Source organism: Centropristis striata, chromosome 22 (assembly GCF_030273125.1).
Source record: "Centropristis striata isolate RG_2023a ecotype Rhode Island chromosome 22, C.striata_1.0, whole genome shotgun sequence".
NCBI classification, from domain to species: domain Eukaryota; kingdom Metazoa; phylum Chordata; class Actinopteri; order Perciformes; family Serranidae; genus Centropristis; species Centropristis striata.
In genome coordinates, this window is record NC_081538.1 from 2,891,993 (window position 1) to 3,002,862 (window position 110,870).

At 36.8% G+C, this 110,870-nt stretch overlaps 6 protein-coding genes across 6 annotated transcripts; 4 read left to right on the plus strand and 2 right to left on the minus strand.

Moving 5' to 3' along the window:
• Positions 1–5,066: 5,066 nt before the first annotated feature.
• Positions 5,067–7,877, plus strand: LOC131960283 (E3 ubiquitin-protein ligase TRIM7-like). Its single transcript, XM_059325455.1, has 2 exons — positions 5,067–5,178; positions 5,349–7,877. Exon 2 carries the CDS (start codon positions 5,351–5,353, stop codon positions 6,992–6,994), a length of 1,644 nt encoding a protein of 547 aa, XP_059181438.1. The 5' UTR covers positions 5,067–5,178; positions 5,349–5,350; the 3' UTR covers positions 6,995–7,877.
• A 647-nt stretch (positions 7,878–8,524) lies between these two features.
• LOC131960286 (E3 ubiquitin-protein ligase TRIM39-like) lies at positions 8,525–11,006 on the plus strand. Its single transcript, XM_059325457.1, has 2 exons — positions 8,525–8,640; positions 9,464–11,006. Exon 2 carries the CDS (start codon positions 9,466–9,468, stop codon positions 10,468–10,470), a length of 1,005 nt encoding a protein of 334 aa, XP_059181440.1. The 5' UTR covers positions 8,525–8,640; positions 9,464–9,465; the 3' UTR covers positions 10,471–11,006.
• A 5,474-nt stretch (positions 11,007–16,480) lies between these two features.
• prmt8b (protein arginine methyltransferase 8b) lies at positions 16,481–39,853 on the plus strand. Its single transcript, XM_059325456.1, has 10 exons — positions 16,481–17,757; positions 18,288–18,512; positions 22,076–22,231; positions 25,150–25,213; positions 27,243–27,385; positions 27,700–27,787; positions 30,577–30,692; positions 33,793–33,943; positions 37,020–37,141; positions 39,054–39,853. The coding sequence occupies exons 1-10, from the start codon at positions 17,689–17,691 to the stop codon at positions 39,135–39,137; spliced, it is 1,218 nt and encodes a 405-aa protein (XP_059181439.1). The 5' UTR covers positions 16,481–17,688; the 3' UTR covers positions 39,138–39,853.
• A 969-nt stretch (positions 39,854–40,822) lies between these two features.
• Positions 40,823–66,091, minus strand: cracr2ab (calcium release activated channel regulator 2Ab). The gene is made up of 17 exons (XM_059325453.1): positions 65,939–66,091; positions 60,073–60,184; positions 57,257–57,446; positions 55,880–56,026; positions 53,789–53,879; positions 51,930–52,025; positions 50,805–50,992; positions 49,711–49,782; positions 49,280–49,328; positions 49,101–49,183; positions 48,170–48,863; positions 47,295–47,430; positions 46,758–46,839; positions 44,965–45,079; positions 43,524–43,625; positions 43,330–43,406; positions 40,823–42,347 (listed from the first exon to the last, which is right to left on the minus strand). Exons 1-17 carry the CDS (start codon positions 66,089–66,091, stop codon positions 42,260–42,262), a joined length of 2,475 nt encoding a protein of 824 aa, XP_059181436.1. The 3' UTR covers positions 40,823–42,259.
• Positions 66,092–69,774: 3,683 nt separating this feature from the next.
• ccdc59 (coiled-coil domain containing 59) lies at positions 69,775–74,232 on the minus strand. The gene is made up of 4 exons (XM_059325458.1): positions 73,756–74,232; positions 72,481–72,844; positions 70,579–70,687; positions 69,775–70,450 (listed from the first exon to the last, which is right to left on the minus strand). Exons 1-4 carry the CDS (start codon positions 73,901–73,903, stop codon positions 70,283–70,285), a joined length of 789 nt encoding a protein of 262 aa, XP_059181441.1. The 5' UTR covers positions 73,904–74,232; the 3' UTR covers positions 69,775–70,282.
• A 127-nt stretch (positions 74,233–74,359) lies between these two features.
• Positions 74,360–100,449, plus strand: mettl25 (methyltransferase like 25). Its single transcript, XM_059325454.1, has 12 exons — positions 74,360–74,672; positions 77,104–77,286; positions 78,268–78,374; positions 79,743–80,264; positions 80,596–80,743; positions 87,763–87,857; positions 87,996–88,025; positions 88,571–88,644; positions 90,430–90,523; positions 92,600–92,674; positions 94,393–94,464; positions 100,079–100,449. Exons 1-12 carry the CDS (start codon positions 74,456–74,458, stop codon positions 100,184–100,186), a joined length of 1,725 nt encoding a protein of 574 aa, XP_059181437.1. The 5' UTR covers positions 74,360–74,455; the 3' UTR covers positions 100,187–100,449.
• The last annotated feature ends 10,421 nt before the right edge of the window (positions 100,450–110,870 follow it).

The window sequence follows — 110,870 nt, forward strand, 5'->3', positions numbered from 1 at the left end:
TATACATATTTACTGTGTTTCATTGTTAGTGAAACTGAATTAACCCATTTATCATTTTACAGTCTTTTACTGTCGTTTAGCAGTTTTTCACCGTAAAATCCACAGACATTTTTGACTTTTTTTTTTTTTTTTGACATGTTTGATTGTATGACTGACAATGAGAAAAAGTATGTGTGTAAAAATAGTGACTAACAAACTAAACTCATAGTAATATGCATCCATTCATTTAATTTTGTGTTTTATGTGCCCATTTTTAACATTTGTATGCTTGGATTTGTGCCTGTCTAGTTAGATCAGGGGTGTCAAACTCTGGCCCGCGGGCCAAATTTGGCCCGCAGTGTAATTTTATTTGGCCCGCGAGCCAATATCAAATTATTATCTTATTATTGTACTATAAAAGCTGACCCGCCGGTATTATACGGCACATTTACCGCTAATACTAGATTTATTATTGTTATTTTATTTTTAAATGTATTAACCTGTTGAAAAACTTTATTTTGATATTTAAATCAGAAGGATGCAAATAGAAAAGAGGCATACGATTTTTTTTTTCATTTTTATTGAATAAATTAATGACATTGATGTGTTTTTTATTTGAAATTTGATTTTGCATGTCTGCACTATTTTGTTATATATTGTATGTTTATAAGCGTTGCTGGTTCCATATTTAATGTTAAAGCAAAACATGTTTGGTATATATTAAAAGGTTTATTTGTTCAATGTTGGCCCGCGATTTTATTCAAGTTTTAAATTTTGGCCCATTGTGTATTTGAGTTTGACACCCCTGAGTTAGATAGACAGCTGGGTGTTTGTCCCATGGCGAAATTTTGCACAGTGAAGATGAGAATTAGTGAGAATGTGAAAAAATAATTTAAAAATGGAAAGATATTGGACTAAAACTATGAAACTGTCTTGCTTGAGAGGTATTTTTTAATTGAAATGAGACTAAATCGAACAAAGAATAAATACTGTTTTGTTTGCACGGTAAAATTACTTCAGAGGTTTCAGGTCACAGAAGTGTCTTGTAACAGAGCAATGTAAAGTAAAGTTTGAGCCACTCAGCTCCTGCTTGTTGTGCCTGACCTCTTGTGGTCAGACTCACCTGGAAGCCACATGACAGACTGGCCTCTTCAATGAGAGCACAACTTTAGTTTTACAACTTTTAACCCTATAAAGCCAAGTGTATCATATTTGATACACAAGTTTTTGAGACCTATGCATCATCAGTGTGATATTTTTTTCCTGAAAACCCTGACATGTGTTGAAAAAAACAACAACTGAGCAACAAATTGCACAAAAATACAAGATATAGCAAAAATGATATGCAGGTTCCACTGGTGGATCAGTCATTGCTGCATGAAAACTTCATATCAGCAGATGTATGATGTTGTGTTATATGGAAAAACATTTTTGCATGTTTGAGGAAAATGTTAAAAGAAAGTAAAGCCTTAAAAGGTTAAAAATGTTGGGTTTTATATGTTTTTGTTAGTTCAAGAAAAACAAACTGTGAGCAACAAATTGCACAAAAAGAACTGATGTATCAAATATGATACAAATTAGAATCATACATCCCTATTGTTTTTGGATTTTTTTTTTTTAATTATCTGTCAGCAGGTTCAATAAACACTCAAGTTTAAAAAAAAAGTTTGGCAATTATTTAATGGTTCAGGCTTTATAGGGTTAAAGAGATGAAAAAGGTGGTGATATCTACAGCACAATTCAGACGGATGGTACATAATGTCAAAGGAGATTATAACAGAACAGACTATAATAATAGAGAAAATAGTTATCTTCTTTGCTACTTTTGTGTGATGGATTAGGAAAAGCCAGGATGTACTAGTAATAATCTCAGAAGAGAACCAGAGAATTTATTGCACAAAGAGGTAAAACAGGACATTTCCACAACAGAAGATAAACACTGCGTATGGGATTCAAGTCTCAAATGAAAGAGACAAACTCAACAGATGGACAGAGAACTGAGGAAATCTCAACAACTGTTGGATAGACTGCCATAAATCTTGCTACAGACACTCATTTCCCTCTCAGGATGCATTTTAATAATTTGGTGATGCTTCGATTTTCATACTGCACCATCAGAATTTTAATTTATTTTACGAGCAAGTACCTGCAAAATGATGACATTGCCATCAGCCTCAGCTGTAAGTTTAGTGCTAATAAGCATATGCTAGCATGCTAACACTAAGATGAAAATGCTCTACAGTAGCATGTCACCTTTGTCATTGGAGCATGTTAGCATTTTAACACCACTGTGCTGAAATGACCTCACAGTGCTGCTAGCATTACTTTGTTTTGACAAATTTCTCTCTTCTTCTCATGGCATAAGATAAAAACATGTTTTTTGTGAATAAATTATATCTTTGCAAACATAGCCAGACAATAATATATCCGATCCATCCATCCATTTCCATTTGCTTATCCAGGGCAGTAGGCTAAACAAAGTACTCCAGGTGTCCCTCTCTCCAGCCACACACTGCAAAAAAAGAAAAGTTGGGTGAACTCAAAATTTCAAAGCAACAAACTTCGATAAAATTTTAAGTTGGACAATTAAACTAAATATTTTAAGTTTTGTCTTTGAGTTTGCTCAACTCTGAATTCAGATTTTTGTCAACTCAACTGTACATTTTACCAACTTATAATTTTACATTGTAATAACTTTTAATCCTTACTTCTGCTAACTTCTGCAATGTGCTGAAGTGGCACGATTGTAACGCCGCTATGAAATGTCAGCTAATGTTGCGACCACAATTTTGAGTTAGCATTGATACGCTAATGGCTACTCTTGTAGCTGTAACAAGCAGCGCCGCTAGCATCAGTTAGCCGCTAGCATCAGTTAGCCACTAGCATCAGTTAGCCGCTAGCTTTCACTAATGAATTTCACCGCTTTCCCGCATTTCACAACAAAGAAATAAGAGTTAGCAGAACTATTGTCCCTTGTTTTGAACCCCAACTTAAAGATATAAGTAACAACAACTCACAAACTTATTTTTGAGCAGACAACTGGCTTCCTTTGTTGTGCTAACTTACATTATTGCCCTAAATGTCAGTAATTTATATTTCAAAGTTTTACCAACTTAAATCACTGTTTTAGGCCAAAAAACACAAGTTGGCTTTTTTGCAGTGCAACTTCCAGCTCCTCCTGGGAGACACCCAGCCGATTCCAGGCCAGATAAGAAATACAGAAATACAGTCCCTCCAGCGTGTTCTGGGTCAACCCCAGACCTCTTACTGGTTGGACGTGCCTGGAACGGTTGGCGCCCATTGAGGCATCCTTACCAGATGCCCGAATCAGCTCAACTGGTTGCTTTCAACACAAAGGAGACGCGGCTCTACTCCGAGCTCCCTCCTGATTCCAAATCTCCTCACCTTATCTCTCAGCCTGAGCCCAGCCACCTTATGAAGAACACTCATTACAGCTGATTGTATCCACAATCTCACTAAGATGGTGAACATGATAAACATACTTGCTCTACAGTAGTATATCACTATTGTCATTAGAGCATGTTAGCATTTTAACACCATTGTGCTAGAAATGACCTCACAGAGCTGCTAGCATTACTTTATTTTGACAAATTTCTCCCTTCTTCTTATGATAAGATAAAAATACTGTTTTTGGGATAAATTACATTTTTGCAAACAATTTCCAGCTCCTCCTGGGAGACACCCAGGTGGTTCCAGGCCAGATGAGAAATACAGAAATACAGTCCCTCCAGCGTATTCTGGGTCAACCCCAGACCTCTTACTGGTTGGACGTACCTGGAACGGTAGGCGTCCTTACCAGATTCCCGAACCAGCTCAACTGGTTGCTTTTGAGAATTAGCTCTACTCCGAGCTCCCTCCTGATTCCCAAGCTCCTCACCTTATCTCTAAGGCTGAGCCCAGCCACCTTATGAAGAATACTCATTACAGCTGATTGTATCCACAATCTCATTCTTTCCAACACTCCCCAAAGCTAATGACCACAGATGAGGGTCAGAACGTAAATCGACTGGTAAATCAAGAGCTTTGCCTTCCAGCTGAGCTCCTTCTCCATCACCACCATCCGGTACAACCTCGGCATCACTGCTGAAGCTGCACCAAACAGCCTGTCTACCTCACGCTCCATTCTACCCTCACTCGTGAACAAGACCCTGAGATACCTGAACTCCCCGCTGCGCCTAGAGATCCTGTCTATGAATATCAGAAACTGAATCAGAGACCAGGGACAGCTCTGACGGGGAAGCTTTTTGGGACTTATGTCAGGCCATGATTTGATAGTACAGCTGAAGATAGATAGGACAGGGTGACGAGAGAGAGGGTTTAAGGTGCAGCAAAGGAACCCAAAGGGAATAATTAAAAAGCCCCAGGGCCAGGCCCACCTCCTTCCCCAGAGACAATGGCATGTAAGCCTTATTTGTTGATAAGGAACATGGACTGCTGCGGTCAGGACTCAGCCTCATACATGGTGAGCTACCAGGGCTTCTCATGAAGCTGGTGAGATTATCTTTAACTATAGAAATACTAATACTCTTGTGAATGGAGTGGAAGGAGTTATATTTTTTGTGACAGTGTCATGTGACAGAGCAGGGAGGAGCCCTCACCAGCATGCTGAAACGAAACTTAACTCCATGAGCAGACGAACGGAAGGTTTGCTTTGATTTATTTGCACAGTTGCTTTTAAAAATTTGTTATTTTACAGGTAAGGATGATAATAGAGTTTAACTGTCCCCCCTCCTTAATGTGTTCCTTGTCAGACATAGTAAAATAAACTGTTTGAACAGATTGTTTAGCCCATTGAGTTGAATAGTTTGAATAGTAATTGTATTTCCACTTATTATAGTTGTGTTGTGATAAATTCTTCTCATAAAACAAGATGAGTTTCCTGAAATTAAATAATATCTTAACAAAGTCAGAAATTAATATATGAAGACTAAGGAAAACATATTTATGGGGATATTTGGTAATAATGAAACAGGTGAAGTGAATGTATCTTTAAAAGTACTCTTGTGAATGGAGTGGAAAGAGTTACATTTTTTACTCAGACACACAGAGTGACGCGCAGGGGAGGAGCCTCATCACTACGAGGAAACGAAACTCAACCAGGAGAATCAGACACAAGTTTTCAAAGTGCAGTTTGCTTTAAACCTCTTGGGCAGTGACTTTTACAAAACAACATTACAGGTAAGAAATATATTAAAATGTCCTCTTTCCTTTATGTGGTTCTTGTTGCTGAACTGATCAAATACAATGGGAAAATACTGTTTCAAACAGGTTATTCAGCCCATTGAGTTGGGCTTTATCCTGAGCGGTTTGAACTGTAATTGTAATTATATTTATTAATTCTTGTCCAGATATGGCCACTGCCAGCAGTCTGCTATCAGAGGAGAAGTTCCTGTGTTCTGTCTGTCTGGATGTGTTCACTGAGCCAGTCTCAACACCATGTGGACACAGCTTCTGCAGAGCATGTATCCAGAAGTGTTGGGACAACAGTGACGACTGCAAGTGTCCATTATGCAACAGGACATTTTCTCCAAGACCTGAACTCCAAGTCAACACTTTCGTGTGTGAGTTAACTGCTGAGTTTAAAGCTTTAGTACAAGTCAAGGCCTCGACTCCAGAGCCACAACTTCCTGGAACAGCAGACGTTCTTTGTGATATCTGCTCTGACATGAAGGAAAATGCTGTTAAATCTTGCCTGACGTGTTTAGCGTCTTTCTGTAAAGTGCACCTCGAGCCACATCAGAGAGTTGCTGCTTTCAAGAGCCACACATTATTAGACCCTGTGAAGAATCTTGATGACAGAATGTGCAAAACACACAACAAGTTAACAGAACTGTACTGTAGGACTGACCAGGCCTGTATTTGTCTCAAGTGTTTCAAAACCGATCACAAGAGTCACAATGTTGTTCCACTTGAGGAAGAATACGAAGCCACTTTGGCAAAAAAAGATGAGACGATGGCAAATATCCAAAAGATGATTCAGTCACGGTCTGAGAAGATAGCTGAGATTGAAAACTCAGTTGATGTCAGCCAGAGAGAAGCTGAGAAAGAGAAAGAAGCCAGTGTGCAGGTCTTCACTGACTTGATCTGCTCCATCCAGAGCAGCCAGGCCGAGCTTGTTGAGGTGATTGAGGAGAGGCTCAGAGCAACAAAGCAGAAGGCTGAAGCTTTTCTCACTGAACTGAGGATGGAAGTCGCTGAGCTGGAGAGCAGAAGCAGCCAGCTGGAGCAGCTGTCACAGTCTGAGGATCACCATCATTTCCTCCAGAGCTTCCCAACGTTGTGCTCTCCTTTAAACAAGGACTGGACCAACACTGGTGTTCACAGCAACCTGTCTCTTCAGGGAGTGAGAGATGAGTTGACTCTGCTGAGACAAAGAGTTGATGAAATAAAGGAGGAGATTCCTGAAATCAATGAAAAAGATCAAATGAAAAGAATGAGAAAACATGCAGTGGACTTGACCTTTGACCCTGAAACAGCATTTCGCAATCTTGTCATAAGCCAGGATGGAAAACAAGTGACGAATGGAGGCAGAGATCAAAAACGTCCCAAAAATCCAAAGAGATTTGAAATATGTCCAGAAGTTTTGGCAAAGGAAGGATTCACAACAGGGAAGTTTTACTATGAAGTGCAAGTGAAAGACAAGATTGGCTGGATTGTTGGAGTGGTCAGAGAGCCTGTTAACAGAAAAGAGAACACACCTCTTTCAGTTGAAAATGGTTGTTGGACCATTGGGCTTCATGACGGTATATATAGAGCATATAGAAAACCAAGTGTTGAACTCAGACTGAAAGAAAAGCTTGATAATGTGGGCATCTTTGTGGACTATAATAAGGGAGTGGTTTCTTTCTATGATGTGAATTCTAAATCACACATCTATTCTTTCACTGGCTGCCACTTTAGAGAGAAACTTTACCCATACTTCTGCCTTGAAGGGTACCTCAATGGAGCAAACTCTGCTCCAATCATCATAACACCTGTTCCTCAAACACACTGAGACCGTTCCTTCATTAAGAGAGATATTATTACAGTAATATTGGTCTTTGTCAAAGCACTTAACACACCTGCAGAAACTACTGACAGCAACTTCCAAATTATCCAACTGGTCTCTTTATTATTTACATGTTTTCTCTCCATGCATTCATATTACAATCATGACACTGCATAAGTGACAATCAGTTTCTTTTCCTGCCATATTCTTGTATGTAAATATGTAGATTTAAACTAATGATACAGATGTTCTTCATTATAGTCAGATCCAGTTGTATTACAGTGGATTAGTTTGTCATTTATCACAATATATAAAGTTACTTTGTAAGGATATAATATTGCTCTCTTGTGCATATTTTGATTATTGCAAGAAGTTATGTGGCATAAATTGTAACATTCTTGCAAAATAGTATCAAACATGTTTTGTCTTTCAAATATTCTGCTGTATATACAGCCTCACACTAACTATGATGATCATTAGGAGATTGTTTTCAAGTGTTAATGGACAGTTCCTTGAAGAAAATACCAGTGCATATGATTTATTCATTTTACTGATTTTGTGTAATTCACAGGGGCCTGAAATGAGCATTTGAGCATTTGTTGAGTGGCCAGGGGCCAAAATAAAGTCCACATAAATGTGTCATTTCTACCTATATAATTATATTGTCAGCTCCTGTCATATAATATTGGATGAGTTCATCAATGCCATTAATAATGATATAATGCACTGTTAATTTGTTAAGATATGATGTCGCTCTCTTGTGCATATTTTGATTATTGAAAAAAGTTATGAGGCATAAATTGTAACATTCCTGCAAAATCATGTCAGACACGTTTTGCCTTTCAAGTATGCTACTGTATATACAGCCTCACACTAACTGTGATGATAACATTTTTTTAAGTTGCAGTTCTAGAAAGAAAAGACCAGTGCATATACACTCATATTTTTGCTGGTTTCTTGTAATTCAAAGGGATTTGACATGAGCTTTTGTGCATTGGTGATGTGGCCGATGGCCAAAATAAACTACATATGATTGTGTTATTTCTGCCTAAAACTTTGTCACAATATGAAACTAACAAATGTAATAAACATATAGAAAACTCTTCAGTGTGTCATGTAGTCGTTACTCATAAAAATATCATGAATGGTTTCTAGGATTGGTAACATGAGAATCATCACACCTGTTAAACATCATGTCAGCTTTGTCATCATGAGCATGCTAGCATGCTGGTGTTAGCATTTTAGCAAGACTGGCTAAACAGCCTCACAGAGCTGCTAGCAGAACTTTAGTTGTGTTGTGATAAATTCTTCTCTTCTCATAAAACAAGATGAGTTTCCTGAAATTAAATGATATCTTAACAAAGTCAGAAATTAATATATGAAGACTGTAATATTTAGGATAACAATAGCTGTACATTTATGGGGATATTTGGTAATAATGAAACAGGTGAAGTGAATGTATCTTTAAAAGTTCTCTTGTGAATGGAGTGGAAAGAGTTAAATTTTTACTCAGACACGCAGAGTGACGCGCAGGGGAGGAGCCTCATCACTACGAGGAAACGAAACTCAACCAGGAGAATCAGACACAAGTTTTCAAAGTGCAGTTTGCTTTAAACCTCTTGGGCAGTGACTTTTACAAAACAACATTACAGGTAAGAAATATATTAACCCTCCTGTCGTCCTTCCGGGTCAAATTGACCCAATCTGTTTTGACTATTCCTTCTTTCCTCCCCCCTCCTGTCTTCCTCTCTTCTTTCCTCCTTCCTTCCTTCTTTCCTTCCCTCGCCCCTCCTTTCTTTCTTTCCTTCCTTTCCTCCCTCCCTCCTTCCCTTCTTTTCTATCTTCTATCTCGCTATCTCCTTTACTTTCTCTCTTCTTTCCTTCCTCCTGATTTCCTCTCGTTTCCTCCTTCGTTCCTTCCTTCTTTCATCCCTCCCGCCTCCATTCCTTCCTCTGTCCTCCTTCCTTCTTCCCTTCCCTCGCCCCCCTTTCCTACCCTTCTTTCTTTCTTTCTTTCTTTCTTTCTTTCTTTCTTTCTTTCCTCCCTCCCTCCTTTCTGCCCTCTTTCCTTCCTTCCTCCCTCCTTTTCTCCCTCCCTCCTTCTTTATTTTTTCCTTCCTTTCTTCTCCTCCTCCCCTTTCTTTCCTCCATCCTCCTTCTTTTCTCTCTCCTTTCCATTCTTTCTCCTTTTCCTCCTCTCTTCTTTCCTTCCTCCATCCTTCTTTCTTTCTTTCCTTCCTTCTTTCCTCCATCCTTTTTTACTTCTCTATGCGTCCTTCCCTCTTCTTCCTTCCTTGACCCGAGGACAACAGGAGGGTTAAAATGTCCTCTTTCCTTTATGTGGTTCTTGTTGCTCAACTGATCAAATACAATGGGGAAATACTGTTTCAAGCAGGTTATTCAGCCCATTGAGTTGGGCTTTATCCTGAGCTGTTTGAACTGTAATTGTAATTATATTTATTAATTCTTGTCCAGATATGGCCACTGCCAGCAGTCTGCTATCAGAGGAGAAGTTCCTGTGTTCTGTCTGTCTGGATGTGTTCACTGAGCCAGTCTCAACACCATGTGGACACAGCTTCTGCAGAGCATGTATCCAGAAGTGTTGGGACAACAGTGACGACTGCAAGTGTCCATTATGCAACAGGACATTTTCTCCAAGACCTGAACTCCAAGTCAACACTGTTGTGTCTGAGTTAACTGCTGAGTTTAAAGCTTTAGTACAAGTCAAGGCCTCGACTCCAGAGCCACAACTTCCTGGAACAGCAGACGTTCTTTGTGATATCTGCTCTGAGATGAAGGAACATGCTGTTAAATCTTGCCTGACGTGTTTAGCCTCTTTCTGTAAAGTGCACCTCGAGCCACATCAGAGAGTTGCTGGACTCAAGAGCCACACATTATTAGACCCTGTGAAGAATCTTGATGACAGAATGAGAGATCATGCAGTGGACTTGACCTTTGACCCTGAAACAGCATATTGCACTCTTGTCATAAGCCAGGATGGAAAACAAGTGACAGATACAGACACAGAACAGGAACTTCCCTACAGTCCAAAGAGATTTGAACAGTGTAAGGAGGTTTTGACAAAGGAAGGGTTCACAACAGGGAAGTTTTACTATGAAGTGCAAGTGAAAGACAATACTGACTGGATTGTTGGAGTGGTCAGAGAGCCTGTGAACAGAAAAGAGGACACACCTCTTTCAGTTAAAAATGGTTACTGGATCATTGGGCTTGATGACGGTATATATAGTGCAAATATTGGTGTTGAACTCACACCAAAAGAAAAGCTTGATAATGTGGGCATCTTTGTGGACTATAATAAGGGAGTGGTTTCTTTCTATGATGTGAAATCTAAATCACACATCTATTCTTTCACTGGCTGCCACTTTACAGAGAAACTTTACCCATACTTCTACACTCATATGAACAGAGATGGAACAAACTCTGCCCCAATCATCATAACACCTGTTCCTCAAACACACTGAGTCTGTCAGAAAAGATACACGTAAGGAATCTGCTTTAAGTGTCAACAGCAACTTCCAAATGATATGTTTATCAAGCTAGTCAATTTAAAGGGAATATATGATGCTCACGTTCAGGTTCATGCTTGTGTTTTTGGGATTCTACTAGATGTTATATTATGTTTACATGCTTTAATTTTCAAATAACACATGATTTTTCTTTTTGACTCATTTCAGTGCATGTCTAGACTGGCTTATTTCACAGTTTGTGGGTTTGTTTTTCATATTATGTTCCCTTTTTAATATTGAAAAATGTTCTGTCCATGCATGGATAATTAATAAGTATGACACTGCAATATTAGTGGTATTTTGTTCCTTATCTTAAGTGTATTGTTCAGTGAATGTATAGATGTTAACTGATGATGTTGTACAGTCATATTATCAGGTTCTGTATTACAGTGGATGGGGGTAAAACATATTCTTTTGTAAGATAACCTGTTGCTCTTTTGTGCAAATTTTGATTGTTGGAAAAGATTATATAAATAAAAAATCCTGCAAGATTACATGAGTAGTGTTTTAAGACATACTGTATATACAGCCACTACACTGACTATAATTTATCAGATTTACCATTGTTTTTGTGCATTTGAATAACCACACATAGATTTATTTTTTATGTGTCATTCCTTCCTGGAAGCTCTCACAATATTGAACTCAGAGTTCAAAAAGCATTTGACCAACTTTTACCCTTAACGTACTGCCATACATAAATAAATTGCCATTTTTCCCCCACAAGGAGGCATTTACAAGACTTGCTAATAAAAGAGTTCCAGCATTAGAGTAGACGTGGTGGCCACCACTGTTGGAGCAGTTTGCAGGTTTTGCACAAAGACAGATTTTTTATTTATTTTATTTAACCAGGGAATATCCCATTGAGATTAAGAACCTCTTTTTCAAGGGAGCCCTGGCCAAGAGGCAGCAAACACAGAATACAGTTACATATTTACATAACATACAGACCTTAAACACGTCATGAGAAACTAGTGCATGTTATGGAATTGGCCTCAATAACTCTTAGTTTGGATTTAAAAGTGCTCAAAGAAACAAATTCACTTAATTTCCATTCTTTCTGGCGCATATTCCAGCATAAGGTGCAGAGTAAACAAATGCACTTTTACCAACTCCGTACGAGCAAAAAGGGACAGAAAGCAACAACTGATCTTGTGAACGAAGAGAATAAGATCCTGCATTTCTCACAGTAATTAAGCTGCAAATGTACGAAGGCAGCACTCCCAATATTGCCTTATAAATGAAAGTATACATATGATTAGCCCTTCGAGTGGCCACAGCAGGCCATCCTACCCGAGAGTATAATTCACAATGGTGAGTGGACATCTTACAGTTAGTAATGAACCTCAAAGAAGCATGATAAACAGTATCAATGGATCAGATGGATAACTTGTGACATTTAGGTCACCTGAACTGTGTCTAACCACAGTGCAACCACTAGAAATCAGTGAGCAAGTGATTCCCGGCCTCGTGGCGTTTTTAATAATTTAGATGTGCAATAATCCACATTAGAATATCTGCATTGTTGGATTTGTAAGTCAATCAATAATAGCCTGCCCACTGCACTCACTCCTGACTCCTGCCTATGTTCTTCTGCCCCCACACTGATTTGTGTGTGTTTGTGTGTGTGTGTGTGTGTGTGTTATCCTCGAGTGTGATGCGTGGGCGGATGTTCTTAAGCACCACTGATGGAGCTCATCCATAACTGTGACTAAAACCTGGTGTGTTTCATTGTGTTTGGGTTTCATTAATGGGACATGAGACCATTTTCTCTAGTGACAAATATCTTGTGATATTTGTCAGAGTAGGTTACTACTGAATCTTTGATACAGCAGGAAATGTGTGAGTGGGTAACTAATGACAGAGGTACAGATGCAGACATCAACAGTATGAAGAATGGAAATCTAACGTCAAGAAGTATGAGATATTTTCACATATTTTCCAGGAGGAAGGCAGTATGTATTGTGCATTTAAATGAATGAGTGAATTTAAATTGGCACATGCATATTTTGTGTACTAAGTTTAATACATACTGTAGTGGCAATTTTGTCCGAAAAAAATAACACAATTAAACTTAAAACAAACTTAATCAAAATGCCACTGATGCACCATGAGCGTGTGGTGTACGCAGGCAAAGAAGGTGATGTCCATGCATGATTGTTACACAGCAAAATCGGGAGTGTTAATTCAACTCAAAGTGTTAAATTGAACACTTTTTCTGAGTTTATATAGTTCTCACGGATTCTGAGTTAAGTTACACTTTGAAAAGTGTTAATATTTTAACTCTTTAATAGTGTTAAATATTTGACACCCTTAGTGTTGTTTTATGACACAACATAAGTGCACTTTTAACTCAAAATTGTGTTATTCCTTTTCACTTTGAGTGTTAATTTTTAACATACATCGTGTTATTTTATGACACATTAAAGTGTATTTTTAACCCCAAAATCATGTTATTTCCTTTCACTAATGTGATAATTAACATTCATTGTTTTGTTTTACTAAAAGTGCATTCTGTCTTTAGCCGAACATACAAGTCACAATATCTGAAAATCAACTCCAACTGAAGTGAATCTAACTCAGGTGTTAACATGTAACTCAATTGATTGACAATGCTTGCAGAAGTTTTTGATCACTACAAGTGTTAAAACAACTCCAAAATCAACACCCACCAACTCAAAATTATTAACTCTGAAAAAACAACTCTACCGATTTTGCTGTGTAGTTCCAAAGGTTTATTTTGTCCATTGCGAGCAAGCAAACAAAAGAACAAAGAAACAACATGGCTCCTGCTGCCTATCTTCGTGCTGGTTAAAAACCATAGGCCCACCCAGGTGCATGCTGGTCCTCTGCCTACCCACCTACCTATAGAACATCAGGCGCCCATGGTGCCAACCCAAATTCCATAAAACACAAACTAAATATGCTAAACAATAATGATGATTAAACTAAACAATTACTAGCAAAACACAATATTATCAAAATAAACAAATGTCTAGAATAATCAAAGAATACTCATTGTTAATAATAAACTAAACAGACAACTAAATACTAACAAGAAGTAAATAGCTCCAACACATACCTTTTTCAGTGATATTTCTCCCTGGCACACAGTTGAGGGCTAGCAGGCTAATCAGATGGAGTTTTACTGATTTTAGTGACTTACAGTAAATGTGCTCCACAATGTTAAAAAGTAAAAAGGAGAATTGTGACCTGATAGAAAACCAGCAGAAAGACGGGGCTGTGAGGGCTTGAAGGATCCTGGAAAAAGTGTCAAAATGGCAAATCGAGATACTTTCTTCGGATTCAAAGGAAGTGCAAACATGTTGTACTTTGTGCTTCACCACAATCAGTGATGACTCAGCAGGTGTTTTGCCTTTGAGAAACACCTGCTGTGACTTCTCTGATTGGGATGAAAAAAGAGGGCTTTCAAAACTTCAAGTCAAAGAGAGAGAAAGAGAAAAAGGTTAATTTTACATCATACAGTTTCAAACAAGTTCTCAATACTCTACAAAGGTTTTTTATTTATTTTTAAATTTCATCATTGGTGTGAATATCAAGTCGCACCTATGCTTCAGTGATGGAAGCAAGTGGCAATAACTATAAATACTACATTCCAAATAAAAGTCCGGCAGTGAAAATTTTGTTTTAAAAATACAGAAATATTTGGAAAAGTACTAGTGCAGAATGCTCACCATCTGTGTCATATTATTATATTATTGGATCTCAATTTTTGCTGCATTAATATGTGAGTGGAACTTCAGTGATGCAATTGGTCAAAAAGCTATTTTTACTGCTGGTCAGCTATCTAAACGTGATACATAAATGTAGAGCAATAAAAATGATATTATTTCTTTCTGAAATGTAGTATAATAGGAGAATAAAGTTTGTTTGAATTGAATTACTCAGATAAGATACCTGAAAATGTACTTGAGTACAATGCCTGAGCTAATGTACTAATAATACTTGGTAAATTGCACTGTTGTTGTTTTTTTTAATCTGTTTTTGCTTATATTTATATGTTCTACTTCTTATTTAAATACACATTAAACAAAAAAAATGTGACATTCATTTTTCTATTGATGGATGGTGGGGTTGATTTAGCATTTAATATATATATATATAATATATAATATATATATATATATATATATATATATATGTGTGTGTGTGTGTGTGTGTGTGTGTGTGTATTTGGTTGTTATTAAATAATAAGTATCTTATAAATTATTGTCTTTTCTTATCTTCTGTGTTTTATTTATATTTTTTTATTTTTTTATTGAATAATTTAACTATTGCTAAAAAAAAAAAAGTTACCCTTCTGTAATATAACAATGTAAAACTTGTTAAATTCACTTCCGGCAACAAAGTAACTACGACATAAATACATCTAAAAAAAAAAAAAAAAAGGTTCTTTACATTTTCTGAATCATAAACCGCTAAACGTACTAGCACAACTGTGCAGTTAAAACATTTTAACATTTACTTTATTTAGCCGTAGTTGATGTAGGTTTAACCTATTTAATCAGTGTTCCTTTTGTTATCTTATTTTGAAGGGTAATATCCGGAAGTGTGTTGTGTTTATAAACCATTGACGGCGAACGGGAAAAAGGTTATTTTGGCCGCACATGCACCTCCGTTTTATTATTTTATATTCTCTGTAAGTGTAGGCATAATGCTCGGTTACATAAGTAATTGCGGGAGAGGATTAGGGACAGGTAGGTTAAAAAAAAACGAGAGGAGGAAGAAAAAAAGAATTATGCACTTCGAGAAAAAGTCAAAATGTCGAGAATAAAGTCAACTTTTTGAGTTTGATAAAGTAGACTGCAAGCTACAACCTGATTTTTCTCAATACATCTAATAGATGTCTTAAAAAATCACATTAATTACATAAAAGCAGATTTTCCCAAAACAAATAGTTGTGGTAGCCTACCAGGAATAGCTCATTTATGTGTAGGGGGATTTTAGTAATACTACACCCTTAAATATTATGGTGATTGCTCATTTTATGATGGAAATCAGGTTATAGCGTGCAGTCTACCTAACTGTTCGGATAGACGTGACGTTTCTCTAAAACAATGTTCTTCTGATGATTTATTGACACAATATGGAAGAGGATGGAGAAAAACACGAGAGGATGATTTTTCCCCCCTTATGCAGTTCGAGAATGAAGTTGAAATGTCAAGAATAAAGTTGAAATATGATTTCGAGGGGAAAAAAAGTCGACATGACAAGAATGAAATCAACTTTTTGTGTTCTGTAAAGCTGGAAAGATATTCAGATTCCTTGTTGCCATTGCAAGTCATCAGAGGAATTTTTTTTAGAGAACAGTTGGTAGACACAGTCCCATAACTATTGTTTTGTGAATTCTGCTTTTATGTAAATTATGTGAATTTTTTAGACAAATATTAACTAGCAGTATACCTTACCAAACTCCCAAAGTTTAAATTATTCTCGTCATTTCCACGTGTTGCTCAACATTGTATTTATAGCATTTCGACTTTTTTTCTCGAAATTGTATCTCGACTTTATTCTCGTCATTTCAACTTTTTTCTCAAAGTCCATAATGAATTTTATCCCCCCCTCCTCTTATTATTTTTTTTCTCCTATCCTCTTCGGTAGGAACAACGAATCTGTGAATATCTTTCCATTTTTAAAGAACACAAAAAGTTGACTTTATTCTCTCATTTCGATTTTCCCCCTCAAAATCGTATCACAACTTTAATCTCGACATTTCGACTTTATTCTCGAACTGCATGAAAAAAAAATCATCGTCTCATTATTTTTCCCCCCTACCTGGCCCCAATTTTTTTTAGAGAACAGTTGGGTAGACACAGTCCCATAACAATTGTTTTGGGAATTCTGCTTTTATGTAAATTATGTGAATTTTTTAGACAAATATTAACTAGCAGTATACCTTACCAAACTCCCAAAGTTTAGGCTACATTAATCTCGTAATTTCCACGTGTTGCTCAACATTGTATTTTAACTTTATTTACAGCATTTCGACTTTTTTTCTCGAAATTGTATCTCGACTTTATTCTCGTCATTTCAACTTTTTTCTCAAAAGTCCATAATGAATTTTATCCCCCCTCCTCTTATTATTTTTTTCTCCTATCCTCTTCGGTAGGAACAACGAATCTGTGAATATCTTTCCATTTTTAAAGAACACAAAAAGTTGATTTTATTCTCTCATTTCGACTTCGTATCACAACTTTAATCTCGACATTTCGACTTTATTCTCGAACTGCATGAAAAAAAAATCGTCTCATTATTTTTCCCCCCTACCTGGCCCCAATCCTCTTCCGTAAAGTATTTTTTTTTACCACATGGATAAAATTAACATATCTCCATGACTGTTTCCCACACATAAAACACCTGTGTTATATAAGCGAGCGGCTCAGAGGCTCATTGGTTGCCGGAGAGCTGCTTGTGTGGGAAAGTCTGGTGTGAGGAGGCATCTGTCCTTGGGAAGCGGAGATGTATACCTTCTTCTTTTTCTTTTTTTTTGTGACTGTTCCATATTTTTGTCACGATTCATTTCATGTCACCCGAGGGTGCTTGTGTGTAACGGCGGTGCACACACTCACAGTTTGAACCCCTTTTAACTTTCTCTCCGGGAAACCCCTCGGGATTACGCAAAGGACTCTCCACAGCGCGCACACGAAGAAGAAGATAAGAATTTTCTAGTCTGCGAGTCCCAATGCTGCTGAGAGATGTCAAGTGATTCCGAGAGAAGTATAGACGCGTTTTCTAGTGTGGAGTTTTGTTTTTTCTAACCGTGTTTGTCCGTGGATGACATTTTCTCGGATTTACAATGAGCGAGGACACCTAAACGGGGCGCCTCCTGCTGGGATCGAACCTGCAACCTTTCAGTCGCAGCACAGACTCTTCAGCAAATAGACGGCTCAAACAACCTGTATCACACCCACAGTATGGATTACACCACGTTCCAAATCCATTCAACAACTTTTCTCTTGCTATGGATTTAATCTGGTGGAAACTGTGACTCCTATACACGTTTTTTTTTTTTATCATGACTTTCATCTTTACGTGCACCCCAGCCATGCATCCGGTGGCTTAGTGGGCTTTTTCTCTTTTCACACGTTTCCATTAACATTTCAGATCCTCCGTACACTTAAAAGAGTTGTAGCCTAAATCTCGTCGGCTCTCATGGGACTGAGGCATTCCTCGCGTTGTTTGCTGCTACGGCGGAAGATGGCGGAGGCGGACAGCTCGGAGGTAGGGACCTTGTGGTGTCCTGCACCCGGCATTAGCAGGGACGGGACACCCTCAGTGTGCTTATTTTGTTTTATGCAACATATTTTGCATATTTTGTCCACATCTTTTGCGTTTTTCTCACCATCCTCGTATAGCCACATATAGAATCAGTGTTGCACTGTGCGGTGATGGCGTGCAAGCAAAGCAAAGCAAAGTGCATTCCCCAGTGTCCTGCAGATGTTCCCGGCGCTCTAAGTAGAGCGATGTGATTGTAATAGTAGTGATAATGCATGCAGAAGATTTGCAGTTACGTTATATGATCAGCTTTTGGTGCATGGCTGTATTGAACGCGGCTGTGTCCGCTGTCCTTGGTGCTGAAACGGAACCTGCATCTTTTGCCGGCTAGATGTGAATTCCTCACTGCTTTATTGTGTGAATGCCTCTACCAGCCCCATGTTAACCTACAGGCAGGTCCACTCACTGAAAATGACTGCTTTTTCACTCATTCTCGTCTATAATTTATAAATCCTGTCTTTCCTCCTCCTCAACAGCGGCAACAGCCTGTCACATCCCCCCTCTCTCAGTCTGCCCAGCCCTCCCCACTGCCTAAACCAGTGCCTACTACCCACCATGTGCCCTGCGCCCCCCATACGCCTCATGTAGCAGCCCTGGCCAGCTGTCCTGGTCGAGGCAAGATCGCCAAGTTCCTCAGCCCGGAGGAAATGACATCGCGGGACTACTACTTTGACTCTTATGCCCACTTTGGCATCCATGAGGTAGGCAAGGCCAGGCTGACAAACTTCAGAGCAGGGTAAAAAAAGAAAAAAGGTTAAAAAAAAAAGACACCAGATGCTTCTTGTTCTGTCTAACTTGATGCTCCTTAACTTGCCAAGGAATGTCAACCCTGTTCGTCTGGCTTTCTGTGAGCTGGATGTGTCAAACACCTCGGCTGAATTAATTCCACGGACAGATCCGAGTCCCCGTTCTGTCACGGATGATATTTTATCCGAAACTAAGAAATTAGTGCATGCAGACACTTGATTAAATGGGTTTGAAAAATCAATTTTTAAATTAACCAGAGTCGACTGAGCTGGGATTTTTGAGACTGATACCGGTTTGAGATGAAAAAATACACCAATATAGTATCATTTTTGCAAAAAAAAAAGATTTTGCACCAATTATGACGATGCAAAGGTACTCGGAAGAATATTTAACATTATAATACATTATACAGAGAATGTATAATAAAAAAGCGAAATAAACAACAGTGTATGTTTATATCAGTCAATTATTGTCTATTTAAATAAAAAATAAAATAAATAGGTTAATAGTATTATTCAAAAACCGCCAATTGCTTACCATTTAAATAAAAAATATATAAAAGTAAATAAATGCTCCGTTAACATCAGATTGTGTTCAGTATCAGTAAAAAATGCTGAACATTTAAATAAAGAATAATTAAAACAATAAAAATAAATAAAAAGCTTAATAACACTGTATGTTCAAAATCAGTCAATTGCTGATCATTTTAATACAGAATAAATAAAATAAAAACAAAAAGCTAAATAAACATCAGTGCATGTTGAATATCAGTCAATTGCTAAACATTTAAATAAAAATAATTAAAAAATGAAATAAATCACTAAATAGTACTGTATGTTCAAAATCAGTCCATTGCTGATCATTTAAATACAGAATAAATAATAAAAAAAAGCTAAATAAACATCATTGCACGTTCAGCATCAGTCAATTTCTGATCATATAAAAAAATAAAAATAAAATAAAATTTTATTTTAATTTATAAATTGCTCCAAGCTTTGTCTCTGCAGTATATGTTCTGTAAAAAAAAAGTTTTTAGATCGACTCGCATCAGAAAACATAAACGCCAATACCAACTGATACCGATATGTCTTTGATAGACTGATAAATGGGGTCTAAAAGTAACAGTACAAGAGAAAAGTTTAAGCCCCTAAAAACTGCTATAAACAGCAAAACAAAGATCCAAGTAAAGTACAAACACAAGCTAAGAGGAGCCCTCCGTCCTCCAGCACTTTCAAATACGAGTTTAAACAAAGTTTGAAACCAAACACCATCAAAAACACCAAGATGCTGCAAACATCTCTCAGAAGCCTAAAGTCTAAAGCAGCTTATAGCACTTCTAGTAAAAAAAACAACACTTTATTCAGGCATTAAAATATAACTAATGACTCCCCCAAATTCAAATAATCTCAAAAGCAACAGTCCGCCTACGATCTTGTGAAGAAATAGAGAGCGGAGAGTGTCTCCGAGCTGACAAAAGAGGAGGCTTTTCCATTAAAAGAAACCAGATGCATGGCGACAGTCTGACACTGTAATTGTCGAGCTGTATAGCCTAGCTAATGACCTTGATCTGCGCAGGAGTGGTGGTGGAAAAGTTTTGGGACATATAGACCTTTTTTTTAAATAGTGCCCATATTTAGCATGTGGGTCAGGTTTTTGTCTGCTTGCAGACAAAGAGAGTGTCCTGATTAGAGGAGTGCAAAGCAAGAAAGTGGGATGTGTGAATGGGCTCAGGGAGATGGATATCAGGCGCTCCCCAAAGGCTTTGTGTTGTACTCCTGTCTATTTCAAGACACTGTCACAAAGGCCTTTGTCCTAAATACTGCCTTATCTACCTCATTATACATGAAAAAATGATGAGGAATACATGCATTAGGCCTGAGCATAATACATACACATTTGTATGTTCATTATGTAACATTATGAGCATCATGAATTCCTTTGAGCTTTTGTATGAATCCCACTATTCTACCAGAAGCTTTAGTGCAGGGGTCTCAAACTTAAATGACCTGGGGGCCGTTGGAGGCAGTATCAAAATCACCAAAAAAAAAGACACAAGATTACTAAAAAAAAGACACAAAATGACAGAAAAAAACCCCGAAATTACTTGAAAAAGACACAAAATGAGCAAAAAGAGACATAGAATTACCAAAAAAGACACAAAATTATTTTTTTAAAAGACACAAATGACCAAAAAAGACACAAAATTACTAAAAAAAAGACACAGAATTGTCAAAAAGACCCAAAAAATATTTTTAAAAAGACACAAAATGACTGAAAAAGACACAAAATGACCAAAAAAAAAGACACAAAATTACCAAAAAAAGTAGTTAAAGGGACCTTCCACACACAACACTGTAAAGAGCCATTCATATAAAACTCACATTAAACTTTCATATCAAGGTGGGGGCCACAAAATATCATCACGAGGGCCGCAATTGGCCCGCGGGCCGCGAGTTTGAGACCCCTGCTTTAGTGGTTTACTTTGCATGCAAAAAAAATCACCATGTATGTAACTCCCTCAATTACGGCAAGAGTCATGAGTTCTTAATTGAATACTGGGTACTTTAATTTTATCCAACCCGCGAGAACTAAGTAAAGAAAGGAGAAATAAATAAACAATAATTGATAAAATTACTGTCATCACAATGCAATCTCCAAGCTACACAAACATCACAAATACTGTAAATGTTACTTATGTATATATATACAAAAACACATCGTTTCATTCACATAGTAATTAGGGCGCGAATTGCATTACAGTTCATTCATTCATTTAAGCGAGGAAGTCTAAATCACAGCAGAAAGCTAGAAAAGGAAATACAAAACATACCTCGTAGGCTGCTTGTAATTAAAGGGGCTTAATCTTCGATCATCTTCAATTTTCTGTTTCTTCTTTTTGATTCTTGAAATGTATATGTGTTAGAATGCACCTGTTGCTCCTTTTTGATCTAATCTCTTTTAGCGCTGCGGTGTTCTATTATTTAGATGCCGTGTGGGAACTTATTAGCGAACATTAGTTCCGCTTCAATGCACTTCATATAACAAACAAAAAATGGACAGCCAATAACTTAAAATTAGAATTATATTGAGAGACAGTTACAATGTATCACAGCTACACTGTAAAAAAAAAAAATCTGTTTAATTTACGGTAAAATACCGGCAGCTGTGGTTGCCAGAACTTCACCGTAAAAAAATACAGTGAGCGTATGTAAATGTAAATATCAGCAAAAACTTTTTACTTTTAGGATAATTGTGTCATCGTGGTATTTCTCCATTAAGTTTACATGAAAAATTTATATTTTTTACAGCAAAACTGTGTGTTTTCTACAGTTTATGGCGGTAGAATTTAAAGTTTTTTACTATTCTTTGATTGACAGTAATTAAAAGTATCTGCTACGGTGATGTACAATGTTTAATTTTACCACCTATTTCTGATGCAAATTGAGTGTTTTACTGTTATTTCTACAAACATTTTTTACAGTGTACAAACTCTCAGTTTTATGTCTCATTTAAACAGGAGATGCTGAAAGACGAGGTGCGGACGCTGACCTACCGGAACGCCATGTACCACAACAAGCATGTGTTCAAAGATAAAATCGTCCTGGATGTTGGGAGTGGCACCGGGATCCTCTGCATGTTTGCCGCCAATGCCGGCGCCAAACACGTGTACGGGGTGAGACAGATACCTTCGACCACAAACAGACACTTTATAGCAGGGGTGTCAAACTCAAATACACAATGGGCCAAAATGTAAAACTTGAATAAAATCGCGGGCCAACATTGAACAAATAAACCTTTTAATTTATACCAAACATGTTTTGCTTTAACATTAAATATGGAACCAGCAACGCTTATAAACATACAATATATAACTAAATAGTGCAGACATGCAAAATCAAATTTCAAATAAAAAACACATCAATGTCATTAATTTATTAAATAAAAATCGTATGCCTCTTTTCTATTTGCATCCTTCTGATTTAAATATCAAAATAAACTTTTTCAACAGGTTAATAAATTCTGCCTTTCTTTTCGCCATTTTTGGGAAGGGGTAGCTGGGAGACAGCTCTAGCTTGAGGTTGCTATGACGACTGTCACAGAGGAGCGTTTCTGGGTCCTGTCCTGATTGACGCGCCAAAACAACAGCAGGGCATTGTGGGATTTGTAGTATTAGCGGTAAATGCGTCGTATAATACCGAGGGGTCAGCTTTTATAGTACAATAATTATATAATAATTTGGTATTGCCTCGCGGGCCAAATAAAATTACACTGCGGGCCAAATTTGGCCCGCGGGCCAGAGTTTGATACCCCTGCTTTATAGTCTCCATTACAATCACCCAACAGTTTCTGCTATTAGAAAGAAAAGCTGCAATTCTCTTTCACTCCCCAAATTCACCTCAGTTCTTGCTCTGATTTCACATTATCTTTCATCCTTTTTCCATGATAAACACATACCCTGTTTTTTTTTTCTAGAGTTCCTGTTAAAGGCCAGTTTTTTACATTATCTTGAAGAATTGGTGATCTCTTTAACACAGGAAGAAAAGCTGCAAACCTCTTTCTGACCCCAAATTCTTACCATACCATTCTTGGCTCTGATTTCACATTATCTCTCATCCTTTTTTCTCCATAATAAACACATACATGCAAACACATACCCTGCTTTTTTTAATTTTTTTTTTTTTTAGAATTCCTATTAAAGGCCAGTTTCTTACATTATCTTCTACTATTAAGAAGAAAAATGGCAAACCTCTTTCAGGCTCCAAATTCACATCATATCTGGCTCTGATTTCACATTATCTCTCATCCTTTTTTCTCCATATTAACACACATAAATGCAAACAGGCACCCTGCTTTTTTGGAATTCCTCAGTTTCTTATATTATGTTAAGAAATGTGAGACATCTGGCTCTTCCCGTCACAGGTTATACATCGCCAGCAGTGTCTCCCACAGTTATGTATGATTCATATACTGTATTACACTTATGGATCGGAGAGCTAAATGATTTATTCGTTTCCGTGCTACACAGAGGCTGAGATGAGCGATAAGGGACATTAGTGTTTGGATGGATTGGCAGGGTTTGATTAAATTTTGCCCTTCTGAAATTACCCCAAAGGTTAACCTACTGTACACAGGGAGGGAAATGGAAGCTGACACCTTTGCATGACGAGAAAATAATTAAACTAAGGAACATAACATATATATTTCTTATGAAGGGGTGATTAGGGTAAACATTTAAACTAATAGATATCACCACGGAACTTCCCCAGCTGATTATTTACATTAGGATACATACTTGGATGTGTAAATGAGGCATTAAGTCATTAAATATGTGCTAATTTGCATAATAAAACTAATATTTAATATTAGAGTCACATTTTTTGAGAGAAGCTTTTTAGCACTCAAGTCATCAGAAAATACTGTCAACAGGCAAAAAAAAATCAATTTTCTACATGTTTTTAGGAATAATATCTTCTATAAATGAGCCTATAAATATTTATGTTATTATATTAATTTTTAGAATTAAGCTGGAAAATCTGGTGTATGTAAATGCTACTAAAGAGGAGATTTCTGGCTCAAAAACAAAATAAAACCACATTAATTGTATAAAATACACACATTTTGCACAAAGTAGTGAATAGAGGAAACAAAATGAACTAACAGATATAACCATGAAACTTTCACTGTTGATAAAGTACAATAAGATGTTTTTTTTTATCTATTATGAATTTACTGAAATGTTTTTCCATTTTGTGTAACTTTATACGTCTATTTCACTACATTTTGAGGCAATATTGTACTTTTTTAGGATGCATACTTTTCGTATTGCAATTTTTCTTGAATGTTATGTTTAGATAAATGAGGCATTAAGTCTTTAAATTTGTGCTAATTTGCACAATAAAACTAATATCTCATAATATTAGAGTCAAGGTTTTTAACAAAGAGATTCTTTTTAGAACTCCATTCATCAGAAAAGGCTGTCAACAGGCATAAAAATCCATTTTCTACATGTTTTTAGGAACAATATGTTCTATAAATGAGGCTATGAATATGTAAAGGAATTCAACTGGAGAATCTGGTGTATGTAAATGGTACTAAAGAGGAGATTTCTGGCTCAGAGTTAAAAAAAACAAACAAACAAAAACATATGAATTAAAAAAAAACCATACATTTTGCACAAACCACAAACCCACTGATGAATAGCGCAAAAACCCAAAACTAACAGATATAACCATGAGACTTTCCCAGTTGATAAAGTACATTTTAATTTCTTCTATTACAAGTTTTCTGAAATGTTACATTTTGATTAGCAAATAATGTATTATTTAATGCAAAATTTTGTTTATTTTATGGCAAAATAAACCCTTAATGTGTTATTTTTATGTTTTATTTTCATATGTCTGAACAAAAACATGTTATGGAAGTAAAATAGCTCCACATCTCAAAATTGTCAGAGAAAAAACTTTTTTTCCCCTGTAGTGTCTCCCCTTAAAATTATGAAAACTGCCTGTTATGTAACTTTAAAATCACATTCAACAGCTTTTTATTTTTCTAAAATAAAAGACACCTGTGGTTTTGTCCTTGTGCCTGCAGATTGAATGTTCAAGTATATCTGAATATTCAGAGAAGATCATCAAGTCCAATCACCTCCACAACGGTAAGTACAGGTGTTTTTTTTTATCATTACTACTATATTTCCAAAACACGTCCGTCTGAATGCAGAACAGCGTGATGACATCTGGATTAGGAGTAGCGTGAAAAATCTGAATATTTCCATCATTACCGTCACACTCGACAATATTAGTCACAGCTCCGACGGTTAACTGGCAGCTCGCCTCTGATGTCAAATAAACGCAATCCCTGCCATCAATCAGAATTCCCTTAGTGATGTTGATTACCATTGTAAAATGCAACCCTGAACATCACAGATGGAGGAGTGGCAGCAGATGGTGGGATTCATAACCTGCACATTTGACATCAGACTGCTTTTTGTTTCATCTTTTTATATTTATGCAGGAAATCGTTCCTTCTTACTGCAATGAGACTTCACAACTCATCTACATCTGTCACAGAAATGCACTAAATCTACCTGTCGCCTTTGCACTGTGCACCTGTACAACACTACAAATACTGGAACAGTTACTTCATATCATATGTTATATGTGCTAATATTAACCATATTGATATTATATAACATACAGTACAGGCCAAAAGTTTGGACACACCTTCTCATTCAATGCGTTTCCTTTATTTTCATGACTATTTACATTGTAGATTCATCAAAACTATTAATGAACACATGTGGAATTATGTACTTAACAAAAAAGTGTGAAATAACTGAAAACATGTCTTATATTCTAGTAAGCAAAGGGTGGTTACTTTGAGGAATCTAAAATACAAGACATGTTTTCAGTTATTTCACACTTTTTTTGTTAAGTACATAATTCCACATGTGTTCATTCATAGTTTTGATGAATCTACAATGTAAATAGTCATGAAAATAAAGAAAAACGCATTGAATGAGAAGGTGTGTCCAAACTTTTGGCCTGTACTGTATTTATACAATATTCTGTCTTTTTGCACATTCTATCTACATGTTCTTATACTCATAGTATATTATCTATTGTATGTAAATCTTGTACTGTCAAGTATTTATATTTATTTATATGCATATGTTATACCGAGACTATTAGTCAGGCGGCTTAGCTATTTTAGGTATGGTTAATGATTTTGGTTTTCATTGACCAGTTTTCATGTCATTTTGATCTCAGTAAGTTTTTTCAGCAGTGTAAATGGCCGCTAATCCTCACTCTCCCGTGAACATAGAGTCCAAACATTTTCAGCTCAGGATTCCTGCAGCATTGCTGCAGCACTTGAAGCGGGTTGCCTAGCAGTCTGGGTGAAAATAAACATATATCTATTTGATCAAATAACCATCTAGTGATATTCTCAATAGCTTTAAATGATTCCTTGACCCAGAAAATGTGTAATTTGACACCAAGGTTGACCTTCTAAGTGGCTTGGAAGATATATTGGTTCTCATAGACTTTATATGGCTGCCATCTCCGATCCACAGTCTTGAAGAAGTGGCTCCTACCAAAAACTGAAACCTATGGAGATAGAGAGTATGTGGAAGAAGTATGGTGCTTTTTTCCGGCGTGTCCCCTTTCTTCTCAAATCTGGTCCTAAGCCCCCTGACTATCATATTATATCATATCTTGTGTGCATATCTATCTATCTATCTATCTATCTATCTATCTATCTATCTATCTATCTATCTATCTATCTATCTATCTATCTATCTATCTATCTATCTATTTATCTATCTATCTATCTATCTATCTATCCGTTTTTTAAGATGTCGGTCTTATTAAGGCATTCAAGGATTAAAACCAAGTGCCAATAACTCTTTAATGGCCTTATTTTCCTTTTAAAATCCATCTCCGAGTAGCTCTATATCATGGGTCATAGAGGCCAGAATAGAAAACAAGATAAATTCATGCATGAAGCACTGAGGCATGCAATGAGCATCGTAATTAAGCTGTACTAATTTACAGAAATCCCGAGGCATAAAAACAATGTCATGTGAGAATTATTGTCCGATTTGCATTAATGTGATGAAGGCAGCGTGAAGTCATTTGTTGCCTGCTGTTTTGTGGCTCTCTCTCTCTCTCTGCACACCGCAGTCATTACCATCTTCAAGGGCAAGGTGGAGGAGGTGGAGCTGCCTGTGGAGAAGGTGGACATCATCATTTCGGAGTGGATGGGCTACTGCCTCTTCTACGAGTCCATGCTCAACACCGTCATCTTCGCCAGGGACAAGTGGCTGGTATGACGGTCCGAGCTGGGGCTTAGAGTGTGTAGCTGGCTGCACAAATAAGGCTTTTGACACATAAACACAGCAGACAGTGATGAAGGAGAGGATTTACTGTTCACTTGTGTGCGTCTGCTGCTCAGATGCTTCAGAGTTCACACATGAATGATCTGCTTTGTAACCTCAGTAGCTGCCTGCAGGCTGTAAATTCAACACATGTGATCTTATATTACATGCCAGGTGTGTGAACAATAAAGATGACAAATGACCTGTGTGTGTGTGTGTGTGAGTGAGTGTGCATTAATACCTGCAGCTCTTCTTGCATTCAGAAACCTGGAGGCCTGATGTTCCCCGACCGAGCAGCTCTCTACGTGGTAGCCATTGAAGACAGGCAGTACAAGGACTTCAAGATTCATTGTGAGTAATTATGGAAGATTTGTTTTTTTCGCTCTCATATTTGGTCTCTCCCCTCTCCGTGGTGCAGTGCATAATTAATGACCACTACTTTTTGTATTGCAATTTTTCCTAAATGTTATGTTTAGATAAATGAGGCATTAAGTCTTTAAATTTGTGCTAATTTGCACAATAAAACTAATATCTCATAATATTAGAGTCAAGGTTTTTAACAAAGAGATTCTTTTTAGAACTCCATTCATCAGAAAATGCTGTCAACAGGCATAAAAATACATTTTCTACATGTTTTTAGGAACAATATTAAGCTATGCATATGAGGCTATGAATATGTAAAGGAATTCAACTGGAGAATCTGGTGTATGTAAATGGTACTAAAGAGGAGATTTCTGGCTCAGAGTTTAGAAAACAAACAAACAAAAACATATGAATTAAAAAAAAACATACATTTTGCACAAACCACAAACCCACTGACGAATAGCGCAAAAAACCCAAAACTAACAGATATAACCATGAAACTTCTCTACGTGGTAGCCATTGAAGACAGGCAGTACAAGGACTTCAAGATTCATTGTGAGTAATTATGGAAGATTTGTTTTTTTTCGCGCTCATATTTTGTCTCTTCCCTCTCAGTGGTGCAGTGCATAATTAATGATCACTGTGCAGATGAAGTAAAATCAAACTCCAGTAAGCTATAAAATCATATGCTTCCACTTTCTAATAAGCCATTCTTTATTTTTTTAAAAGCTGTAGCTAAAAGATTTGTTGGAAAAATGTTATGCTGATGTGTTACTGCAGAGAAATGAGTAAGTCATTAGCGAAAGGTCATGGGTTTGTCACATTTTAATTAATAAGCCATCAGGTCTGCAGTTATTAAAGGCAGAGTTTGGAATTGTTGAAGTGGAGTTGTATATGGTACTTTTTTGATTGATTGATTGAGAATTTACTGAAACACAAAATAAAAGATGAACATTTAAAAACAAACGAACAACAATAAATACAAGACAACAACACAAAATGAAACAACAAGACTCAACCCTTATTTGTGTTCAAAAGGAAGAAGCCAAAGCTTATTAAATCCCACCCCTATATTCAGTTATATAACAATAATATTTATATATATGTATGTATAACACATAGTAATGTAGTTTATAAACTCATTATTACCATTATTAACACACATAACTTGTTATTAACTTACAAACACATAAGTACACATACACCCATGTAGTCATAATGAGACAACAATGAACAAACAAACAACAATAACACACAAAAAAGAAAAAATAGTAACACATCAATCAATAGTCAGTGTATTACCTACAGATGGCCAAAAGTCTCCAATAAGACCAGAAAAAGTTGTTAGATTTGTTACTAGTTGCTTTTTTGAAAAAAGGGGTCGCTAGAGGGGTCTGAATAGTTGCTAAATATAGTGACAGAGTTGCTAAGTTGGCAATGCTGCTTACCGCGACGGTCTGTTGTCACATTCAAACTCTGTTGGTTAGCCGCTACAAAAAGTACCTGTATAGAAACAGAGGCCAAGGGAACTAACTAGTGGGCGGAGCCAAAACACTCAGCCGCTTTCCAAAAAGTACTCAGAAAGTACTAGGTGGAAACGCCTTATGTTATATTTAGAATATTTTCCCCACATGTTGCCGTCAGAGAGCCCTTTCCTACAGGAAAGTGAAGGCGTTACCCTCTCTTCAAAGCCACCAGACTTCACTGATAACATACATTTTTATGTATATATATATATATATATATATATAAAAAAGACACTGAGCCTCCATTATATCCTTGCTTTGACCCTAGACTATAGATCCAGAAACTTAATTTCCTCATCTTTGATTGCCTACTTACAAAAAAACTAGGGGAAAATGGTCTAACGACCAACGGGCGCCATTTTGATATGCAAATGAGAAGGTCAAAAACTCAAAATTTCGCTTGGGAACCATTTTTTGGATTCAGCACCCTTGAAATAAGTAAAGTAGGCCAGTTCCCGAGTTGTACCCATAAATGCTCCTCACTTTCACTTTGTGGACAATTCCGTCTAGACTAGTACATTCTGTACTCTGACTACATGTGTTCAAATATCCTTCACAGCAGGAGTGCTGAGCTTAACATTGTGATCCAGATCAAAGAAGCAATATTAAAGGTGCCACTCACACTTGTACTTTGGCATTGAATCTGGGTTAATAACTCCTATTGAGTTTCCTTTTTCCTGCACAGGTGGCCTTCTCTGTTCTGTTACATCTACACATGCACATAAAGGCTCCTGCTTTCACATAAATCCCAAAAGAATTCAGTCTACCCAAAGCCCTCACGCTCTTATTTTTAGTTTCTCTCTGCGTCGGTGGCATGTTCCACCTTCTCAGCGTTCAGACTTAGTGCTTGGCCCTCTGACAAAGCAAGGTGGAGTGGAGGGACAGAGGGAATGGGGGAGGGAGAAGCCTGCTCTGTATGTTTTCAACCCAAATTATAAAAAAAAAAAAAAAGCCTGCCAGACATGGTGGAGGAGGCGGAGGAGGCTAGAGTCTATTTTCAGGAGGCCTCGTCTTTCTCCACATAGGGGCTGGATAGACAGAAAGACTGTGTGAGTGCGGGACTGGTTTTCCTGGCAGGGTTAAGTGCTTTATTTTATTTTCTCTCCTGCCTTTCTTTTGTGCTGACAGCTTGTTACTGCAGGAACAGAGGGGACAGAGCTGTGCAACTGCATGAAAAGTCAGAAAGTTAAAAAAATGCAGAAAAGACATACTGTTTGCATGTGTATTAACATGGGTGATGTGAACACACAGGGTGGGAAAACGTGTACGGGTTCGACATGAGCTGTATTCGCAACGTGGCCATCAAAGAGCCTCTGGTAGATGTGGTAGATCCCAAGCAGGTGGTGACTAACGCCTGCCTCCTCAAGGTTAGTCTGCGTCCTTATGTTTGGATTAATGCATGGTGGGGGGATGTGAATGTACCTGCAGCTTTTGTCAGTCATGCCAAATTGTTTCATACCTCCGAAAAACCTGCTTTTTTAAACTAGAGCTGGGCGATAAATGGAGTTCCTCTGAATTTATGGTTTAGGATCATGCCCCTTAGTTCACGTAGATCAGTAGTTCTCAACCTTTTTGAGTCGCGACCCCCAATTTAACATGCATGTTGTCCGCGACCCCCGCTCACTGAGCAGAATCTCACACGCACAGACACAAAAAAGACACAAAAATGACCAAAAAAAGACACAAAATGACCAAAAAAATACACAAAATGGACAAAAAAAGACACAAATTGACCAAAAAAGACACAAAATTATCAAAAAAAGACACAAAATGACCAAAAAAAGACACAAAATGGCCAAAAAAGACACAAAATGACAAAAAAAAGACACAAAATGACCAAAAAAGACACAAAATGGCCAAAAAAAGACACAAAATGGCCAAAAAAAGACACAAAATGACCAAAAAAAGACACAAAATGACCAAAAAAGACACAAAATGACCAAAAAAAGACACAAATTGACCAAAAAAGACACAAAATGACCAAAAAAAAGACACAAAATAACCCCCAAAAGAAAAAAATTACCAAAAAAGGACACAAAATAACCCCAAAAAGAAAAAAATGACAAAAAAAGCAAACAAAATGACCAAAAAAGACACAAAATGACCAAAAAAAGACATTAAGTGGCCAAAAAGACTAAAACACATTAACACATTTTATTTAGTTAAGGGACATTAATTCTTTTTTTGATGTTACGTTGCAGAAAAAAAACTAATCCTGACAATTACAGATACCTTTCAATAAAATCAACCCTGACAACAGACTCAAAGATACAATTTGTGTCTCTCCCTCATCTTTATTTGATAGCTTTTGGTAATCATTTTAACCAAAACTTGTTTGAGTATTTCCTTTTTGTTGGTTTAATATCACCCAGCACCAAACAAGTGAGGTTTTTCATCTTTTGTGTTCTGCCACCAACTACATGCACCGTAAAAAAGAAGTCAGAGAGGTCTACCTCTCCCTGGAGCCTCTCATCATCCCGTCTGCTGAGACTATTTTCTAGTACACAATAGTTTTTGGGGGAGCTGTAATAGTCTGCAGCTCTGTTTCCATGCTTGAACAGTAGCTTGTCTTTCATCTCACAAATGAACAGAGGATTATAGCATTCAGGGAGGTGATAGCTTTTTTTTGTTTGTTCCCTCTACCTTTCATTTATTTGCTTTTCCTCTCCCACTCTCTCCATTTGAGTACCCCACATCTTCTTGTTTCATTTCATTTCGTAGTTTCTCGCTCTTCCTTCCTAATCACTTCTTCTTACCCTTCATCCCCCTGTCACATTCTCTGATTTAAGCAATGTCAGGCCTCACTAGATCCAGCGAATAGGGCGCTCTCACTCTGTGCGATGGTGAAATGTCACACAAGAGCAGCCACTGAGTCACCGGAGGGAATAAAATAGACCCTCCATCACTTGTATAAGCACCAGCTCTCCTTTTGTGTTTGAAAAGGTGATTTATGTGTGAGGTAGGTGGATGGTTACTAGTTAGTTACAGACATTCTGCTCTGAAAATTCATTCTCACCGTCTACGTCTCTTTCACATCAATGTATTCAGGGCTTTTTTAGCCCTCTTCCGCCGTCTGCCAGCCTCTTCACCCAGTCTTAATTCAAACTGTCACTCATTCGTCGCATGCTAAAATTACAAAGTTGCACCCCGGGACTTTTTTTTTTTTCCTCTCCGCCTACAATTTGCTGTATATGACACTGGCCTGGTATCATTGGAAAGGACAGAGGTGTTAAATCACAATCTGTCATGCTGACGCCACATGGCCGAGGGATCCATAGCCCGACAGTCAAACAGGGCAAGAAGAACAGGTTGCAGATCCTCCCTCCCCCTTCCTCTGAAAATATAAAATCCTCTAAATGCATGATCTGCTCCAATGCTATTTTGGAATCTCAGAGATGCCTGCCGGGTAACAAAAAATGTGATACTTACATTTTTTTTGCCATATTCATAAGGCACTGCTTGATAAAGACACAAGTGATCTCTCTCACACACACACACACACACACACACACATGAACACACACTCTTGTACTTCTATCTTTGTGAGGACCCTCATTGGAATAGCAAAGGTTATAATAGTTTTGGATTTTTCATTAGTTTTAGTTTTAATTTTGTTGTGAATTTTTGTTTTTAAATCCAGTTCGTTTTAATGAGTTTTTAGAGTGAGTTTGCTAGTTTTAGTTTTGTATTTATTTTTTTAAATGCTTTAGTTGTAGTTTTTTGTAATGGGGTATTTGTTGGGTGGGAGATTAAAAGAGGTCACAGTACATTTTGCCTTTATTTCCTTTGTCTTATCCATCTTCATTATGTATGAAAAAAGTTGACAAAGACAAAAACGAAGGACATTTTCACTATAATTTTAGTTAGTTTTGTAACCACACAATACAGTTTCAGTTAATTATCATCATCATGTAACCTTTAACCCTTAAAACAAAGTCTGAAATCTCAAAAAAAACCTTTAAAGAAGTGAGGACCGGCCGAAATGTCCTCACTTTGCAAAAATGTCCTCACTCTGTTGGTTAAAAAACGTGTTCCGGTCCTCACTATGTAGGAAGTACAAGAACACACACACACACACACACACACACACACACACACACACACACAGAGCCTCCCTCCCTCCCTTCCTCGTAGACTGGAGGGAGGACACCCACACAGCATGTGTACTGTGAGCAGGCTTCGTTTGCCAGCCGTGATTCAACCTGTGGGCTTTCACACACAAACACACACACATGCACGATAATTATGGTGAATAATCGAGCTAGGATTGACTAACACTGTATATGAACTGCATGTGTGTGAGAGCGGGGCTGACAACTTGTGTGTGTGTGTGTGTGTGTGTGTGTGTGTGTTTGTGTGCTCATACATGTGGTGTGCCTTTAAACTGAAAACCACAGAGATCTCTTTAAAGCTGTCTAATGCAAATATATTAAGATAAATTGTGTTTTCGGTTGGGTTTTTTTGCAGGAAGTGGACATCTACACTGTGAAGCCAGAGGACCTGTCCTTCACCTCAGCCTTCTGTCTGCAGATCCAGCGCAACGATTACGTCCACGCCCTCGTCACCTACTTCAACATCGAGTTCACCAAGTGTCACAAGAAGACTGGCTTCTCCACTGGTGAGTGGTGTCTCTTACGGTTGGCACTTTATTTAATTATATATATATATATATATTTAACTTTATTTTCCTTTATGCACATTTACAGACAATTAACGTCACAGAGATTGGGTCTCATCTGTCACACATATGGCACTGTAAAGGGTATTACACATATTTTATCTGGTTCTGTATTCCAAAAAAAAAAAATAAATAAATAAAAAGGGATCTGTAGGAGCCAATATTATGTTTAAGAAAGTTTAGATTTTTACTGTAGATTACAGCGTGTTTTATATTGATTTATTGCCTTTTATTGTGTAGTTGAAATTTACCACAGCACCTGAAGTAGGCGCTGCACATGCGCATTGTTGTTCTGAATAAAGTTCACCAAAATGTTGAGTATATGTTAAGGAAGGATATCAGTAGGTATTGGTAGTGGACCACAACATATTCAATCTAATTTGTTTTGGTTAAATGTATTTTTATTCATTGTTTCTATATATTAAATATATTTTTAGTTGTTTTTCAAATGCTATGGAAATGCACCAACAATATAACATATTTATTTTGATCCTATTTTTAAAGAATGTTATTTATTAAATGTATTTAAATGTCTGGATTAAAAAATAATTATGTATGTATATATATATATATATATTTATATACATACACACACACACACACACACATATATATATATATATATATACATACATACATCATTATTTTTTATTTATTATTACACACACACACATATACATATTTATATATATATATATATATATATATATATATATATATATACACATAATTATTTTTTATTTTTTAATTAAAAAAAGACATTAAATTATATTGGGAAAAAATAAGAAAATCCACTGTTAAAAGTTAATGAGTAATATGATGATCGTGATCATGATTTTTGGGTTATCTGTCCATCTCACACCATTTAAAATTAAATGTTATTATGTCTTTTCACACAGACATTTACTCAGATATATATATTATGTAACAGAAGAAGGAAAGAGAAACTGGACATTGTTAAATAATAACCATTAATGGGAATTTATCCAATTTTGAGATTGTTGCCAGGTCTTATAAAACCCTCTGATTGAGCCAAGTCTAAGTCAATCAAATCCAAAGCAGTTTTCTGTCCAAGTGTTCTGTTGAGCCTCAAGAGACGGACAGAATTATTATTGTGACAAAGGAAGAAGTTAGACGAGCAAATTCACACTTGGATTTTTATGCCAATAACAAAAAAGAGAAGACACCAGCGTTGCCAGGTACTGTGGCATCTAATTGGTATTGCAAAAAAATATAAAATATGGACAGCGTTTATGCAGCTCTACATAATATGTGAGTGGTAAAGCATAGAACAAAAGTGTGAATGACCCTTGAGGAAAGGTGAGAGTCAGCATTTCTTTTCATTTATTAATCCCCCGTGTAAACCAAATATATATAAATATAGATTAGATTCCACATATGTCCGCTGTCTTCTAAATATAGCAGACCCTTCAACTGGTATTGATTTTTTTTAGGTGGCTGAAATATGTTTTACAGCTGCCTCGTCCACAGCAGCACATTGTTTAGCTTCAATGTCCTCAAGTGTAATTAATACTCTACGGAGAAGCACCCATTTAGCTCCATCCGTAACTGTAACCACTGTAACCCTGGTTCTCTGAGTAGCATGAGTGAGATGTCTCACTATGGGAATACGGCGTGAGACATCGAAATAAATGCTAAGAAAGAGAACAGTAAAATGCATAGAGTGACGGCTCTTTTCCAGATTCAGTTTCTGCTCTCTGGTCCACCTTTCAGTGAATTATTCGGCAAATATTCTCAACGTCTTTTGAAATATGCGAGCACAAGCTTATATTAGGAGCAAATCAATGCCCATTAAAGAGAAGCGAGTGCTCCTGGCTACTCTCTGCTGGCGTTACACCAGCTGACCCGGCGCTTGCACCGACGGAAACGCCGAGCGCTTCTGGTAATGTGGCGTCAAGGATGCCGATTATAGAGAGAGTTGCTAAGCTGTTATGTAAGCTTATGTTAATACATTCATGCATCCAGCGCTTACATAATGTTGTGTAGAGGAGGTTCTATGTTTGGCTGAGTCTGTTGGGCCTGAGGCTGAGCATCACTGGAGGAGTTCTCTCCTCTCAGCCTCTGTATTTCTCCCACTGGGTGACTGAGTTTCAGCCGCTTTGCTGGTAAATGTGCTCTTCTGTTAACATGCCCAAAGGGACACGAGTGCCCATTGGAACCAGTACGTTTTGTCAATTTTATAATTTGTCACGCTGCCCTTTTTAACTTCTCCTTCCTCTTCTCTCTGCGCTACCACTTTCCTCTTTATCCTGCTAACACCTCCACTACTTTCCTCTCTATTTCACGTTCCAGAATCACTTTATCACTTTATTAGTCCCTTGAAGGGAGATTTGTTTTGCAGCAGGACACACAAGACAAGGTACACAACGATACAAGACAAGGTACACAACGATAGCATAATAAATATCTAATAGAACCCAGTCAAAGAAACGCCATACGCATATACAGTACAGGCCAAAAGTTTGGACACACACCTTCTCATTCAATGCGTTTCTCTTTATTTTCATGACTGTTTACATTGTAGATTCTCACTGAAGGCATCAAAACTATGAATAAACACATATGGAATTATGTACTTAACAAAAAAAGTGTGAAATAACTGAAAACATGTCTTGTATTTTAGATTCCTCAAAGTAGCCACCCTTTGCTTACTAGAATATAAGACATGTTTTCAGTTATTTCACACTTTTTTGTTAAGTACATAATTCCACATGTGTTCATAAATAGTTTTGATGAATTTACAATGTCAATAGTCATGAAAATAAAGGAAAAACATTGAATGAGAAGGTGTGTCCAAACTTTTGGCCTGTACTGTATAAAATTACTGACACATGTTCGTTGCAGAGCTGATACCCCTAAATGGAGAGTTACTACCTAGTATAGGTAAAAAGTGCAATGTGCAGATGTGCAAGAAGCAGACTTGTGAAGATCCTTTTCATTCGTTTTCCTGTTTCCCTCCTGCTAATGTGCATATTCCTCCTGTCTTCTCCCTCAGCTCCAGATGCTGCCAGCACACACTGGAAGCAGACAGTGTTTTACTTAGAGGACTACTTAACTGTCAAGAAGGGAGAGGAGATCTTTGGCAGCATCGCTGTCAGGCCCAATGAGAAGAATGTGGTAAGACTCTCAATAATCTCAATAGTTCATCATCACGTAACTATCACAGCTCTCAAATAAATGTGTAAAAGTACAATATTTGACTGTGAAAATAAGTGGAGTTGAAGTATAAAGTAGTATTAACTGGAAATACTGGAACACCTACCTCAATTTTGTACTGCTGTGGACGGGGTCACCTTAAATACACAAATCTCTCTTTAAAGCCACCAAACTCCTTTGACAAAAACAGTAATTTTACCTCATAGAATGTGGGAGTTGCTGGTGTGCAACTGTCTGGATTGTAAATTTGTTTGCATTATTGTGTGACTTTGTTGTTTTAAGAGATTTTCTCGTACATATTTGATATATTCATAAATCCAGCTGCCCGCAAGTAACGTTGAGTCACCCACTCCAGGAACGATATATATAATAGAGTGGGAGGAGACAGGCTATTAACCTAAAAACCTGTAAACGACTGTCGGACTTGTCGATTTTAAGCACACTGAGCGGCGGCCTGAGGGAAACCATACCACTGGTAGAGAAACCACATCACTGCAGTCTTTCCAGTGCCTGGTTTTAATGTTTTAACGTTTTAAATGCAGGGATCGTTTTAACATTTGATTTTAATGTTTTAACGTTTTTTTGCAGGGATCGTTTTAACATTTGATTTTGATGTTTTAACGTTTTTTTGCAGGGATCGTTTTAACATTTGATTTTGATGTTTTAACGTTTTTTTGCAGGGATCGTTTTAACATTTTGATGTTTTGGTTTTTTTTTTACTTAATTTTTTTTTTTTTTTATAATTAAAGTATTTATTTAATTTTTCAACATATAATACAAACACTTTCAAACAGCCGAGACAGACACCAAAAACATACAGAATTTTTTTTTTTTAATAATAATAATAAAAAAAAAAAACACCCCATGATTTTGATGTTTTAACGTTTTATTGCAGGGATCGTTTTAACATTTGATTTTGATGTTTTAACGTTTTATTGTAGGGATCGTTTTAACATTTGATTTTGATGTTTTAACGTTTTATTATAGAGATTGTTTTAACATTTGATTTTGATGTTTTAACGTTTTATTGCAGAGATCGTTTTAACATTTGTTTTTAATGTTTTAACGTTCAAATGTTAAAAAGTCACCCGTTTATGTTTTTATTTTGTGTTAACATTTTGCTTGTCTACTTTTATACCAAGAAGATATTTCTTTCATTAATTTCTTCACTTAAAACAGCGGTTCCCAAACTTTTTTAGCCGCGCACCCCCTTCTATGTCCCAACCGTGTTGACGCACCCCAAATCCCCCACACCTTCAAAAAACCCAAAATGCAATAAGCTTTTTATAGCCATATTAAAAGCAGCATGTTTAATCATGCTCAAATGAGAACACACATATAATAAAATAATCACCATCACAACAATGCGATCTCTCATTTGAATTAATCTGAAACACAGTTTCAATATAATGCAACAAAGTTATGCTCAAGCTTCCACTTTTAAGAGCAAAGAGGATGATGACAGGCTCAGGATCAGAGGCAGAAAGCAGATAAGTTGGGGAAAATGTTATAATATTTTGAGCCGCGTTGAACAAAAATTGCAGCAAGTTAAAATGAGCGTGGAGCTAAACAACCCGTCATCATAACAGGTTGGAAACATGGAAGAAGATAACTTCTTCTACACTTCATTTTAAGATGAAGTGCATTTTGAATAGCTTGCATTTATTTATTAATTAATATTACAGTTTTTGATTTTACATTTTACGAAGGAAATGTTTATTTACACGTCTTTATTGTGTGGGGGGAAAAAATGTAATTGTGTAATTATCAGACCACCATTACATTTTTCATCTCGCGCACCCCCAGGGGTCCACGCACCACACTTTGGGAATCCCTGGGTTAAAATAATGTCAAATTGTCTTATCATTTGTAGCGTGACCTGGAGTTCACCCTGGAGCTGGACTTTAAAGGACAACTATGTGAGGCCGCCATTTCCCACGACTATAAAATGCGTTAGGAAAGAAGATGAACCAACCAGCTACCCTCAGCTCCTCTCGACGCACTCGGAGAGGGGGACGACGGACGCGGGCTCTCCAACAAGCATTCCAGTTGGCCGGCGAGGGCGACCACACCCATCTGATTGGATGCCATCACGCCAGCACCTTTGTGATGTCATCAGAATGGGCAAGTATCGATCAGCAATAGTGCCATCGCCTGTACCAACTTGATCGACCCGGGCGCATCGTTGAATGTAACATCCTAAATGAACTTGATTTCCTTTTCTCTCTCTCACTAGTTTCTGGAAATTGTATCGTTTCAAGTAAAAAAAATGAAAAGCATTTACGAGTCTTTATATTGTTAGTGCAGCTAATTGGAAAGCATTGATCTGCGTGATGTCCAGAAGGTTCCAGCACAGTCATCTGTTTTTCTTTTTAGTCATTTGTTAAGATTTATTTGTTGTATAGGTGCAGTAATCAGTCGTATCTTATTTTGTTTATTATTTGCATGTGAAAGTTTCTTTTTCTTTTTTGCTTCATTGATTTCAGAAAAGTGTGAAAATGTAATTTCTTTATTTCTTTAAATGAGGATCATTCAGAACAAATGTACTTTGGTGCCAGAATAAAACAGAACAATGCCTCAAGAAGAGTAACAAACAAACAAACAAACAAACAAACATGTCATGTATCACTTTGTTATGATCAAGATGATGAATAACATTTCAAAAGAATCTGATTTTTCTCTCGTGATTTTCCTTTAAACAGCTATTATTTTAAAATAAATTCCATATAATTTAGTTCAGTTTTAGCTTCGACATTAAATATAACTACATTAATGAATACTAAACCAGACAGAGAATTTAACATTCAGTTATGAAAAAGCTACAGCGTATTCATGATTTCTCTCTTGGGTGAAGGTCGTTATAGAAAGTAATAATAATAATACAGAATATGTTGAATCGTACAGACAGCACTACTGTGATTTGGCAACACAGCATTATTTACAAGATATGGTGCAGCACCTTATTTCTGTTTTACGTCACTATTACTGAATGAGGTAACACAATAGTGATTGAGCCTGTGGTCCAATGATAAAAGCCCTTGGAGTATTTACATTTAACCAACCCTGGTTTCCATCTGTCCAACTGTGCCGTCTCACAGCTGCAACACAGTTTGTTTCTGTCCTTTGCACGGCTTCATACCACACCAGGAATGTTTAAGAAGCAGTTTAGAGTGTTTTACCTGATTTTATTGACTTACATATAGTCTAGACGGAATTGTCCAAAAAGTGAAAGTGAGGAGCATTTATGGGTACAAGTCGGGAACTGGCCTACTTTACTTATTTCAAGGGTGCTGAATCCCAAAAAAATGGTTCCCAAGCGAAATTTTGAGTTTTTGACCTTCTCATTTGCATATCAAAATGGCGGCCGTTGGTCGTTGGACCATTTTCCCCAAGTTTTTTTGTAAGTAGGCAATCAAAGATGAGGAAATAAAGTTTCTGGATCTATAGTCTAGGGTCAAAGTAAGGATTTAGTGGAGGCTCAGTGTCTTTTTTATGCATATATATATATATATATATATATATATATATATATACACACACACAAATAATGCTTAATTTCACCTTAAAAGTTGGTATTTTGCATATATATATATATATAAGCATTATTTGTGTCATTTTTTTTAAGGCCGACATAAATATTCAGTCAATATCACTTTTAAATGTTCCAGTTGGTATTTTGCATATATATATATACATAAAAAGACACTGAGCCTCCACTATATCCTTGCTCTGACCCTAGACTATAGATCCAGAAACTTAATTTCCTCATCTTGATTGCCTACTTACAAAAAAACTAAGGGGAAATGGTCCAATGACTGTGCAAGATGGGCAATTTGGTGGCCATTTGATATACAAATTAGAAGGTCAAAAACTCAAAATTTCGCTTGGGAACCATTTTTTTTGGACTCAGCACCCTTGAGATATGTAAGGTAGGCCGGTTCCTGACTTGTACCCTTAAATGCTCCTCACTTCTTATAGAAGGCCTTTATTCTGAAATCCGTCTAGACTAATATATGTATTAGTCCTTTTATCATCAATAAGTAAGCTACTTAGTTATAAGGTTTCCTATGCGTCTGTTTTCATTGTTTCTGTTTCATTATTATATTGTTATTTCCTCCTTAATCGTCCAAAAGTCCAGTTATAAACGCCATGGATCAAAGATTTAAGGCTGTGCTTAACTTGTTAGAAATACATTAATTCATTCATTCATCATCCTTAACCGCTTTTTCGAACTCGGACCCCAGCTGGACAATCACAGGGCTGACACATAGAGACAGACAACCATTCACGCTCTCATTCACTCCTACGGGCAATTTAGAGTCACCAATTAAACCTAAGCTGCATGTCTTTGGACTGTGGGAGGAAGCCGGAGGAGCTGGAGAAAACATGAGGAGAACATGCGAACTCCACACAGAAGAGCTGCAGGCTGGAGTCGGACCGGTGCTAACCACTACACCACCATGTAGCCCTGAAATATATTCATCCTCATTATTTTAAAAAATATATAATTCATGTACTGTTTTTGCTCTCTATCTGCTTTGTGTCCAACTTCATTCAAAAGAGCACAAAATAGGTGCATTTTTTTTTAGCGGAGCAGAGCAGAGAGTCGCTTCTGAAACACACTAAGGTGTTTCTGGTGGAGTTAAAAGCATTGTCCTGATAGAATGATTAGCTCCGTTGCGCACTGTTTTCCATCAGCCAGTCCTGGTTGGTCCCCAAGAGAGAGCAGACGACGCTCCAACAGAGTTGCAAGTAAATTACCGGATAAAAAGAGCGATAACTACAGGCGATGGACCTCAAAAACAAGTGCAAATCACACATGCTGTTCCCATTTATCACCATAGGTGTCGCCAAAGAGCAATAAATGGAGATCTTTGAGATTGTGACTTCAAGTTCTTGACATTATGTTCACATGGGCAACACAGTCCTTCACATTGTGCATTTTTGGCCCAAAATGAAGACCGCTTGTTTAAAGACACATTCTACAGATAGTGTAAGAAAGTCCAAGAATGATTTTTCGTTGTTGTCTTCTAACAGGTTTAAAAGTTGCTCTAAAACTCAGGAGGTGGAGTGTGCTCTTTACTTGCAGCAGGCTCTCTTCTTTAAGGGCTGAGCACTCAGGTTGACTGTTGTGTCTCTCACCCTGTCCTCCTGCTCCATTAGCACTCTGAGTGAAGACAGAGACACAGAGAGAACGCTGCATGAGCCCACGGTGTTACTACACATTCATCAATTTCCTGACAAAAGGAAGTACAAAAGGCCGTCTGCTCCTCAGTCATTTTTATTATGCATCTGCTGACTGGCGTGCAGTGTGGATCAAGGTTATTATAGTTAACGAAAACTAACGAAATAACGAAAATTAGAATTGAAAAAAGATTTCGCTAACTGAAATAAAAATAAAAACTAGAGTTTTTAAAAAAAACGATAACTAACTGAAACTGTATTGCGTGGTTACAAAACTAACTAAAACTAACTAAAATTATAGTGAAAATGTCCTTAGTTTTTCGTTTTTTCATTCATAATTCAGTGTTTCTATTTGAACATGCAACACATGGTAAATATGTTTACTGAGACTGGGATGTCTACACTCGAAACAAAATTCAAAACAGATCAGATCAGACCAGACCCCCAATTAGAAGATCAGATCAGATCAGACCCCCAATTAGAAGATCAGATCAGACCCCCAATTAGAAGAACAGATCAGACCAGACCCCCAATTAGAAGATCAGATCAGACCCCCAATTAGAAGAACAGATCAGACCAGACCCCCAATTAGAAGATCAGATCAGAGTTCTTACCCAGAACTGTAACAGTTAATAACCTTATTGGGGCTGAGATGGATAATAAAAGGAAATAAAGGCAAAATTTATTATGGCCTCTTTGAATCTGGCACCCAACACATAGCCCATTACAAAAAAAAACTAAAACTAACACTCAAACTAATAAAAACTAAACTAAAACTAAGCATTTTCAAAAAATAAAAACTAAACTAAAACTAGAAAACTCACTCTAAAAACTAACTAAAACTAACTGAATTTGAAAACAAAAATTCACAACGAAATTAAAACTAAAACTAATGAAAAATCCAAAACTATTATAACCTTGGTGTGGATTGGTCCGTATGGTTTGTTACATATCTTTGATCTTACCTGGCCAGGTGTGTCAGGGCCTCTGTCACGTTCTTTCCAGTGTAGGCACTGACCTCAAAGAACATCACTCTGTTTTCCTGCACGGGAAAATCAACAAAGACGGTGGTCATGGTCAGAAGTTGCATCTTTTCACTGTTACAATTTAGAGTGAGCAAGTAAAAGAAAACGATCCACAAGCTTTGAATTAAACTCACATAAGCCAGCTGCTCAGCTTCTTTAAACGACACCTCTCGCTCTCTGTCTATATCCATTTTGTTGCCCAAAAGGAGGATGGGGATCCCTTCTCCTGCTGCTTCCTGAAATAGAGCCATCTAATGTTTTAATTGAGCCCTTTTCACAGGAGACACATTGACATGTCACAGCAGGAAACACCGCAGGTGTAAATCATAACTTTAACAATGGCTCACTGTCATGGCTTACCAGGACACTAGAATAGAACAGACACATTGGTGATATTAGTAATGATGATTATTGTCATTTTGTGTGTTATTTGGTCATTTTTTGTCTTTTTGTGGTCAATTTGTGTCTTTTTTGGTCATTTTGTGTCTTTTTTCGATCTTTTTGTGGTCAATTTGTGTCTTTTTTGGTCATTTTGTGTCTTTTTTCGATCTTTTTGTGGTCAATTTGTGAATATGAAATAATCATTTCATATTGGTGTTATTAGTAACACCTGTGTTTTTCCTACAATGACAAGTTAAGGTGTAAGAAAGGTCTATAATAAAAAATAATAAAACAAAAACCTCTTTAGGACTAAAATACGGTGGTCCTGAGAGCTCACAGCGCTGCAACTACACCAACTAAAACATATACAAATACACAAAACACAAGCAAATTGAGAAAAACTCTTCGTCAATTTGACAACACAAGTGCAGCATTTAGAAACCGCTTTGCAAAGAGAACAACACAACACAAAAAGAAAAAGCGCTGCAAATAGACCACAACACAACAGAAGTGTTTCCAGAGGACACTAAAAAGTGATGCACATGTCTGGGCATGCATGTGATATTATCAGGTTATTTCAAGATAATGATATTTTCATGTTATAACATGATATATAGCGTTAGCCCACTAGCACCCATCAATCACATTACAGTTCAACAAATCAAATAAATGAATGATACACGTTTCAGTTGGTCTCTCTCAACGGCACTGAGTTGGTCTTGGTCTTGCTAGCCCACTAACGCTAGCACACTCGATCGCTAACAATGCTATCGATTGCTGGCTAACGTTAGCACGCTATGATCTTTATAAAATTGAAATTATCATTATCTTGAAATAGCATGATAATATCACAAGCATGTGCAGATGTGTGCATCACTTTTAAGGGTCCTCTGGAAACACTTCTGTTGTGTTGTGGTCTTTGCAGCATTTTTCTAAATGCCGTGCTTGCGTTGTCAATTTGATGAAGATGTTTTCTCAATTTGCTTGTGTTTTGTGTATTAGCATGTGAGCTCTCAGGGCCACCGTGCTAAAAGGAATAGTGGAACAATTTGGTTAATGCTTAAAAAAACATAAACATTATCCTGCAAATTCTAAGAAAACATGAAGTATAATAAGATAGAAATGAGATAAATGAATCACGATATCATCAAACTATAATGGATGCACATAATTTCCTTGGGTCAAAGGTCAGACCTGGACATTGACGAGCCAGGGTTTCACAGCTCTGAAGCTCTCCTCCACGGTGACGTCGTACAGCACCACAACCCCGTCTGCTTTGCGAAAGAACTGCTTGGTTATGCTGCGGTACCTGTGGACAAGACAGAGCGGGACTGTCACCACATTGCACACAACTGCTAATATAATATAATTAAAATGCAACTAAACAATACAACTGCATTATTGTATGAAAAATCTATTTTCTGTGGTCTTTTTCAGTCAATCCATTTAGCACACGTCACAATAATACATTTTAACCCTATAAAACCTGAACCATGAAATAATTGCAAGAAAATTCAATTTTTGTAAAAACTGAGTGCTTATTAACCTGCTGACGAATTTTAAAAAATAAATAAATTGTATATATGAATTCTTATTTGTATCATATTTGATACATCAGGTTTTTTTGTGCAATTTGTTGCTCACAGTCTGTTTTTCTTGAACTAACAAAAACATATACAACCTAACATTTTTAACTTATTAAGACTTTGACTTTTCCTTTTTCCTCAAACATGCAAAATACATATTTTTTCCATATAACACAACATCATACATCTGCTGATATGAAGTTTTTTAATTAATCATATTAATCATATTTGCTACATCTGGTATTTTTGTGCAATTTGTTGCTCAGTTTGTTTATCTTCAACACATGTATACATCAGGTTATTGATGATGTAGAGGTCTCAAAAATTACTGTATCTAATATGATACACTTGGCTTTATAGGGTTAAATGCCCATATATTTCAACTAATCATAATTTCAAATACCGTGATATGTGTTGCTTTGTTGTGTACTTAGGATAAGCACACGTAGTGTTGCTTATTTTGAAGTTCTACTAAAGGAATAGCATTCTTTACAGAAGTGCAGTGAAAGACATATTTATCGCCATGCACATGCGCGAGTCACTGTAGGGACATTATAATATTCATTCTCTGTTTTAGGGTGTGTAGCAATTTGTGAATGTTAATAACTTCAACACTAAATCTATTAATTATGGTTATCCAAGCAGCAAGACTTTCATTTACGGAATTTGTAGATTTTAAGCTGTGATATAAAAACTTGAATATGTTAATATATTTCAATAACGTAAACCAATTAATTGTTATCATCAAAAAAGATAGTTTTGGATAATACAAAATTACCATAAACTTGATGAATTAATTGAGATATTAACCTAAAATTTAAGATAGATGTTCAGGAGTTTTCACTAAGTTTAGAAAGAGCGTTGCGCTTCACCTCTAGGGGGCGCGAGAATGAGAAGTATCTTGTAATCGGCTGCATGGAATCTTATGAAATGTTTTTTGTAGGATCTCAGGTCACAATTTAGGTGATGCATAAAAGTTGGTAATGATTGATTAAAGTGGGTGTGGCTTATTACAAGAACTCTGAATATGTAAACATTTTACATACCAAATTTAAAAAAAATCGAAATAACTTACTTGTACATCCTACAATGCTAAACAAAATCTGCACATGATTTTGATGTGTGACAAAAGTTTGCCAAAATGCAATTTAGAAGTCCATCTTTCCATATTTTTCTAAATCAATTAACATCTGTATCTCTACAAATCTTCATTCAAATACTACTAAAACTGACACATAATGACTGTTTCTAGGTTGAAAAAGACAAAAATATGCCAGTTCTGCACATGTCAGGGTCATTGCCTCAACTTGTGAGAAGGTGTGATAAACCATGCTTATATTTTAGGTGAAATATCTTCTGGCTTCACTTGTTTTGTGTCTAAAAAACCAAACAGAAACTCACCTCTCTTGACCTGCCGTGTCCCAGAGCTGCATAGCTACCTGCATGTTGTCCAGTGTTAGTGTCTTCACACTGAAGTCAATACCTGATCAAGACAAACAAAGATCAGTATAATTCAACCACAATAAATAAATACTTTCTTCGTAAAAAGGTTTCTCTGATAATGATAAAACATGTGGCTGCAGTTCTGAAAAATGGCCACTAGAGGGTGCGATGAGGCGTCAAACTGAGTGTGCCTCACTCGAATAAAGAAGGGGGGAACAAAGTGGAGATAACAAAGCTCGAGCGAGGATTGAGAAAGATGAAAGCAAGTAGAAAAATTCATCACAAGTGACATAATCTGCTGTACAATGTGTGCCAGGGCTCTTAGACAGGCAGTGTGACTTCTCAAGCCCTTTCATGTGATGCTAAGTCGCCCTGCGATCTTCTGTGTTCGCATCCACAAACACACACACACACACACACACACCATGAGAAATGGTTCAAAACAGCCTCTGACACATGCAACACACAATGTTATTACAATGTTTCTCTTCTCACCCACAGTAGCAGTAGTGGAAGGGTGGAAACGACCCTCACAGAAGGAGCGTAGCAGGGAGGTCTTGCCTACACTCGAGTTTCCAACCAGGACCACTTTAAAGAGACGGTCCGGGGCAAACAGGGCTGCTTCAGTTGTCTTTTGAAGCAGAATAAACACGGGTGAAGACAAAGAAACAGAGAGGGATAAATAAATGAATGTTGGTTATACTGCCCTACAAAGCAAAAAGGCAGTAACTACGCAGAGTGCAGAACTGAGAAAAATGACTTTAAAGTTATCCTGTAATCTAGCCTCAGTAGTTGTAGGTAGATTATTGGACATGTGGCTGTTTTGTTACTATATATTTGCTTATTCTTTGTACATATCAATAATTCATATTTAATTTTATAATTCAACCCTATTTTGCAGTCACTGTATTCTTGCTTTGTATTACTTGCCAAAAACGTGGCACCATACCAAGGAAAAAGGCTTGTATTCTCCAAAATAAAACAAACAATAAACAAAATAATTTTTCGTGAGGATGCCGCAAAATCAGCTGTGTGTGTTCACCATGGAAACAGTAACTTCACTGCGCAGCAACACGGTTATTTTTTTGTTAGGTAAAAAACAAAGCAAGAGTACAGTAACATCCATTACTGTATTCTTGTTATGTCAAAAGGGCTTTTTGCAGTTACTGTACAAACGACTACCATTTTACCATTTTTCTCCAAAACGACACACATTTGAGATAAGATGTTTTGTCACATAACAAAGGATGCCTTGAATGTCATGAAAATGACAATAACTCATTTTTGACCAAAAATGCAGTTACTGCCTTTTTGCTTTGTAGGGCAGAGTAGTAATGGTGACATTTGGAGTTCTGAAGCTGTTTACATACTTGCTGTGTCTCCTTCCCGACCGGCTGTCCTCTCGGGGACATGGGCATCTTTTTTGCGAGGGTGAAGCGGGTTTTCCTCGCCGGAGGACTTTCTGCCGACACAGAAATGTGACTGGAGGGCGGGGTGGCGGAGAGGTCGGTCGCCACGACGACACTTGTTTCAATGTCAGTCTGAGGCTCCTCATCCTCCTCATCGTCCACCTCGTCTTCCTCCTCGCTGAGCTGGTGCAGTAGGAGCTGCGGCCCTCCTTGGAGCAGGTGGGGCAGGTGGTCCTCCTCGATGGAGATGACCCGACGGAGGGGCCACCCGTCCGGAGGAGCATCCAAACCCTCCTCATCAACCCCTCTCTTCTTCTCAGTTTCCGCTTTCTTGGCTCTTTCTCTGTCTTTTCCAGTCATCCGCTTATTGGCGGCAATCTTTGCGGGTGTTTTTTTGCCCTTTGCCCTCACATCGTGCACTCTGGGTGGAGCGGGATTGGCGTAACCGTTGGCGATGTTTTTCTTTGCAGCAGGGCGTTGTTGACATGCAGGGGTGCTAACAGTGGTGGTGGAGGAGGAAGGGGTGGTGGAGGTGGTGGTGGAGGTGGAGGAGTCATCCTCACTGCAGGAAGAGGATGCAACAAACACGATTTGAAGGTGCTCTATAGGCAAAGCCTCCAAAGACTGGTAGGACCCGTCCACCAACAGTGGGGATCTTTGAAAAACAGAGGAGAAACAGAGGATATACTGGGTCAATCCACTAGACTGAGGCCAAAGCACTCAAATGTCTTTCATTTTAGTAACAGAAAAGTTAATTCAGTTGATTGTTACAAGTGTATAGAATCAGATATCCTCTGTTTTTCCTCCTTTATACGTGATTTTTCATGGAAATTCTTCTTATGTCACACAGGAAACACTCATGATTTGTGTTTTTGGAAGATAAATGTATCACCTTTTTGCCGGCTGGCTGGTGTCATCAAATATATTACCGAGGCCAGCTCTCTGTTTCTGCTTCTTTCTGAGTGAGTTCCGAGGCTTATTGAAACAAAAGGGATGTACATTTGTGTTACAGAGGTATTTTTCTCCATGATAGATGCTGCAGAAATACAGTTAGGTAACACGTATACTCACAACACCAGAGCATATGTCTCGCTCATCTTTTAAATGTTTGTTCATCTCTCTGGGAGGGTTGAAAAGAGAAAGTAATGATAAATAGATAGATAGATCCTTTAATAATCCTTTACAGGAAATTACAGTGTCACAAACAGCGTATGGACAGACATAACAAACACACATTCCCTCATATAGCTAAAATACTTTAAAAAAAGACTAAAAAAACAATAAATACAATAATAAATACTACAAAGTGCAAAGTTATTTTTGTGCATTATAAAACCGAGAAAGATGGAATCTGAATGCACAAACCAAGTTTTTGCTAAACTTTAAATAGCTTTGCAGCCAGGTTTGTGAGGTTTACAATTAGGGATCGTGCTGAAGCCAAAAGGATTAAAAGCAACGACTGGCCAGGTTTAATATGAGCTCACGGGACGTTGTGATTGTACCTGAGGAGGTCAAGCTGCTTCATGAGGCTCTGCTTCTCTCTCTGCAGTCCCTCAGTTACTCTGTACATTTCCCTGAAAGAGGACACAATAATGAATATTCAGCAGAAGTACAAGGGAGTATGTACACTACCGGTCAAAAGTTTTAGAACACCCCAATTTTTCCATTTTTTATTGAAATTCAAGCAGTTCAAGTCAAATGAACAGCTTGAAAGGGTACAAAGGTAAGTGGTGAACTGCCAGAGGTAAATAAAAAAAGGTAAGCTTAACCAAAACTGAAAAATAATGTACATTTCAGAATTATACAAGTAGGCCTTTTTCAGGGAACAAGAAATGGGTTAACAACTTAACTCTATGGAGTCTTGGGCTATTTTGTCCATTTTTGAATTCTTTTCATGTCTTTGAAAGTCATTTTGTGTCTTTTTTAAGTCATTTTGTGCCTTTAGTCCAACATAAAATGTGATTTTGAATCTTTTTTTTATTTTCAAAACACTATCATGCTCAATCAAGAATTTTAAATGTTGCAAATGTGCAATAATTTCAGAGTAGACTGAGACAATTAACTGCATCATTTTCAATTAAATTCTGGAAAAGTTGGTGTGTTCTAAAACTTTTGACCAGTATTATATATTATATATATTTGTAGCCTCAGAATATTATGTCAGGAGTAGTGTGTTGTATATTTTGTTGAGTTGTGCATTATCCCAAATGTTTCCAACAATTTTAAAATGGAGAAATCCTTAATTTGAATGAAGTCAAGAATCCATTTCATTTGGTCGCCTGTCAGTGGTGTTGATGTTGTGGTTTTCTGCCAGAAACTGACTTTTTAATCTAGTTTTAATCCATTTTTTTACATTACACTTTCAAGCTCTTGGTTGTTTTCAACAATACATATAACATATACATATAAAGAGGATAAAGGATTGTAGTCACTGGACTTTACGATCTTAATTTAAACTAACTGACTGCAGCTGGACACACTGAATCTCTGTTTTTTGTTATCATTTTGATTGAGAAACCCTTAAGGGCAGAAAATTACCTATTGTGCTTTTAAAACAAACGATAATTAAACATGCATAAGAGGTGCGTATACCCACATCTCTTTCTCCTGCTGCAGACGGGAGGCCTGGTCCTGCAGCATGGCCAGCTGGTCCTGGGCCAGCACCAGCTCCTGGCTGGTGTTCTCCAGGGCTCGGGACAGCTCGTCGTTGGTCATCTTCAGCTTGACGTTCTCCACGTGGCTCTCCTGCTTCTCACTGTTCAGCTCGTGGCACTGGAGCTCTAACTGGAGGGAGAGGGAAATATTCACAGGAATGATCTGAATGCACTAATGCTGGTTGAGTGTACTTAATGTGGATCTAAAGTGGAAAGGGAGCCGTTTAAACCAAGCTCTCCATACAACACTTGTTAAGTAGAGGGAACGATTAATACCATCTACACACTTAATCGCACACACTCTTATATTTAAGTGCATTGTGGCAAATGTTTCAGCAGTTTGCATTGACTTTTATTTTCAACATAAGTACAAGATTAGTATCCATCTTGTCCTATTTTATCGTGTTTTTTGTCGTGCAGGACAACTACAGAACGTTCATTTTTCTGTTGATTTTGGCGCCCTCTGTGGACAAATGCGGTACTGTTTCATTTAGCACCATTGCCTCGGGTCTTAAAGATCTTGATTCGGCTAGCGCTCACATTTGTTTAAGCAATTTAAAGAAGGATGCAAGATTAATAACTGTAACATGATGGTGCTGAAACAAGGACAACTTTGTTTTAGCCACCAACAAATTCAAATATTGATCTAAAACCACATCTCGCAATGAATTTGTAAGTAAAGCAGACATAATTATATACATGTCTAGGGGGCAGAGGTCCATTACAACTCTATCACTGTTCCTTTTAGCTTGGTTGTTCTTTTGTTGTTTGTTTTTTGCAATAACAGCTAAATATTATATAAAAAATAAAATTCTCTACGTAAATTAGTCAATAAATAGCATATCTTCTTGCTTCTTGTTTGCTTAATTATGTACAGTAGGTCATAGAGAGGCATCATTATTAAATTGAGATTGTTTCATAATCAGTTAAAATCTCCTCGTTGCTACTTTAATTAAATATAGTGACAATAATTCCATATTAATGCTTAATATCTACATATGACCATTTGAAGGGATGTTGTTGTAATTGATCTTGAGTTATGACAGGTGTTATAAATATGCACTCACCCTTTTCTGCTTCTGAAAGAGATGATCCAGCTCTTTCTCCTTTGAGAACAGTTGGTGCTCCAGGTCCTGGCTGCGTAACTGAAGACGCTCAGAGTCCTGCATGGCCAGAAGAAGAAAAGGTTAAAGGTCAAATAGGGTTATTATGGGCTCATGTCACCCTCATACCCATTCTTAAAAATGGGTACTCCCAATATCATAAAATTACCATTGCTGGTATTTAATAAATGTAATGTGTATTGATTGTTGTGCATTTAAAATAGCACTTTATATTTACTGTAAAATCGGGCAATCTGCAATATAATTACGCACCTAACACTTTAACACTCTGCACTTTAATCAACCCTTTGATATAATAAACATAGCGTTTAACACTAGTGCTCCTCCTGCTCATTCTGGCCATGAAGGCCAACTGCCAACTTGTTGTTATTGATGTTTTATTGATTTTATTATTATGGTTATGGTATTGACATCAACCTGCCAAAGGGACTAAAGATGGAAATTAGCTGTTGGCTATAATCTTGCATATTTACATGTATATGTTCATTAATATGTATTGTCCCTGTTTTAAATAAATAAACTCAAACTCAAACTCATAACTACTTCACTTCCAGCATTTATGTACATTCATTTAATGTTTTAGCTGTTATTTATAGTGTATAACCAGGAAGTTTTTTGCCCTAAACCTAGGTCACTGGTTTTGTAGCCTAAATTCACAAAAACCTTTTTTACAACAGAAACCGAACGTGTATGCATAATGGCATGTGTGCTATTTTTTGAACGCTCAGCTTTTGACAAACGCTCATTTGTGTCGTTATGGGTGGTATAGACAAATGGTCTATTGTGTCGTTTGGGTTGGAGATCTGGTTGAAAGGTGACACCCAATGAACACCAAGGCTACGTTTACATGATGACGGTCTGAACAGAAGACGCAAAAGTGGCGTTGCGTCTTCACTTTTTATTCCGCGTTTAGACGAGCGTTTTCGGGAGGAAATCTGCTGCATACGGTGACGCAAAAGTGTGTGAATTGGATTGTATGCAGCCAGGCGGCATCACTTAAAGCCATAAGAGCATCTTTGGGCATGTGGAAGTTTTCACACCACACATTTTCATCCGCTACTCCTTCCACAAAGTTCTCCACCATCACTAGATCTCCCAGGTCTCGTTCACAGCCGTCTGGCTCGCCTCCGACCAATCGCTGCATCCAAAATGTGATGGAGGTAATTCCAGATCCTTCTCTGTTCACTAATACTATCTGTACATATCCTGGACATTTGGTGGAAAGACTCCTGTAAGTTTATTAGAGCTGCCAGAGCAGCTTGAAGGTCCGACGCATGGAAATAATCCCACGTTTGTTTATTTCCTGTCCTGGAGCATGTATGTGACGTAAACACATACGTGACGTGAGCAGATCAGATCAGAGTTTTGTGTCTTGTCAGTGTAGACGACACGATACGGCGGAGAGGATTCAACTCTTCCACTTTGGAAGGTGGTTTCAGATTTTTGCATTTTTTAGCCCCAAAAACACCGTCACCGTCTAAACGAAAGGCACTTCCGATAAATTATTTTGTCGTTTTTACCCGCAAGCGTCCTCGTGTAAACGGGGCCCAAATGTGTCAACATAACACTGTTTGACACAGGACGTAAGGCACCGGGCTGACCAATCATATCGTTGCAGGGCGTGACTGGGGATCCATAATAATGCAGTAGAGACATGATTAGGATTCCCTTCCAGACATGTAAAAAAAATCTGCACAGTAAAGGTTCAACATCCTAGTAAAAAAACAATAAATAACAGTCTTTAAACATCTTGCCAAAAAGGCAAATGATTTTGTTGCTTGTTGTTTTTTTTGTTCTTGTACCCTCAGTATCAGCCGGTCTTTCTCGTTCTTGATCTGCGCCTCCATCTCTTCATATAAATAACGGATCTCGCTGTCATGTGTTGCAGCCTTCCTGCACAGAGGGACAGCGGAGACATTGCAGTTAACTCATGTGAATCAGTGAAAGACATGCAGTATGTGCATAATATAATATCTGGGAACAGAGCAGCATTGTTGTCTGGGTAAAGCTTAAGGCTGTATCAGTAATTAAATGTAAATACTTGAGCACAAACACCTGCAAGAAACACAGCAACTGAGCTTCATTTTCAAAAGAGTTGGTATTTACATTCCCTCTGACAATTGCTAAGACCCAAACAGCCCAATTAGTAAAGTCTAGAGAAATAACAAGCTGTTATACAGTACCATGCGGCGCCATGGGGAAACTCACATATGCATGTTTTACAAACAGCCGAACTCACGCTGACACCTGCAGTGTGGCGTTATCTTCAAACACGTAGCTCTGCATATCATACGAGTAAATCCCAGATATACTGAACAAGATATATTTCATGTCTGCTCAGGCGTAGCAGCTACAGCAGCAGGAGGTGGTCAGACTTCAGAGTGTGCCTGCAGATTAGTGGTCATTTGACTGGGATAAAGGGGTTTGTTCTATAGAGAATTACAGGTAAATCCATGCAAACGCTCTCAGGCTTGTGAGCATGGTAACATAAACACACACACACAAATCCACAGTTATGTCACAGATTCTTTAGGTGGCTAAGAAGAACATTTTTGCCTTATGTGGTACATAAAGTGCAGTACTTAAACGCTTTAAGTGTGAGAACTAATTGAGGAATGCAACCTTTTTAACCCGGGATTCACACTCACTGTTGCAGCAGTAAATAAACATGATGTTTCTTTAAATGCTGAGCTGTTTGAGTCTCTTTCCTGAATATCATATGTTCATGTAGGGTGGCTTAGTTATGCCAGAAATCATAAGCACAATTATTATGGTCAATATTGAGATTATTATAATTTAACCCATTGAAGCCAGGACAGCGGAAACGTCGTTTTGTAGTATTTGTATAAGCTCTCAAATACTTTTTGAATTTCATTTCTATCTGCTACAGAGGCTGAAAAATCTATTATTTAGTAGAAGTGTTGACACTTCTGTTGAATTTCCAGAAAAACTTCAGGTTTTAGGGGCTTATTTTAAAATCGCCCACAGGCGTTTTAGGCGTCAATGGGTTAATACCAATTTTTGTTTTGTTTTTGACTTTAAAAACAATAAATTGCAACAGAAAAATTGAATTATTTAATCTCTTTTTAACACTGAATTTCAATATAATTCAGCTAAAAAACATATAACAAAATGCAAAAATTAATAATAATATAACAAATAACATAAATAATATGTAAATATATATTTCATTAAATAATATAACCTTCATTTCATTTATAATAATAACAATTAATTATAAATTAGACCAGAATAAATTAGATGGATGTTGTTGTAGTGCAAATGCCATAACCTACTGAAAACTACTAAATCTTTATCTAATGTATATAAATAATAAATAAAAATAAATTAGATCGCTTATGTTGTAGTGCACTATCGCAACCTATTGAAAACTACTAAAACTTTATTTAATATATAGAAATAATAAATAACAATCAATAAGACCAAAATAAATGAGATCACTTATGTTTCAGTCCACTACCACAACCTACTGAAAACTACTAAAGACATTTTTTACATTTTGGTAACAATAATCAACATATTCCAGTCAGTAACTCAGTTAAAAAGGAGCAAACATGCACCAGTGTAAGGGAAGGGGAGCGCTGGATGTATAGAAGAAGACAAAACAAGAGCTTTAGTGTGAAATGTAATGCAGCAAAAAAAAAAAATCAATTTTACCTCAATATCCTGTTTTCATAGTAGCTGGAACCAAAATTGAAAATGAAATTGGATAAACTGCCCAGCCCTGCGTTCCTGCATTATTGGTTTCCTTACCTATTCATTTCCTCTGGTCCATTTTATATATCATCTCTCAAAAAAAATTTAGAGACAAGAAAAAGTGTATACAAGAGTAGAAACAGCCCACTTTTTATGTGTATGTCCTGTTGTACTACCTCTGGAGGGCGCTCTCCATCTCTGTCTTCTCCTGGTGGGCCTGTTTGATCTGATGGGTGACTCTGGACAGGAACTCCTCAAAGTTGGACAGGAGGTGAGGCTCATCCCGCCGGAGCTGAGCCCAGAGACTGCGCACCTCGCCTGGACTGGAGACAGAAAGAGAGAGGAAAAGAAGAAGAGACAAAGAGGGTTAAGTTAAAATTACAGCAGTCACATAGCCTGGGTTTACCCATACTGCCTCCAGGCAGTCTGGAAACCAGGGCCGTTTCTTAGCCCTGTTTTAGGGATCCAATCACAGAGCGGGGAGGGACGGCAAGACGGTGACGCGTACTACTCGGCAGACGGAAGCTTGTAGTTTTGTAGTTTTCTTACGGATCCAACATGGCTGCAGCAGACTCCTGTTTCACCATGAAAAAGGATGTTTTAGCCATGCTTCCGACAGGATTTGGGAAAAGTCTAATCTACTAATCTACCACTATAGCGCCGCTACTAGCCCCGCTACTAGCCCAGCTACTAGCGCCGCTACCGTAACGCCGGTGATCTCGCTACGAGCCGGGGGACAGCGGAGCCGGCGAGAGACCCGCAGCAGCTTGTTTATTGCCCATAAAATCAGTAGTAGTTTTGTAGTTTTCTTACGGATCCAACATGGCTGCAGCAGACTCCTGTTTCACCACGAAAAAGGATGTTTTAGCCTTGCGTCCGACAGGATTTGGGAAAAGTCTAATCTACCAACTAGCACCGCTACTGGCGCCGCTACTAGCCCCGCTACTAGCGCCGCTACTAGCTCCGCTACTAGCGCCGCTACTAGCGCCGCTACTAGCGCCGCTACTAGCCCCGCTACTAGCGCCGCTACTAGCCCCGCTACTAGCACCGCTACCGTAACGCTGGTGATCTTTCTACGAGCCGGGGGACAGCGGAGCCGCAGAGACCCCCAGCAGCTTGTTTATTGCCCATAAAATCAGTGGATGTGTGTGGCTGAATGACATGAGGGGGAATAAAGCGTGAAAATAAATAATCTTGGAGAAAGCGAGAACTGGAGAAGCAAAGCAGCAAGCAACACACACACACACACTGCCGGTAGACTGTGAGCAGCCAGAGCCAGAACATGCTGCTATGTAAACCAAAGATGTAAGCATCAATTTCTGTCGCTCTACATACGTCATCTGGTATAACTGATACGATTGGCTAAGAGCTCTGTAAAGACGCTTTTGATAGACATTCCCAGCGTCCAATAAACGGCTCCGGAGGATCGTAAACCACACCTCCTCTACGTAGAAATGAACGGCTGGTTTCCAGACTAATCTAATTTGTGATTAGTCTGGTGTTAGCCAGGCTAGCAGTCACGCAGCATGTTTTTATGCTGTGATTACACTCACTCCTCAAACACATTGCTGGCCCCCAGGCTCTCCATCAGCATGCAGAAGTGCCCCTCCTCCTCGTCTTCAACTGCCGACAGCTTGGCTTCCCATTGGCTCTGATAGAAGGCTTCCTTCGCCCTTAGAACAGGGCCGGGGGCCTGATTTTGTTCGTCGGCCACAGAGATCCTCCGGCCGTGCAGGAACTGACCTGAGACATGGCCACATGAAATAAGAAATATCACATTTTTTAATGAATAAAACACATCCTTCTTGAGTTAGTACTCTAAGGCCAGTAGTTCTCAACCTTTTTGAGTCTCGACCCCCAATTTAACATGCATGTTGTCCACAGTTCAGATCATACAAACTCAGTTGATACGACGAATTTTGGACAAATAATGAAGCAGACAACAACTAAAACATCTCTGTCTGTGCATTTATATATTTTTTATATTTTATTGGTACTTTATAAGTCCTTTGCTATAAGTTTAAAGGTCCATTCTGACCTCCTGAGTGTGTAACAGTCTTTGGGATTTGTCAGAAAAGACACAAAATTACCCAAAAAAGAATCAAATTGACCACAAAATGACACAAAATGATTTAAAAAAAGACACAAAATGACCTAAAAATTACATAAATTAAGCAAAAAAGGACTCAAATTGACACAAAATGACAAAAAAAAAGACATTAAATGATCAAAAAGACATGAACACTTTAACACAATGGAGACAGAGCTGACTTCCAAAATGATTTGACGACCCCCCAAAATCATCTCGCGACCCCAATTGGGGTCGGGACCCCAAGGTTGAGAATAGCCGCTCTAAGGGGATTTGCTGCTACTTGTTCTGTTATGACCATTAGCTTGTGTTAGCTAATATTAGCAAACTTTAGGTAGGGAATGGGAATCATGGAGCATTCTGGTACATATCCATGGGACAAAATACCGTAACTGTCCTAATAAGCAGTCAAACTAAAATTTAGAATTACTCGGTTACAACTAAAATCCCTGCTTTCAAAAAGTATTTAATGTATGTATTATCGTAACCCTCTATGGTACGCATTATGATTATGAATTAACATATTCTGAAGAAATTTTATAATTCTTTTTTTTTGGGGGGGGTTTGTTACCCAAAGGCAACATTGTACCATAACCATGAAAGTGAAAGTTTTCACTTTTTCAAGTGAAAAAGAAAGTTTTTAAAATGTATTTTTAACATAATTTATTTAATAAACATGTGTAAAAGATTTAGTAGCTTCAACAGGGTACAATACATAACATTTTAAATTTTAAAACATTATAAAAGGAACTTTTTTAACCGGTTTCTTCATTCAACATTCATGATTGATTGAAATGATGATGATTTGTTCCAGATGGAAAAGGGCCAGGAAATGACGTTTTGAGTGATTTTTGTGGCGCAAAATGGCAAAGTTGTTTACTTTGGAAAAGTCTGCAAAATAGGGTTTCAATATTATAATATATATAAGCATTGCTAGTGGTTCCCTATACTCTTCCCTCTTTTTTAAAGTATCGCATCACTTAAAAACATGCATCGTAGAAATTTGACAGGCCAAAAAAGGGTATGTTGCCTGAGGGCAACACCGTACCATAGAGGGTTAAAAATAGACCTATAAAGTGAAAAAAAGTACTCATTATGCAGAATGGCTGTTTTCACAATTGTATATATTACTGGATGATAATTATCGATGCATTATTGTGTGCATCCCTTCAGTGTTGCAGCTGGCTAAGGTGGAGCTCCTTAGTATAGTCCTTTTAATAATTAATTAATAGTCAGGCTTACTTCTGTTATAAACATTCCTTCTGTTTTCTTGTGTTCTATATGTTTGTGTCTTCTGTTATAAAAGACATATATTAAAAAGCATATATCAAAGTTTCCCTGAGCCCCTTGGGGTCGGGACCCCCACTGTGACAGAAAAAAAGTGTACTTGGCAGCTTTCAGCTGTCTGGACTGTATTTATTTATTTATTTTTTGTCTGTTCTGTCCATGTTTGGAGGAGGATCCCTTCTCAGCTGCACACTGTAAAGCCCCCTGAGGTTGATTTGTGATATTGGATTATATAAATAACGCGGAACTGAAAATCTATAAGAGGAGTAGACATACAAAAAAGCATGAAGAGGAAATACTCAAGTGGAAGTACTTGAGTAAATGTACTTAGTATTTATCTTCATGTGCAATATCCACAGTGTACTTATCTTTATGTAATGTATCTGTCATGCAATAATCGTTTAAATAGTTTTTACATTTTTTCATATGCAATACATTCTATATTTGACATGAATATACTAAGTGCTGAGAGAATGAGAATGTATCTTTTCTATTTACTATTTATTGAGATGAGATGATAAGAATGTGTCTTATTTACTATTTATTATGGTTTTTTTATGAGTCCAGTACCTGAGTGCATTGAATTTCTTTGTATTTCTGTGCAATGACAAATAAAAATCTAATCTAATCTAATATTTATTGTGTGTATTATCGCATTTCTCTTCATTGTAGTATTTTTTATTTATTATAATATTTTTCGAACTTATATTTTATGGTTTTGTTACATGGTATTATTTACCTTGCACTGTTTCTAAGTTTTTTTTAAATATACTTTTATTGTAAGTGAACTCCAATGGCATTTCCTTGTACTTGTATTGACAATAAAGATATCTTATCTTATCTACATTACACCACTGATATCATGCTTATTATTTTCCATTAAACTGATTATCTGAGTGACTTTCCTGACGTTCTAAAACGCCATATTTGACCGTCATTTAAACTTAACATCAAGTGAAGCTGTGTAAAGGCCTCTGAGGACAGGAGACCTACTGAATCCAGAGGAGAATGCCTCCAGCGTGAGGTAACCGGTGCGGTCTGTATCCAGAGAGTCAAACACGTCCTCCAGCTCCTCTGCAGACAGAGGCAGCTCTCTGTGGAGCCTCTGCCAGGAAAACATAAACACACAGGACATTTAAAATGCTGTCGGACAGAGCGGGGATTACCAGCAATGCAAAACATGATACACAGTCATTGGTGGAAGAAGTATTCAGATCTCTTACTTAAGTAAAAGTACTAACACCACACTGTGAAATTACTCCACTACAAGTAAAAGTCCTGCATTCAAAACTTACTGAAGTAAAAGTACAAAAGTATCAGCAACAAAATGTACTTAAAGCCCAGTCTGTGGACACCTTTAAAAAAGGGCTTAAAACTTTTTTGTTCAGGGAGGCATTTTTAGGTTGTCCCTAGATTTTTTATTTTTTATTTTTTTTTAATTTTGTCTCTGCATAATGTACTTTATTACCCGTGTCTTTTTTATCTACTGCTGATTTTAATGAGTTTTTCTCTTTCTTGTTTCTGGTCTCTGTAGCACTTTGAGATTTCTGTATGAAAAGTGCTTTACAAATAAAATTTATTATTATTATTATTATTATTATTATTATTATTATTATTAATAAAGTATCAAAAGTAAAAGTACACGTTATGCAGAATGGACCCACTCAGCTCGTTATATGTATTTCAAATATATTATTGAATTATTTGTAATGATGCATTTTTGTGAACAACATTTTACTGTTGTCCAGATAGGGTTCATTTAACTACTTCATATGCTTTTAGGTGGTTTAATTAATAAAAATGCATAAACATTTTGTATTGATCACATTTTTCATCTTAAATCTCAACCTGAAAAGTAATCAAAGCTGTCAGCTAAATGTAGTGGAGTAAAAAGTACAATGTTTGCCTCAAAATGTAGTGGAGTAGAAGTAAAAAGTGACATAAAATGGAAATACTCAAGTAAAGCACAAGTACCTCAAAATGTACTTAAGTACAGTACTTGAGTAAATGTACTTAGTTACATTCCACCACTGTACACAGTTAGCTATGGACACGTTGAAGAAGTTTAAGGCAACTTTTATGACAGTTAGTCGTCTTTAAAGCAAAAATTCTGGGCCTTGAATCTGCCATTTCTGTCTCAATCTATCTCCTGTTAGAACTCAGTATAAACACTGGCACAAAGTGGCTGTTTTATGTGTCACTGAACAGAGCTTTTCTTGGAAACCCCTCTATAAAAACAACAGCAACAAAAGGCATGATGCTCACAAGGGCCCTGTCCTAATTAACTGACAACACAGCGCGGACGTTTTAGCGCTTTGAAGAGGCTTGTGTGCATTGTTGCTGCCAGTGAAATGTGTGTGAGAGAGTGAGGTGAACCTATACTCATAAACATTTCCATCAATGGTGCTACTCTGCCACTTCAGCAGCTCTTGGAGTGTGTTGAGTGGGTGAAGTGCTTCTTTAACAATGGTGATATAACGTTAAAAAAAGGATTCTCAGAATCAGACTAAAAAGGTGACACAAAGAGCTTCCCCCTTGCCATCCACTTTCATTAAAGCACCACAGGACAGTAAATTATGCCACAGGTAAATGTGTGTCCTCTCGACCTGTTGTTCTTCTCACTGTAGGCTTAATGCATTTGCAGAGCATCAATACATTTCAAAAGAAAGCATGCGACACTTTAAAGATAAATGAGTGGGGCTAGAAATAAACCTCTCTAAAATGTTTGTGCTTTATAGGAAATATAAACGCATGTAGAGCAGAAAAAATTAGTCCATTAATTAACTAGCTGATTGAAGTTTAATGGTAACAATTTCGATCATTTGTTTGAAGGGTTCCCACGCCTTCACAAACATCAAAATCAAGGCACAAATTTACTCAAATTCAAGGACCTAACATTGCAAAGATAGAGACTCAGATTAAGATTAATTGCTGTAACAACACACACACACACACACACACACACACACACACACACACACACACACAGACAGGCTGCACGTGAAACAATGATGCAACTGCAGGACATACATGCACACAGCGCTAATGTTAAGCAAAATGAATCCATCAAAAATCTTCAATTTCTATTTATATCAATTCAAGCACTTTCAATCACCCATTGTGTCTATTTTCAAAAACTTTCAAGGCCTTGATCCTTGGTATCAAATTCACAAACTTTCAAGGATCTCAAGGACCTTTTATTAGGAAGAAAGTGCCAAAAGGTCCCTGTTGTGGGACTAATAAAGGATTATCTTATCTTTGATTTTTTTCCCCTGAGATATCTAATTAAAAAAGCATTTGAGAAGGACAAAATCAATATTGGTAGTTCAAGAAGTCTTTTTTACTGTTCACAGTTGGACTTTACAACAGCTCACCATTGAGTCACTGTGTATATATATTTAATGTTAATATAATGTCATTACTCTCAACAGGCCATTTATTGCACAACTCATATGTATATAGGGTGTAAATGTCATTTTGTTTTTATCTTCTCTCTTGTACAGGTAGAGTTATTAATAGTATTATTTTAATATTGCAGATACCTTTATTTATTTTATATTGCTCAATCTTTTTTGCATCTTAAAATCTTGTACGGTCTATGTCTGTCTATTGCTGTTTGTATGCTGCTGTAAAACAACAATTGCCCTTGCAGGATTAATAAAGTATCTATCTATCTATCTATCTATCTATCTATCTATCTATCTATCTATCTATCTATCATCTATCTATCTATCTATCTATCTATCTATCTATCTATCTATCTATCTATCTATCTATCTATCATACACATCTGGAACTTGACCCAGAATACACTACTTTATGCTGTAAAGACACAAAGAAAAATGTAACTAAGTACATTTACTCAAGTACTGTGCTTAAGTACAATTTTAGGCACTTGAACTTTACTTGAGTATTTCCACATATGTAACTTTATAATTCTACTTCACTACACTGCAAAAAAGCCAACTTGTAATTTTTGGCCTAAAACAGTGATTTAATTTGGTAAAACTTGTAAATATAAATTATTGACATTTAGGGTATTAATGTAAGTTAGCACAACAAAGGAAGCCAGTTGTCTGCTCAAAAACAAGTTGGTGAGTTGTTGTTACTTATATCTTTAAGTTGGGGTTCACAACAAGGGACAATAGTTCTGATAACTCTTATTTCTTTGTTGGGAAATTCGGTCATTAGCGAAAGCTAGCTGCTAACTGATGCTAGCGGCTAACTGATGCTAGCGGCGCTGCTTGTTACAGCTACAAGAGTAGCCGTTAGCGTATCAATGCTAACTCAAAATTGTGGTCACAACATTAACTGACATTTCATAGCGGCGTTACAATCGTGCCAGAGAAATTCAGAGTTGAGCAAACTCAAAAACAAAAATGGAAACCACTGGTTCACTCTGTAGTAAAGTGTTGTATTTTAAAAGTTTGTAATATTACCCAGAGAGTAAAATCTTTATTTTAAAAGTAACTAAAGCTGTTAAATAAATGTAGTGGAGGAGAAAGTCCAATATTTGACTCAGAGGTGTAGTGGAGGGAAGTATAGAGTAGCAAAAAAAGGAAAAACTTAAGAATGTACTTAGATACAGTTGAAACCAGAAGTTTACATACACTATATAAAAAGACACATATGCTTTTTTTTCTCACTGAGATACTTGGGTATAATTATTTGAAAAAGATGAATGTGGCACCTTCAGGCATCTGGAAATTGCACCCAAGGATGAACCAGACTTCAAGTCCACAATTCTCTTCCTGATATCTTGGCTGATTTCTTTTGACTTTCCCAATAATATATTATAATATGTTAAATACATCCACAGGTGTGTCTCTAATTAACTCAAATGTTGTCAAGAAACCTATCAGAAGCTTCCAAAGCCATGACAGCATCATCTGGGCTTTCCCAAATTGTTTCAAGGCATAATAATGTTAGTGTATGTAAACTTCTGACTTTGAAGAAAGTAATAAAAAATTGTCTAAAAAATTCCTTCTCTCATTATTCTGGCATTTAGCAAATATAGATAATTTTGGTAATCCTAACAGACCTAAAAGAGGAAAAATAATTTTCTGATTTCATGTCAGACAGTGAGAAAAAAAGCATATGTGTCTTTTTATATAGTGTAAACTTCTGACTTTGAAGAAAGTAATAAAAAATTGTCTTAAAAAATCCTTCTCTCATTATTCTGGTATTTAGCAAATAGAAATAATTTTGGTAATCCTAACGGACCTAAAACAGGAAAAATAATTGTCTGATTTCATGTCAGACAGTGAGAAAAAAAAGCATATGTGTCTTTTTATATAGTGTATGTAAACTTCTGACTTTGAAGAAAGTAATAAAAAATTGTTTAAAAAATCCCATTCTCGTTATTCTGGCATTTAGTAAATAGAAATAATTTTGGTAATCCTAACAGACCTAAAACAGGAAAAATAATTGTCTGATTTCATGTCAGACAGTGAGAAAAAAAGCATATGTGTCTTTTTATATAGTGTATGTAAACTTCTGACTTTGAAGAAAGTAATAAAAAATTGTTTAAAAAATCCCATTCTCGTTATTCTGGCATTTAGCAAATAGAAATAATTTTGGTAATCCTAACAGACCTAAAACAGGAAAAATAATTGTCTGATTTTATGTCGGACAGTGAGAAAAAAAAGCATATGTGTCTTTTTATATAGTGTATGTAAACTTCTGACTTTGAAGAAAGTAATAAAAAATTGTCTAAAAAAATCCCATTTCTCGTTATTCTGGCATTTAGCAAATATAAATAATTTTGGTATTCCCAACGGACCTAAAACAGGAAAAATAATTGTCTGATTTCATGTCGGACAGTGAGAAAAAAAGCATACGTGTCTTTTTATATAGTTTATGTAAACTTCTGACTTTGAAGAAAGTAATAAAAAATTGTCTAAAAAAATCCTTCTCTCATTATTTTGGCATTTAGCAAATATAAATAATTTTGGTCATCCTAACGGACCTAAAACAGGAAAAATAATTGTCTGATTTCATGTCGGACAGTGAGAAAAAAGCATATGTGTCTTTTTAAATAGTGTAAAGTACAGGCCAAAAGTTTGGACACACACCTTCTCATTCAATGCATCTTTATTTTCATGACTATTTACATTGTAGATTCTCACTGAAGGCATCAAAACTATGAATGAACACATATGGAATTATGTACTTAACAAAAAAGTGTGAAATAACTGAGGAATCTAAAATACAAGACATGTTTTCAAAGTAACCACCCTTTGCTTACTAGAGAATAAAAGACATGTTTTCAGTTATTTCACACTTTTTTGTTAAATACATAATTCCACATGTGTTCATTAATAGTTTTGATGAATCTACAATGTAAATAGTCATGAAAATAAAGGAAACGCATTGAATGATAAGGCGTGTCCAAACTTTTGGCCTGTACTGTATGTAAACTTCTGGTTTCAACTGTACTTGGATTGCTAAATCAGGACTAAAAACACTATTATTTACTGAAGCGTACTCTTAACTTTAACACGTATCTGCTCTACTCTTCTGCCCTTATTTTTTAACTACACAATGTTTGACTTGTGCTTTTTATTATTTTATCTCCTTTTTTATCCTGCTGTATCTTATTTTATCATATTTATATTTTTATTTCTATTTCCCTGTTTTAATTGACTGTTTTGACTGTTTTGAATTGTGTCTTGCTGTTTTTAATGTGTATGTAAAGCACTTTGAATTACCTTGTGTTGAATTGTGCTATACAAATAAACTTGCCTTGCCTTGCCTTGCATCCAAATTCAGCCTAACACACACTTTCTCACACACACACACACACACACACACACACACACACACACACACACACACACACACAGGCTGTTATTCTGACCCTCATATCAGTACGGGTGATGAAGCCTTTTCCCTCCACATCGCAGGTCTGGAAGAACTCCTTGGTCTTGTCCAGCAGGGCGATCCGACCCCAGTCAGAGCGCCTCCTCCCTGGGCCCGGTCCAAAGCCGTTCACCCTGCCTTCCTCCTCCATGGCTGGGACTCTTTTTTTAACTTCAGCAGCAGCACGGTGTGTAGGAAGCATGTATATCAGTCAGTCAGGGGTGAAATCAGACACATGGGTATAGTATCCACTGCTCTGGGGCTCTTACAGTCGCCATGACGACACAGACAGGAAGTAGCATCAGATGAGGAGATAACTTTGTGGGTTATGAATAAACTGGCTGCTGTAAGAGAGAAAAAAATAAGCTCAATACTTCTTACTAAAGGTGGCATTTTGAGAAAAAAAAGGCTGCTTACACAAGTGATCAGAACACTCATGCAACAGTACCACACTTGTTACAACTATACAGTACTTCCCTTTTCTTATAAGCCACCAACAAGCAACTCTCAAAGGTATGTAAACACAGTGTGAAGGATTATGTTAATACCGCGCCATACAGAACACATGACAGCATAATGCCCCGCAAGTCTGCAGGAGTCGTCACCGAGAGGCAGATTCACAGCTCGGTTCAGAGCCGAGATATCCCCCCAGCAGCAGCTTTTTTTGTTTTGGCACCTTCATTTCATGACTCTGTGGTTTTTGAAGTGCTGTCTTGTCTGCGCTGCTAAGAGTTGGGTGTGGAAATATGAGAGGCAGACACGTGATTTTGAAGGCGAGATATGTCAACTAATCTTTTTCTGGCGGAAAAGTTTGTGAAAACAGGGTTCCTGCAGTTTTTTATGGGAAAACTCAAGCCTAAAGCAATATTTTCAGACATCTAACTTTTTGTACTGTAAATGCAACTGCAAAAAGAAATGATCTATTTAAAAAATAAATAAATGTATTTAATAAATAACAAATATATTAATGTAATGAATAAAAATGTTATAAAAATAGCTTATCTAATAAATAAAAATGTATATTTAATAAATAGAAATGTAATAAATAAAAATATATATTTATTTATTAAATTAGAATATATTTATTAAATGAATAAAAATGTTATAAATACATGTACATATTTATTTAATTAATAAATAAATACATGTATACAATTTATTTACAATAAATAAATTATTTTATAGCCACAGCAGTACACAATTTTTTTTAAATTAATTTCAATTCTGTTTTGATCATGATTAATTAATGCTAATTTCCAGATGTGACTTATTAATGAGTGAATCTTAATGTGCATCAAAGAACAGACCTTTAAATTATTTTAAATAACATTTATGATTACATTAAACATGTGAGTAATTGTGTGGATGAAATGTATTTTAAAAAAAATGTTAAAAATCAAGCTTTTTATGTTAAAATTAAAGCATATGTCTTATCTTGAAAAAATAAGGATTAAAATAAAGCCTTTTCTAACTTTTTAAGACTTTGTATAAAGCCTTTAATTGTTGGCATGACACTGATATTCATCTTTGCATCAAACAAAACTTTAAAACTGTAAAATAGGCATTAAATACATGACACTATTTATAATATCCTCAAAGGACTCTTTGACCACACACACTTTATCTTCACACACAGGCCTTTATGTGTTACCCTGCATAACATAACTGTCCATGACTTAAGCTTTGGGCCTTTCTTTAAAACTAATTTACTAATTTTCTACTCTATCCAGACACTCATATTCTGAGCAGTAAACTACAAACAAAGTCTCTAAACAAACCAGAATGAGAAGAAAAGAAGTGTCTTACCGTATTAAAGCTCAAGCCACAGAGAGAGAAGTCTCCTTCTGCTCTCAGTATCAACAGAGCGGTGGCCGCGCTGTGTTTAGGAAGTCTTGCCTCAACAGATGAATGTGAGACAAGTCATTCTGCAACCATGTGATGTCATGAGGAAGCGGCCGGAGGCTTTTCAGCCTGCGTCCACTCGCTGCTCACACACTGAGAGGGAGGCTTGCAGGGTGAACTCTGTGTGAGGCGACTCACTGCAGACAGAAACACGCTTTATTCATGCACTGGTCAATTCTTTTGAGATTTGGGGAATTTTCGCCTCCATTTTTTCAGACTGTAGTGGAAAGAAAACCTTCAAAATACACATTTAGCCATTTTTTCCACCACAGTTTTCTCCTAAATTCACAAAAAGTTAGCATTAGATAATGCCTCATTTACATATTTAAACAGAATTTTAGACTGCAGCCCCCCACAGTAGCACAATGGAGACAGAAAGTTATGGATGTTTACTATATGGAAAATATAACCGCAAGGTTACACTTGAAAACTGATGTATTCCTGACTAAATGGTCCCCAATTATTTCACATTTTGTTAACTGATATGACTTTTGATCTGATTGATGTGTTCTATATGTGTGTGTTTTGCTTTTGTTTGATTTATTATTCTTTAACTATTTTATTTTTTCCTCCCTCGCCATTCAAATATGAATAATGAATGTTTGTACACTGTATATTAATTTTCAACAGTTTCTCCTAAATTCACAAAAAGTTAGCATTAGATAATGCCATATTTGCATATTTAAACAGAATTTTAGAAAATTTGTAATAGAGAAAGTAATTGTCTTAACCCATTGACGCCTAAAATGCCTGTAAAACCTCTGGGTGATTTTAAAATCAGCCCCTAAAACCTGAAGTTTTTCTCGAAATTCAAGTGTCAACACTTCTACTAAATAATAGATTTTTCAGCCTCTGTAGCAGATAGAAATGAAATTCAAAAAGTATTTGAGAGCTTATACAAATACTACAGGCTTCAATGGGTTAATGTAAGTAAACAACTGGGCCAGTTTAATAGTGATATCAGATTAAATTTGTACTCCATTCACCTACAGCATCTTTGGAAATGTACTGAATTTAACATTACATATCTTAAAGGCTGTTTTCTCAGAATACATTTATTTTTTTCTTGTACACTGAGCCAAAAATACATCAATGTTTACAGTTTCATTCTGTATTCTAGAGGTTTTTACAGAGGGATTTGTACATTTATCATACAGAGTCTGATTTATTTTATATACATTTAAAAAAATATTTTTATACATTTTAGGGCTGTTGACTTTATTTTCTGATTTAAAAAAAATAATTAAATCAATAAGAAAATCTGAAAAATATCCCAAATTCCCTCTGTATAAACCTTTGGCTCCAATATATGAAAAAAATAAAACAAATATTTTATCCAAAGTTCAGATTTCTGTTCATGAAAGCAAATTAGCACATATTTAACAAGATAAAATGCCTCATTCGCATATTTAAACATACAATTTCAGGAAACTTGCAATACAAAAAAAATATTATTAATGTAAGTCATCACCTGGGGAAGTTTCATGGTTGAATCAGAAAATAACAGCTTTTAAGGGTCAATAAAAGCAAAATGAATTGCCTATTAAATGAATAATTACTGAATTGTAATTTTGTGTCACAGTAATAAGCTACAACTGGAATATGTTGACCATTTGGAGTTAACAGCTCTTCACAGGAAGCTAGAACATTGTTGTTGTTTTTTTGTTTGTTTTTTTCTCCTTTATTTACAATTAACTTTTGTTACATAATACAAACTGAGTACTGGGTTTGGACTTGTGGGCAGGTCGGTCTTCCCTCTTATTTATTTATTTATTTTTCAAACTTCTCTTCATTGGGTTTTTTTTTTTCTTTCGTTCACATAGAAAAATAAAGAAAGTACATGTGCATTTATGCTTAAAATCAACACGAAAGAACAGAATTATAGTAGAAAAATAAAAGTAATAATAAAAATAAAAAAACCCCCCAAAAAAAAAAAAAACCTAGGTGGAGTCAAATCAAATATCAAAACAAAAATAAGGTTAACAAATAAAAAAGATTTAAATATTAATAATACAACTCGGAGGATGTCAAGTTTTCCAAAATGTACATTTGTTAATTTTTCATGGGGTTATATTTAGTATAATAATCCATAAATGGCTGCCATATTGTGTAAAAGGTAAAGTAAAATCTTTTATTTTTTAATTAAACTTTATAACATTGTTTAAAAACTGTATTACATGAGCATGTTTCCCGTCTCTTCATGTCTTACAGCGCCATCTAGTGGTCGGAGATTAAACTGAGCCACAGAATTTGTCTTTCAAGGCAAAATAATGAAGAAAAAAAACAAAAAACACCACACACTGCAGAAGTAAAGAGGCTTTTAGATTACTACTCTCGCCACTGAAAAGAGTGTTACTGTGTGAAACGCATCCTGATTGTCCTCAGGTAACAGTGTTGTGTAACGCCACAGTCCAAGTCTCTTCTCCCACTGATTCTCCAGTTATTGATCAGTCCTCTGGGTGATCTTTTGAAGCAAATACTCCATCTGGAGGTTGAGGTTGGGCTGTCCCTTCTTGGTCTTTTTGCTCAGCATCTGAAACGTCTCCATCTTCTTCTGTTTGTACTTCTGAATGGCTTCTTCTTTCTGCTGTTTGTTCTTCAGGAACTCCTGCGATTACACACAAAAAATAAACACAAACGAAAAAGAAAATCAGACAGTAATTTGATTTGGAGACACAAAAACAAAATCATGGAACCTATTTTTTAATTTTGTCGTCTTATAACACTTTAGTTTACCTCTTTCTTCTTTTTCCATTTTTCTCTGTTTGACTCAAATTCCTCTTTTGTCTTCTGGAAGGACGTTTTCTTCTGCAGTTTTTTCCTCATGCGGTTGCTCATCGGAAGACTGGAAGAGAATATTATAAACACAGTATTACTCTATTTTCCTCAATCTGCTTTGCAAGTCACAGCAGAATATGGAGAAAAATTTGTCTCAGTAGTGTTTGTATGAACAGATGGACAATCCGTGTGGAAATGTGTAATTAAATTAGAACAAATGGCAATTATTCACAAATGCTTTTCATTTATTTGTAAATTGATTTAATATATTCACAGATTTAAAAAAAAACTTTTCTTAATTGTGTATTTGAAGATCTGTTTAAAATTTGCAACATGTTTTTCTGAGTTCAAAGCTCTTCTTTTTGTTGTTGTTGTTGTTGTTGTATTTGTGGAAGGTGTTTTATATTCACAGATTGAACATTTGCACAGATTGTCCATCTGTTCATACAAATAAGAGACAAATCTATTTCTATAGTAGAAGAAACAAAACAAACTGCCCGATCCTCTAATTCAGCTATTCTCAACCTTGGGGTCGGGACCCCAATTGGGGTCGCGAGATGATTTCTGGGGGTCACCAAATCATTTTGGAAGTCAGCTCTGTCTCCACTGTGTTAGAGTGTTCATGTGTTTTAGTCTTTTTGGTCACTTAATGTCTTGTTTTGGTCATTTTGTTTCCTTTTTTGGTCATTTTGTGTCTTTTTTTAGTAATTTTGTGTCTTTTTTTGGTAATTTTGTGCCTTTTTTGGTCATTTTGTGTCTTTTTTTAGTAATTTTGTGCCTTTTTTGGTCATTTTGTGTCTTTTTTTAGTAATTTTGTGTCTTTCTTTTGTCATTATGTGTCTTATTTTGTCATTTTGTGTCTTTTTTGCTCATTTTGTGTCTTTTTTGCTCATTTTGTGTCTTTTTTGATCATTTTGTGGTCAATTTGTGTCTTTTTTGGTAATTTTGTTTCCTTTTTTTGGTCATTTTGTGTCTTTTTTGGGTGATCTGAAGTGTGTGTGTGAGATTATGTTCAGTGAGTGGGGGTCACGGACAAAATGCATGTTAAATTGGGGGTCGCGACTCAAAAAGGTTGAGAACTACTGTTCTAATTGAGGCATATTTCTTTTTTTACAGGCAAAGTGTGAAATTTTTATTTGTAGACTTTTTTGATTGTAGACGATGCAACATAACGGACTCTGTGAAGAGGAACTGCTCCCTATGCAGATATAAAGGGCTTCTTTCAGTCGAACAAAAACACAAGCACTCTTTGTTTTATTATACATAGTTATATATATATATAAAATATTCCATTACTGAAAAAAATGCCCTTGAATCCTACAAACTGGATTTTTAAAGAGTGCTCAGCTGATTTAGCATTGTACTCCTATAACACCGTCAAACTCACGATGGACAGTCTAGAAAAAAAAAGATTTACATAAATGCAGCAGAATCAAATACACCGTCTTTTTTATTTCATGTATTCTATAATTTTCAATTTGTAGTCTTCAGCCCCAAGTGACCCAAACTTAAAAGGCCATCACTGGTCACAATTTATTAGATTTCATTCAGTTCCCTCTGGAGTCACAAAAGGCTTTAAACTAAACCCTGAGAGCTTTAAATCCCAAAACTAATATCAAAAAGGCACAAGCATTAAAAGTCTATTAAATAAAGTTCAAACCAGGTTGCGAAACTCTTCTCTCATGTGCAAAACTATGTGCACTTCATCACTTTTGCCATAGTTATAGGCAATAATTCAACTTCTCTTAACTCTTAAGGTAATTTAAAATCACTCAAAATCTCACTTATTAAGGCTAAACTGCTCATTTCATTTAAAAATTTAATTACAGAGCTTTGTGTCTGTTTGTGACATTTTCTCACCTGTCTTTCTCTGAAGCTGCTGCTGGTTCTGGGTTCACAGTGACAGAATCTGTCGGCTCCGATCCAACAGTTACTTCTGGATCTGGATCAGCAGCCTCAGGAGCAGCAGGAGCATCATCATCATCAGCCACCTCCTCTCCCTTCTCCTGCCCTTTCATCCTCAGTTTAGTCCTGTTCAGTCTGTGGGTCCAGGCCTCGTTCTTCAGTTTCTCAGCCTCGGCCTCGTACAGATGCCTGAGGTGTTCTGGGTACTCCTCCCTGTACCGCGCTCTGGACTCTGGGTTCTTCTTCTTCTCCTCCTTCCGCAGCAGCTTGTTGTACTCATGTTTGACTTTTTCCTTCCTCTTAAAAGCAAACCCCTGACCTGAGGACATAAGACACAGGCACACATTGACATATTAACCCTATAAAGCCAAGTGTATCATATTTGATACACACGTTTTTGAGACCTAAACATCATCAGTGTGATATTTTTTTCCTGAAAACCCTGATGTATACATGTGTTGAAGAAAAAAAAAACTGAGCACCAAATTGCACAAAAATACAAAAAGACATAGCAAAAATGATATGCAGATTCCACTAGTGGATCAGTGATTGCTGCGTGAAAACTTCATATCAGCAGATGTATGATGTTGTGTTATATGGAAAAAAATATTTTGCATGTTTGAGGAAAATGTTAAAAGAAAGTAAAGTCTTAAAAGGTTAAAAATGTTGGGTTTTATATGTTTTTGTTAGTTCAAGAAAAACAAACTGTGAGCAACAAATTGCACAAAAAGAACTGATGTATCAAATATGATACAAATTGAAATCATATACGCCTATTGTTTTTAGATTTTTTTTAAATTATCTGTCAGCAGGTTCAATAAACACTCCAGTTTAAAAAAAAAAGAAGAATTTTCTGGCAATTATTTAATGGTTCAGGCTTTATAGGGTTAAGTTAACATTCAATTTAAATAGTTTTTGGTGGACTTTTATATGCCGAATTTATTGGAATACCGGGATATGTGGCAAAACACTTAAAAAAAATATTTAAGCTACGATTAGTTTGTCACATAGAAGCACCAGTTTAAATTGACGGATTTCTCAATGGAGTTTGGCATCATGTTTACCTAAAAAGACAATTATATACATGTGCAGACAGGCTGAGTCTCATTTTTGGCTATTATTATTATTTAAATACAGCAGGGAGAATCAGCCGAACTACCCTTAATGATCCAACTACTGTTACTACTTTAACAGAGAAGTTGTGTTTAGAAAAAAATAAGTTAACTTTACCTTCCTGAATGCTGCCTTGGTATAATTTGTGCTCGGAGATCCATTTTCTCTTCTTCTGGACACCCTGTGCGTTATTTTGTGGTTTCTTCCAGTTGCCACCTTTCGCAGTGAACTTCTTAGTCTTCATTTTTTCATCTGTCGGTGCCATTTCAGTTCAATCTCGCCAGGAAAAGTGAGTTATTTACAACAAACATGTGTGGTTCAGGCTGCGTGATATTTCCTTGCGGACGCGGGGTGATGACGCGTACAAGGCAGCCATGAATAATCGACAACAGAGCATCAAATTTAGATTAAATATATTTGGATTTCTGAGGCAATTTATTTAACATGAGGACATTTCTAAATCGGTGCCATGTTGGATAACCTAACATACCAACATAATTCTTAATTAGTGGACGAACTCCTTGAATAAGTCATTTAGAAATATTTTTAATCGTATTTTGCAAATAACCTTTTAAATACGGCTATTAGTTATATTCGTCTTCATAACCGGCCGCTACAGTTGTCTAAAGGTGCAGTGTTTTTGTCACACACAAAATTCCTTCAATTTTACGATGCTAACGTATGTTTTATTTTAAAAACTGCATCATATAGTGTAAAATCATCGAGCAGTATTTTCGACTGCTCATGCCTAGGTAGACATCACCAGTGGAAGACTTCTCACATGCTTCACTCGGTCTCTCTTTGAGACATTATTAACATGTTATCCTCCTCGTGCAGCCTCACAGAAATTCAACGACGGGTAGATGAAGTTAAGCAGTTTCTGTCCGTGACTCTGAGCATCGCTAATGCCCACACTGTGGAGTTTTACACTCAGGACGTGTGGGAAAGGTTCATGGCGGTGCCACCTCAGGAGGTCCTGTCAGCTGTTGGCGCCCACAGTGACCAGCAGAGGGCGCCAGAGCTCAGCGCAAAAGGTAAACACGTTTATTCAGTTTCCTTAAAATTATAATAGTTTGTCGAATAGTATTGTTGTTGCCACTAATAAGGCATTCTGTGTAGATCAGGGGTCTCAAACTCGCGGCCCGCGGGCCAATTGCGGCCCTCGTGACGATATTTTGTGGCCCCCACCTTGATATGAAAGTTTAATGTGAGTTTTATATGAATGGCTCTTTACAGTGTTGTGTGTGGAAGGTCCCTTTAACTACTTTTTTTGGTAATTTTGTGTCTTTTTTTTTTTGGTAATTTTGTGTCTTTTTCAGTCATTTTGTGTCTTTTAAAAAATATTTTTTGGGTCTTTTTGGTAATTCTGTGTATTTTATAGTCATTTTGTGTCTTTTTTAAGTAATTTAGTGTTTTTCAGTCATTGTGTGTCTTTTTTTTTATATAATTATGTGTCTTTTTTGGTCATTTTGTGTCTTTTAAAAAAATAATTTTGTGTCTTTTTTGGTAATTCTGTGTCTCTTTTTGGTCATTTTGTGTCTTTTTTTTTTGTTGCTCATTTTGTGTCTTTTTCAAGTAATTTCGTTTTTTTTTTCTCTCATTTTGTGTCTTTTTTTTTTAGTAATCTTGTGTCTTTTTTTTGGTGATTTTGATACTGCCTCCAACGGCCCCCAGGTCATTTAAGTTTGAGACCCCTGGTGTAGATGTTTTTTTTATTATTATTTTGCCCCAAGCTGTTTCAGGGCATTTTTTGCTCTTTTTTAATTTTTTTAATATTTGAATTATACTCACTGCAATTTATAATTCATGCATCTCTATGGAATCAGCACAATCATGGCAAGAAGTGGGAACAACTTAAAGATATATTTTGTGCAGAATAACACAGTTATAGTGAAATACATCATTAAAAAAGAAGGAATGCAAGTTGAATTTCTCTGATAAATTATTTTTTTTTAAATTGGATTAAAATTTAATTTATATTTACAGCACACACACAGTGCCCACAAGTGGCATGAGTATTTGGGGAAAAATGTGTCTCTACATGCTATACATATTAGGTTAGATTTTGCACTCTTACAATCTCTGTTTACAACGTCTTCTGTCCTTTCCTCTGTGGTCTGTGTAAGCAGTCTGCAGTTCTGTTCAATTTTCAGTGAATATTTGTCACGTGACCATTCGTCTCAACAGACTCAATCATGGCTTCACAGTTGCACCAGGGAGCGCAGAATTTAATGGTTTTTACAGGATCTAGTTATTCCAAATGGTTTATTTTTGGCAACGTTTTAAATGAGACATGTAGAATAAATTTGTTTTGACAGAACTATCACAATTTAAGTTTTCTTTTGCTTACTTTTTGGAACAGAAATTATTTGAACAGATGATCTAGTTACTAGTTGGAAAGTTCAAATTCCGACGATAATGCCTGTTTTCACAGTTGCTTTCTGCAATAAACAGTGTATTTTTGGTAACTTTTGGTGCAGAGGGTTAACGGAAAATATATATATATATATTTTTTTTTAACGAATGCCTTATAGATGATTTTGAAGCATTCATAGAGCAAGTTCGGGTTGCCAGATTGTGAAAAAGCCCTTTGACTCTGTGGATGGAACCACAGCTTCTAGAGAATCTGGACCATAATCCATTTATTAGCAGGCATTAATAATGGATTACAAACATTGTATGATTAGTTATTAACAAATGGAAACAAACACCAGCCAAAATATATATTTTCTCAAATCTTTCACCTGATAATTTGTTGTAATTAGAGCTGCAACGATTAGTTGTCTAACTGTTGAGTCATGGACAGAAACTATAAACTATTTTGATCATTGATTAATCGTTAAAGTAATTCCTAATGGAAAAAAATGGCAGAAAATGTCTCTTTTTTTCAGCCTCTCCATGTGGAGCTTTCCTGTTTTTCTATGTTTAATATCATTATATGTTAAACTGAATATCTTTGAGGTTTTGATCAACAAAACAAGACATTTTAATGTGTTACCTTGGACTATGAGAAACTGGGATGGACATTCTTCAATATTTTTTGACATTTATTTATAAAATTATTAATATAATTATTAATAACAAGCTTAAATAAGTGTCAAATTTGAAGTGTCACCCACATTAGAAAAAGTAAAATGCATTTCTCATATACAAGCCATGCAGATAAGTTCTTTTTGTTATTGCTGTTTTTGAGAACCTGAATTAAACACATTTCAGAACAGACAGTTTTGATTAAAGCTTTTCACACTGAGGTCTGTGGCTTAGCCATCTTACTGTTGAATTTTCAAAATACATTTTTTTCAATGCTGAAAGAGCCACAAACAAAACAGCATTCCCCTCCTTTGTATTAGAGAGGCAACATTAAACCCAAACCCTTTGAATGGTTGGATACCACTAGGGTCACAGAAAGTCCCACCAAAAAGAAAAAGCTCAAACAATAGCTATTGTGTCTGTCTCCCTAAACAGAGCGATCCAGGACCACATTCGGGTTTTGCAGTGAGACAAAGCGTCTGGTTGATCCCTGTGAGCTGCTGCAGGCGGCCAAGGCCCACGCTCTCCCCGGCCTCGGAGTCTGTCTGAGCCGGGACCAGCTGCTGCAGGTCCTCAGAGGGAGCCGCTCCGAGTGTGACGCTCCACCTGCAGCGACAGGTAGGAAAAACACTGTTTCATGCTGAGAGTGAAGGGCTAATCAGGGATCTCCAGCTGATTTGGGAACATGTTAAGGTACACTACCGGTCAAAAGTTTTAGAACCCAATTTTTCCATTTTTTATTGAAATTCAAGCAGTTCAAGTCAAATCAACAGCTTGAAAGGGTACAAAGGTAAGTGGTGAACTGCCAGAGGTAAATAAAAAAAGGTAAGGTTAACCAAAACTGAAAAATAATGTACATTTCAGAATTATACAAGTAGGCCTTTTTCAGGGAACAAGAAATGGGTTAACAACTTAACTCTATGGAGTCTTGGGCTATTTTGTCCATTTTTGAATTCTTTTCATGTCTTTGTAAGTCATTTTGTGTCTTTTTTAAGTCATTTTGTGTCTTTTGGTGTCTTTTTTAAGTCATTTTGTATCTTTTGGTGTCTTTTTTTTAAAAGTCATTTTGTGTCTTTTTGTGTCTTTTTTAAGTCATTTTGTGTCTTTGTGTCTTTTTTAAGTAATTTTGTGTCTTTTGGTGTCTTTTTTTGGGTCATTTTGTGTCTTTTTGTGTCTTTTTTAAGTCATTTTGTGTCTTTTAAGTCATTTTGTGTCTTTTTGTGTATTTTTTAAGTCATTTTGTGTCTTTTGGTGTCTTTTTTTTTGGTCATTTTGTGTCTTTTTTAAGTCATTTTGTGTCTTTTGGTGTCTTTTTTTAAGTCATTTTGTGTCTTTTTGTGTCTTTTTTAAGTCATTTTGTGTCTTTTTGTGTCTTTTTTAAGTCATTTTGTGTCTTTTGGTGTCTTTTTTGGTCATTTTGTGTCTTTTTTTAGTCCTTTAGTTCAACATAAAATGTGATTTTGAATCTTTTGAGACATTAAACTGCATCATTTTCAATTCAATTCTGGAAAAGTTGGTGTGTTCTAAAACTTTTGACCAGTAATGTACATTTCAAGCAAATATGACATGCTTTAAATACATTTGTCCTGTCTAACCCAGATGCTGAGCTAGAGACGGATGAGTTTATGAACTCTAAGAAATCTCACGAGGTCCAGTCCATGTCTGAGGTGGTGGCCTGTCTGGCCCAGCGCTGTGCAGTCAAACAGGTAGATTTCTAACTGAAAACAGAGGAAAGTTTAATCTCAAGAAGCTGATTTTTTTTTTTTATAAATGTTTTTATTCATTCGACAGGCAAAAGTACATACAGTGAGAGATAAAGACTTTTTTTTCTTTTTCCAAAAACAAAAAACAACCCCTTTTCCCCTCCTCCCCCCTTCCAGGCCTACATAGTCTTGTTACAAATCAGAGAAAATGAGAAATAATACACATCCTTCTTTTTTACCATGAGCAGAAATAAATGAGTATATGAAAAACAACATACAGAGATATAGCATTGTCCATGGGTTGAAATGAGGCAGAGAGAGAAATTAAATATGGTGAGATGTTAATTGTCAGGGGAGAGCATTTTATTTATCCTGTAGTGTCTTCAATTTAGCTATGTAACTAATCATACAGCCCCAAACAGAAACACATTTTTCAGGCGTTCCCCTCAGATTATATTTAATTTTCTCCAGGTCTAAATACAGCATGAGGTCCTTAAAGGAACACTCCACCGTTTTTTCATATTAAAACATGTTATTCGGTCAAGTAAGACGAGTTGATACAGACCTCTTGCGTCTCAATGCGTGCACTCAATCGCCCTGGCGCGCGGAGCTACTTGGCTAGCACTTAGCTTAGCCCAGTTCATTCATTAGGACCCAAACAGATGGACAGTTAGAAGCGACCAAACACCAAGCACTTGGGAGCACTTCGACTCGGCGCAGTAATATCATCACTCCTGAGGGGAGAAGATTTTTCAGGAGTGATGATATTACTGCGCCGAGTCGAAGTGCTCCCAAGTGCTATTCCGCCATACATTATAGTTCTCCTTTTTATCCGCTTAGAGAAGCGCCACGTTTTATTTTGTGTCGCCATACTTGGTCGTTTAACTACTCGTGTAGCTGTATTTAAATAGGGAAAACATGGAGGAGTTTGGTCGCTTCTAACTGTCCATCTGTTTGGATCCTAATGAATGAACTGGGCTAAGCTAAGTGCTAGCCAAGTAGCTCCGCGCGCCAGGGCGATTGAGTGCACGCATTGAGACGCAAGAGGTCTGTATCAACTCGTCTTACTTGACCGAATAACATGTTTTAATATGAAAAAACGGTGGAGTGTTCCTTTAAGCCAAAGGGAAGCTTTGGGGGCAAATGGCGACTTCCAATCCAACAAAATTCTTTGATGTGCCAATAAAGATGCAAAGGCGATACTATCCTTAAACTTCTTCCTAATTATTTGAGGGTCTGATAATACTCCAAAGATGGCCAATTCTGCACAAGGTGTCAACTTAATATTTAGTGCTTCTGCAAAATGTCTAAAAAATCAAGAAGCTGATTTTGTTTTTGATTTTTCCTTGAACTGTTTCCTCTCCCACCCAGGTGATAGATGTGGGTTCGGGGAAGGGCTACCTGAGCTCCTTCCTGTCGCTGCAGTACGGCCTCCGGGTCTACGGCATCGACTCGTCCAGCACCAACACACACGGAGCCCAGGAGAGGAACAGGAAGCTGAAGAAGTTCTCCAGGGTGTACCAGAAACGAAGGAAGGCAGATAGAGCACAGAGGGATGTAGAAATAAAGCCCGGAGTGGACGGAGATGATGGTGTTTCATGTGCTGATGGTGCAGGAGTCGTGTCACAGGAGGAGAAGAAGTTGTCAGACATCACCCAGACGTCAGAATCAGAGGAGCTCTTCCTCAGCGCTCTATCAGTGGATGTGATGCAGCCTGCACCTCCCAGAGTTCCCCCGAGCCAGCTGAGCGCCGAGGAGAAGGAGAGGAGGAAGAAGGAGAACCTGGAGAGGAAAGCTCAGAGCAGAACCTCCAGCGCCAGCGTCATGTTTTCACCCCTCACTTCATACGTTACCGCGGAAACCGAGCTCCGGGAGCTCATCGACGAGCTGGAGGTGAGCGAAGTAGGAGAAAAAAAATAAGTAAATGTTGAAAATAGATTGAGTGTGTGTTTTGCGGTGCAGATAGGAGGCCAGCCGCTCAGTATGGCAGCGATTCCCACAGCAGCTCCTGAAGTTACAAGTCTGCCACAGCAGCTGGAGTTTGCATTACTGGAGCAAGTGTGGGATGTTATCGTGGTGCCAAATCTGCAGCGCGTCATCATCAATAAATTTTACAATCGATCTCCACCCCCTGTCCCCTTCTCCTCCTCCTCCTCCTCCTCTTCTTCTTCTTCTTCTTCTTCTTCTGTTCTCCCGTGCCTTCCTTTCTTTCTCTGGATTCCAGGACGCGGTCATGGTCGGCCTCCACACGTGTGGCGACTTGGCTCCCAGCACCCTGAGGATGTTTGTGGCTAAACCGGAGCTGGCCGCAGTCTGCAGCGTGGGCTGCTGCTATCACCTGCTGTCTGAGGAGTTTGACCCTGACGGACAGGGTGAGAGCACACACACACACACACACACACACACACACACAGATACAGATCACAGACGGGGACAGATTAGTGCAGGGGTCTCAAACTCGCGGCCCGCGGGCCAATTGCGGCCCTCGTGACGATATTTTGTGGCCCCCACCTTGATATGAAAGTTTAATGTGAGTTTTATATGAATGGCTCTTTACAGTGTTGTGTGTGGAAGGTCCCTTTAACTACTTTTTTTGGTAATTTTGTGTCTTTTTTTTTGGTCATTTTGTGTCTTTTTCAGTCATTTTGTGTCTTTTTAAAAATATTTTTTGGGTCTTTTTGGTAATTCTGTGTATTTTATAGTCATTTTGTGTCTTTTTTTATAATTATGTGTCTTTATTGGACATTTTGTGTCTTTTTTTTAGTAATTTTGTGTCTTTTAAAAAAAATAATTTTGTGTCTTTTTTGGTAATTCTGTGTCTCTTTTTGGTCATTTTGTGTCTTTTTTTTTTCTCATTTTGTGTCTTTTTCAAGTAATTTCGGGGTTTTTTTTCTGTCATTTTGTGTCTTTTTTTTTAGTAATCTTGTGTCTTTTTTTGGTGATTTTGATACTGCCTCCAACGGCCCCCAGGTCATTTAAGTTTGAGACCCCTGGATTAGTGTGTTTGTGTCTGTCTTAGGGTGTGCCATATCGTATCGTTCACGATAATATCGGTATATTTTTTTTATGGTTAAAAAAATGCATATCATGATATTGGCTACATTCCTACTTCTTGATGTAGTGGCGTAAGGTTAATATTAGCTAACAATTAAAGTTGTTTTAATCACAAAAAGCTACTTACTCCCTGTCGCTAAACACATGCAGCTTTCAAAATAAGAGCACAGTGTGTTAAGAGAATCCACCACAGAACTCACAAGAAGACTGTCAAAATAAGATGCCATAAATAAAACATACAAGAACCTTTATTCTTCTTTACAAAATGTCATTAAAATATGCCCCCGGAACCCCTAAATAGTTATTTTTATTATTTGCTCATACTCAAGAGACAAGAGTCAATTTTTTTGTATTTGGCAACTGTTGAGATTTGCACTTCACACTACATTTTAGATTTTTATTTATTTATTCATACAGATTTTAAAAAAACAACCATATTTTCTATATCTTTTAAAGTATTTCGTAATATCGTCAAGAATATCGTCATCGCAAAAATAGCCTGAAATATCGTGATATTCTTTTAGGGCCATATCGCCCAGCCCTAGTCTGTCTCTCTGTGTGTTTTTAAAGCACACTCCACCCATTTTTTTTCGAGGAACATATGGTTTCCGTTGTACACAGAGCTCACAGTCTCTCTCTCTCCTTTTCTCACTCACGCACGTCCCATAATCCCGCTTTCACACACCTGCAGCGCTCGCTTTATCACTCTGATCCAATCTGGAATGAAATATTATCTTCCCACACGAAGCCACATAAACACTTATAGTCATATTTTATAGTAAACAAGTCAAATGTTCCGCTGAGAGTCTGGACACGCTGCCAAGTTATCCTTCTGGAGTTTGAGTTGAGCTCAGAATCTCGCTGTTTGAGCCATTAGTGTGGATTTATGGATTTAGGATGGCTATTTAAATCTGCTGAAAATCAGATCTTTTTGACCTTTGCAATTGATTCAGCAACTAGTGTCGTATTTACTCTGGGTTTAGTAGGACTTTGCTGTTATTTGGTTCGCTTTGACTTTCACACTGAGGAGGTTGTACGTGGTCCTTTACAGCTGCCTCATCTCGGAGGAAATAAATGAGTAATTCACTGTTAAAAGCAGCTATTCTCAACCTTGGGGTCGGGACCCCAATTGGGGTCGCGAGATGATTTCTGGGGGTCGCCAAATCATTTTGGAGGTGACTTCCAGTCTCCACTGTGTTAAAGTGTTCATGTGTTAATGTGTTTTTGGTCACTTAATGTCTTTTTTTGGTCATTTTGTGTTTGTTTTTTTGTCATTTTGTGGTCATTATGTGTCTTTTGGTCATTTTGTGTCTTTTTTTGATCGTTTTGTGTCTTTTTTTGATCATTTTGTGGCCAATTTGTGTCTTTTTTGTACATTTTGTTTCCTTTTTTGGTCATTTTCTGTCTTTTCTGGTCATTTTGTGTCTTTTTTGGTCATTTTGTTTCCTTTTTTTGGTCATTTTGTTTCTTTTTTGGGTGATCCGAAGTGTGCATTTGAGATTCTGTTCAGTGAGCGGGGGTCGCGGACAACATGTATGTTAAATTGGGGGTCGCGACTCAAAAAGGTTGAGAACTACTGGTTAAAAGGACCATTTGTATATCAGTTACTCCCCCAATGTCACCGTGAATTCTTGAAGAAAACTCTGTTGTATTCAAATGCATCAACAGTCAACAGAGAATCCAAATAACTAGGAAAATCCTTAAGGGATTGAAGTAAATGTGGGCCACTTTTAACAACAGCAAAACTGTATCAAACACCTGCTTATAACCTCACACAAAACTTGTGCAGTATAATCCAAGCAGTGTTAATTTTGTTAATAAAAACCTGTGACGAATTAGAGATAATGACCAGATGGCAGCTACCTTCTGTGACGATAATAACTGAAGCAAAAGACTAGACTAAAATGTAATAAGAAAACAAAAAACTTACTACTAAAATCCCTCCTTCTACCATGTCTTTCACTGTTTACACTACCAAGCTCTCAATCTTGACAACTGTGCCACTAAAATCTATAGAGTTTGCAGTGTGCGGGTCGTGCTGGATTCAGATGGTTGATTAACTCATATGTCTGCATGTAGAGCGAGCAGACTGGCTCTCATGATGGCCACACAGTCAGCAGGACTGCATTCTTGATAGTTCAGCCAGTGTTTTTCATCAGATAATGATAAGATAAAAATCTTATGTGAAATAAGTTACTGGGTTTGGCTACATTGACTGAAATTTTCATTTTGTCAGGTTAACTCTGGGAGACCGGGGGCAGTGGTAACAGGTGTGTGTGTGTGTGTGTGTGTGTGTGTGTGTGCGCGCGCGCGCGCTGCTATCTGTATTTTCAGTAGTTTAACTATACAAAATGGCAAAAAAATAATTCAGCTACTTGAATCACTACACAAATAGCGCAGTTGAACTACCAGCAAGCTACTGAAAGTTCAATTACATGTAGTTCACTACTCACCTGACTTACTTACTTACTTACTTACTTACTTACTTACTTACTTATTTACTTACGTACTTATTTACTTATGTACTTACTTACTCACTCACTTACTTACTTACTTACTTATTTACTTACGTACTTATTTACTTACGTACTTACTTACTTACTTACTCACTTACTTACTTATTTACTTACGTACTTACTCACTCACTTACTTACTTACTTACTTAGCTACTTACTTACTAACTTACTCACTTACGTACTGACTTACTTTGTACTTACTTACCTATTTACTTACTTACTTACTTACTTACTTAGCTACTTACTAACTTACTTACTTACTTACTTACTGACTTACTTACTTACTTACTTACTTACTTACTTAGCTACTTACTTACTTAGTCACTTACTCACTTACTTACGTACTGACTTACTTCGTACTTACTTACCTATTTACTTACTAACTTGCATTTTTGCCAAACTCTTACTTTTTAAAACGCTGTTGGACAGACTCACATTGAGGAGTAATGCACCTGTGCAAGCGTGAGACATTAGTGGCGGCAAAAGTCTTTTTAAAAAACACAACAACATTTTCTCCAAGAATTCAATGTAACATGAGGCGAGTACTTGAAACACAAATGGTCACTGTCAGGGTGAAGCATCCCTTTAATGCAGGACAATAGACTGATATCATCCTCATTTCATGCTCCTTCACTGCCTGCTTTATGAGGTATGAAATCGCCTACACGTGTCCTCGTGCTGTGGCTGTAGCCTCCGCGTCTCTATAAGAGAGAGCCGTCGCTACAGTCGCTACAGTATCGCGTCATCTCTTGTTAACAGCGTGACCTTCGACCCTCGCGTCATCGAGGCCCATCGCAGCTTCAGCCAAGAGCGAGCGGAAAATGATATCACGACAGCTGATTGAAAACACTCCTTTCCACGCTTGTTTCTCCAACTCCAGCTTGATCTTTTAAAGAAGTGAACAAAGGCATTCACACACACACACACACACTTTCTCTCCCCTGTTGGCCTTACAGTGCAGTCTGGGATGCAGGCCAGCTCCTGTGGTGGCCTACCTCACCCTAGAAAAGAGCTAAAGAGCTGAAAAGCTTCATTATAGAGAGCTACATTTATGTGATCGGCTCATTTGGGAGTGAAGCAATTCCTTAAATGCATCATCCGTGTTTAGAGCCATATGTGGAGTCAGGAGTCCGACGTCAGGCTGTTTATTCACAACAAGATGAGCACATGCAGGCGTCTCAGCTCCGGAGCCAGCGAGTCTCCTCACAAAATATTTGCAAAATCAGAAATATTTGTCTCTCTGAATGGGAGTGCATGTAAGGGGCCACTTCAGATGTGAACTCTGTGGCCAACATGAGGGTCGCTACTCTAAACAGCTCTGTGCTCGTACTGTAATCTACCCTTCAGGCTTGTCCACTTCAATTGCCTCTGAGGGGCCCGTGTGTGTCAGCGAGCCACGGCGTGCCGCTGCAGAAGGGAAGTTAGCCTGATTGCTAACACGTTAGCGTGTCCAGGGCAGATTGTGAGAGCCCGGGCCGCAGCTGCACATGTTATTACTGCTTCTTTTGACTGTATCCCTGTGGATTCGCTGCGCCTTGGCCTCAGTCACTGACCCTTTTAGAAATGACATGAAAAGGATGGCAGGCTGTCAAGCAGTCACACTCAGTGCCCTCCCACTGGGAGTCTGTGTGTGTGTGCTAAGCTCTGCTATGGTTACAAACGTGTGGTGCTTATTGCTTGTCTCACAACAGCAATCAGAGGTGTTTAAGGTCTTTTTAAGGCAAAAAAAAGTGCTTTTTTATCCGCTTTTATTTGACAGGTGTAACTATATAGGCAGACTAGAAAAGGGGAGACACAGAAAGGGGCATGACATGCAGGAAAGGTCTACAGATGTTGCGGTTACTTGACATGCACTTTAAAAATTCTGCTACCAACGGATATGTTTTCTCTTAATGGTCCTATATTGTAAGCAAGAAGACCTCTGCCATGGTCAATGGTGCATTCACATGCTCCTCAGATTGTGCCATTTCCCAAGTTGGGTAGACATTTTTCCGACTGTGCTGTCTTTGTAAGCTTTAGGTCGTTCAAGAAGACACAAAAATTTACCACAAAATGATCAAAAAAGACACAAAATGATCACAAAATGACCAAAAAAGACACAAATTGACCACAAAATGATCAAAAAGACACAAAATGACCAGAAAAGACACAAAAAGACCAAAAAAAGGAAACAAAATGACCAAAAAAGACACAAATTGACCACAAAATGATAAAAAAAAGGAAACAAAATGACCAAAAAAGACACAAAATGACCAGAAAAGACACAAAATGACCAAAAAAGAAACAAAATGACCAAAAAGACACAAAACGACAAAAAACAACAACACAAAAAGACCAAAAAAAGGAAACAAAATGACCAGAAAAGACACAAAATGATAAAAAAAGACACAAAATGACCAAAAAAGACACAAACAGACCGCATACTAGAAAAGGGGGGACACAGAAAGGGGCATGACATGCAGGAAAGGTCTACAGATGTTGCGGTTACTTGACATGCACTTTAAAAATTCTGCTACCAACGGATACGTTTTCTCTTAATGGTCCTATATTGTAAGCAAGAAGACCTCTGCCATGGCCAATGGTGCATTCACATGCTCCTCAGATTGTGCCATTTCCCAAGTTGGGTAGACGTTTTTCCGACTGTGCTGTGTTTGTAAGCTTTAGGTCGTAATATGGAAACATTGGTGCTAAAAAGTTGATCTGTCGTGTTTTATTGGTCAGAGTGTTAAAGCAACCTATTACTGCCTGTTTTTTGTATTTGAGTGAGAACGATGAGCGAAGGAAACCGATCAGGTGAGCCATGAGATGTGATCAGGAAACTTGTTTTTAAGGTTATTTTGACAGCATATAAATGTAACCCAGTTGCCCCAAAAAATATGTGACAAAATGATAAATTAATGCAGAAAACTAGGTCATTTCAAAGGGTTCACATACTTTTTCTTGACACTGTATACATGATGTTAACGAAAGTGAAAATTAGTTAGATTTCATGTTTCATGGAAATCAGGCCAGGAGTTTTTCTGTAATTCTGCTGATAAACCAAACAAAACATAACATCCATGGTGGTGATAATCTGAGAGATTGAGATTTCTGTGTTTTCTTGATCATAAAGCAGCTCTAGGTGCTGTATAGATTCTGTGAAAGTATCAAAAATGTTCAATCCACAGAGAAATGCTTATGGCCTGTTTTTAGAAACTGTGCGTTTGAAGAAGACGTCAGGACTTCTGTATTTTTGTGATGTTGTGATGTTGTGACACAAATTGACCACAAAATGATCAAAAAAGACACAAAATGACCAGAAAAGAAACAAAATTACCAAAAAGACACAAAACGACAAAAAACACGGACACATGTGTCCACAAAATGACCAAAAAAGACACAAAATGACCAGAAAAGACCCAAAATGACCAAAAAAGAAACAAATTGACTACAAAAAAGACACAAAATGACCAAAAAAGACACAAAATGACCAAAAAATAAACAAAATTACCAAAAAGACACAAAACGACAAAAAACAACACAAAAAGACCAAAAAAATGAAACAAAATGACAGAAAAAGACACAAATTGACCACAAAATGATAAAAAAAAAAGACACAAAAAGACACAAAATGACCACAAAAAAAGACATTAAGTGACCAAAAAGACTAAAACACATTAACACATGAACACTTTAACACAGTGGAGATAGAGCTGACTTCCAAAATGATTTGGCGACCCCCAGAAATCATCTCGCGACCCCAATTGGGAGTTAGCTGCATTAAGCAACCTCACTGATCCGTCAGTTTATCCCTATTATTATTTGTGTGTGTTCCCTCACAGAGTGTGTGAGCGGTGTGTGTGGGTTCCCTCTGAGTCGGTACCTCCGCAGCCAGTCCTGGTTCTGCGGCAGGAACGCCAGGATGTCGGCGTGTTTGGTGAGTTTGGATGACACGAAATTTCAGTTTTTCAGGCGGACTAAAGTTGTTTTTTAATTGCTGTCTTTTTACCTTTACGACTACAGCTAGAGCTCAGTTTCCCCCAAGAAATAATGTGTTATTTTTCCCGAAACACAGGCACTGGAGAGAGTTTCACACGGCCAAGGGGTGAGTAAGGCATGCATAATAATCGTAATAGATATATAAATTAACAGTCATCATCGCCCAGGAACAAGAGTTAAATATCCTTCTCTAAATTGCCATAATTCACACCCATCATAACAAATCTCTCAAGATATTTCAAACATCAAATATGGGTGTTCACAATCACTCAAGACTGCGTTATCACCACCGAAGATCTTCAAACAATCAGACCATTAATCCTGCTATTGTTCCAAGTTTGTGATTGACTTCAGTGTATTTATTTGAAATGTGGAGCTCGGCGCTGCGGGCCAAAGCCTGTTACACGATACCACCATCCATTAATACGGAATGTTTATAAATATTAATGCAATCACGGTAAGATTGATTACTGGTTGGAAGTGGGCTCTGAATCCAAAAGCAGCCTTGATTGCTCGCTAGTCTTGCATCAGACTCGGACAGTGTCAGAAATATTCATCAACTGTTTGCACACATGCTGCACGAATCACAAGGGAGTAACAAACTTTACAGTAAACTGCATTTTATTTAGTCACATTTGATCTTCTCTGCAGATTCAGATGGAGTCTCTGTTTTACCGAGCGGTCCTTCATGTTATTCTGAGGGATCACTACAGCTGCTTTAAAAGGTAACACACCACTCTTTACATCTGGCTTCACTTTCATATGAGAAATTGCAGCAAGTGTACAGCACTTAAATATTTTTTGGGTGTTATTTCTCAGCGTGCACATGCAGGAACACATGGCTCCACGTTTCAGTAGCAGTGTGAAGGATAAAAACCGTTCTCCTTTTTTCTATGAACCAGAAAGGAAAACTTTTGTTTCTAGATTATTTAGGTTGCAAACGAACCAATCCATGTGAACAAAAATCACAGAAGAAGTCATGTTTTTATCATAAACTTTAGTGCTGGAACAAAGTGATTTATGATGAAGATTGAGCAGAAAAGTCTGATCAAGAGTACATTTTCAAGCAAAATTTTATCACAAAATGATAAAAAAAAGACACAAAATGACCAAATAAGACACAAATTGACCACAAAATGATGAAAAAAGACACAAAATGACCAAAAAAGACACAAAATGACAAAAAACAACAACACAAAAAGACCAAAAAAAGGAAACAATGCATGTGAACAAAAATCACATATACTCAGAAGAAGTCATGTTTTTATCATAAACTTTAGTGCTGGAACAAAGTGATTTATGATAAAGATTGAGCAGAAAATTCTGATCAAGAGGACATTTTCAAGCAAAAATAACATTTGCTTGAGTTCCACCTTCTTAAATGTATTTATTTGACTCTAAATACAGTGTATTTGGATTGTCTTATATTTTCTACAATGAAAAAAGAAAGGGAGGTCTTGCATGCAGAAAAATTGATGAATGAATATGCTGCACATGTGCAGAAATACAGTCATATAACAGCGTTTTTGAATGGCAGCTACATTGGATTGCAGTGTGCTACATTTTCTCACATTTCTGCATTCAACAGCTCATTTCTTGATATTTTTTAGACCAAACAGTGAATAAGAAAAATAAAAAACATACCGGACCTTTCTAGGATTTTTTCCAAATATATGCAGAAAAATTGGTTTAATAAACCTAAAAACACAATAAATATTGTATAATCAAATTAAGGTTATGATATATCATACTATTATACGTTTTAGTTTTGTTTTAGTTTTTTTGTAACACCAGTACTGACACTGGATTTTTTTTTTCATTTATTATAATTTATTTTATAAAAAAAATAAAGAAAAAAATAAGAGAATGTTGCTGCATGAGGCCCATTATAAAATAATACATTTAAATAATAATTAAAAACAAACATTATTTGCATCTTTTATTGTTTTGCTGTTTTATATGTATAGAAAATGATTTTTCCTGCTCATATAGTACCTTAAAAAACACAAAGAAAGGCTGAAAAGCCTTCACTTTGGCCTTGGTTCGGTTTATTTTTTCTTTACTTTCCGAACATGACTAACTGTTGGCTTGCTGGAGTCAAAACCTGCTACTTTACACCCATAAAATCTGACGTTCTGGGTCATTTGCTGTAGTTATTTTGCATTCCTAATGACTGATTTTCAGGCATTTCAGTCTAGATACTTTCTGCGTTACGTGCATTGCTTTCCTCTAATTAAATAGACTGAGCTAAAGAAATAAAAATAGCAGATTTCAATTAGCTCTTGCTGTAAAAGACCCGGAGCTCTGACCTGCTCTGTGACCTTCAGTTCAACATCAGATCAGGATCGAACATCCATTACTTTTCACTCAGCAGCACCTATTCATCACAGTTTAGCAGCTGAGCAGCGATTAACAGTTTAGTTCCCATTGCTAAGGTGTGATTGAAAACAAAGAGAGAGACAGAATGCAGACATGAGCTGAGGAATTATGTATGTGTGTTTGCTCTGCAGTGAGAAGCGAGTTGGGAATGTCTACTCCAAGGCTAAATCCTTCGTGGACTATGTTCGTCGGGCTCTTCGCAGACTGGAACTGGATGAATCAAAGGTCAGAATATTACAACATCTTCCAGAAAGACTCTGTGGAAAACTCATCATTTGGCACTATTAGAGGGAAAATGTTCCCTTGTTGGTATTTATTTAGAAAATATCCCAGCTGATGTCAGGTTCCTGGACCGTGCAGGTGCTTGGACAGTGGCGGTTCTACACAGGGGCCTCCAGGGGCCACTGCCCCTGTGAAGAAGCCCTTGGCCCCTGCTGTGGCCCCTGTGTCAAATTAATAATAAAATGATCAATTTATAACAATGAACAATGGAACAATTCTTACATTTTTTTTGTTCAAACAATATCTCATTGTACACAAAAGGAACCCAGAATGTTACATTGTATAATAGTTTAACTCTCTGGAGTCTTATAGGGCTATTATGTCAATTTTTGAATCCTTTTCATGTCTTTATGTGTCTTTGTAAGTCATTTTGTGTCTTTTTTTTGTAATTTTTTGTCTGTTGTTGTGTCTTTTTTATTTATTTTGTGTCTTTTTTGTCATTGGTGTTATTTATGTGTCTTTTTTGTGTCTGTTTTAGTTATTTTGTGTCTTTTTTTGGTCATTTTTATGTCTGTGGGTTTTTTTGTTATTCTGTCTTCTCATTTTGTGTCTTTTTTGGTCATTTTGTATCTTTTTCATGACATTCAAAGATTTTGAATGCTTAGATATCATCTTTGCCATTTTTTAATGTGCTAATGTGCCCCTCTGATTAAACACTGGCCCCTCCTTGGCCCCCACAGTAAAACTGGTCTAGAACTGCCACTGTGCTTGGACACTAGTTTTGGATGTTTCAGGCACCAGGATGTTGAGTTTGTCATCATCATTGCGTTTAGTTTCATAAAGAACTGGTTTGAACCTGTCATGAATTTCAAGAGAACCTGCTTTTATTGTTTTTTGATGTCTGTCTTATTGAGAGATCAACAGCCAGGATTAATAATGCGAGACCTGAAACCATAATCAACTGGTCTAAAGCTATTGCTGTGGTCCAAGGGTTACTTTGAATTTAATTAACGTTTCATATGATTCTCTTTTTATCCTGGAATCTGTGTATATTACCAGTCTCTCTATATTTCTGTTTGGGCTAAATTCATGTTGTTGTTTTGTTTTTTTTTGGTCGTTTGTTTGTCTGTCTGTTTTCGCCGTGTGGCTTTGTACTGGTGGATCGTTGTTTTCATTTTTGTTGTTGTGGTTATCCTTTATATTATTCTTTGTACATTATGTCTAATTTGTAAATACACTACTGGTCAAAAGTTTTACAACACACCAACTTTTCCAGAATTTAACTGAAAATTATGCAGTTTAATGTCTCAGTGTACTCTGAAATGAATGCACATTTGCAACATTTCAAATTCTTTATTGAGCATGATAGTGTTTCGAACGTAAAAAAAAGATTCAAAATCACATTTTAGGTTGGACTAAAGGACTAAAAAAAGACACAAAATGACAAAAAAAGACACCAAAAGACACAAAATGACTAAAAAAAGACACAAAATGACCAAAAAAAGACACAAAATGACTTACAAAGACATGAAAAGAATTCAAAAATGGACAAAATAGCCCAAGACTCCATAGAGTTAAGTTGTTAACCCATTTCTTGTTCCCTGAAAAAGGCCTACTTGTATAATTCTGAAATGTACATTATTTTTCAGTTTTGGTTAACCTTACCTTTTTTTATTTACCTCTGGCAGTTCACCACTTACCTTTGTACCCTCTCAAGCTGTTCATTTTACTTGAACTGCTTGAATTTCAATAAAAAACTGGAAAAATTGGGGTGTTCTAAAACTTTTGACCGGTAGTGTATGTTTCTGAGTCTTTGTTGACTAGAATTGTGTTTTAGTGTTTTGTTTTCATATTGTGGCTCCTAATAAGTAATTCACTGTTTATTCGTTAAAAAAAAAAAAAAAAAATCATCATTGCATTGGGTATCCATGGCGATAAAGATGGTGTGTGTCACTCACAACTCCAAAACACATAAACCTCTGTTTCTTTCCCTTCTCCTACTTCTTTTTTCCATCTGTCACTTTTATTCCCCACTTTTTATTACCCTCATATTCTGCATGACTCTCTCTTTCTGATCAGCTCTCAGACGGGGACATCCAGGATTACCACGACACGTACGCGGCCCGAAAGGACGAGATGCACGCCTTTAATATGGTGAGCCCTCAGTAGTATTTTAACAGAGCTGGTAAGCACGAGAAACATTTTCATTCCTGTAAAGTGAGATATGTATAATGGCAATAAATTGCAGTGAGATCACTGTAGTCTGCAGGGAAGTAATAGAGAAATGATTGGGAAGACAGAATGGGGAGGAAAAGCAGCCTCTGCTTTCAGATGAGGCCACTAATTGTGGTGTCAACCGACATACTCATTTTCTTTCATGACATAAAGCAGTGAAATGGTTTTTGGGGATCGCCCACCAGCTACTGGGAGGACACAAGTCACAGCATGTAGAGTCAGACTAAGGAGAAGCTGAAAAAAGACAACTTAAAAGCAAATTTGTAGCAGATAGATAAAGAAGTCCCTGTGAAAAACACTGTTATGGAACTAAATAAATATATATTTAATGCAAAACACTTCAGGCAAAAACATCTCTCGTCTTTTTCATGCACTATTTTTCACCCATAACATGCCTTATTTTAAAAAATAATGGAAAGAACACATGCAAAACAAACATTTTGGTGTATATTTGTTTATATTGTGTAGATTTCTCCTAAATTCACAAAAAATTAGGGTTCTATTGCGGCGTGTAGTACTTCAAATGTAGTCAAATGTTTCCATTAAGAATGTATAAAAACCTTTAAAGGCTGTTTTTCCTCAACATTAGTATTTTCTCATGCTCAGAGACATAAACATCTGCTACACATTCAGACACCAAACTCACCAGTTTGATTCCTAACTATATGCTTAAGGTGTTTAAAGAGGAGTTTGTCTATATACCATTCATACCCTAATCTATAGAACATTTTGTTCCTAAAAACATGACGAAAATGGATTTTTTTATGACTTTTGATAGTATTTTCTGATTTATGATATGATAAAAGGAGATATCCTAACTTCCTTATTATATGTAAAAAAAAAAAAAACGTTGAATCTTTTACATCAACAAAATAAAATAACTTTGAAATTTGCTTTATCCAATGTTCAGATTTATGTCCTGGAAATATATGCAAATTAGCACATTTTAATAGGTTAGGACCTCATTTGCATATCTGAACATAAAATTTCAGAGAACTTGTGATGCAAAAATAATATTGCCTTAATGTGAATAACAAACTGGGGAAGTTTTATTTTGATATCTAAAAGTTAAAAAAAAAAATACTCTATTCACCTGTAGTGTGTCCCTGTAAAGCAGCTATTCTCAACCTTGGGGTCGGGACCCCAAATGGGGTCACGAGATGATTTCTGGGGGTCGTCAAATCAATTTGGAAGTCTTTTTTTGATCATTTTGTGGTCAATTTGTGTCTTTTTGGTCATTTTGTTTCATTTTTTGGTCATTTTGTGTCTTTTCTGGTCATTTTCTGTCTTTTTTTTTTTGGTCATTTTCTGTCTTTTTTTATCATTTTGTGGACAATTTGTGTCTTTTTTTGTTCATTTTGTGTCTTTTCTGGTCATTTTGTGTCTTTTTTTGATCATTTTGTGGACAATTTGTGTCTTTTTTGGTCATTTTGTTTCCTTTTTTGGTCATTTTGTTTCCTTTTTTGGTCATTTTCTGTCTTTTTTGGGTGATCTGAACTGTGCGTGTGAGATTCTGTTCAGTGAGCGGGGGTCGCGGACAACATGCATGTTAAATTGGGGGTCGAGACTCAAAAAGTTTGAGAACTACTGCTGTAAAGTCGTGTTGAACGTCCTCTTATGTCATCTTGTTTGTGCAGCTGAAGGTGACCCTGGCTCCCTGCATCGAAGGTCTGATCCTCCTTGATCGCCTCTGCTACATGAAAGAACAGGTACAGTCATTTCACTTTAATTCATTCTGGAGGTCCTGGCTCTGCTCTCTTTGGCACAACGTGGAATACTCCAAAGTCACATGAACATGAAATTGCAGCGTAAAGATAAAAAGTCAAGAACAGGCGGGGGAGACTGGAAAGCAGGCAGTGTAACAGAAAAGGTGTGTGTGGAAATAAAAAGCCCTGAACTGCCTACTGTAGCTGTTAGATGATAAAAAACATATGGAACAGTTGACTTCAAAACAACATCTGCTACTGAAGGCCCCTTCACCTGTATTGTGGTTCAAATAATGGCATCACGCCTCGATTTGGAGCAATTATAAATTATTTAACACCAGAGAGAAATTAAATAAATTCAGGGAATGTATGGATTCAGTAAAAACAATGAAAAAAACCTATAAATATAATGTTGAAATAAGACGCAGGCCTTGGAACCAAGGTAAAAAAAAAATTGTTTTAAAAACTGAAACCACCATAAAATTATCTTTAATTAATTTTACATAATTTTTACTTTTTTTTTTTTACATAATTTTACATATTTTTACATGACTTTAATAAAGTATGGCTATGCTACCATAAGTGAATATGTTATCAATCTTATTTTTTATGAGTAATGGAAGGGAATTTGAATCTAAAATGTTTTATTAAGCGCTGCAACTAATTATTATTTATTTATTTTAATTATTAATAAATTAACATTATTATTCTTACTTAATATGATGAATATTTTATAGTTGTTATAGACCAACAGTTTATTTTCTTGATTATTATATAAATCTTTTAGTTTTTAAAATGTCAGAAAATAGTAAAAAATGTCATTTATAAGCTCAACAAGCCCATGATGATGTTGATATGTTGTTGGTTTTCTTTTCTATCACAGAAGCCAAAAAATAACAGCAAATATTCCCATTTCTGAAGTTGAAATTACTTAAAAATCTTCCAGTTACCATCATAATTCTTCTTAAGTAAAAATAACTTGTGGAAATAAATCAAGTAAATGTATAGTTTTATGGGTTTTATAACTAAAAGTCTCAAACCCTCCTCTGAAAATAAGAAAAAAATGTTCTTGTTTATTTTATTTTAATTATTAATAAATTAACATTATTATTATTACTTAATATGATGAATATTTTATAGTAGTTATAGACCTACAGTTTATTTTCTTGATTATTATATAAATCTTTTAGTTTTTAAAATGTCAGCAAATAGTAAAAAATGTCATTCATAAGCTCAACAAGCCCATGATGATGTTGATATGTTGTTGTTGTTTTTTTTCTATCACAGAAGCCAAAAAATAACAGCAAATAATCCCATTTCTGAAGTTGAAATAACTTAAAAATCTTCAATTTACCATCATAATTTTTCTTAAGTAAAAATAACTCAGCCATTTGTGGAAAATAAATCAAGTAAATGTATAGTTTAATGGGTTTTATAACTTAAACACTCAAACTCCCTCTGAAAGTAAGAAAAAAAATGTTCTTGTTTATTTTATTTTAATTATTAATAAATTAACATTATTATTATTACTTAATATGATGAATATTTTATAGTAGTTATAGACCTACAGTTTATTTTCTTGATTATTATATAAATCTTTTAGTTTTTAAAATGTCAGCAAATAGTAAAAAAATGTAATTTATAAGCTCAACAAGCCCATGATGATGTTGTTATGTTATTGGTTTTCTTTTCTATCACAGAAGCCAAAAAATAACAGCAAATATTCCCATTTCAGAAGTTGAAATTACTTAAAAATCTTCAATTTACCATCATAATTCTTCTTAAGTAAAAATAACTCAGCCATTTGTGGAAATAAATCAAGTAAATGTGTCGTTTTATGGGTTTTATAACTTAAACTCTCAAACCCCCCTCTGAAAATAAGAAAAAAAATGTTCTAACATTGAAACAAATGCAGTCATAACTCACAAGATGTGACACACAGCGCTCCCTTATTCTCCTGTTTCAGCCGGACTCATCTTTATAATTTGCTTGTACAGCTCGTTGATTGGGATTTGATGTTTGCTTCCCAGATGATGAAAGGAAAGACGCAGAGATCTCTACTGAGATCTGGAAACCCTTCTTTTTATTCAGCTCACTGACAATAATATAGGTGTCGGCTAAATTAAAGCCAGCCTTCAATTTAACGTCTCGTGCTCCTGCAGCCAAGCACAACACGCTAATCTTTAGCCCGAGTCACTGAGATGAGATACGTACAAGCCGAAAGCTTTGAAGTTGTGATTACATGCGTGGTTGTGTGTCAGATGGACTTCCTTAATAGGGTCGTGCAATCAAACTTCATAACGTCAGGAGCTCTGGTCAGCTTGGAGAACTCTCCCTGGAGGAGGAGCAGAGGAGCAGAAGGAGGAGGTGATGGATGGATGTGAATATGATCCATGTGATGATAAGTGTGCCGAAGCCAGTTCAGCCCTTAAAGGAGGATGTAAACACACACTGATCAGGTTGTTTAAGTTCTGAGCGAGAGCTGTGATTATTATCCAGAAACATACTGTAGATTTTTGTCAGTTTCCATCGAGGATTCAGGCTTCAGGCTCCAGTGTTGAAAGATAAACTATGATGCAGTTATTAGGTAATGTATACACTTTGACGTGGTGTCGGCTGAAAGGTCAAGGGACTAAAAAAGTGTAGGATAAAATGTGCATATTGTGCAGATTCAAGACATTTTATTTCTCAAACAATCAACATTGCACACAATCGATCTAGTTAATTTACAAGCAGCTTAACACTGTTTTTAGGAATTCTTTCAAGTACATCACAGTGACACAATCAGTCCAAAAAAGCAAAATCGCCCCAAAACTGTGTCGGGCTGGCTCACCATTATATTATCAGGATTAAATCCAAAATACTCCAAAATAAGGACAGAGGCACTTCACTTTCAATCCTGTAAGTCAGGGGTGGGCAATTAATTTTCCCAAGGGGCCACATGACCAATACCACGAAGGTTGCAGGGGCCGGACCAAAACTCTGAACTAAATTCTGCTCAATATTAATTTAATCGCTTTATAAAATACAGTAAATTATCTGGTTTTGAGCTGCTACTGATAGGAATACATGTTATGATAATACTGTTAATGTGGAGTAAATCAAATATAGCAGTAAAAAGTAGTAAATACTCTAATCACTATATCACTTTGCCATTTATTTAAACACAACTGTAAATCACCTTTAGCAAGGTTCCTATTGGTGTTTTTGTATTATATAGCTTGTTTTTCATGTTTGTATGTTTTCTAGGTGTTTAACAATGTTGTGATGCTTTTATTTTGAAAAGGTGCCGTCCAGTGTGAAACGGGTGCTTTTATTTTGAAAAGTAGTGACAGGAAATAACAGGTGGAAAGGTTAAATGAAAAACGAACGGTAAATTATAATGAGTGCGTTGTAATTCATATAAAGTTGATATAAAGTATGAAAAAGGCTTCTATAGTGGCTGACAGGACACAAGGTTTGGTAAAGTTTATTTTATTCTGTCATATATATTAGTGGCTATATTTGTTGTCTTAACAATAGTAAAAGTGCTTGTTAGCTCTAGTGCTAATGCTAATGTTTGCTATTTTTTTCAAAATAAAAGCACTGCGGTTGTATTGATTTCTAATTTCTGGGGAACCTCATGCGGGCCGGACAAGGACAGCCAACGGGCTGTAAGTCCATGATTCTTAGGTCAGCTGCCTGTTATTTGTATGTATCAAATTTATTGAGACTGATCTCTGGTAGCAGGTTTAAAGATATAAAAAATGCGTATTAGGGATGTTTCTATCAACTGGTTTAAAATAAACAAAGCTGCATGAACGTACTTTGGTCAGAAGATGGCAGTGTGCTGTATTGCTGTAGGCTAATCCGTCAGTAAACAATAGAAGAAAAAGAGATTGTGCAAGATTGAAAAAACAACAACAAAAAAGAGGTTGATAATCAGACAACTTATTTGGATAAAGCGTTTCAATCTCCCGTTTAGCGCATTAACTATTCTTTGAGACAAAAATCACGTCAAGCGAGCGTAAAAACTTTTATGCGCATTTTCAAATTATTTCCCATCAAGCTTTTCTCATGCAAATCTTGAAATTTGTTGATGGAACAACCATAGACTAAAAGAGGAGTGAATGTATTGTTGACAGTATTAATAAATACTGAAAAAGCTGACTATTTTACTTATTTCTTACCAGTATGGAACACTCCACTATGTGAATTATGACAGTGCAGTAACTTCTGTTTTGTGTATCGTTCTTCTGGAAATAATGCGGTTTTCCAGTTATGGACATGCAGAGTACTGGATCCAAACAGTTAATTGATAGGCAGTTATTGATAATTGTTGTGCAGTAACATTACCAGTTAAACACATCAATCTATCTATCTATCTATCTATCTATCTATCTATTTATCTATCTATCTATCTATCCTTTTCTATATGTAAACACTCACTTCCTTGGCATTAGTAGGCTACTTCGGTAAGCAATTTTCAAGAGTTTCCACTGCATTTTAAATATGTGTTTTTCCATATTTTTTGCCTCCGGGCCTGCTTTGATGTGCTGTATGTTATTGCATTTAAACTAAACAGTAAAAGTTATCCATTCAGTTCAAGTCCTGTATTTCTGATTAAGTCTCTAGGATGAGGGCCATTCTGTATATCTGGACACATCCTGTCATATTTAGTGTTTTTAAGCAGTGGTAGACCTATTCAGAGGGGCTCTAATATAGGTGGCTAATATAAATCCAGATGATTTCTGGGGGTCGCCAAATCATTTCGGAAGTCAGCTCTGTCTCCACTGTGTTAAAGTGTTCATGTGTTAATGTGTTTTAGTGTCTTTTTTGGTAATTTTGTGTGGTTTTTTTTGGTCATTTTGTGTCTTTTCTGGTCAGTTTGTGTCTTTTTTGGGGTAATTTTGTGTCTTTTTTTGGTCATTTTGTGTCTTTTTGGTCATTTGGGGGTTTTTTTTTGATAATTTTGTGGTCAATTTGTGCCTTTTATGGTCATTTTGTTTCCTTTTTGGTCAATCTGTGTCTTTTTGTGGTCATTTGTTGTCATTTTGTGGTCAATTTGAGTCCTTTTTTGCTTAATTTTATGTAACTTTTTGGTCATTTTGGTCAGAGATATGTTTTAGTTGTTGTCTGCTTCATTATTTGTTCGAAATTCATTTTATCAACTGAGTTTGTATGATCTGAACTGCGAGATGTGCGTGTGAGATTCTGTTCAGTGAGCGGGGGTCGTGGACAACATGCATGTTAAATTGGGGGTCGCGACTCAAAAAGGTTGAGAACTACTGTGTTAGATATATAGGTGGTGTGTGACTGATTGTGCAAACTAGGCTAAATTTAATTCCAGTCCAGCCTGGCTTCAAAATGACTTATAACGAAGCAAGCTCACCATCAAGGAAGACAAACTTGTTTTACACATGAACAGAAGTCCACCTGACTCAATATTTGTACAGATGTTTCTTCTCCGGGGATACAATAGAGAAATCTTTAATAGCGAGAACATCATACAGCAGAGGATGCCAAGAGGTCACAAAGCCAAACTGGGAGGAGAATCAAGATTTTATGTCCATGTGTTTTTTATTCAGTTCTATTGTGTCTTATTATTTTTCGGGGTGTGTGTCTCTGTGTCCTACAGGAGGATTTATCCTTCTCCGCTGTGGTGCAGCTCTTTGATCCCCTGCTGTCGCCGAGATGCTACGCTGTCGTCGGACTGAAGAGTTATGAAGACAGAATTTCATGTTGATGAACTTATACATATGCACGTGATTATGATACACTGCACGAGAGGTCGTGATTATACATGATTAAATCAGCAATCATACTGGAATGATTGTTTTATCTGTGTCTTCTCTCGGGCTTGTTTTGATTATATGTATGATTTAATCTAAATTTTGTGATTTATTTAAGCAGCCTCTGCTAAGGCTCTGTATCACTTTCAGCCACATCTTGTTCTGTTTTATATACTTTACGGTTTTTGATGAAAAATAAATCTTCAGTATTTTTTAAGCGTTTAGTCCTTGACTGTGTGCTGCTCATGAAAACACATGCTCAGAAACACCTGGAAAGACTGTCAGTCCCGTTTGATGGGATTGTATCTATCTCAGCCTTTTGTCTTTATGTTTCGTGACTCTTGAGAAAAAGTTTGTTTTTTAAGGACCGTTCAGGGAGCCGGGGGCATTGTGGGATTTTCGAGAGGCTTGGATCTCCTCTGTTGACAGGTCTGGAAACCCCATTTCTAGGCTCCCAAACCAGAGGAAGCAGGGGAGAAAAGATAGACCGGGCAAGAGGCGCCCTTGACCCCGTCTTAATCTTTACTTCTGTTTTGCTTTGTGCTTGGTCATTTGATAAATCATGCTCTTCTTACATGTTTGATAACAAATGTTATAGCTGAGTACACACACAGGAGTTATGGTAGAGGAAATTACACTAAAGCTGATGGAAAGCGGACACAAGAGGGAAATGGGCCATTTAGGGGACCAAAAAATGTCTATTATATTACAGAGGGATTGTTGTTAACTTCATTTACAAGTTAAGATGAGGTAGATGTGGTCTTTTGGTATTTCAAAGACCATAAGAGTCTATTTCTTAACTTTTAAATTAGCTTTCAGACTTTTTTTTTTACTTTGAGAGATAAAGTCCACCTCTGAATGTTACATTAACACTAATTCACTCTGTATATCTTCTGTAATTGTGTTTTACACTACAAGGAGATGGTCAGTGATTTAGAAAATACCTGTTCCTGTCGCTTTAGCAGCCAAATGGATACATAGTTAAAATGGAGAACCATAGCAAAAGTAAAAAATACATTGTTGAAACACTGTAGCTAAACATATTGGGATAAGTGGTTGAAATAATTAGCTAAACGTTATGTCACAAAATAGATAAAAATAATGATTTATGGTGAAAATGTTTAGCTTAAAATGTTTGAAATAGCTAAAAGTAGGCTAATGATGATGGTTGAAATGCTTAGCTAAATGGATAGATGTTGAAATACTAAACTAAAAATGGTTAAAATAGTTAGCTAAAAGTAATGGATAGATGGTCAAAACAATTATCTGAAAGTAGGCTAACGATAAAGAGTTGAAATATTAAACATAAAATAGTTAGCTAAAAGATATGAAGAGATAGTGGAAATGTTTAGCTGAAAATAGCTGGTTGAAATAGCTTAAAGTAGGCTAATGATAAATGGTTGAAATAGTTAGCTTAATTGATAGATGGTTGAAATAGTTAGCCAAAAGAAGGCTAACAATTAATGGTTGAAATGGATGAATGATTGAAATAGTAAACTAAAAATGGTTTAAATAGCTAGCTTAAAAGTTATTAATAGATAGTTGAAACAGCTGAATGACGATATGGTTGAAATAGTAAACGAAAAATGTTTTTAATACTTAGCTAAAAGTAGGCTAACGATAAATAGTTAAAATTGTAGATGATTGAAATAGTAAACTAAAAATGGTTTAAATAGGTAGCTTAAAAGTAATTAAAAGATAGTTGAAACAGTTAGCTGAATGGCAATATGGTTGAAATAGTACGAAAATGTTTTTAATACTTAGCTAAAAGTAGGCTAATGATAAATAGTTAAAATGGTTGAAATAGGTAAAAGTAGCTGTAGAAACCAATGCAGACTTGATCAAACAAACCTAAACGTTGTCATTTCAATCACAAAATCTACTTTTATATCATTTATAGCTATATAAAGAGGTTTAATTCAAATAAACACATTGGAACATGAGTATTGTCAATGAATGGGTAGTCAAATTCATCTAACAGGGCTGTTGGCGTGTTGACCAAAATGGTTTTGTCTTTCATAATGAACATCCATTCTTTCATATTGTGCTCCAATGAGTCAGTAATGGTCATGGCAGCTGTGCATGTGAATAGTTAATTAAAGCTTTGTAGGAACATCCCTTTTTCAAAATTACAGAGACTCTATTGCACAAAATTAGCCTGAAACAAAGGCAGTATGACACACTTTCCCACTGTGCAGTAATTGTACGAAGCCCTCCCTGCTATCACCTCTTCCTGTGCTTCTATTATCTGTCACTGTAGCTGCAGCAGCCGGCACATCTGTAGGCCATCCATAGGTCTGTCAGTGTTGTTGCTGTGGTGAAAATGTGTCCCAGGGCTTTATTTTTATCTCTATAAAGACAGATGGTGAGCTTCTCTGCTGCGTCTGGACCATGTTTGAGTCCGGCACCATGTTTCACACTGACAGACTGCTCTATGGTGGCCAACCCGGACTGACACGAATGCAAGCAATTCAAGATGTGAACGTGGCTTGTTTTGGGATACAAATGTTGCTAGGTTTTGTTGTGGCCGAGTGAGTCACGTCCTCTCAACCTGATGCGTCCTTGATCCTCGCACGCATGCTTGCGCACATGTATGTATATATAAACAAAACCCTGGCACAGTCCTCTTTCATGTGCCCACATAGAAGACAGGAAACATGACATGATAAAAAGCCTGCTGCCAATACACACAAACAAACACGCAAACTTGTAGGAAAGAAATCAGGAAAAGCTATTGAAGCGATGCAGTAGGTAAACTATCATTTCCTGACGTTGCACTTAAAGACAGGAAAACGGGTTAGAGGATGTGATGAAGGCTTGGAGACAGAAATAGTCTGCATGGGGAATCATGCAATGCAATCCCACATCAGATGACTTTTCATCACAAGGTGGGAATGACAGGAAGTAGAGGGGAAGTGAGCGCGGTGCGTCAAACACTTCGGCCTTTTGCTGTGATCGCCGTTTCTCACGGTGGTGTTTGGATGTGAATCAAGTTCCTGCTACCTTCCTTGATATGACAAATCATCACAGGGTTCTCCAAAAAGGAAGGAACCTACACTCCCAGTTTGTGTTCTTTGAAACATAACCAAATCAGAGCTAGTTTTTCAGCTGGTGGATGTTTTTGAATCGAAAGCCCTTTTTCTGACTCTTAATTAACCCTCTGGAGTCACCGAAAGCTCTGGGGCATTACTTCTTAATAACTCGAAATCGAAGCAACACCGAGCCCTGCCGTCAAATTCCCTCTAATGTACTGGCTTGAAAGTGCCATTTTTTTGTTTGATGATGATAGGCCAAGTAAAACCGGAGATAAGGTCAAATATATTCAGAATAAAAATATAGAACTTGATCCTCATTTAACTCTTATGTTATTTTTGCAACCTGGGTTAAAAAAACAACATCATTTTCAAAATCTGATTGGGTTTTCTTGGGGGTTCAAAATGTTTAACCAGTAAGTCAAAGTGAGAAAATAATTATCAGGTAATTTAGGTGAGGTTGGCATGGCATGGTAAACATTTTTACAAGTGGTATATACATGCAGATTGAAAAGTATTTAAAAAAAAAAAACAGCCCAAGACTCCAAATGGCTATCGCAAAATAATCCAAATGTAATATTTGGAAGGGAAGTGGCAGGCATTCTCAAGCATCAACTTTTGAAAATAAGGAAACGGAATGAGAGATAATTTGTTAAACGTCAAGAAGTATGCACTGCAAGAAAGCCAACTTGTATTTTTTGGCCTAATACAGTGATTTAAATTGGTAAAACTTGGAAATATAAATTATTGACATTTAGGGCAATAATGTAAGTTAGCACAACAAAGGAAGCCAGTTGTCTGCTCAAAAACAAGTTTGTGAGTTGTTGTTACTTATGTCTTTAAGTTGGGGTTCAGAACAAGGGACAATAGTTCTGCTAACTCTTATTTCTTTGTTGTGAAATGCGGGAAAGCGGTGAAATTTGGTCATTAGCGAAAGCTAGCGGCTAACTGATGCTAGCGGCTAACTGATGCTAGCGGCGCTGCTTGTTACAGTTACAAGAGTAGCCATTAGCGTATCAATGCTAACTCAAAATTGTGGTCGCAACATTAGCTGACATTTCATAGCGGCGTTACAATCGTGCCAATTCAGCACATTGCAGAAGTTAGCAGAAATAAGGATTAAAAGTTATTACAATGTAAAATTATAAGTCAGTACAATTTACAGTTAAATTGACAAAAATCTGAATTCAGAGTTGAGCAAACTCAAAAACAAAACTTAAAATATTTAGTTTAATTGTCCAACTTAAAATTTTATCGAAGTTTGTTGCCTTGAAATTTTGAGTTCACTCAACTTTTCTTTTTTTTGCAGTGTGGTGATGAAAGAAAAAGTCATTTAAAGTAGGTTACAGCATACCATTCACCTTTAATTTTGCATCGACACTATCCTAATGTCTTGTATCTGAGTGTGATCATCCTGTTGTCCTGTTTTTACTGCACCCAAACACAAACTGGGATGTTTTTCTAGGTGTGGGCAGGCAGCCATCAAAGAGAAGGGTGCCAGGAAGTGGCCCTGGCTGCCATCATCATGCCCCTTCAGTCACGAACAGGCTACACTTCTCTGCCAGATGCCCTGCTTGTGAGAAAGAGGGGATTTGGCTGGAGGTTGAGCTGGGCACACACGGCTTGTTTTAGATTAAAATCTGCCGTTATCACCTCAAGTCACTGCTGATTTATTCTCTGAGGAGCCACATTTACAAAAATGCATTTTACACCTGTCAGCGATGTGTCTGTGGACGTGTAAACAGGCACGTCATGCTGTGTAAATGTTTGACTCGGAGCCTCCAACAATGAAACACTTGATGGAGAACGGACAACTGCTGTTTTCAATGTGAAACACAGTCATCACGTATAGCCAGCAACAATACATGTCTCTCTGATTCACATTTTCCATTAATCTTGCCCATTCTTTTGGAACGCTACGCAGATAAAAAATCAAATTAAATCAATCTAAAACATCTGCCAAGTTATAGAAAACAGTGAGAGAAAACTAGAAACACAGTGGCCTGTAGAAAGTACTACTCCACAACTCTACAGCTTCAACCACTAATATAATTACAAAACAAATGTAGGCTAATGCTTAATTTCCCTGTCAGAATGTGATTTACGTGGTTTCAATAACTTTCTATATAACTTAAATGGAATAACCTTTTTAAGAATATAAATCCTGATTCTGTTACTATCTTCAGCAAGCTGTGATTAAAAGGGGACACATACTTCTATATTATATTTACATATTTTGAGTTTCTACTAGAATATGTTTTCATGCTTGAATGTAAGAAAATACATTATTTTTCTCATACTGTTTGTCTGAATATACCTGTATTTACCATCTTTAAAGGTACAGTGTCTGAATACGGGATGTGCATTTATTTAAGCGTTTTGTTACTTTTACAGCATTTATATAACACCTTAACCTGCTTAATCATCAAAAAAATAAACAGAAAACTCATTTTTTTACAACATGGGACCTTTAAGGCCTAGTGAGACTCTTCCAGCATACTGTTAAATACATTTCCTGTAGTATTTACATCATGTTGGCACAAACTTTAATCTTTAATGGATGTGACAGAAGGAAACTGAAGTGGAACACCACACAGATTAAGAATTCCTAAAAAAAATTCCTGTAATGTAGAGAAAAGCACTCTGAAGCACTGTCATTGTGTTTATAGACTTTCCTGAGGTAGGAAAATTCTTTGAGTTGTATAAATTGGATTTATTTTACAGTATTGCTGAGGTTGGAAAGCATAGTATCAATAGAAAAGCCTCTAATTTAACCAGCCAGGTTTTGCATCCTCCACTTTTATTCCCCTCTACAGGGCAGTTTCAGACTCCAAAACACATCAAATTTATTGCACAGTAATGATAATAGTATACGAGCTGCTGCATTTTATGGTTATGATATGGTGTTTTATTTAAAGTCGTTTTGTTTTATTTTTATCTGTCTTTTCTGAAACAATGCAATACATTGACTCTTTTTTAATCATGATTCAAGGCATTACATAGTCCATCATTTGTGTGCTTTAACAGCAGACATGACTTAATTCAGCACTAAACCCAAACAGTAATCAAGCCCCTGCCCTTTTTCCAGTTATATTTCTGATCTTCCTGAGCAGAATGAATAGGTGACACCCTCGCTAATGTTCCACAAATCAGGGTGGATTTGATTTGGTGTGCGATGTCTCCTGATTTTAGGTTCAATGTTGATATTAATACCATGGGTGTGCTATTTCTGTGAGGGCAGGGCCCGGGTCCACGTCCTCCCAGCTGTGATTATCTGTTTCCTGTGTGATGTTTATCTGCTGGGGTGAAGAAGCAGTGGTTCCGGAGTAAAAAGTGCAAGGAAATGACCATTACTCGCTTTGTAGTGCTGAAAGAGGAGAGGAAAACTCTTAATATCAGGGTCGATGGAAATATAGTTTGTTGTTGGAGATAGTCCCAATGGTCAGTTTTGTCTCTTAAATTGGATGTGTGAACAACAAGAGCAGTATCTTGTAATCTAAAACCATGCCATTAGGCAATTCTACATAATAACCCTTGCACAATGCATAATGATGCTTAAGGGAATAGTTTAGTTAAGTATGCTTATGCATTTTCTTGCCAAGAGTTACATGAGAAGATTGATTGAACTTTTTGTGTGCATTAAATATGAATCTGCAGCCGGTTAGTTTATCTTAGTGAATTAATTCTCAGCAAATGAGTTCCTGAGTTTTCAAAAACTTATTTTGTAGGCTACAGTGACCTTAACCTTTGACCTCCCAAATTGATTCAGTTCATCCTTGAGTCCAAATAGACGTGGCCAAATTTAAAGAAATTCCCACAAGGCATTCCTATTCACAAGAATGGGAGAGACACAGGGAAACAGTACAGTGACCTTTACCTTTGACCTCAGTTCATCCTCGAGTCTAAGAGGATGTTTGAGCTTAATTTGAAGAAATTCCCTCCGGGTGATCCTCAGATAACCCGTTCCTGAGAATAGGGTCAAAGTACAGTAAGCTTGACCTTTGACGTCCAAAATTGAATCAATTCATCCTTGAGTCCAAGTGGACATTTGTGTTTAATCTTGAGGAATTCCCTTGGGGTGTTCATGAGATATTGCATTCAAAAGAATGGGACAGATACAGGGACACAGTACACCTTTGACATCCGAAATTGAATCAATTCATCCTTGAGTCCAAGTGGACATTTGTGTTTAATTTTGAGGAATTCCCTTGGGGTGTTCATGAGATATTGCATTCAAAAGAATGGGACGCTTGACCTTTGATGACATCCAAAATCTAACCAGTTCATCCTTGAGTCCAAGTGATCAAAATTTTAAGAATTTCCATTGGGTTGTTCCTGTAAATAGATCCTCAGATAACCTGTTCCTGAGAATAGGACAGTCACAGGGTCAAAGTACAGTAAGCTTGACCTTTGACATCCAAAATTGAATCAATTCATCCTTGAGTCCAAGTGGACATTTGTGTTTAATTTTGAGGAATTCCCTTGGGGTGTTCATGAGATATTGCATTCAAAAGAATGGGACAGATACAGGGACACAGCACAGTAAGCTTGACCTTTGACGTCCGAAATTGAATCAATTCATCCTTGAGTCCAAGTGGACATTTGTGTTTAATTTTGAGGAATTCCCTCGGGGTGTTCATGAGATATCGCATTCAAAAGAATGGGACGCTTGATCTTTGACCTTTGATGACATCCAAAATCTAACCAGTTCATCCTTGAGTCCAAGTGGACATTTGTGTTTCATTTTGAGGCATTCCCTTGGGTGTTCATGAGATATCGCATTCAAAAGAATGGGAAGCTTGATCTTTGGCCTTTGATGACATCCAAAATCTAACCAGTTCATCCTTGAGTCCAAATGGACATTTGTGTTTCATTTTGAGGAATTCCCTTGGGGTGTTCATGAGATATCGCATTCAAAAGAATGGGAAGCTTGATCTTTGGCCTTTGATGACAGCCAAAATCTAACCAGTTCATCCTTGAGTCCAAGTGGACATTTGTGTTTCATTTTGAGGAATTCCCTCGGGGTGCTCATGAGATATCGCATTCAAAAGAATGGGACGCTTGATCTTTGACCTTTGATGACATCCAAAATCTAACCAGTTCATCCTTGAGTCCAAGTGATCAAAATTTTAAGAATTTCCATTGGGTTGTTCCTGTACTTAGAGACAGTATAGATCTTGTCATTGAAAGTATTTACAAAAAAGTGAGGGAAATTGTGCAACTAAAACGTTTCTACAACATGTAAGTCCGTACTGAATTGCTTTATTGACAAGCAAAACAACATGTGGTGTCGATGAGAAAACCTGCATGCTTTCACTTAGAAGCACTTAATGATTGTCATTTCCTATAAAAGAGAAGAGAGAATAGGGAGGAGAAAGAAGAAAAATACACTCTTCAATGAAGGTAAATACACCCAGTGATTTACCCTCAACTGCTCTGTTGGACTTCTTCATCTAAAACCAAAAAAAGGATGTTTTATTTGGGACTGTTGCCTGTTTAGACCTAAAGACCAAGCAATATATTCATTAGGCCGCTCCACGGTGAGGACGTATTAGTCACAGGGAGTAAACACTTCTTCTTCTGTAATGTGTTTGTTTTGCCCTGGGCCTGTTTACACTCAACAGGAACATTTTTCCTTCTTTTACTTAGCTAATCCCTTAATCACTTGTGCTGACTGCAAGACAGACAGAGCCCCCCTTGTCCCCATGGGGCAGAGTGGCGGCGTGGTGTGCATCTTGCAGGCTCGGGGGTTTGTTTGGGGATATGTTGTAAAAATGTTGGTGTACAGCTTTGCCAGTCTAACAAAATCAACAACAAGAAGGATGTATTTAAAGGTTGTCTTCTAGATAAAGTGCCAAAAGGACTGAGTGTCTTCCTACAATACAAATACTCTCATTTGTTAGAGCAGGACGCTGATGGATGCCGTAGAAGAGGAAGCAGCTCAACATTAGTCTCAGGTACAAAAACACAGCTCTGCCTTTTTAAATAGTCCAACAGGTTCCTTCAGGTCAAGGTCAAGTCTTTTTCAGAGTCAGGTCGCTGTGCGCCACCGTTACAAATGACTGTTCTCGCCCCATAATCCTCCGTCACCGTCTCACCCTTTGCCGGCCCGTGCCCTTGCGCTCCATACATCCCCTTCCAACCATCTGTTTTTCTTTCTTTCACTGCTTCACACTGGATTTCTTTGCTTGGAGCCCCGACTGAGGGCCAGGCGTCGGTCCAGCTGGTAGTCAGCAGGACCAGGCTGCACGTTTCCAAACTGACGCCCATATGTATCCTCGCCATAGGGTGAGCTACCACAGTTCATCCATCACACCAACTCTCCCAGTTTAACCTCTTCATAGAGATGGTAGGGGGGTTGGTGTATAGCAAATGAATCAATATTTTTTAATTTGGGGTCAGAATGGAATAATGTGATTCCTACAGCAGCAGCCTCAGGACACCTCGGGATTATATGTCATCAGCTCTTTAGAAACGTCTTTTAAGATTTCAGGTTTTTAATTACAGTTGTAACTAAACTGACCCTAACCTTAACCCTTTCAATAACACTAATACAACTAAAAAATACTTTAATCTCCGTTTCATACATTTTTACTGTCAAAATCTATACATATGTATATTTTGAACATTGTGAATATTGTTTTAAATGATTTCAGTTGAGGTAATGAATCAGGATTTTAAGCCCTTGTACTTTTAATTTATGTTCATGTCATTTCTATTTCATTTTAATATGTTAAGCAATATAAACAGGTGCTTGGGCCCCCCTAGTCTAGCCCCATAGTAAGATTATTTAATGGACAAGGGACAATGTTGGAAAAAAAAAATCTTTCCATACAAAACTTACATTGGGTGCCATTTTTTGCCAACAAATAGTAGCAAAACAATAAGCTCAGAGAGAGACAAAATTCAGAATTTAGTTAGTAAAGTAAATCATTTTCTGTCCCCTTCTGTCCTTAATATGCATCAAATTTTAACCAGATCAAACAAACAGACGGACCATCATATTATGTTCGGGTTAATAGACAAATGCTGTATTTAATTTAATTAAAGACAGTGTTGCTGCCAATAGGTCTCATGTTAGTCTTTACATGTGTAATTGTACATTATGTGTTCTTAACCTACAAATGGTTCAGTGCCATGGGAAGTGGTACGTTACAATAAGGGGGCCACCAAACCAAATCATAATTAGGGCCCCCAAAACTTTAGGGCCGGCTGTGCCTTCAAAAAAACTCGAACAAGCAAACAAAACAAAAAAAAACAGAGGTAACTTTATTTATTTATTAACACAGACAGTAATTATCCTCAGTCTGTTGCAGTTGAATTACCATCAAATGTTTCCTTAAAACGTTTGACTTCCTCTACACCAGCTATTCTCAACCTTGGGGTCGGGACCCCAATTGGGGCCGCGAGATGATTTCTGGGGGTCGCCAAATCATTTTGGAAGTCAGCTCTGTCTCCACTGTGTTAAAGTGTTAATGTGTTTTAGTCTTTTTGGTCACTTAATGTCTTTTCTTGGTCACTTAATGTCTTTTTTGGTCATTTTGTTTCCTTTTTTGGTCATTTTGTGTCTTTTTTTTGTCATTTTGTGTCTTTTTTGGTCATTTTG

Excerpts from the sequence above, each read along its gene's own strand:
- LOC131960283 (XM_059325455.1), top strand. The coding sequence starts at position 5,351 with ATGGCCACTGCCAGCAGTCTGCTATCAGAGGAGAAGTTCCTGTGTTCT.
- LOC131960286 (XM_059325457.1), top strand. The coding sequence starts at position 9,466 with ATGGCCACTGCCAGCAGTCTGCTATCAGAGGAGAAGTTCCTGTGTTCT.
- cracr2ab (XM_059325453.1), bottom strand. The coding sequence starts at position 66,091 with ATGGAGGAGGAAGGCAGGGTGAACGGCTTTGGACCGGGCCCAGGGAGG. Across the intron at positions 60,185-65,938 it reads TCACCCGTACTGATATGAGG|AGGCTCCACAGAGAGCTGCC; the intron begins GTCAGAATAACA and ends TTTTCCTGGCAG. Across the intron at positions 50,993-51,929 it reads TCTTTCAGAAGCAGAAAAGG|TTAGAGCTCCAGTGCCACGA; the intron begins GTGAGTGCATAT and ends CTCTCCCTCCAG.
- prmt8b (XM_059325456.1), top strand. The coding sequence starts at position 17,689 with ATGGGACTGAGGCATTCCTCGCGTTGTTTGCTGCTACGGCGGAAGATG. Across the intron at positions 25,214-27,242 it reads GTCCAATCACCTCCACAACG|TCATTACCATCTTCAAGGGC; the intron begins GTAAGTACAGGT and ends TGCACACCGCAG. Across the intron at positions 27,788-30,576 it reads CAAGGACTTCAAGATTCATT|GGTGGGAAAACGTGTACGGG; the intron begins GTGAGTAATTAT and ends GTGAACACACAG.
- mettl25 (XM_059325454.1), top strand. The coding sequence starts at position 74,456 with ATGTTATCCTCCTCGTGCAGCCTCACAGAAATTCAACGACGGGTAGAT. Across the intron at positions 88,026-88,570 it reads GAGTTTCACACGGCCAAGGG|ATTCAGATGGAGTCTCTGTT; the intron begins GTGAGTAAGGCA and ends TCTTCTCTGCAG. Across the intron at positions 88,645-90,429 it reads CACTACAGCTGCTTTAAAAG|TGAGAAGCGAGTTGGGAATG; the intron begins GTAACACACCAC and ends TTTGCTCTGCAG.
- ccdc59 (XM_059325458.1), bottom strand. The coding sequence starts at position 73,903 with ATGGCACCGACAGATGAAAAAATGAAGACTAAGAAGTTCACTGCGAAA. Across the intron at positions 72,845-73,755 it reads CCAAGGCAGCATTCAGGAAG|GTCAGGGGTTTGCTTTTAAG; the intron begins GTAAAGTTAACT and ends TTATGTCCTCAG. Across the intron at positions 70,688-72,480 it reads GCAGCTTCAGAGAAAGACAG|TCTTCCGATGAGCAACCGCA; the intron begins GTGAGAAAATGT and ends ATTCTCTTCCAG.